This window comes from Patella vulgata, chromosome 4 (genome assembly GCF_932274485.2).
Source record: "Patella vulgata chromosome 4, xgPatVulg1.2, whole genome shotgun sequence".
In the NCBI taxonomy this organism is placed as follows: domain Eukaryota; kingdom Metazoa; phylum Mollusca; class Gastropoda; family Patellidae; genus Patella; species Patella vulgata.
This window is the reverse complement of record NC_065882.2, coordinates 58,000,548-58,144,726: the sequence shown is the minus strand read 5'-3', so window position 1 is coordinate 58,144,726 and position 144,179 is coordinate 58,000,548. Positions and strand designations below refer to the sequence as shown.

At 36.2% G+C, this 144,179-nt stretch overlaps 4 protein-coding genes across 12 annotated transcripts; 3 read left to right on the top strand and 1 right to left on the bottom strand.

Moving 5' to 3' along the window:
• Positions 1–3,943: 3,943 nt before the first annotated feature.
• Positions 3,944–27,811, top strand: LOC126817813 (phospholipid phosphatase-related protein type 5). 3 transcript variants are annotated; one of them, XM_050544976.2, is made up of 9 exons: positions 3,944–4,148; positions 9,735–9,958; positions 16,587–16,749; positions 17,239–17,356; positions 20,325–20,526; positions 23,406–23,463; positions 24,280–24,456; positions 25,512–25,610; positions 26,557–27,811. In XM_050544976.2, the coding sequence occupies exons 2-9, from the start codon at positions 9,762–9,764 to the stop codon at positions 26,758–26,760; spliced, it is 1,218 nt and encodes a 405-aa protein (XP_050400933.1). In that variant the 5' UTR covers positions 3,944–4,148; positions 9,735–9,761; the 3' UTR covers positions 26,761–27,811. The 3 variants fall into 3 exon arrangements, with proteins under 3 accessions (XP_050400933.1, XP_050400935.1, XP_050400936.1); XM_050544978.1 differs by lacking the exon at positions 3,944–4,148 and adding an exon at positions 6,834–7,132; XM_050544979.1 differs by lacking the exon at positions 3,944–4,148 and adding an exon at positions 6,834–7,150.
• A 1,180-nt stretch (positions 27,812–28,991) lies between these two features.
• On the bottom strand, positions 28,992–53,605 carry LOC126817811 (calpain-9). The gene is made up of 12 exons (XM_050544970.1): positions 53,373–53,605; positions 52,274–52,564; positions 42,759–42,878; positions 41,354–41,485; positions 38,730–38,923; positions 38,279–38,447; positions 37,835–37,998; positions 33,869–34,041; positions 33,346–33,459; positions 32,351–32,472; positions 31,261–31,478; positions 28,992–30,604 (listed from the first exon to the last, which is right to left on the bottom strand). The coding sequence occupies exons 2-12, from the start codon at positions 52,412–52,414 to the stop codon at positions 30,574–30,576; spliced, it is 1,578 nt and encodes a 525-aa protein (XP_050400927.1). The 5' UTR covers positions 52,415–52,564; positions 53,373–53,605; the 3' UTR covers positions 28,992–30,573.
• A 26,772-nt stretch (positions 53,606–80,377) lies between these two features.
• On the top strand, positions 80,378–117,418 carry LOC126817822 (uncharacterized). The gene is made up of 5 exons (XM_056100108.1): positions 80,378–80,571; positions 99,790–99,989; positions 106,263–106,466; positions 109,412–109,495; positions 114,593–117,418. Exons 1-5 carry the CDS (start codon positions 80,448–80,450, stop codon positions 115,304–115,306), a joined length of 1,326 nt encoding a protein of 441 aa, XP_055956083.1. The 5' UTR covers positions 80,378–80,447; the 3' UTR covers positions 115,307–117,418.
• Positions 117,419–122,008: 4,590 nt separating this feature from the next.
• LOC126817816 (uncharacterized protein C3orf38 homolog) lies at positions 122,009–137,426 on the top strand. Of its 7 annotated transcripts, XM_056100106.1 has the most exons (4): positions 122,009–122,832; positions 124,957–125,112; positions 132,899–133,098; positions 136,249–137,426. In XM_056100106.1, the coding sequence occupies exons 3-4, from the start codon at positions 133,096–133,098 to the stop codon at positions 137,029–137,031; spliced, it is 786 nt and encodes a 261-aa protein (XP_055956081.1). In that variant the 5' UTR covers positions 122,009–122,832; positions 124,957–125,112; positions 132,899–133,095; the 3' UTR covers positions 137,032–137,426. The 7 variants fall into 7 exon arrangements, with proteins under 7 accessions (XP_055956081.1, XP_055956078.1, XP_055956077.1 ...); XM_056100103.1 differs by lacking the exons at positions 122,009–122,832; positions 124,957–125,112 and adding an exon at positions 131,046–131,191; XM_056100102.1 differs by lacking the exons at positions 122,009–122,832; positions 124,957–125,112 and adding an exon at positions 131,054–131,254 and having other exon boundaries at positions 136,252–137,426.
• Positions 137,427–144,179: the final 6,753 nt, after the last annotated feature.

Here is a 144,179-nt window from a genome sequence, read left to right as displayed (position 1 = left end):
AAAAATGATGACGGTGTCCAATCGGTAAAGTAGTATTGTCGAAACTTCCGTAGGATTAATCGACCTCATAATTAATAAGTGATCCAGGCACATCTGTGATTGACCTAGGTCTATATATTACAGATGCGATTAACGCAGATACTACGGATGTGGTCAACGCGGATATTATATACAGATTACACTGATCCCATCAAAGGAATATCTACCATAAACCTCCAATTGGCCTCACGCTACGACACAATAATATACATATGCGATTAACACAGATGTTACAGCTGTGATTAACGCAGATATTACAGATGTGATTAACGCAGATGTTACAGATGTGATTAACGTAGATGTGATTAACGCCGATATTACTTACAGCTGTGCTTAACAATCCAAATTTCACGCAGATGCAGATGCATTTAGGTAAAAATACCCCCAAATATGGCATGTCGAAATATAGTATTTGTATAAGGTTTTCAACCATATTACGATCAAATCCACACCTCGAGCGATTTGGCGAGCTCTCTCCAGATTTGTAGTTAATTACCACAGTTTGTACGATTAGATACATCCATTAGATTTCCTGCTATTGTGGTTATACTAGCGCTATAAATTTCAAAACAAAGCCATTCTAAGAATTGTAACAAATTGATTTAATCAACAATCATCTCCCCAACTTTATTTAATTTCGTTTTAACAGGGAAACTCATGCATGGATTAACCCAGTTTCAGCGTATCTTTCGTCAATTCAAGTTATTCGGGTATTAATACCAAGGATCTAGACCCCCTCTAGAGTTGACCTGAACTGAGTCTTATAATTAAGGATAGATAATTAATCTGATTAAGATACATGCATCATAGAATAGTAAAAGGATTCGGGAGGGTGTGTTAAACAACGCTTACAAAATACTTGAACTTTGCACAAAGTGTTTTAAAACACACACACCTTATATCGTGATGCAATTAACTACAGGTAATTACCAGCTGCAGCCCAGGTAAATACACGTATTGATGATGCATTGACCTTTCAGTTATCTCTCAGCATCAATCGACATTTGACCCCTACATGTTTATTTACCCAACTTGTAACTGTTATTTGATAAACTTGGGTGTTATAAGGAAATAGGAAAAAATCTATCGACCAAGGGGTCATTTCGTCCTTTAAGTCCCACCTTTCATAAAAGCAGCTCTTATACCCAAAAAGTTCAACTAATAGACAAAGGAAAGATAACACCCACCCTCCCCAATCTTAAAGTTCATGAATGTCAGTTTCCGAAGATACCGTTGTAATTCCTGTAATAATGGGGAATATTTGTAATCGTCATGTTTTGTATATTTAGTTGGTGCAACTATTAACATGGAACTAACATCTGAGATCAATTTTGGTACATGTCTAATTTAAAGTCTTTTAGACTTTAACCGTATCTGGCGTTAAATAGAGGCGAACCAACCAAATATCATGTCACCATTAGTAAATATCCTGCATTCGGAATCTGGACATGTTGTTTCAGATAAGTTAAATGAGAGTAGTATATTTTATGTTATGTATTATGTTTTTTTGTGCACATACATTTAACTGAGCTATGGTGGCCCAGTCCCACTCTACCCCCATTCACCAGCAAAATGAAGACATGTCTATAAGCGTACAGCAAGAGAACCCCACTGGATTTTTCGAAGCAAGAGTTCTTTCCCAAAGGTACCGTGATAAATCGCAACGATATACGTAGACATCGTAAAAATATACCACCCCATAAATGGGATTGGTCTTTAGATATACTGTATGTGGTACAACCATGTCTTCGAGTTTTTTGAAGTTTTAATGTCCAGGGTCCATAGCTAACATCAAAGGAAAGGTCAATTCAGAGATTATCAAATCAGTAAATTGACATATTTTGTGATCCAACGAAAGATCCGCAAACAACAAAACTTATCTCTTTGATTATTTCAATTAAACAAAATCAACAGCTAAAACAAGTTCTTTAACTACTAGCAACACGATTATGAAAACATATTCTTTAGATGGTATCTAGCCTACTAACAACACGATTATGCCAAAAATCCAGGTTAGCTGCCATCTTGACCCCAATGTTTATGGATAGAAATGAATTATCTTTCAGAATCGACCATTTGTAGACAATACATGACATCGTCATGAACAATAATATCAAGTTCAGCAGTACAACCTTTTCACCACGTTCGCTTTTTAAAAGTTAAAATATTTAGCAAACAAAACCAGCATTAAGATAAATTCCATTGTTTCAAGTAAGTTGTTTCTTTGTACGGGTTGTAAGTATAATGATTAACACGGTATTGACGGATTAAGAGGATTACTACGATAATCCATCGAAGAGATAAGAGAAAGATGCTAAACTAGGTTAAACAATAGAACAATTGTTAACTAGTAGTCTGAATTCTTCTGGAGATGTAATACCCAGGTAAAAGTTTGTCATTAAGATTAAGTGTGTTGGAAGTTTCTGTCGCTATATTTCTCTGTAGCAATTACTTCATAAAGATGTACAAATATCACCACACCCTATACGCGAGTGGGGTGGAATGTGGTCGACATTAAATGGAAAGGAATAATTTGGTCTGTTTAGACTAACATAATATGGTTACTTTTCCCTATTGTCGATCGTCCAATGCTTAGTTAGGACAATTTATTAGAGTGACGAATGTGCTGTACTGGAGTCAAAAGTAAAAATGATGATTATACTGCATGCGAGCTAGTAATCCAGACATTGCCATCCACCCGCCAGGTTTCCGAGAATTCAAAATCCAGACTTCAAAATGATTTTCTTGTGAGAGATGTACCTATTGGGCAAAACAATTTTGGTTACTTAATATATATCAACAGATCTAATATTAAGATTTTTACCTTTTTTATTATTTGTTTCTGAGTTTTGGTTGCACAAATGGCTATTTTTTGTAAATAAAGCATGTTCTTATTATTTGCATGTAGATAAAATAAAACTTGACGAAAACAAATAAAACTGAAAGAGATAACGCCCCGTCTTTACACCGGGAAACATCAGTGGCCAAAAACAACATATTTTGAAATTCGGCGTGGAATTTATTCTACGAAAACTGGAATAAGTTGGATTCAAAACATTACGTAATATTTATTCATACTTTGGAGCTGAAACCCCCATTAAATTCCTATTCTTTAATCAAAGCATTCTCAGACAAAATCAACAATTTAACAGAACTTCAATGGAAAAATAAAATAGAAAACATCCCCTCTTTTTAGAAATGAGATTCTTAAAAGTTTCTCAAATAATTTTATGGCCCTTTTACAATATGAACGACATGGACTGATTAAAGAAATGAAATGAAATGAGTTTAACGTCCTACTTTTCTGCACCGACTGGGCTAATCAAGACGGGCGTACACCATACAGTGTGCTATGAGAGAAATTTTGATCGGACAACGGTGAGGTGACCTACTCTTATTACTATCAAGGATTATTTTACGTGCACATCAATGTGTACACGGAACCGTGGGTTTTAGACCATCTGAACGACTAGACGCTGTCCTTGTCAGGCCCTCCATCCTGCACGTCCTGACAAGGGGAAACCCCCCGAACGAAAATCCCAGGGAACTTTTTCGGCCAACACCGGGATCAAATCCGGGCCACCGTGGTTTGTGAGCCGGCGTGTAATGTTTGATTTAAAAGAGCATCTAACACCAATTTAGTGAATTAAAAATATATATAAGAGAAATCGCAAACTTATTATACACACAAAACGAATTTCTAAGTATTTCAAACGTTAGCTTTTCTAATAAGATATTGACATATTCCACTCCTTGAAATGACTTGAAATATCTTTACTTAAAACTTTTGTCAGATTCCATTTCTCAAGTATTTCATCAGATAAGATCGTCTTTGTATAGACGCGTAGCAGTAAGCCAGGGATTTTGACGACTCTTCATATTGTGTGAAGTTGTCGTTTTACTCCCTTCATCGCGCAATTTGCTTTGGCTATTTTGAGACAAGGCTGAGTAAACGACAAACGTCAGGTTTCGACTTGGTTTTGTGTGTTTTCTGTAGCTTTGCTAGTTTTTATGTCATTTTAAGTTGAAGTGATAGACACAGTTTAGTGGAGTGGATCCTATATACCAGGCATGTGGAGAGACAATTAATAATCATGGAGTTATTTAAGGTAAAACTTATGTGAATGATCTTGTATGCGTTCAACTTGACGTTTTCATAATTTATGTTATTGATTAAATTAATGCACGTTTATTTAAAATTTAAATTGTTGATTAAATGCACCTTTTATTTCTAGAATTGGTACACTTTGAAAATCAGACATAAAGTATCGTAGAATCTTGTTTAAAAAATAACAACACAAATAATTCAATCGTATTATTGTGTATAAAACAAACACAGTAAGTTAATCGTAAACTACGGTATACACAGAAAACAATTCAGTTTGGGAAAATAATTATACATACATGGTTCTCAAAACTTTCGAGACTGCAAATATCCTCATCAACACTGAATCATTTTTTTTTTATCTAACCAATTAAAAAAGTTTGACTAATAGTCATAATATTTTAAATTCCAGAAAAAAAAGACTTAGAGACACTTCAAATAGACTAATACCAAATTTCTACGTTATTGTTTTATATTATCAAAGTGTTGCTTCCAATACATATGAAGGCGAAAAGTGTATGTTCTTCTATTTAATTACTATAGTATCAAATAAAGAGAGAGAGAGAGAGAGAGAGAGAGAGATTAACGTCCACTCGACACAAACTAGGCCATTTCGTGACTAACATATGGTTCTGTTCTATTTCAATAAATCGCTTGCACGCAGGGGTCTCAAAAATTAAAGACTAAGATTAAAACATAAAACTTATATAATTAAAAGATTCAATGAAATAAAATAATATATTAGGGTCATAAGAAGGAATAAACAAACGAATACATCATGGCAGAATGAAAGGGATAAATACATAATTTTACCACATGCACCACTCAGCTTTTTCCAGACCACCTGCCACACCATGGAACAAAACAGGGTTATCCTTGGGATGGGATGGGCATTCAAAGCGCGAGATAATGATATAGACATATTATGTGATATCACATTTAATGCCCTGCATCAATGAACCCGCCTTCATTAGCCCAGTCGGAGCAGAACAGTTGGACGTTAAACCCCATTTCATTTCATTTGCATCAGTGAAATTGAATCACAACGTGATCCTATCAAAGATACATGTTCCCGAAAGTATTTATCGGGTGGTTATTTCCAGTACAAGCGTGGCAAATTTGGTATATATAGAAAGTATAGACGACACCCAATCTTACTAGAAAAATACCGGATAAGCCCCCCCAAAAAAAAACAAACACCCATGGGGCAAGCACTGGGCAAAAATGTCAGGGTATCACTAATTGGCAACCCGACTGTTGTCTGCCAGCTTAGTATGTGCTATCTTGACTGAGGGAGCGGTTGTAATTTCTTGATAAAATGGTTAGGTAGTTTTGGGAACATTGAGGTGTGTCAATGTGCAAAAGACTCTGCAATTAATTAAACGGCAGAAAAAGTAGTTGACAGAACATAATTAAGAATTTACTTAGGCCTCAATATGTATTATAAATGGACAGTAAGTAACGAAAAATACATTCTGATAAATCCCTCCCCCCCTTCAATGAATTGAGCTGACAGACATGGTTTCTAACAACAGTTTATTTATAGCTTGTGGTATCTCCCGACGCATACGGAGTTTTGAGAAGGATTTGAAACAAATTTTTGATAGATTAATTAGTTTAAATATGTTTTAGTCCAAATATATCATCAAATCACACAGTTTATACGCGGGAAAGTATCTTTAGTTCATGATAAAAATTGACGTCAAACGGGGTGTTGGATTTCTCTCTTTAAAAAGCTCAATGTGTATGTATGCCTACGTAATTTGGCGACGATGGTGGCATCATGCATTGTCAATTGTCAAATTTCTTTAACAGGAACCTGGCAAACCCCTCCTGCAAAAATTCCTGGTATCAATCCATTCCGTTCAAATACGCCAATTGCTCTGATTTCTTTGGAGGATAATATTGACATTGACGATGGAACGTTCTTCATTTGTATTCATCGACATCACCACCACCATGGCCAACGTTTATATACAAATCAAATACCAACAACGCTTTAATTTAAACCGAATAAAGTCCAACCTAACTTTATCATTAATCTTATATAATGTCGAATATCGTGTTTAATCAGGGGCGGGTCCAGCAATTTTTGCGAGGTTCCTGTTAAAGAAATTTGACAGACCATATGGAAATAATTGTGTAATCGTAAAATGAAATCGCTCGCTGTTTACGTTTTCAATGCTACATTACTATATACTATAAAATATAACATTTGTGGAAAATTCGTTTTAATTAATGATTGATTCATACTGAAAATTCGGGTAACAAAGAAGAACATTTTCGGGCAAATAGTCTCAACCCCCTCAACTGAGATTGGCGCCCTACGCCTATGCACCAATAGAAACATTGCCAATGTTGAATGAACTCAATGTTTATTCAAAAGCGTTGTATATGTTAAACCAGTATCAAAATGAGTATTCTCTCAACGTTTTCAAGCAAGTGAAGGAATACTCTTTAAAACGTCGCCTAAATAAATCAGTAATTGTTCTTCCATAAGTGTTTGTTATAGTTTATTGCTCTATCCAGTTACTAAATGCCTCTAAAAGATCCCTGTCTGTTATTATATGATAGAGAAGGTGTGTATATATCCCTATCGGCAGTGATCTTCTGGCCAAGTATTGGTCTAACGGTAAACATTAATTGAAATCTTTACTTTAAACCGTATTGGGTGTCTTGACTGTTGAGAAAGCACACAAGCTGCAGTAGGACAAACACTCGGATGTGATGGATTCTTACGATTAAGTGATGATTCAAATACTACACTGCGAACAGTTTAACTTCGAGGTTTCTATAAGACGTCAAAGACAGTATTGTTTTTGTGCTAAAATCATGCCAAAGATTTTGTCAAGAGCAAATCTCTGCAACTAATTCGAGATTTATTGGGAAGTGAGAAAATATTTTCATTTCTACAGAAAGTTTGTTTCTAAAATTAATTTTTGATGATTGCTGGTTTGTAAAGAAGTCCGACGCAAGTTGAAATGTTGGGTATGTAAATATATAAAAGTAGGTCTGATAGTTTTATTATAGATTTGTATTAAGCTGCGCACGCGCTACTGCGACGTCTGCGGACATCGGATTGTATGTTCAAGTAAGTTAGGAATGCTGGAATGACAAACTATTTAGAAACATTTACTTTAGTCGACAGTTGACATTAATGTTCGAGGGTAATGTATAGGCTACCAGTTGTTCAGTAAACTGGACAGACACTTCAGAATAAATGACATGAAATGATAAGTGGAGTTGAACGTCCTACTTTTCTGTGTCAACTGTGCTAATGCAGAGGGACAAACGCTATCCGTCTACTGGCCTGGGCCATGGGTATCTAGGCTTGAAAATCCCGAGTAACATTCACGGCTAACAACGGGATTGAACTCGGGACTCTTAGGTTATTAGTGAGTCAACGGGCTTTCCGTCTACTTTTCCTTGACAGGCTAACATCGAAAATGGAATCCTCTGTTCAGCGAGAAAGTGCCGTCGTTTTTCTAGTTTTGTTTTTGATTACCAAATTAGGGAAATCAGCCCCTTTTAGCCCTCCATTTTTATTATGTTGATTGTCACCATAACTTAACTATTTAAAAAAAAAGCAGAAATAACACATGAAACAGTATTATAAACCCGCCATTTTTAGGAGATTTAGAAGTCTTCTCCAACTGCTAATCCATTTCATATTTGGTTTTCCTGATATAATCTTGTGCATTTGTTTTTGTATATTGATTTTTCTGTTTGGTGTATTTAAGCATTAGACATTTTAAAAAGAGAATAACTAGAGCTGGTGACCACACAATAGTGTTTTATCGAACTAGATCAAATTATTTCTTGGGATAGGCACGGTAATCAAGGTGTTGGCTTATACCGTTATTGATCGGATTTGAACCCAAACAGGTGGAAAAAATAAAGTAACGATGCGCCATTTGTATTTTTCGCTAAAATGTCAAATTTCATACGTCTTAATCCCCGCTAATATGTACCCAGGTTGGTCATTTAATATTTGATTAAGAAAATAAAATCACAAACTAACGATAGATAATGCCCCGACTTGGACTCAATCGGACAACAAATTGGCGGCTGGCTTATTTCATGACGATGCAGTATAGATCGATGAAATATCTTTGTAAATACTGAAACGGAATTGAACCAATTTTGGACTGATATTCCTATTAGAGATTAATCTTACACAATATTGCAAATGAGTCCTATAGCGCTAAAATAAAAGTTAATAATACTACATGTACTTCGATTTTTGTTTTTTTCTAAACCTTATAAATAATCTAGTTGATGCATGTTTACGACCGTACTTCGTAAAACCTAACATTAACAACAGCAAATGCAAAGAAATAGTGTCTGTTATAGTCAATTATATTTCTTAGCTTTGATCTAGGACAAGTTTCTCTTCAAATGTAATATTCCAAATAATTATTACATACTGTGTCTAGAGCATCTGATACATGCACTTATTGTGGGACCAATAAACATTTATTTTTATTACCTTAGTGCACAATGAATTGAGACAAAGAACACATTGGCTCGAGGCCGTTAAGGTGCACTAGTCGCATTTTTATACACCCACATTTAAGCGTGGGCTTATTATGTCGTCACCTTGTCAGTCGGCCCGTCGATCCGTGAAGACTTGACTTGTGAACACAATACAGTCTACAGTTTTTGGCTGATTCTTTTCAAATGTGGTGTAAAGCATCGTGGTCATGAGTGGACGAACCGCTATAGATATTTTCGTTCTGGAGTTCTGCCCCCTTTTCCGAAAACCTTGTGAACGCGATAGAGGCTTTAGATGGGTTCTTTTTCCAGTTAGGTGTAGAGAATTGTGATCATGGTAGGACGAACCTTATCGATATTCAGCGTTTACGATATTTCGTTCCGATCTTATGAGCCCTTTTCCGAAAACCTTGTGCACGCGATAGAGGCCATAGTTTATGACTGCTTGTTCTGTGACTTACAGTTCCGGTGTTGTCTCTCCTTTGCTGAAATTTGGATTGACGCCATCTGCGACCTTCCGTTTCAGAGTTATCCCTCCTTTGTCAAAGGTCACAGTTTACGAAGGAATCTTTTCCCAAATTTGATATTAAGCATTGTGGTCATGAGAGAAGAAACCCTATTGATATTCAGTGTACCATGACTTTCCGTCCCGCCCCCCCCCCACCTTTGCCGAAAACCTTGTAAACACAACAGAGGCTATAGCTTTTAACGGATGTATTTCAAATTTGATTGGAAGTATTGGGGTCATGTGAGGATGAGCCCTATCGATCTTGAGCAACTAGTTTGTTGGATATTCAGCGCTTTATAAATAGATTATTATTATTAAGCGTTCTGCGACTTTCCGTTCCGGAATCATCCCCCGTGTAGTTTTTGACAGATTTTTGTAAAATTTGGTGTGAATCATTGGGGGTCATGAGTGGATGAAAATTGTGTAAACGTGATAGAGGCTATAGGTTTTAACATATTTTTTTCACAAGAGGATGAACCGTAGAGGTTGGATTTTGTTTTTTAAAAAAATCCTAGATCATTCTCAAATTTTATTCCACGCTTTGCATGGCTATCTTTATATTTATTGACTCTCTATTTCCTATTTCAGATATTTGATGTGGTGTAGAATGGGATTATGGCAAAATATCATCATTATTACAGTCATGACATTCCCGAATACAGTAGTAACGACCACCCAGACCTGATGGCAGAATTAAGTTTATCGGGTTATTCACGCCGTTCAAGTGGATTTAAAAGCGTATTGTTTTCTGTCACTGCATTTTTAGAGTTACTTTTACTGATTAGTGTTATCGTATTGGAGTATTTTCTGAGGTAGGTAGAATTTATTGCATATATATTAGAGAATTTAAAATGGGATAACCCACTAAAGATGGTTTGCCGAATCTATTTTCGAAGATCCGTGGAGTAAAGAAAGAGTAGACGTTGTCCCTAAATTGTTGCCAGCTTTCGACAGCCCGACCTTGTTTTATAATCCCCAAAGGCTAAAGGTCAGTTATTGATATTAGCACACAGTAGTATAAATTAATTCGCATTGTCTTCTTGTTGGGTACCAATGGACAATCTTTTGCAGCAGTTGCTAATAGTAAGCTACACTTAATATTCTAGTCTCCACAATTATCATTGGATTTTCATGACATCTTAATAGATTATTAAACTGGTAATGCATATGGAAACCGCCTTTTGATTTCTGGCGATTTCCAAAAGTAACTCTTATGGTGTATTGCCCTGGATTACGAAAGGTAGTTAGAACTCCTCCACACACTTATTACTGGATCTTTATGGATTATTAACATGTCGTTCAACTTGATGACATAATTAAAGACCCTACTGATTTTCGACGATGACTTCTTTACGCCTATTGACTACGAAACCTTGTTCAACGCTCAAAAAATCCATATGAGGTCTATATTAAACCACACGATGCATAGGCATTCAGTCCTTGATTTTCAAGATAAACTAACAATAGCAAAATACCGACAGATTTTTGTACCAACCTATACTGTTATTTTATGTTGACCAAGGAAGGTTTGCTCTAAAACCAAATATGGACAGTCTACTTGTATGCTGGTTTTCGATATTACATAATTCGTCAACTAGAATTTGCTTTTGAATTGATTTAATTGCCTATTTAATTCTATATTTTATTCTAAATCAGTTTGTACTTTTTATCTGTTAATTTCATACGGAAATCAGCTGATCATCTTTTAAAGTTGACATGATTGTTTGATTTAAAAATCTATTTATCTTGACAGAAAAAATGTCTTTACAAACGGTACACAGTTAAATAACATCTACAGTTAAATTTGAAAAGATATGCAAAATATTTAAAACCTGCAAAAACTTGACTATCAAGATGCGCGATTCAGAGTTTGATAAATCTGAAAAGGAAGTTTAATTGACTAAATGTTAAGACCAGGTCATAATATTGTTGGCACGACAGAGATCTCCAAACATTGACAGCAGGAGGAAAGATTAAGTTGTAAACAATCGCTATCAATACTGATGAAAATAAAACAAGAAGAACGATTACCTTTGGTAAATTTAATTTACAGCCGGGATATGAGCAAAGACACGTTTGGGAGAAATTTGGCATGATACTATTGATGTTAATCGGCAAACTGACAAACAGAGATTTAGGATCGGAGGGATTTGGTCATTGGACAGAGCTGATACAGCCCAAGAGAAACATTGTAAAGTGGATAATATATTTATAGTTCGCTAAATTAATCCGGTAATTTGATTATAGAAACTGTATGGTCAGTTGTGATATTTTAGATACATTGATCTGAATTATGATGCTAAATAACATTTCTTTTAGTCACGATAAAGTATAATATAGCATCTAAGACTTCCAATTTTTGAAGAACTGAGAGGAAAAACCACTACAGTTATTATCCATTCTGAAAAGTACAACTTTATGAATAAGATGAAAAAGAACTTTTGATATAAAAGTACACTACCACAGTCTAACGGAATATGTCCTGAAAGAGAATTCAATATATAGTGTCTTTTGATCGAGGGAATTAAAGAACTACTATATAAAAGAAAATTCTACCGGATGCCAACATAATAACAAGACAAAGCAATTTATTAGGTGAGATTTATATATTAAAATAATTCAACCTCTTTGATTTGAGCCAAAAATAAAATTGTCGATTTCATCGGATTTATTCATTTGTTTTTGGTGATGACACGTGGCTTCCTAAGAGAAAGTCAAAAATGAAACTAGAATTAATAAATAAACCGACATCAGCCTAATCTTAATGTCTCTGTAATATTAATCCCATGGACACAGCAACATTGCGATAGTTGAATCTCTATAGAGGAAATGTTAGTCCAAAAATGTCTCAATTCCATTCAGTATTAACAAAGATGAAATGATTGACCTAATGAAGTCGGGCATACGCCGTGCAGTGTGCAAATGGTGAAACTTTGCCCGAACAGTGTTCTTAGAAATTTGTTCACCATTGTATATACGTGACCTCTGTTTTTCGTACCATCCGAACGAATTGTTGGCGCTGCACCACTAACAAGGAGAAACCGCGCTGGAAAATCCCGGCTAACTTTCTCGGTCAACCCCAGAATCGAACCCTTGACCTTCTGGTTAGTGAGCCATTTGTTCATTCATGGTGCCTATCTTTCACTTGCAGAAAATACATTCGGCATCCACTGCTGGCGATATATATATATGATATAGTCAAGTTTTTTAAGACAGGATGGTGTTGCGTTTACGCTTACTGTCAGCCAAACCAGTTTAACTTTTTCTAGCCTCTTCGGTCGGAGGTAGAGTTAACTATGCCTGGGTGACTTCATATTCTTTATTCGGTTCTTGCACGCTTTCGATAACACTGGCACGGCATGACGCCGCCATTTTCCCGGAATGTAACTTTACTGTGTACTGCGCATGTCCAAAGCGAGCTGGAATCGTTTTTTTTTAAGCCAACCCGTAAAGACGGCCAAGATGAACCAGTTTAAAATAAAAAGCCTCCTTGAAGACAGGTCGCGAGCTAGGGTTTTTAAACTGGTTTATTTGCCCCACCTCCGCGTTCAGACGACAAAGTTAAACTGGTTTACGCCCGGATTTTAAAACCAATTTAACATAAGCGTCTTAGCGGGCTATTAGCTAAAGATTATATTTCAAAAAATAGATAATGTAAATTGAATATATTGAAAATTTTATTAAACTTGCTTTATTTGAGCGAAGTTATCAATGATTGTAGTTTTGACAAGATATGTACATTGATCGCAACCACCGTACTGACCATTCGAGTCTTACCCCGCGTCTTCACTTCTTATCTACTTGATTTAGCCCTTACATAATGCCTGTTTAATCAAAGGGGTTTAACACCCTTAAAACTCTTTGTTATAAAGAAATAAGATAATTATAAGAAATAGATCGGATGGATTTACACATGGACCCCGTTCTTGTTATACATGTGCTTTATACACTGTTCTAAACCTCGATCGTTGACCTTGCCAAAGGTGCATTTCTCACATCTTTAAACGACTTATTTATGCAAAGTTGTATACAATGTAATCTACTTACTATAATGTGCCAATCTTCGCGGATATGGATGATCAATATTATTCTTTTCAACACCTCTTCCCACACACAAGTATGGTATAAAAAAACACACCTTGGGACATTATTTCGACACTTTTTGTAGTTAAAGTTTCAGGGAGGAAATCCGAAGGTTATGATACCGAGAAAAGCAAAGCTTTATCGTTATGGTTCTCCGTTTAAAAGGACCACATATTTCGGAATAGAAAGATTTTTGTGTCGATTCCATTACAAATTTTCCAAATAAAGTCCAATATCACCATCAAAATTCAAATCGGCAGCAAAATATTAAAGAAATGAATGAAAATTTAAATTTAAAAATGACACGCAGTGTTTAAGTCCACCGTGCACGTTAAAGACGTAGTAGTAGTAGTAGTAGTAGTAGTGGTAGTAGTTGATGAATGACATACATGTTAATATTTAATCATTTCATTGGCCCCAGTTCCTGTCATTTAATATCTTGAGATTTTTCACTCAAAAACTAAACGATAACAAGACGTTGGGGCAACGATATTCTCTATTTTGATTTTATCTCAGCACTCAAGGCATGTTATTTTTTCCTTAAAGTTTTAACTAAAACAGTTTAAAGAAAGTGATGATTTCTACAAAGTTTTTTTAAAAGCAAATATTGACAATGGGGTAGAGTTTTGTGATTTTTCCCCTAAAATGTACGAAATGGTTTAGCAGTTAAAACAATCAGTAATTGTGTAGTTAAACTGTCGGTAAAATGCAAGCAATTTAAACACGTTTTCTTACATTGTCAATATTTATTTAAATTTTAAAGTTTATTTAGGAAGAAATTTGGTCAGTAGCCATTGCACTATTTGACCGGATTATCCAGGTGAAAACATTTTATCTCTATGTCTTTGGGTCTATAACGGGTTATATTGTACTAAATGTTAAATCTGCTTATTGCAGGACTTTTTTCTGGCTTGAAATGTTATGCAAATTTTATTTAGACATTTATTCACGTGGCAAGCCCATAGTTAACATGCTAAAATATCGGATGACTGAGGTATTAAATGGATTAGACAATATCCGTCATATCTTTCTTAAACGTTAAAATGGAAAATTAGGACATCGTTTATTATCGTAGCAGTGGTACTAGACTATTTACGCTGTTTACTGTCAAAATTCCAATCGTTCACAACTTCGCTCAGAATATAGTAATTATACTGAAATTTTTAATGTATTCATTGTTCATTATCTATTGTTTAACTAATCTGTGTTAATGGGCCTTACACATTTGATCAATTCACACAGATCAACCAATCGTATATTATATATTACATATTCTGCATTGAACGAGAAAGTTCACCGGGATTTTCCACGTGTTTCCCACTTGTCAGTGGTGTAGGAGATCCCATCTACACATTGGCGTGCACGAAAAGAACCCTAAGTTGTTGGAATTCGAAATAAGAGTAGGCCGTAGCGTCAATGCCCAGGCAACATTTCCTTCATAGCTCACCGTATGCCGTACGCCCGTCTTCATTAGCCAAGTCGATGCAGAAAAGTTGGACGCTAAACCCTATTTCATTTGATGTAATACACTTTAAAGATTGTGGGATTAGCTTGACATTTCAAATGCAAAGGTTTGTTATGGATACGGATTATAATTCTATATGCGATAAAATACACATTTATGTAAACGTATATGGTCAATTTATACAAAATCCGTGTTCTTTCCCACATAAAGTAGATTGCATGTAATATATAGTTTGAATATTGACGACGATCCTAAATTAAGTTTCATAAAAGATACATGTATCATAAGAACTAGCTTCAAAGCATTTACATGTATATACACAGAAATCCCATTTAACCATATCCAAACAATTCTAGATCGAAGAAGTCATCGGAAATAGATCGTATAGATTTAACTCGTCATGTTCCTTCCAAAATAATGATAGTATTTATTCCACTCAAAAGCTAAATTTTATTAAAAATCTACGGAAGGAAAGCATTGAGTACGCAAGTTACTTGTTATTGTCAATCACGACTACTTTTCAATTTGAAGATAATCGACGAACTCCAAAAAGAGCACTGGTAATTGTTAAATGGCAGTTCCAGTTGTTTTCCTTTTAGGTTAAATATGTTCTGGAATAAATATTAACTTAATTAATATTCAAATTGACAACAAAATATATTTTTCTTTTTGTTTCAGATATAAAAGTATAGACAGATCAGGGTATATACAAATGTGTATTCAGTTTGGGAATCACACACTTTATGGCACCACTGGTTATTTGACTTGAATAATATAATGTTGTAGTTATAATTACTATAGAAAACACAATACAATATAGTCTAATGTATACATCTAAGATCCGAGCAACAAAAGTACCAACTAAAGAACAACAGCAAACACATCAAAGAGCAAACTAACAACAGTTCCAGAAGAGGAACCAGATCGGAATAACAGGATGAGTTTGCCTTAAAATACGAGAAGAACGCTATAATAATTAACTCCGAATAATAACATAGAACAACAAGAGTACACATCTGACAGTGACTCGAGGAAAACAATAACAAACACTCGGAACATCTAGATGATAACAAGACTAAACATCTCAGAATAACTATAGGAAACCAAGACTAAACATCTCAGAATACCTATAGGAAACCAAGACTAAACATCTCAGAACTAAACATCTCAGAATAACTATAGGAAACCAAGACTAAACATCTCAGAATACCTATAGGAAACCAAGACTAAACATCTCAGAACTAAACATCTCAGAATAACTATAGGAAACCAAGACTAACACTCAGAATAACTATAGGACAACGAGATTAAACATCTCAGAATAACTGTAGGAAAACAAGAACAAACAACCCAGAACAACTATAGAACCACAAGAACTATCAACTCATAACAACGACAGGACAACAAGAACTGTCAACCCAGAACAACGACAGGACAAGAGAAAAATTCGACGGCAAACCCACTCACAGGAAATAACCCAAAGCTTTTGTGTAAAAAAGTACTTCCGTGCGACAGTTGGTGCGGCACAATACTTTTCCACAAAATGAACTGATGTGTGGCTCCCAGAAAACACAGCAATTGCAACGTTGAAGAAACATTACAGCAACAGAGTCTGACGAAAAAGAAATCCGTTAACATCACGGACAAGACCCAGGACGAACATAACGGTTAATCTTCTACTGTTGTGAAATAGATAAGACATTGAAATGAACAAAAAGCAAGACATGTTCATTGTCGGGTGTATCTGATTTAAGAATTAATTTCATATTGCACGTTGGACTTCCAATAAGCTGTATCTAACATTTGTTTTCAGTTTAAGTTGAGAGCTTGGTATATGAGAGTGTTCTGAAAATGTCAAGCCTAGATTTAATCAATTTTATATTAACGTTTAGGTGGACAGAGGTATTTCCTTTAAGAAGGGCCATGTTCTCCTGTACAGATCCCAGCATAGGGTGTACAACTAAAGATGCCGAACTCCTATCAGATTTTGCATTTTCTGCCCGAGTTCCAGCAGAAGTCATCTACGCCTTAAGTTTTTCAATCCCACCATTTATAGTAAGTATTTAAGGTTATAGATTATTAGCAGGTCATAAATATTTCATCAGTCTCCCACCCCCCCTCCCTCCCTCGCGATTTAACTTTGTAAATCTGCACTCTGTTAGTTATCTTTATGACACAACTGGTTTGAAAACGAATTTTGATATTCCGCTCTTACTATTGACGTCCATTACTATTGGTATTGAAAGAAACAAATTCGGCTATATTTCGGTGTCATCGAAGCAAAGCTTTGTTTACAGTTGTTACAGGGTATCTAATTAATTTGAATTTTGGGGGGTTAAGAATTCATAATTGAATCTACGGGATATGTCTGTAAAAATCTTGCTTAATATCAACAATCATTTACTGCCTGGTAAGTGGCAACCTATCTTTAGATCTTCATACGACACTAGAGGAAGTATAGTTCCATAAATATAATATGTTTTAAATGTCAAACAGAAATAGAAATAACACTACCTGTTTGTAATAAAAATGGTATTTTTTCAGATATTTATGGGTGAAATAGGTTTATATACTTTTACAACTGAACCCCAGAAAACTATTAGAATAATTAGCAAACAATGTGTTATACCACAAGTTGTTAGAAGATTAGTTCGATTTATAGGTAAATATAACAGTGATTATTATAACTTTTTCCATTTCTGAAATCCAGGTTTAAACTATCGCTCCATTTAGGTTTAAGTAGATATACAGATGGTGTGCACGCGGCAAGATATGCTTACTTTCTATAGAACTTCTAACACCTCTTATTATTTGTAATGTTCACATACCTGACAAAGATTTGTAGTCCTTTGTATTTGTATATTGCGATTCTTACTCCCTTGTTTCTAAATCTGTTCTAAAGGAAATCTGTACTGATGATGTGTTTATTATTATGCTTTTAAGGATACATCCAAATTAAAGCACAATCAATAAGAATAAGCAAGTTTCTGGCCAACTTGCCCGCGGCAAGGCTATTCCGATCCTTAAAGCATGTCGACACGCTTCAGTACAGGAGTTATAGAGGTGATTTTATTCAAATTTAACGGGGCTTAGGACACAGGTACGATAAGGGCTGATTTTGAATGAGGAACAAGAGCCCGAGAGGTTGCAAATACTCCAAATACATAAAGCGCATCATTGCGTTGCCTTCACTTATATCAATTCTGAATTTTTCGACCGCAAATAGCAGAGTTATCACCCTTTTTGTCTCTTGGGCAAGAGTTGTAAAAGATAATTTTACTACGTGTGGGTAGATGTATATAATGGTATCTGACAGGTGCCTTTTATGGACTTTAATTGTTGTTTGAAGTCACAGTGAAAGCATTTCTTTCGGTATGTATTTAGACGTTATTTCCTCTGGCCGCCAAATTGTTAGTTTTAGATAAGAAGTTGTTTACAGCTTTATTAGATCTTTCTTCCTCTTCTGTTTAATTGTGTATTACATCAACTGAAGCAACCCGTCTTATTTATACAAAGGCGAGAATCTATTTAAATGACAAGATAACACATATTTTGAAATAAATATGTAAAGCGTTGTTAGATTAAAGATTAAAAAGGTGTTTGAAAAGAAGATTTAATACCGAGTGAAAACCGACACCTTTCAATCCCGGATGAGTTTTTTGCGAATAAACAAAAAAGCAATAAAGTCTACAAAGAGAGAGAGATAGAGAAATGGGGTTTAACGTCCATTTGACCCAAACTAGGTCATTTAGCAGTGGGGGACACCCACGAGGTTGGACAGGCGATCCTACTCCTTATTACCACGACACTTGACTCAATGACATACCTCAGGATTTCTCGCGCACGCATTAAACCACTAGACCACCCAGCCTCCATAAATTCTGTAAGATCAAGTTTTGTCTCTTCCAGTTATAGAGTGTCGTGCTATGTTACATGGGTCATTTTTAGATTAATATCTTGTTTATTTTTTTATACGCCCACATTTTCATGCGGACGTATTATGATTGTATAAAAAATCGCTTGTGGTCCCTCTAGAGGTCACAATTTTTGTCCAATTTAAAAAACCGTTTGAAAATATCCCCATTACATGTATACCCTAATGATGGTTGAGTTCGAATTTCGTAAAAAATCGGACCAAAACAACAAGGATGTGGACCCACTACAAGTCACAATTTTGATCCGATTTTGATGAAACTTTAAATTAGTGTTTATAATCCAACGATCTTGGTTCCTTTCAATATTCGCTTATATCGGATCGTAACTTTCTGAATTATGGCCCATGATTTTACGGTCACAATTTTTATCCGAATTAAAAAAAAACGTCCGAATAATAATATTACAGAAACTACCGGACAAAATGGCCACTCCTAGTACACAAATAGTGACAGAGTGTTTATAATCCAAAGATCTTGGGTCGTGTCGATATTCGCACATATTAGATTATGTACGAAACACAGATCCTATTTTTTTTCGGTTTTTTTATGGTTCAAAATTTCGTTTTACTTGTCTTTACTACACTAGGATCTGGAAGATTTGTTATATAACCCGTGTTCTGATGGTGTTAAGGTTTAGCCAGTGCAATTATATGTTGCGATGAGTTCTTGACTTGCGGTGCACGGAACTGTGGGTAGACATTCGCCGCGAAAACCATAGACATACTAATAATAGTATGTCTGTGGCGAAGACAAAACAAAAGATGTACTTCCAAATACCCACTTGAAACATCAACGCTGATTGGTTAATCAAAATGTCCGACACTACAATTTCTGGTCAGATCTTCATGTAGTGGAGGCCACCGAAAGTATAAAAAACGAAACGAAATATAGATCTGTATTTTAATCAGGTTGGTTTTTGTCAAAATTTCAATTATCCATTATATTTTCAACTTTTTTTTATGAAATCATTTAAATTTTTGATATGATGTGTAGAATATATATACAGATCTATAACAAAACAGCGCTCTTGTCGGTGATTATTTGGACCGTTTTGTCAATATTTCAATTTTATTATGAAATCATTTAAATTTTGGATATATATTTCCTTGTCGGTCATTGTTTTTTTTTTCAATACTTTGGGCGCTATTGACAAAAGAAACACTCTTGTCGGTCATTAGCAGCAACGTTTCCACCTATTTTTCTTATTAAATCTGTTCCAGAGCAAGGAATAATAAATTTGCGCACGTATGGTCTGATTACCACAGGAAACCATGATTTTCCAATTTACAATGAGAGATTACATTTATCATTTGAAAAATATTTAAAAAAAACCACAAAATATTTCAATAAAAAGGTAAACACGTGGATTTAGACAGTGCAATTTTATTACTCCACAATGATCACTGTCCATTTCAGGTGGACAATTAGACATTTTGGGGAAAGTGTACATTTTAGACTGTAAAATTAAACATTTTGGGGACACTGAACGCTTATTTTATACACTATTCCAGTGTGTACCTGGGTGGACCTTATAATAGAAAGGACGGTTTCATACTATTCACTTTAAATGATGTTTACTTTTCTCTTTTCATTATATATGTTATAGAATTTATCTGAATGAAAACAAATTGATTAGAACACTTGTATAACATCTTTTAAAAACAAATATACATCAAAGAAGCTTTTAATTTGCAGGCGTGTTTGTGTTTGGAGGATTCACTTTGATGGTGTTCGTGGACATTGTTAAAATTATGGTGGGCCGGTTACGTCCTGACTTTCTGGAGGTGTGTCAGCTAACCAATAGGTCAATGTGTACTAGTTTGTACCCTGGGGGTGAACCCTACGGTACTCACGATCTTTGTCAAAATACAAATCGATTGCAACTTAGACAAGCTAGGTAAGCTGCGTTTTCTGTTCATATCTATATTTGCTGAAACTGAAATAACATGAAGGTCTCGAGGTGTGCCAACTTACAATAGCTTACAGGCTAGTCTAGACCGTACCCTGGGGGTAAACCCTATAGTACTCAAAACATACAAATCGATTGCAACTTAGACATGTTGTTGAAATAACATCAACACTAAATGGTTTGCACTTTAGCAGTATTTTGTTGACTATTTTGAAGTAGGGAACTGTGTAAAAAAAAAAGAAGAATGCCATAAACCATGCTAATCCGCAGAATTATTGTCTCCGAACGCTATTTGGTGGGAGATCCAGAAATTTTTATCCTGTGTCTGGGAAAACTTAGCACACTATTAATCTAATCGAATGATGACATTGGGTTACCTTTTCTTTAATTAACAAACTACTAAAACAACTACTTGGTATCTGAAAACAATTTTTATGACAAAAATTCATTGGTTTGATAAACACGAGGTTTCGGCAAGTATTCACTTTCGTTATCAAGCAGAATGACATTTAGTAAACTTAGTAAATTTGCCAATAAAAGGGACAATTTAAATACTTCCCGTGATTGTCTGATTATTAGGTTAGCCGTTCATAATTAATCAATGAGTTATAGCCACTGACCACGGAGACAAGCCCAGGAATGGGCGTCTATTACCTTATCGCCTGGCAACCTATTGTTACTAAATTCGTCATAAGACGTTATTGTTTTTCTCTTAAAAAGTTTTAAAAATTCGACAAAAATGTATGGCACTAAGGACGAACTAACATTGGCCAGTTTATTCTTCCTTTATTTTGTTATTTTTATTTCACAAGAGAAAATATTTTACTAAGTTAACCCACTTAAAAAGAAGATTGACAAATAAAGACGGTAGTTTTTCTCTTTTAAGTTAATTCTTTAACTTAGTTTGTACCAGCATTTCAATTAAGCAAATAGGTTTTTTTTTCTATTCGTTGTTTTGTTACTCAGAATAAAAAAGTAATTAATTTATCAATACAAATATACTGAGGTTCTAACTCATTTCTTCAACACGATACATTTACAATTAAAATTGTTTATGAGAACAAAAATAATTTGTGCATTAAAGGAGTTCGCTACTAGAGCCGTGTATGTTTACTGGTTTTAACACAGTTGTAAAATTAAGTACAGGAGAACCACACCACACATAAACATGTTTAGACCTTTCTTGAACACAAGCCCTGATACCACTTCGTATCCTTCATTTTTATCGCGACATGTTGCTAACAGTTTTGGACTGTCTCTTGTTTTGGTTTGAAAAGCTCTATTATTCATAATTTTCAGCAGGCGGTTATTATTATATACTCTTCAAAACAAGTAGGGGATATTGAAATGCAAATACCTATGCAGGTTGTGATATCAAAAATAATCATGGACACTTGACATGCTTTGTGAGTATTTCACAGATGAAGAACTTGTCGCCCCAACAGAACCACTGAGCTGCACATGCGACACGCAATAGCGCCATACACGTGGGAGGGGTTCATTTCAAATTTGACACTGCAAGGAAGGGTTGATGAAAACTGCCGCGTGCTGGTTTATCTATCCATGTTTGCTTTCCTATCGGTTCTTGCATAAGATTTACTGTTTAGCGTATCTTTGCTTTAGTGTGTTACGTTTAATTTGATCGGGAGACGTGTTCGTCGACGTCAGCGTCACCCGACAACACTGCAAGAATTGGCCGTGGCACTGCAAGAGGAGTGGGTCAGATTACCCCAAATCGTGATTGGACGGTTGATTAGAGGCATGCCATATGACGAATTGCTGAATGTCTTAGGATTGGTGGAGCAATTACTCATTATTAAGACCAAAATCAAAAACGTCCATTTTCACTTTTGACGGTGTATCTCTTTGCCAGTGAAATGGGGCCGTCAGATAAGCCGCCCATATGAACTGTTTATGTTCATGTGTAGGCAATTGGCCTGTTATTAACATACACTGGTTACCTCTAATAAAACCAGCAGTGCATTTCCGCAGTTTTGTATTGTTTCAGAATATCTCCTACCTTTTTTTGAAGAGTATATATGTACATTACAATAATTCAGGTTGCAACTAGTTTCCACTTCCTGTAGTGTAAGGTCTCACCTTTAGTGGTGTAAACTGAGTGATGCATACATTTGGATGAGTATTATACTCAAACAGTGTACATGTAATTTTACACTTAAATAGTTTACACCCGTAGGTGCAAATTAAATATTACAACCCAATGCATGATTTTTTTTATAATTTACACTTCCATGTTAATTATTACAAGTAAACTGGTGTATTTTTTTTCATTATTTAGAACACTGCTGACACCTTATTAGGAGACATGTTTCCTTAATAATAATTACACCTGTTGGTGTAAATGCTGTATACACTCGTAGCCGTCGTAGGGTGTTGTTCATCCAAAATATCAATTAGCGGCTACAGTTATACCCATTCTGGTGTTCAGTTGTCATGAATATCAATCACACTTTTGTAACCCCAAAAACGGTGTAAAATTAACACTATTTTGGTATTTATTTCCATATAATGATTAAACCCTTTGGTTTACATGTATAATAACACTCGTAGTGGTGTATCTCATCCACAATTACACCTATTCATGTTGGGTGTAGTTATTTTAGTTCGGTTACTCTTGCAAGATCGTTACATGTTAAAAAAAACTGGTTGTGGTGTAAAATTTACACTTCTTAACACGGCTTATAGTTTTTCTTAATTGCGCCCATTTTAACAGTTTACAGTGTCACATCCTTTGTCATAATTTGTTAACTAATTACAGCTGGGCATGGTTTAAATTAATAGCTTATTAATTACAGATTATAAATGAATTTCAGTACAATTTAAAGATAATTTTTTTTTATTTTCAGAACGTCTTTTCCATCTATGAATTCAGCATTAACATCATACGCTGCTTTCTTTATTGGAGTAAGTAACGTTTTAGTAACATCGGCTGGAAATGACGAAAATGTTGTATAAATATATCAGTCGGGGTGGAAATTTAAAAATCTATTTAGACAACACCAAGACGTATTTCATTAATACACTAATTTACAAAGGGTCTTTTCCACTGGTGCCGGTGCCATTTATAACCAAATTTTTAGGTCCAACTCACCTAAAACCAAGACGTTACAACGCATAATTTTTGAATGGATCATCAAAAGTTTGACCTGACGTGTCAGAGACGAGGGCTACGCCACGCCCGAACTGAAAAGAAGATGGGTCATTGGTACTCATAAACTCCTAATGGTCCTACAGTGACTCCGGTCTTTGATAGATCATCTTCCTCTATACTGACTTGATGACACGGTTGATTTGTTGACCCTCACAGTTCGTGAAATTTCACGCCGAGACATGTCCGAATGATGTTTCAAAGTCAGTATGGTACTGCGCTTCCTCGGTGTGACGCCCATGACGCACCACAACCAAAGTGAGCGAAATATAATAGGCTTGATGGCACATGCAATAGTCAATAGAACTTGATTGCATTATCCAGCTGTGAAACTAACTGCGTATGCGTCTTTCGCCATATTTCTTAATCCAGGCATTTTGAATCAGAATAATTGTATATACATTGCTGATTCTAACACCCGGACACTGCTAGTGCTAACATTCAGAGTTGCGAAAATCAGTGATAAACATGAGTAATGCAGTTAACTCGAACAAGGGTGTTATATAATATAAGTCGACAAATCAAGGTGGTTAATATATAAACATTATATAATTTATCTTACTGTATTTCAGATGTATATACATGGTGCAATGAGAAGTCATACTGTTAGAATAATACGACCGTTTATATCCCTAGTATTTGTTATGTTTTCATTGTTATGTGGGTTGGCAGAAGTGGGATTATGTTTAAGCCACTGGACTGATACCGTGATAGGTTTCTGTATGGGAGTTATCTTAGCTTTGTATTTAGTAAGTATCAAACATACCCGAGGGAAGCAGAACAAGACATTCAAGTGGGATATAGTTGTTGAAGCCAACAGTGCCAAATCGTTCAGGACTGACTGAAACACATACTATACACATCGTTTACCGGGTATTTGTTGGAGACAAAATAATACCAAAAACATGTTTGAAAATGTTGTTTTTGTTTTAATCATCTCCATAGATTGACTATCAGTTTAAAGTCGCAAAGATGTGTTTCGACCGTGTTTCTTTAATGCCATCCACATAAAGTATACAGTTTCCCAATATGGGTAATATGGGTCACAAAGACCTACATAAATTCTGAACAATTAACATGGAAATTATAATATCTTAGCAATACATGTAGTGTCTGAAAGTGTTTGCTGTTGTCGGTGTGATTCCAAAATAATGTCACATGACAAAGTCACAAAAGTATCGGTACATATTACCCACAGACGCTTATAACACCCCTTTCCCCTCCCCCGCTAGTCTACTATATAAATATTACCATCAGATGCTTAATGGAAATTGCCCAGTTTCATCCATCTTCAATAGAAGGCTTGATTTCGCTTTAACTGCGTACATCTTATCAAGGCCTTCGCGTAATACCCTGCATATGTCAGCACTAATTTCGATTGGGTACAAGCCCAACTTGTGAGCCTATCAGATTCCTCGATCGTCGCGAATACCAAGTCTCGCGCTTTTAAGCTAAAATGTCTACCTGTGATAATCGAATTGCAAAGTTTAAGGTTCATTCAATGTCAAGGTTTCCGTGGAGGTCGCGAAGTCACAACCCCTGATTGGACGCTACTGCTCCCGGTCTGTAGATAACATAGCTATAAGTTCGGGAATTGTGAAGTAAACCAGCAACTGCCAGATGTTGTAAAACTCGCAGTCGTTGCTTCAGGAACATTAGTTTCATCTGAACATGGTTGTGTTTTTTACCCCCTAAAACAAAAAAACATAGTTTGCATAACATTGATCTTTTCTGTTTAATTGTGTTTATAACAAATTGAGAGCGTTATTGTTGAGCTAAATAAAAAATGTTCCTACTTTTCCAGGGTTTTGCGGTTTTAAATAATTTCCGGGAACATTTATCTCAAGAAAAACTTATAGAATTATTAAATAATTATGTGGCTGATAGTTATTTTAATTATGATGTAAGTAAATGTATTTTTATTTTAAAAAATCAATGTTTTTTTAACCCATACTGTAAAAATGTATTATGTAAGAGCCAAATATGTCTATTGCGGGTCTTTATTTTGGATTCAAATGTTATATACAATTTTTTTTTTAGACATTTATTGGCACGATAAGCCTATAATCAACTCTATATATCATGGGATTCTCGCTGAGTCTCGATTAACAGAGGGAGCGAGATGTGGGGTTTACCGTCCACTCGACACAAACTAGGTCATTTCGGGACTAACATACGGTTCAATTTTATTTCAATAATTCGCTTGCGCGTAGGGATATTTAGCAATGCGTGGAGGAGGGGCGGAACCCGAGAATCAGGAGAAAACCCATGAAGTTGGACAGGCGACCCTACTCCTTGTCACGTACAACTACAAGGGGAGAGTCGAAACCACGCCACTTGACATAATGACAGACCTTGTGATCTAACGCGCACGCTTCAAACCATTCGCGCCCTCCTCTCTATCGATTAACAAGCACCGTTGCTACGCCACATCTTGGCAAAACTTCAAACAGTGATAATTTCGCTCAGAATAAAGTAATTTGAATGACATTTCAATACATTCATTTTGCATTATCTAATTTGGAACTATTATAGCAAGAACGGTCATCTCTTATCCCAATCTTACATAATGCATCTTTAAAGAGATAAACAAAGACAATATCCAAAATCGAGACCGATTAACTTCAAACGTTCTACAGTACGATAAATAATTCTAAAGCGAAATTTTCATGTAAAAAAAGAAAGAGACACTTTGTTTTTATTCTCAGTGTTATAACCATTTGTAATTCATATAATTAGCTAAAATCCATTAAGACACAAATATGCAGCCTGTGAGACTCCTGTATAAAAAATGATATAAACTATCTTCTCGATAAATACGACTAACAACAGAAGTACTCTGCTTTCAGGATGGCTACAACTGGTTGAAACCAGAGCCTGTGACGTCAATACGTATCCCAAGAGCTCAAGTTTATAGAACATCAAGCGATGAAACTGACGTGAAATACAGACGACCTAGATTAAAACACAGCACATTTCAACATGATCACCACAACTCCATGGACAGATACAGGAGGAATTCTGGTGGAGTTGGAGCCTCGTCTCATATGTGATTTAATACAGACAATAAACATTGGTATTGCTCCGTAGGCTATACATGAGAGTTGTGCCCCTTATTTCTCAGCCAAACTACCATTTGTTAGAGCTTCTGTTGTGATATTAATGGACTAATTCAGCACCTGAATTGTATTCTAGACATTAAAAATCCAAATATGAAATAAACCACCAATGAATTGTGACGTTTCAAGTAATAAGCATTTAAACGATAAAATATTTTGAAGTAAGAAATCTTTGCAACTTTGTGGTATTCAACCCATAGTTTTAATCATGATCTGATTATTATCCTGTTACATTAGTGTAGTGTAAACACCTTTGTTTTATCTAAACAGTGTTCTGTTTATGAACTGAACCATTACGAGCACTATTAGGCAATCTACTATAATATGCGCATTTCTTCGATGCGTATCACAAAAGTATGTATATTTTAAACAATTCCGAAAAGCTATACTATTGGCGGTTAATGTCTCGCGGTTTGCTATTGTAAGGATAAAAACATAAATAACTAATCACTACACGGCTTATTTTTTAGGGGGTGTAGATCTATATTTCGTTTCGTTTTTTTTATACTTCCGATGGCCTCTACTACATGAAGATCTGACCAGTTGTTGTGGGAGGTCTCGTCAGGGGTCATACGAGTGACATTTGGCCCTATGACGTCAGACATTTGATTAACCAACCAGCGTTGCTGTTTCTAGTGGGATACCCACAGTTCTGTGCATTGCACGCCAAGAACTCGCTGCAACAGACCGTGTCATTGGCTAATCCCTCACAACAACCAGAACGCGGGTTATATAACAACTCTTCCAGATCCTAGTGTAGTAAAGACAAGCAAAACGAAATTTTGAACTATAAAAAACCAAATGAAAAAGGATTTGTGTTTTTATGAGACTGTTAGAAAATTGCAATGTAAACCTATAAAAATAATATGTTATATCTCTGTACATACATGTAGTCTTATTATACATGTTATGAAGTACATGTAATATGTATATTTTGCTTATTTGTTTTAGATAACCCAAGAATAAACGTATTATAATATTTCCATTATATTAGACTGGTAGTGTACCCTGCGTTGCACCGGAAGTAGTATTGCTGCGAAATAGTAGAGCAGGTGCCTATGTCACTATCCGGATATAGCCGACTTAACATTTCAAATTTCAGCTTCGGCTACCACCACTGGCGTAGCCACCAATCCCTAACATACGAACAAACATATTATTTACATCACTGAGCAGAAACATGCACATGACTCATTTTCCTATACTAAGAAGCACATTTCGAAATTGTTTTTCATCTAATCAACATCTGATCATACCAATGTTATAGTAAGACTATATGGTGAAACTTTACACACGTATAAGCGCACGAACTATATACACATAATCGCACAGACTTCTTCTTCAGTCTTGTCACGTGTGTTTATTGTGGTTGTTTGGTTTAAATGTGAGATGCTGATATCAAATGTTTTCGTATAGTGCTTGTGTAATTAAATACAGCATTTCCAACAAACACCCACAAAACAAGCAGAGGCATTAGTCGAACGTCTTCTCATCCCAGCTGATCACAATCCGATTAAAACACAGATCTTATTTCGTTTCGTTTTTTTATAGTTCAAATTTTTTACTTGTCTTTACTACACTGGGGTCTGGAAGAGTTGTTAAATAATCCGCGTTCTGGGTGGCGTGAGGGATTAGCAACCTACTGTGGGCAACCTACTAGAAATATCAAATGTCTGACGTCATAGAGTCAAAAGCCGCTTGTATGACCCCTGACGCGACCCCCCCCTCCCCCCAAAAAAAAACAAACAAAAAAAACTACAGCTGGTCAGATCTTCATGTAGTAGAGGCCATCGAAAGTATAAAAAACGAAACGAATTATAGATCTGTATTTTTAAATCAGATTGAGTTGACCAATTATGGTTTTCTTTTCTTACAATTTGTAAACTGTCGTAAATGAGTAACCTGGGCGATTGGATTGCCTAGAGAGTGGTATGCTATATCTTGTTCGCCAATGCAATCGTAATGTAAATTCTGTTCTAAAAAGATGTCACGAAGACTAGACAATCCAATTAGAACTACAATTTCGTTTCGTGTTTTTTCATGACATGATATTCAATATCAATGCCAGGAATGAACTGGACTAAAAGAATCTTCTAGAACACATTCTGTTGAACTCTACCAGATCACGCGTCTGCCATGCACTTGCCAATCAAAAAAAAAGTAAGTTTATTAAACAATATTTTATTGATTAGTAAAAGATGAAAGGGTGGTTATGTGATAGGTGATGGATACATTATTAAAGTTAATATGAAGATAATAATAAAAACATAACAGTTATGAACTAACAAGATAATAATATGATAAAAAGGCACAGTATCGATTTCTTAAAATATACATATTTGTAGCCAAATTTAAAATTCAGATTGTCCTATGATTATGTTAAGCAAAGAGACATAAACCCTCTGGGGACCTTTGTAGGGTGGTACAATTAAAATCATTGATCCCATGTGCCTTATTGTGGATAACGTAAAACAATGCGTGTTTATTTATTATTATGATGACAGAAAAAAGTGTTATTGTAAATAGGGGCAATAACAATAAGGATAAGCTTTATACTAGCGTTTTCCTGATTTTTTGGTATATTTTACGAAAGGCAATCTAAAACGCCGGTGCAATTTCGGTAATGATATTAAAAGTTTTAATGTCATGTTTGGTTTTGCTGGATTGAACAAGATGTTTTAAATATGCTGGGTACTATACAGTGTATATAGACCGAAATAAAACAGGCCTCAATATTTCTATTCACAATATTCATGGCTAGATATCGAAATGAAATTGTGTTTATCACAAGACTTTTCTGCTCCGACCGAGCTAATGAAGACGGTGGCGAGATATTGTTTACACTATTATCATCAAAGTGCCCAGTCGCGGTTGACTGCTGCTAATCCGAATCTTGTTCTTTTCGCGAATTAAAATCTAAATCCGGATACGAAATTCTTTAGATCGAAAATGTTCGTCACTCACAAGTGAAAAACACAACGTCTATTTTTCGTTAAATGGAATCAATATCTCTAAGAAACTTGTTTATTTTGGTTACATGACAAATTAAACTTGCCATGAATGTATGTCTACCTTTGGCCATTTTGTGTTTGACAGCATATCTATAATAAGTCCTCAATTATTGGAAGAACGATTCTATTTCCAGGGATCCACTTAATCATTGATTGTTTGCCATTTTTTTTATAATTTCATAACAGCCATGTTGATTATAATTCAATGGATTAAGTCAACCTTTAAACGGTAATAAATAATTCAAGATAGTCAAGGTAACCATGGTAGCCATGGCGATGTTATGACGTTAGTGCACTATAATTTCTAACTCTCACGAGATTATCGTTATTGAATTTCCGGTTTTCATGTAAACGATATCCAGTGGAAATAGACCGGTTTCCGGTAAAAAAAAAAAAAAAATAAACAGCTTGATGGTAGTGATGATACAAGTTATTGATGGGGGCTATAAATCGAAAAACAATCAAATTGATGCAGTCGATATATAAAATCGAAAACAAAATCTAATACGTTCTAGCCATGAAGCTTCAGTCATAATAACTTTTCATAATCATCTGATGGGATTCTCTGATTAACAATCCTTTGGCATAAGGTCTATTGAACTGCTGTTTGTTGGCAACAGTTATTATGGCAACAAACGCCGCTTTCAGCTGGCTGCAGCATATGCAGAAAAACGACAGCACCAAGTCCATTAAAGGAAATGCCAGATGGCGGCAACCAATCAACATGATCGTCTTATCAACCCGTATCTAGACAATTACCAAGTGGTCTGCAAATATAAATTATTATTTTTTATAATCCTATTTGACATAACATGTCTGTTATAACAATTTATAGAGAGACATAAAATCACAGTTGATCTGAGTTAAAATGAAGATAAGATTCAGTAGAAGTACAAAACGAATATTGTCCTCTTGACTTAAACTTATGCTGTCCAATTAAACATGCATGATATAAAAGCACCGAAAATAAATAACACCACAATTATTTAATACATGACTTTCTGCTTTAAAGAATATGAGCCACGGTGGAAAAGTGGATAAAGCCTGGGTCGCTAGCTTGGAGGTCGGGGGTCCGCTCACAGTGTTCGTCAAGAAGGTTCATCGGGATTTTCCGAAGTGGTTTTCCCTTGTTATAGGTGCAAGACGGAGGGCCTAGCAAGGGACAACGCATAGTCGTTAGGATGGGACATTGGTGTGCACGTAAGAGGTGCCTTGGCAGTTGGAATTCGACATAAGAGTAGGCCGCGCGCTGCGGTCAAGGTAAAATTTCCCGCATAGCACACTGTATGGCGTATGCCCGTCTCCATTAGCCCAGTCGGAACCGAACAGTAGGGTGTTAAACCCCATTTTATTTCATTTCATTTCATAACAATGGACGAATTGATTAATTCACTAACTCTTCATACATGACGTGATTACTCACCGAAGTTCCATTCTGCTAACAGAAAAGAGTCTGAGTAAATAATCTCGACCTTGTTGGGGTTGGTGTGTGCTAGGGACCAACAGGTACACCCCAGGATCAAGGAAGAATCTGCCTGCTGTCTCCCGATATTCAGCATACGTCTCTTCATTTTCTGGCATAAGAGGGTCTGATCTTTGGAAGAACTCGTTACATAACTTACCACTAGGTATATGTTGAAGCTATTAGAACAAGAAAGCGACAACACGTTTATAAAGTTATCTTTGGAGAGATTAAAATTACATAAATTTATCATGACATTAGAAATAGGATCCGAACACTAAAACAAGATACATGTATGTATTATGTGCTTTAATATTCCTGCATTTTCCTGGAAAAGTAAACCTCAATGGTGTTTGTTAAACTGATCAGCAATAAATATTCGCTTGGCCACTATTATCACGGAAAGGAATGACCTCAGTGCGAGTTAAGCTCTGAATTTTAACTTTTTCAAATTAAATTCTAAAACATTTTTTTTTAAATTATTAAGAAAAAAAAGAAAGATGTTGAAAGTGTATCTGGATAAAAAAAATATTTCCTATTTGGTTAAATGGGTGCAAAAAATAGGAGGCGGGGGTGTAAAATGAGTAAGAGGGTTCAATTCTGTCCGGACCAATGTAAAATAACACGACATGTGCTATCGACGCTAAATGATGTGAGAGAGAGAGAGAGAGAGAGAGAGAGAGAGAGAAATGGGGTTTAACGTCCACTCGACACAAAGTAGGTCATTTCGGGACTAACATATGGTTTTTAATTTTATTTCAATAATTCGCTTGTGCATAGGGGTCTTTAGCAGTGGGAGGAAACCGGAGGACCCGGAGAAAACCCACGAGGATGGACAGGCGACCCTACTCCTTGTCACGTACAACCGGGGATTCGAAACCACGCCAGTCGACTCAATGACAGACTTTATGATACAGCGCGCGCACGCTAACCATTCAGCCACCCCCCCCCCCTAAATGATGTGACGTCACATCACATACATGGCTACCAATGAGTAAAAGAAATCATTTCGGTTGTGCTGCTCCAAAAACAACAAAACATGATGCCTCACCTGAAATATTTCGAAACCTATGGCGTATAATTCTTTACCATCTACTATTTCCTGCCTTCTGTAAACTTGTTGTAAAGCTACTGCTAAAGGTAACCTACCATTATATCGTCTCTGTACACTAACTAAAACATTATAAATATACACACTATGTACACAAATATTTCAAATATTCACATTATGTACACAAACATTTCAAATATACACACTATGCACACCAACTAAACATTTCAAATATACACACTATGTACACAGACATTTCGAGTATACACACAATGTACATTAACTTGAACATTTCAAATATACACACCATGTTCACAAATTAAAACATTTCAAATATTCACACTATGTACACTAACGAAAACATTTCAATTATACACACTATGCACACAAAAATATATAGATTTTATTTAGAATGAGGATGTGAATTGTCTTTTACAAAATACTATGCATCTATCCGCAATCAATCCTGGAATCTTTGTGGAACAAGTAATATTTGTAATTCAGATAATATTTTATGTGTTGGTAAATCAATATTTAATATCGGTATATAGCTTTGATCAAGTTTTTAAGCAAATATTTAGAAACAAGAGACTTTAGGATATACTTCTAATAATATCTTTATACAGATTATGATTTATAGGTGTGTGTCACATTACCTCTCTGTGTTTATTGGCCTACTTCCGATCGAATAGAGCAACATGATGAGTTTTAATATGGATTTTGACATAAACTTGAATTGACATCAAATATCATTGGCGTGTAATGGCACGAAAAACCGGTGTCCTGTTTACACCTTGGCATGCACGTAAAAGAACCCTTGTCAGTTGGAATTCCCTCGTGGCACACGGTACACCACTACATGGCATGTGCTCGTCTTTATTATCTCGGTTGGATATTAAACATCATTCATACATAAAATATTATGTTGAATTTGAATGCGGTAACGTTTCAATCGAGAGTTTTCAATGAATTAAAGAATGATTACTTGTACTTACTATCTGCATATAAGGTAAGTATGTATTGGGGATTTTTATAAAACGTATCACACTCCAGCCACCCCCCAGCATTTATGTTTACAACCCATCTTCCCTTTTGATTTATTTCATATTCTGGAAAATAAAGAGAATATATATTATTAATGTTAATAATATGGAGCGCACAGTGTATATTCATTTTTCCTACATTCATCGAAATAACGTGGAAAAAACAAAGGTGTGAATCATTGGTACTGTTTTGGTCTCACTACACATGTATGCATCTAAATGAGTACAACGATTATCTAAGAGCATTTGATTTTATCAAATTCTCGATTAATCGCTGGTGTGTCTCCATCCCGAACCCTGCCCTACTCGAATTCCTGAACACGCCCCTGCGTAAATGGGAACTAGGTTATCCATACCACCCGAACGACATCCTGCATCAACAACTCGTATCACACTTATATGTACTTAGTCTTTTAGGTATGATTGAACCGGGTAATTCCCCCGATATTCTTGTTTCAATGAAATAAAGCTGTACCTGTTTTATCACTGATACCATCATGGTCGAAATCTGGTGTCAGATTACATATTATCATATTACAATATTCTTTACGAAAATCATTATAGCTCATCCAAAATTCACCATCATCTTGTGACGTTACTTCAAGTTCTAATTTGATCAGTTCTGGAACACGGTTCCATTCCTCGCTCCTGTAATAAAAGACATTTCATAAATAGCTTGGTGGTTTTACAAGTTACTTATTATGCATCTTCCAATATGGAAAAGAAGGCGAGTTTCATTTGTTCGTTTAACCGTCTACTGAATTCAGAAGTTTTCTCGTTCTTTTCCAATACACCAGCAGATAAACCAGAAAAGAAGAAATAACTGCAGATAATAACGTGTTGGAGAGAAACGCATACTCGTTTGATTAGACCAAATCTCGGAAAGGATTTTCCGGCCATTGCCCAGGAGAAATGTTTTTTAACGTTCACTCGACACAAACTAAGTCATTTCGTTTGCCCCGTAAGGGTGTTTAGCAGTGGGAAGAAACCGATGAGACTAAGAAAACCCAAGAGGTTGGGCAGGCGATCCTACTCCTTGTCACGCAAAGGTATAGAATCGAACCACAGCACTTGACTATCAGAGATCATATGATCTAACCTCCTACCCCCATAACCTCCCCATCCTCTGTTGGATTGGGACTGTTTTATTTTGCATATCAGCATTCCTATACACATTCTGCGATTTCCGACCTGTTGGATTTTGGAGTGGCGCATTCTGCGGTCAAAAGGATTAGCCCAGAAAGGAGTTATTTAAGACTCGACAATCCACGCCTGATGATACCTATTGCCAACAAATCAATAAAACTATACGAGGATTGAATTGCGAATCTTTAACATTTGAAAATTTTGTTATAATTTAGGAAAAATGACTGTATATGTTATTTGATAGTTTAGATATAATAAATGATAACTAGATAATAAAATTCAAACTACCAGCCATAGTTTAATTTACTGATGGTGGCATTAGAGGTATCCATTACCTGATATTAAAATGTTTATAAAAATCGAAACCAATTTCAATATGAGTTGCGTGTATCTAAATGATTTCTACAAGAATTGATGTTAAATTTGTTTTTTGAATGATATAGCATATTATTGACAATAATCAATAGTTATATAACGTAATGATTTATTGGTTTTTAATTTGTTATCACTAGATCGGGTCAATATATAACCTTATCGATTATCATTTTTATTTGAATACACGTGCAGATAATAGATTGCGAAAGAACCGGTTAATCAACACGAAATAATTACAACGTGAAGGTCAAAGTTCGGGCGTTCCTATTGTGTAATAAACTAACTTTAATTAAAAACAAAAACACGGCAAAGGTGGTTGAAAACCCTTCACGGTATTCACATTAACAATACGGTTAATCCTAGTAATTACTTCTTTAAGACAGAAACACGAGAATTCCATAAGCGGCCATTGTTATACCTACTCGTGGACTGTGTTCGTTATCGAATAGAACAGTCAAGCAACCAATTCTCATTTCCTTCTGCTCTAGTATTAGTAATTAATAATCAATGGAGGTTTCGTATCCATTGTAACATTATTCATACTTTAAAAGAAACTCACTCGATAATAAATTTTACGAGTAGAAATAATGTGGGACAGAAAAAGTATATGATGACTACGCACGCCACAATATGACCTATGTATACATGGTTTTTCAGGCCGGATGTTGATTTGGTTTGTTATATTAAGGCCGAGATAAGCATAGATAAATCTCGGTTAAAACGACCCGTTACAAATATTTCACCGAGGTTACTTTCTACTGAGTTCACAGACTTAAAGTACCTAAGTCTCTAACTCAGTATAATCCAAAACCTTCGACATTGAAAACACGAACTATTTGTCAATTTTAATCAACATTGGTGTTGTGGTCTTACCGGAAAAAGATGGGCTTCTGATATCCAATATTTAAGACAAAATAAACTTTTTACGATTGGTACACGAATCGTGTACCATAATGCGTAACAAGCGACCCGAGGAACAAGGTTAGGCATACATGTATTTCACAAGTCATGTCAAACGGTGACCCCCATATTCTTATCTGGAGAGCATGCGCAATAAATACTATCGGTGTAGACTGGAATAACCAGTCGCTAGAGATTGCCATTCGATTGAGACTTCGAACATAACTGCTTTGAAATTAGAGTAAAAACGGAAAAAATTGAATGTAAATCAGTTTATTTACATTCATATTACATTATTATATACGTTGCGACCCATTTGTGTCAATTTGTAGGTCCAATATATTAGCGATTTAGCTCCTTTAAATGTAGTGCAAGCAACAGAGTCTTGTCGTCTTCAGTAGTCCTGCGTAAAAGTTGGTGTGCATGTAAAAGAAAACCTGAGAGATGGAATTGGAAAAAGAGTAAACGGAAACGTTACTGTCCTGACAGAATGTCCTCCATAGCAAACAACATGACGTACTGACTCGGTTGGTGCAGGTACTTAAACCTTCATTTCATATCACATCATTTCATTTCATATCACATCATTTCACATTAGTTCCATTCAGAACCAGTTTTGGTTTTGTAGGCTCTTGTGCCATAGGTATTGTAAGACCCTTAGTATTGATTATTGGCTCTATACAGTTAACTAATCGATATGTCTATGTTATCGAAAGACAGATATTTATGAATCTAGGAAATTTAGCCACCTCCTTGACACATGGTAAACAGTATTGTTTACTGTAAATATATACATTAGGCAGTATATTAATTGAACCCATTGTTAAATAAATAATTCAGACCAGTTATAGCCTATGATCTAGCATTGACAAATGAAATAACCTTCCACTTAATCTCCTGGGACCCACCAGCTTGTGGAGGCTACAATCCCTGAAGCCCATACCTTAATCAGGTTCTGGTGTCGTTCATGTCATTTATTCTAAAATCTCTGATGGAAGTTATTATTTATTTGGAACGCCCAAATAGTTTGTCATTTTTTGCGAATCGACCGATGTGTCCACTACTAGCATTTCCCATAAGTTACATTAGATTCTCTTGTTTTAATATTCATTTTCAAAACGTCAATTCGATCTGTTTATGAGCAGGGACGTAACTTGCACGGGGAAGTGCGTGCTTAATCTTACCAAAACACATAATATTACATATTCTGGCGATTCACAAACAAACCAATATTATTGTACGTTTCTATATGCATGCAGAATATTTGTCGTGATGGAGTTGTTACTTATTCAGTAAACACATAAAACGTCGTTATTTTCCGTAACATAACGTAAGTTTAAAATAACTTCTATTTCAGAGTTGGATGTACTTGTAAAACTCACTTTATTGACATATGTTTCCGAGACATTGGGAAACCGGAACAAAGCACCATACAACGTAAACACAAAACAATTGTTTCAGTTCGAAATGTATACTTTATTCCTTTCAAGGGTATTTATGGTATTATGAAGAACTATTTATTGTTTAAGGGTTTTCGGTGTACGGAAAGTTGAAAGAATTGTTGTTATTAGTAAAATCAATGATATTTTGCTTTGACAAGATATTGGAGTCAGAAATAGTATAGAGTCGCTAACCCAGAGTTCCCATGTTCGATCCCGCTGTTGGCCGAAAAAGTTCATCTAGATTTTCCGACATGGTCCTCCTTGTCAGTTGGTATTCGATATAGGGGTAGGCCATAGTGCCGCTGTCTTGGGCATCATTTCCTTTATAGCCCAATGTATGGTGTATGCCCGTCGTTATTTGACCCGTCGGTGCAGAACAGTAGGACTTTGAAGTACATGTCGTTTCTAAATACAAGATGGTTGCCGCGTCAATAACAGGATTTGAACCACAATAGATGTGATGCCGGTGACATTTTATCTTTTGGGTTACTTTTGTTTCTATGAATATGGATTGTGGTATAAACGTCTTCGTGAAAGATAATATCTCGAGGACGTTTAATTTTGAAAAAGTAACTTACCCATCACACCAAGCACCTTCCCATTCTGTCTGACCCCATGGGTTTCTTACTCTTATCAATTTAGCTGCTGTATCACTGTAGGGAATCTCTTCAATACCAGTTATAACATAAGAATGGTTGGAAATCATACCCTTTCTATTGTATTCTGACTGTTCTTCTTTATCCTAGATACAATAAAATAAACAAATAGAGAATTAGAGTCTGTAATTCATGGGGCTGTGTAATTGGAGTCTCCTAATCTAGACATAGAAATGACGAGCGTCGTGCACGAGAGAGCATGAAGCCCCCCCCCCCTCCCCTTCTATTACCGAATGTACGAATGCATGTTTATGGGCCTGAAATATCATAATACACGTCCACTTTCATCTCAATCATTTATTTTCATTGGTTCCGTTAGTAAACATATTTTATTATTATACGAACTGCTCCACCCATGTTACTTACAATGCTCAAACAGCCAATAACAGCTCCACAGAGAAAGGCTGCCCGTATTAAGTAGAATTCAGAGTCTTTTAATTCGGCAGGATTATACCATTCAGCTAGTCCACCTGTTAGATCCGTAAAGGCATCAGCCTCAAACCCGTACTCCAAAGACTCGTATGATTTATTTAGTCTGAAAAGAAAATATATTCTCCAATGATTCGTAAGATTGATTTAGTCTGAAAGAAAATAGTGCCGAATGCTACATGCACATAGTGAATATGCATGGAGTACAGATGCTATGTTTTCGGTGATTTGAATGATGATTGCCGTCGAGCTAGAGAACAAAGGGTTTGGCATTGCCACAGAACGTTGTAGCTTCCTCGCAGTATTCTAATATTTTTCTACAGTAATACTACATATTTTACGAACATATTTGTTAAGTAGTTATATAAACAATAAAATCAACGCTTACTTTGCATATGCCTTTTCTACCAGAGATACCCAGAATTCATTCGGATCCGAGGAATGTGCGAAAAGAATTTCACCATCAACTGTTGGTAATCTATCGTCTATATATACATCAACCCAATCGCCGAACTGCCAAAACCTACAGTGAAATTTACCATCATACCGACGAGTACCGAATGTATTATCATCAGGGATAATCTGTAAAACGAAAAAAAAAAAAAAAAAAAAAAAAACACTTGGTAATAAGTTATGATCACTGCGGATCGCGGTATTCATATTTATTAAAGATGTATTATGTAAAAGCTACATCTGCCTATTGTAGATCTTTCTTTTGGTCTCAGCCCTACCTATATTATTAATTATACTTTAGTTCAAATGACAAACTCACCAACTCTCTTGCAGGGGCGGATCCAGGAATTTTGCAGGAGGGGATTTGCCAGGTCCCTGAGACAACGTATCCCCCCCTCCCGCATTGCCTCTATCGTCATTTTGGCGTATATACATACACATTGAGCTTTTTAAACAGAGAAATTCAACACCTCGTTTGACGTCAATTTTTAATTATGAATTAATTGTGATTTAATTTCATGGATGCAAAGCATCAATTGTGATATCACATAATGTCTATATCATTATCTCGTGCTTTGAGTGCCCATCCTGTCCCACATCTGACGATAAAGTATAAAGCACACGGCCGAGAAACTTTTTCATACAAAGTGTTGATTTACAAAAAAAGCCCCTGTCTTGACTATCGGGTGGTTGTGATTTTGAATGGATAATGGCCGAGATATATAGGTTTTTTACAAGTTGAATTGGTTTTCATCGAGTTTAACGAACACGGTGAAACGTTCCTTACTCTAATTAGGACAGTGATTGGATTTTCTAAAGTTATTTTGGATAACAAAATCATTTCATTTATATTCTTGGCGAAGACAAGTTGAACCTTAAGATTTAACAATAAAATGATTCAATGACCGACAGATGACTAATTAATGAATGACATTTTCATGCAATTAATAAAATATTACAAAATATTTAAACAGACATTATGCAAGAGCTAAATCTGCCAATTGCAGGTCTTTCTGTAGGCCTGAAAGGTTATCTAAATTGTTAGACATTAATTAATAACTTATCTAGACCATAATCAACTCTCGATGGCATCGCTAGCCTGCGATATTTACTGGATTAGAGTCCGGTCTGCTGCTTCTGATTTAATCAAAAAGTGGATAATCAAGACTATGTTTTTATCCTACCGACTTTAGTAATGATGATCGAGGCTAGACCCAAAATTCAATCGCTAAATATTCGGTTCAGCGTTGATCATTTTGACTGAAATTTTCAGCAAATTTCCTTTACATTATCTAGTTTTTAACTATTATAGTGAGAGCTACCAGCTCTTTATCTAATCTCCCATAATGTATCTTTAATGTATGCGTGTTAAACTTCAGTCCCGTTCAGTAGTCTGATTCCAGATTATCATTGCACTAAAGAACATCCAAATTTACCTCTTGTCAGCAAAATCTGTTTTGATTCACAGTTAATCGATTTTTATATGCATATATCGAGTTTCTACATGTATGGTAGGTACCTTAGTATTGATGTATCTTTGTGGGATAAACAAAGTTTGTTTTCTTAACAAAAATAACAAAAACTGAAGTAGAATGTTGAAGTACGTTATACAGTATAAACTAATGTTTAAACTAATGCATTCTGCTATGGATGACTTACGCTTTATGTCATTTAATAATGCAGATAAAAAGCGCATCATGCAATGATTTTATTGATCGCAGTTTACATGAAAACTGAACATTTTCCCCATAACCTTATTTAATATTTATAAGATGTATAGCTGGGTATTCAATCGTCAGTATTTGTTTAGAGATTCATTGTATCCCTATTATATAAAGCAGTAAATGTCTCACCAGAGAATACTTTCATACAAACAAACATTTGGGGAGAAAAGGAAAAATGAAGTGAATTATATCAATAATTTATGATGTTTATATATTTGTGGTTAGATTTTCTTCTATTTTTGTCAACAATTAAAGAATGCAAATAAGTCGTTCAGAGAGAGAGAGAGAGGGGGGGGGGGAAGAGGGAGAGAGAGAGTGGGTAGTTAAAGTTCACTCGACACAAACTAAGTCACACTGGGACTAACAGCTGTGGGCGAAACCCGCCAAGGTTCACATGGTAGGAGGGGCGACATACAAGCGGGGAATCGAAACCACGCCACTTCATTCAATGACAGGCCATAATGTGACCAAACGCGCACGCGTTACACCATTCGACCACCCAACCCCTCTCGTCTGGAAGAGCCTCAAATAGTCCTTATTATACCACATGTAGATTAAATATCCTTATATTAGTCTTAAGGGCGAAGTGGATTCAAACTATATAAATTTGTTCTGTTTAGCCGCAGTAACTAAGGAACTATAGGTAAACACTTGTATACGTAACAAAGTGATCAGAGAAACACCTGCAGGTGTCAGTGGTTTTGTATGAATTAGCTTTGCGAGCTAGCTATGATTTGCTATCTCCTTTATACGTAACCACTTTCTGGCAGCATTTCATATTACCATTACTATACTAAACATGTAGAAATAGCCTGAATTAATAGTATTCCTATACCTTTGCCATTAGTTGTGGTTTTTCAGCAATGGCCGATAGCGTTGATAAGAACCAACAGTCATTTAAATCGCCTTGTGTCATGTCATGACGACTTGTACCATCTGATATTAAAGTTGGTCTGGAAACAATTTCCTATAAATAGATAATTTTATCCTACAGATAACTCCATTAATAATAGACCATGTTAATTATTTAAATAGTTTTGCCAGTCCTATAATATAGAGTAATGGATGAAAATACATTAATACATATCGATGCCTATGGATTATGCTGTTTTCATGTCAATTAAAAACCGCATCTGATCAATGGAGATTGGGTACTCACAAACATAGACCTGGACCGAACAATTATAGGTTGGAAAGTGGGGCTTTTGGACAACAGGGGGTAATATTGAATTAATTAGTTTTGTCACCATATTCAGTTTCACTTTTCAGACTTACTTGAACTGTCGGGCTATTCGCATGAGGAACGTATTCGAAATTCATAGTCCATTCGCAGAGTTACTTCCCCTGTCATCGAACCCTTGTTAATACATTTCAGTGCTTTGATAATATATTTTCCAAACTGACTGTGCTTGTTTGACGAATCCTATGGGGACATCTTATTAAAATTTATCTTATGGAATAGTTCACAGAAACCCTATTCGTCCCCGATCGAAACTAGAAACGCATCGTAATCAGAACGATGTGACAAAGCAATTATACCAGAAAGTCAAAACAGTCATGCGATATGGGACTGTTTCTATATCAAACCAATCGCCCTACTGTGCAGAATATGGATTCCATAACAACTTAATGTTTAGTTAATTGACCTCAACAAACAAACAACCACCAGCGTCAAAGAGAAATCGCACGTGGATGTTATATTAGATGTGTGTAAAGCAAACAACGTTATATAAATGATGCCTTTGGGTCTTTCAAGTTTCTTATTTATTTTAATTATCGGGGTATCGATTATTACCTTGATATTAGCCCAACAATTGATTCTCTTTTCATAAAATAAAGAAATCTATTTAAACGAAATGGGATATTATACAGGATGTCATCATGGTGGATACCAAATATTTGTCCAGTTTTTGTTGAATCATTAGTATCCCAAGTGCTTTATAAGAGCAATACCATTTGCTTTGGGGACGACTTTACAAAGTTTATTTGTAATTAACGCCCATTCCACACTAATGAAATTATAGATATTCTAGACGTAACAAACTTGCATCTATGACAATATAGTCCAATCATAAGGGGTTGTATTTTTGTTACAAAAATAGGCATTTTTAATGATTTTTTACTATGGATTTACTGCATTACAAGCAGATCGATTTATATAAAATATTAAGAAAATATTTAATTTAATTTAATACTAATGATAAATTATGAAAAGAATGTCAATAATTAAAAAAAATTACCACGGGTCTCTTCCAAACAATTTTTTTATCTGAAATTTTCTTTTTGTAAATGGAAGACAGTTCAGCAGGAAAATCTGGGTCGATGTACAATCCGTCGAGCGATTTGTGAGATTTTGGTGCCTGAAATGAATAAAAAATAGAAAAAATATAAGGATACAGGAAAGAAAAAAATGGTACCGCTATGTGTATGTGCAAAAAACGTTATATGAAAGCAATAAAGTACAGCAATTGCAGAAAAATGGTACCGCGACATAAAGTGCGTACAAAATAAAATAATGTATCGAAATCTAAGAAACATGATACACGTCTGTGCAAATGCACGTTACATGAAACTAAATAAAGTACAGAAGTTAAAATAAAACCCAATGTTATTTAAAAATGCGTTATGCAAGAGCAAAATCTGCTTATTACAAGTCTTTCTTTAGGCCTGAAATGTTATCTAAATTATCAATTAGACATTAATTAACTTATCCAGACCATAATAAACTCTCGATGTCAAGGCCAGCCTTCGATGTTGGCTGGATTAGATTCCTATATGCCGCTAACGGCTATTGATAATTAAATCAATAAAAGTGGATAATCGAGACTATGCTGTTTATATTAATGATTTTAGTAATGATGACCGAGACTATGCAAAAATTTCACCCGCTTCTTTCTCGGCTCATAGTGGATCAATTTGACTGAAATTTTCAGCAAATTACCTTTACACTATCTAGTTTTTAACTATTATAGCAAGAACTGCCATCTCTTTATCTTATCTCCCATAATGTATCTTTAATAATAACAATGCACAGGAATAAAAGAATACTGTTACACACAAAAAATAACGTTACATAATAATATCAAGGAAGGGCGGGAGATAAACAGATAGTAGATATAGTGTTTAACGTCCTGTTGTTCTGCCTCCGACTGGGCTAATGGAGACGGGCATACGCCATACAGTATGCAATGAGGGAAATTTTGCCCGGGCAGCGGCACTATGGCCTACTCTTATATCGAATACCAAATGCCAAGGGATCTTTTACGTGCACGCGAATGCATACACGGGACCTCGGTTTTCGTCCCACCCGAACGAATAGACAGTTGTCTTTGTCAGGCCCTCCGTCCTGCACCACTGACAAGGGGAAGCCATGTCGGAAAATCCCGATGAACTTTCTGGCCAATGCAGGGATCGAACATACGACCTCCAGGCTAGCAAGCCAGCGTCTTACTCACTTAGACACCGTGGATCACAAGTAGCGTTATCACAACACTGGGAAACAGCGAGGGATAAAAAGATAGCAAAAAATAACGTTACATAAGAACACCGGGTAACGACGGGAGAGAAAAGGGCAACATAAAATAAAGTTACATAAAGAGATCCGGTAAAGACGGGACACGCATAGCAAAAATTATAACGTTATATAAGTACATCAGATAAAGGCAGGAGATAAACAGAACTCAAAACTACCGTTACTTGATAAATTTGATGAAAAATTCTAAAGAGAAATCGACCAAAGAATGTTATTAATACGCATTTTAGAACAAAAACAAAATACTCATAACTACAAATGAATGGAAGGAAATTAATTTACACTTTGATACATTCATGGTTTAACTCCAAACACATCGTAAATATATAAATTATATATAAGTCTATCTCGTGTATATAACACTGACCTAATTACTCATAACTTCCTGCTTTAATGCTAGTAATATATAATAAGAAAGAATGGATTTTGTCCCAAGGGAAATTATCTAAAAATTGACGAGAATATACATGTAATACCATCGTTTACAGTGGTTCTAAAAGTGTATGTATATTTAAATTTAACATTTCAAGTGGATATTCTAATCATCCACATAAAGGTGTATTATGTAAGATTGAGATAAAGACATGGTCATTTGCATTATTTTAGTTTAAAAATATATTTAATGAAAAATGATTGTATTAAAAATTTCAATCGGATATCTTTATTTGTTTCAGGTTTTGACATGACAGTCTCTGTTGTCAAGTACCATCGCTTCCATAATAAACAAAGTCTCGATTATCCACTTTAACCTTCAAATATTAAATGGCGCGGTATTCTAATCCATTCAATAACATGGCCTACAATAGTCTAGAGAGTTGATTATGGACTTCTCATGTGAATAAATATCTAACTAATCAATTATATAATAGGCAGATTTAGCTCTTGCATGGAGCATCTTTTATTAACAATAACTGCAGTTGCCTCTATAAATTATCGGTAAATTATCGCAGATAAATTATCCACATCCGACAAATCTATTTAGTTTTGGAAATCATATATTATTACAGAAAGTACGATGAAACGTCATCAACAGAAAATCACAGAGTGCAAGATATACTAATCCGAAAAATTGATAAGGCCATAGAGCCACAGTAAATTTAAAGTTCTTATGTGATATTTTTAATCTCGAAAATGGTGAATGCCTTTGTTTATCGAGTATTTTTTTGTGTGCATAGCCCGTTTTCCATTACATTTGCATAAGACCGACTTTTCACCGGCGGAAACGGCACCGAAACGCAGCAAAGACGTTTACATGGAAAACGGACCTAGAGTATTTTTTGTTAAATGCCATGAAGTGAATGTGGTATACAATGAACAAATCGTCTCAAGGTAACGACAAGTGACATACGGTCAGAAGGCCTATAATAAACAACACATTTTAATTAGATTCAAATTCTAATTAGCCGTATGGATGTCTTGCATTGCATTGGGATCTTTGCTAATACACATGCCTGTCAATCTTGACTAACCTTGACTTGCGGTAGCTTATTTGTGTTTGAAAATATCATAAATGGAATGGTAATTGCCTTGATTGTAATTGATATGGTTTTAATGACCGAGAGGGAATCAATTTAATTCGTTGATATCCGCAGAATTTACAGTAAATATTCAAATACGACAACAATATTGATTAATCTTCGGTTTTCAATAAAACCCACCTGTCAATGGCGATTGAACGAATGGTTGATTAGAATTGATTCTTTCATTGTGTAAAACGTTGCGTTAGACCTATGTTCTCAACTAACAAGGCAGTGCAAACCATATTCTTGAAAAAATGACATGATAATTAGGAATGCCTCCATAGATCGGGAAGGGGTTTGCATGTGGTTATAATTTATCGTTGAATCAATTTTCGTGGTTAGCCGTGTGAGTCACGGTGACACGGTATTAAGGCACTGGCTCACTAACCAAAATGTCGGGGTCGTTATCAGGCTCATCCACATTACCGTCACGGGGCATATATGCCATATTACATATTATCTAGTTTCTAACTGCGAATCTTTGTACCTGTACGCCTGGGGCCGTGGTGGTTCAGTGAGTAAGAAGTTGGGTTGCTAACCCGGAGGTCCCGTGTTCGATCCCGGTGTTGGTCGAGAAAGTTCACCAGGATTTTCCTGCGTGCACGTATTTCATTGCTCGGGAAATGAGCTTGATTAGCAATGTCACTTTAATATGAATTTAACGACTCTTGAGTCCAAAAAGACTTGCTGTGAATATTGTCATGGCAATTAAATATACATAATGTGTTGGTCATAATAATGGTTATTACCATCTCGATCACTTTTATTGTCTCCAAATGATTAATATTATTTATCTTTTATTGATCTTTGTTACCATGACAATTGATGACGTCAATAGCCTTGTTACCGGTGATCAAAGTATAGACGCAGTCGTGATTGATTCCTGTTCATTAGCTGCGATGTACAATAGCGGGAATCGAAATTGTATAACTACACACAGTCACACAATCTAGAAATAATGAATTCGTTTGTTGTTGTTTTTCCTTTAAAATATTTTTAATTACTATCTAGTTAAAAGACTTCCGTCTTCTGACTGAATGTATAGCTTTTATAGGCATTATCAAACTGATCCCGCAGTGAATATTCGCTTGGCCGCTACAATCACTGATAAGCATGACATCGACGAGGCTTAATGAGTTCGGCATATTAACTTTTTTACTCCCACAAATTAAATTCTCAAACATTTTTTTGAAGTATAAGAAAAATAAATAAAGACGTTTGAAGTATTTGTAGTTTAAAAAATATTTCCTATTTAGTGTAAATGGGTATTAAAAGGAGTAAAATGCATCATTTTGCCCGAAGCAGTTAGGTGTTATGTAAACAATGCACGAGCCGTTGAGCCAATGACTGACGCCGCGTGAAGTCAATGCACGTGTTCTAGACAGTCATCTGTGACAGAGATAATTCGTAAGTAATTCTCTGTGAAACAGATTGGGCATTTATAGGCAGTAACCTAAATATAGAAGACATTGTCTCATTGTCTCCTCCATTTTTTTTTAGTATATATGTGTCTCAGTACAATTTACATCAAAAAGAAACAAACATAGTTTGAAACAATGCCCGAAAAAAGATGTTCTAGAATATTGGACAACTTATTTCAAAAATTATTTATTGATAATAGCAGTTATTATAGTTACCTTTAGTACTGATATTAGGGGTCTGGAACATTTATTAGGGAGCCGCGGTGGCTCAGTGAGTAACAATCTGACTCCCTTGCCAGAAGGTCTCTGGTACGTTCCCTTTGTTAGCTGAGAATGTTCCTGGGGATTTTCCGGCGTGGTTTGCCTTTGGTTCAGGGGGGATTGCCTGACAAGGACAGCTCTCTAGTCGTTTGGATGGGACGTAAACCAGAGGTCACATGTACACATTCGGACGACTATGGTTGTTCCTTTCCAGGCCCTCCGCCCTGCATCACTGACAAGGGGCAACCACGCCGTAAAAATCCGATGAACTTTCGCGGTCACCGCAGAGATCGGACGCAGGACTTCAAAGTTACCGAGCCAACGTCTAACTCAAGATGCCACCGAGACTCAATAAAAATGAAAGAATAACATCTCACTACCATCTAGTTTTCATCTATGAGTTACATTAGATTCACGTTTATCCCGTCTGTTAATGAAATAATAAGATACAAAACGTGTGGCCTAATTAAGTGTTAATATGTTGATGTGGACCGTACTTCCGGGGAATGAATACACAGTGATTAGCATCTTCTGAGTGCGCCTATGATCTCTGACAGGGAGCGGTATTATAACAGAAATAAATCACAGATTCATAAAATATTAATAAAATATTCGCTAATATGTCGAAGGTCAGTGTCATCCATTTCAAATATTTCAGTATACGACGTCGCAGCTATACACGAAAAGTGGGTTAATATTGATTGGTCATTTAAAAAGGAACTTTTTTTTTTTCCAAAAAACTATTCATTTTTTATTAAAAGTAACTTTCTTTTTATTACAAAGAAACTATTTTTATTTAATTGACTTTGATGGAAACACTGGGTCAATATAAAGGAAGTTGCAATGGTTGAATCTTTGTCAAAAAATGATGTATCACTACGCCTTAATGTTACCAGGTTCAGTAAAAGTGAAATCTATAGCAAAGAATTATATTAATTATTTATTGGTGCATGTAAGAAAGGATTAGGGGATAAATAAAATCTCCTACTCGTCTTGTTTGATATTAAGGACTCGTAGGAGATTCTCTAAATATTAATAAGATGATAGTATACAGGATATGATATACATTGAATCTGTTGTGGTATTGGCGACACGTGCAGCGGTATCTCGTGTTCTAGATAATAAAATGTATCTTATTTGTATTGTTTCAAGTTTGATATTTAACGTGGTGTTGATGACACGTGCAGCGATATCTTGTGTTCTAGATAATGAAATATATCTTATCTGTATTTTTTGATATTTAGTGAAATATAATATACTTAAGCTACCGCGGTACATTAGTATAGTCATTTACAATGTTTTTATTAGTTTTTAAAGTTACAGTAAAGAGCTCAAAATTCTTAACGAGACGACACTTACAAACAAGCAGTCAAAGTTGAAAGCACGCACATGAACGCCGACCAACTGCAGACTGTACGACAGTCCTTCTGTCCAGACATGGTCGAACGTCTTTAAGAGGTCTGCAAACACTACACAGAGATACCTGGTACTTATGACAGTTCCTACTGTTCTGCTCCAACCGGGCTAATGAATACGGGCATACACCATACAGTGTGTCATGAGGGACATTTTGCCCGAACAACTGCGCTACGGCCTACTCTTATATCGAATCCCTACTGTCAATGGATCTTTTACGCGCACACCAATGTGTACACGGAAACTCGTTTTTTAGTCCCACCCGAACGACTAGACTATTTGATATGTCGCGTTGTAGTCTGACATTGTGATTAAAAGAAGACCGGCCTGGGTTAAATCCGGACTGGCTCATGTCTATAAACTGGTTACTCCTAACCCGTCATTCACCCGGGTCTCTAGAGTCTTGCATGTTGAGGTGAAACCCCCAGTTCACAGCCTGTCATGCAATACAAGACAAGAAGATCATCCCATGATAGTTTCAACGAACATAACCATGAGAATCCTTGAATGTGAGGGCTCTTGAAGAAGAAATGTCGAATTCATCGTCGATTAATTGCGATTGATATTATAAAACTCGGGATTAATGTACTGTCTTATATTGGATCTCAATTAATAGTCGTTTTGAGGCCGAAAAGATGCATCGATTATTCCCTTAGCACATCATTTAATCATAGTAACAATAAATTAAGTTCATCGCCGCACGAACCAAAATGCCATACCAGATGTTATCGGAAAGATCATTTAAGAAATATATCATTGTATCATAATACTATTAAAACAATCCTAATATGAAATAAATTATACTAAGATAAGACTTTCTATCATAGCATTATATTAGGAATAACAATCTTAAAGGAAATATAGTTATCGGTTAATTAGGCAAATATATGAAATTTAATGTTGGTAATTTGTAAGCACACCTTAAAGTGAATTTCACCGGTATTGTGCTGACATGACTTTACTTTTAAATATACGTCTAACACGGTCTAACACGCAGGTCAGATCTCGATGTGCTTAACGATAAAATAAATCGCCGCAAGATATCAATAAGAACTAATGTGATTATGTGAACTTTAGATGACTTCAACTTCCGTTAGGATTGATCGTTTTGAATTTGTGATTTTTTGACAAACATGCCCATTTTTATTATGTGTTTTTAAATGTATATTTGCGTTTAGTTGGAAATATTGTGTCTTTATCCCATAACTTTTAACATTCTAAATTTGAAATTTAGTAGATTTACTTTTAAGACAATAGCCTACATGACAACATAATTTGAACTCCTCAATGTGAAGTGGTATCGGGTGTTCTAGAAAGAGTAAGTATATGATTTATATTTGACTGGATTCGTTTGATAATAGTGTAATAACACCAGATGTTAATTATTTAAAGATCATACTTAAAATAGAACTGCAATAATATACTGCTGATCCCGTGGGTATGGAGAGTTTGTTTCTCCAGAATTGTACGAGTATTGACATCTCTTACAACAATAGATATAGAAATGGATTTATGAATAATTGAAGCACTGGAGGATAAAATACAATAACGAATCGACATACTAAAACACTAGAACAAATTTAGAATATGTCGAACCAATAAAACGATAAAACAACCCTAAAATAATAGGCTTGTTGGTGGCACGATTGCAAGGCAATTATACGAGAAACTCGCGATTTTGAATGTTTTCGAATTGTTCAAGATGATAAATAATTGGACGTTAATGGTTATATAAATGCGTGTATAAGTTAATGTCATATACATAACCATAAGAGTAACTATTTTAATCTTGTCAAATCTCTTAACGAACTCGTTTATTGATGAACTAACGTGTATCAGAATATTAAGATAATTCAAAGATGACAGTATAGTGTCTACCAGGGAACAGCGGGGAGGGGGTCCTCTCCCACCTAGTCTTGAAATTTTTACTCCCCTAATTCCCCAAAACGGAAGATTAAACTGAAATGAAATGAAATGGGGTTTAACGTCGTCCTACTGTTAAAAACATTAAACTAACTTTAGCTATCAGCATCAGCGCTGAAGTTGTTAAATGTCGCATGTTATTTCTAATAGAGACAGTACGAACTCTACACAATTGAATTTTGGATTATGAAGATTAAGCTGAATTCTGTTGGTTTACTAAATTTAATGTCACTGTTGACTTTCTCTGTTGACAGTGGAATGCACAGCCGGTTATACCCGAACTATAGATTGCCACCCCACAAAACAAATCAATATATAAAATCATATGAAATTGACAATTTTGTTTTTTCCCTACATCGAAAGGGTCTAGTTATTTTAAATTAGGAGACCATGTCTAATCCAGTTTCTAAATTTAATTTGACCTATATATAAATATCCATTATATAGAACATAATTAACAACCTTTGTTGAGAATATACCCTTTATATTGTATTTATTTCAGTCTAAAATAAATGTATATCCCGATTTAAATCACTTTTATCGCGTTTAACAGTACATCATACAAAGCATTTATTTTCTTGTAGCGTGGGATAGCGTGAAATCTACATGTACACTAACATCGGACACCACCTTTGATGAACTATTATCAGAGACAAAACGTGACGCAGTTAGTGAAATAGTATAGTAAAATGTTCAGTCGCAATTTACGATGCGCAAAATGATCTAAATTTCAGCGTTCACAAATTAATAAAATTTGAAGATATATAAGGCGTTGGCACTGAAAATCAATCTATTTGCAGTATTTACAATGTGTTATAGCACTAGTCTAGTTCTAATTTTAATTAGACTTAATAATTTTCATTTTGTATGGAAACATGATCACAGCATGGACAGCAATGTTCCCGACTACTCGTCTTCAAATTCCAAATGGAGCGTTCACGTGTCCTACCAATTTGTACAAAGAACAAGACGCGTCCTTCTTGGGACATTCTACCCTTCTGTTAGAATTCAAAGGGAAGTTGGGGGAGATAGTTTACCTTCTTCCGCACAAAACCAAACTGATATTTAAATAATTAATCTATAATATATCGACACATATCTTAAAAGTTCAATATGCTAGAACAAACTGTCTGAGTCCCTACCTTCAAAAGTAGCTTTAACAAAATGTATTATTATTCCCCAATTATTAAAATCGACCAAGTTATGGCCATTTACATTACGTTTTAGTTTCTATCAATTCCACGCCTTTATTTTATGTGTTTGTAATCCTTTTTCGATGTCTTAACGATACCTCATTTCTATCAGTTTTAATCCTAGAATATGATAGACATAACACCCTCAGTCAATATCTTTCAGAATTAAATGGGATAAGGACGGTTTTCTACCATACTCCGTTTTAAGAAGAATATGTGTATTTTTTCGTATTCAAGATAAGATAGATTTTTTTCCAATGTCTATAACGAGCTATTGAAACTAACAATAACCTAATTAAAAACGAGGGGTAAGTGTATGATTGAATCTACAGTAGTTGTGCATCTTATCAGAAAAATATATTCATTGACACAACAAAATCAGAAGCGGTTGACGTCTGAACTTTTTGCCAGACGTGTAAAAATGAAGACGTGTAAAATGAAGAGTGATGAAAAAACAGTTATTAAGCCAAAGAATTTTGTTTTACTTACCCTACCCCCACCAGAACCCACAACACTTGTCCAAGATCTGGGTGTCAATCTGTCGCCTCTCTCAACAACTTTTGGGTATAGTATTTTAGCTTTTGGCCAGTTAAGTGATTGAGAAGATTCCAATGAGCTAGTACATCCCATAGTGTGCGATACATCCTGGCATTCTATATGAACACCTCGACATTCCAACTTGTTAGTTACTTCAAATTTAAATCAATTCACACATTCGATTCAAACTATATGGCACACAAATTTCTGTTTATCATTCGGGATTCTTCGTAAAAATCAAATCTAAAATTTGAAATATAAAAACAATAAAAACTGTCCCTAAAATATTGAAATATATTACCCCACGTAGATTTTTGTTAGTACTGTAGGTAATACTTGCACTTTGCTAAATAGTTTGCTATATTATGTCGTGAGGAGTCAAGAATATTGAGAAGACCGAAAAGCCTCTTAACATTTTGTGGATATTGTTCGACAATGAATATTGTAACAGTCATGGTTATGCACTTGGATCTCAACGGAAGAAAAGTTTAGAAAAAGTTTTAAAAGTTCAAAACGCGTCGAGAGAATCGAAGATTTTAGGAGATAACGACTGAGTATCCAAAATATATTGCCCTGCTGTTACTTCTTCTAATAGATTATAGACAGAGATGAAATCGTTTCAGCAGCGAAAGATTACGTTTCAAACGCGGGGTGTAAAGGAAAGCAAATTGATTAAAGTCAACACATGTATTATCTTATATTTATTGTGAATTTAAAAAGACCCCCCCCCCCCCCCTAAAAAAAAAAAAAAAAAAAAAAAACATGCATCGGAAATATTAGGCTAATTATTAGCTTATGGAAATTCATATCCAACCAAATATCAGTATTGATATTTACATTCAACCAATATTAAATTCACTTCGTAGATTTACTTTTTAAACAAAGTGAACCTGAGCTGTTAATTTAGTATTTGAATATCTTTAACTCTTTGATCTATATTTAAATATTTCTAATTCAATTATCTATATTTAAATATTTCTAATTTAGATATCTTTAATTCATTAATCTACAGTTAATATGTATTTATTTGTAATACAGTATTATAACCTACCTTACACGTAGCCTGCAATTGGATTAGTCTATGCGCAATATTTGTCGTCTACCTAATATCACATCATCCGACAAACTGGAAAAGACCGCCAATATCAACCAATATTGATATATACAGATATACATATCTCTCGAGAGACCGTTATATGACGTTGTATACCGGGATCGATCCCCGTGCAAAACGACTAGTGAAAATATTGCAATATGTCTTCTGATTACAAGTGGACAGGTAAATTACCGTTATTGCTATCATCAAATATTAACAGGTAACTGGTGAGTTGTCGCATGTATACACGCGTCTTCTGGGAATTTAATACCATTCATTTCCCTGCCAACGTAATTACTATAAAATATTATACAAGTAAAAAAAAAGGATTTCAAAATATAAATACGCAATAGGTTAATCTGTGGAATTATAGTTGTTGTCGCCAACAACATTAAATTAATCAAACAATGAATTAAGAAATAATGTGGCGTGAAAAATGACATGTTTTCGATGCCATCTTTTAAGATCATTTCCGCGTTTAGGGATATAATAAAGCAATTCAGTTTGATATACAAATGGATAAGACAGGAAATTTAACTAACTTCCTACTTTAGTGATAATGAAACTTCTCAGATTTAACATTTGTGAGTAAACTTTGATATAAGATACATTTTTTTCTTTAGAATTAAACTTCATGTATTTGGTTGTCAGCAACTATACATCCAGCTAAGTCGCCTGGGCAGTTCATATTATTTGTCGCATAGTTATTCTATGATCGGTATAACTTGGAGCATTTACAAGACACTAAATGGAGGGTTCATAAGATTTTAAAAAGTTGGCAAAGTCTATAACCCTGACAATTATAATCAGGTTCATCATGTCATAGAGAAAATCTCTGTGCATAAATTTAAAGTCAATCGGAAGAGAACTTTAGTCTCGGGCGTCCACAAGTTTCTGAAAATGATCAAGGGCCATAACGTTGAAAATAATTATCGGATATCCATGAAAATAAATGGACCCTCTTTGTCTCATAAACATTGTGTATAAATTTTAAGTCAGTTGGATCATAGCTTTATTTTCTGGAACAACCACAAGGGCCATAACTCTGATAGTAATTATCAGAAATCATTGAACATCAACAGGATTGGTCGTCGCATAAACTGAACCAGTGTAAATTACAAATCAGTCGATAACTTTAGAACCAACAGCGGTGGGTAAGGCGCTGACTCGCTAGCCGGGAGGTCGGGTGTTCGATCCCTGCATTGACCGAGAAAGTTATTCCAGATTTTCCGGCGTGGTTCCCTCTTGTCAGTGATGCACGAAGGAGGGCCTGACAATACAGCTGTCTAGTCGTTCGGATGGGACGAAAAACCGAGGTCCTGTGTACACATTGGCGTGCACGTAAAAGATCCCTTGACAGTTGGAATTCGATATAAGAGTAGACCGTAGTGCCGCTGTCCGGGCAAAATTTCCCTCATAGCACATTGTATGGCGTATGCCCGTCTTCATTAGCCCAGTTCGGAGCAGATCAGTAGGACGTTAAACCCCATTTCATTTCATAAGATTTTGAAAACTTATCAAGGGCTATAACCGGAATTTAGTAAAGCTTAAACACAATGGGGAAAAATTTAAACCAATTGATAACTTTAGCCTCAAGATATTAGGCTTAAAACAGAGTTAATAAAATGCCTGGAAATGCTGAATGAAACGCCAGGTGAAACGAGGCTACGAAGCCACCGATCTTTTATTGTTTAATAAATAATGGGTCTGAATTGATTTAAAATAATCATATCAAGACAGCAGGTGCTAATCTTCTGGAGACTTGGAGAAAAACAATTGAGGGACAAATGAATTAGCAGAATGGTCTGTTCACAAAAGAAAACTTATCACCACCTACATATCAAAATAGACCTTTTTAATTCTATCAAAAGAATCACTGAGTTCCCGATAGCTGTACAAGACCAGGGTAAAGACTTTACACAAAACAATTGGCGGTTTAATTTACTAAATGAAATATATTTGTGCGTCTCCCACATATGTTGACTGGGTTCGGGTGTCAAATCTGTTCGTTCTAAGAACGTTCTTATCACAACTTTAACTATATTTTCACGCCCTCTAATTTTGAGTCAATGTGATTAGTCATGGCAAGAAAGTCCATGTGTAAACGAAAATGATTTTAAAATACATTTCCTCGGAACGTGTTCTCACGATACCATGAATGGTTGTTCTATTTTCCAACCATTGGTTTATGAAAAGTACACTTCCCTTTGACCTTTGATTGATCGTTAATACAAACTGCCATGGTCTATCGCACGTTACATTTTCAGTGGAAACTTGCAGATAAACCAATTAGAAGAATATAAACGTAAAAGAAGGGGCAAAATTACTCGATTAGAAGGGATTGTTTTCATTTTGCAATTAGTTTTGGATAGAAAAGGCGGGGAAATTGGGGGGGGGGGCAGCGTTTCATAATGTTTCATTGACATCCCTCTTGAAGGGCACAAACATAACATGGTAAGTATACCAGCAGACCAAACAGGCTTGTTAATCACTTGTTTGGAATCCTATTGTAACATTAGATATGTATATATCGTACAAATAAGTTTATTATAGATTGTATATAATAAACAGTGGTGCATCAAATATTTGTGTAGGTAATGAAATGGAACAATTAACTATGTTAGTAACAATACTTGTTTAAACGTTATGCTCCACTGAGAATTTCAGAAGTACATTATTTATCAATTATGCTGAATCAGCATCTTTCATGTTTTATATAATTGTGTAAATACGTAGACCATAATATTGTCCTTGCATTTTGTATAAAAGGTAGGGTACAAGTGTACGAGATCATAGTGTTATCGTTTGATATATTATAACCGGGGGAGTTCATTAAATACGGGGATCCACGGTGGCTCAGTCGGTAGAACGTTGTGTCACTAACATGGAGATCCAGTTATCGTTCGATCCCTGCTTTCGCCAAGAACGTTTATCGAGGTTTTCCGGCGTGGTTCCCTTTGTCAGTGATGTAGGTCGGAGGGCCGGGCAAGAGACAACGCATAGTCATTCGGATGGTACAAAAACCCAGGACCCACGTACACATTGGTGTGCACGTAAAAGAACCCTTGATAGTTGGAATTCGAAATAAGAGTAGGTCACTTTATTGTCGGCAATCGAGGCTATAGTAAATAATACACTCGGGGACGGTGCGACCAGCCAAGAACTAAATTGTTAAAAACGTACAGAGTGGCCTTATCCGGTGTTTGGAAAGAATAGATACGACCTGTCTCGTGCATGATATGTCTGATAAAGGGGCAATTACAGGTCTAGGTTTGAATAATACTGTTTCTTCATTCTTGTTATTTGTATACATAATTCATATTGGAGAGGATTTCAGCGTGGTCAGGCTAAATGTGGTTCTGTGTGTAGCTTCATGGGCCTGTACATTATTACCGATGCATATTTCAGATTAACAGACGGGGGCAATGAATAGAAATCAAAATAGAAATAAAAGAGTTATCTCCCATAGTGTATTTTCGGGCATTCAAACCCAAGCCCATTCGCTTTCGCCTTCAAATATTATGCATCTATTAATATAACAGCGAAAAGCATGTTTTGTTAGTCTTTTCTTTCCAGTGTATACAATTACTTAAAGTTTATAGTAGACTAGTACTAATTCAAGTTTAAAGGTGGTATTTTAAAGGAGCGAGCGAGAGCGAGAGAGAGAGAGAGAGAGAGAGAGAGAGAGAGATGGGTTTAACGTCCACTCGACACAAACTAGGTAATTTCGGGACTAACACATGGTTCAATTTTATTTCGATAATTCGCTTGCGCGTAGGGGTCTTTAACAGTGGGAGAAAATCGGGGAACCCGGAGAAAACCCACGAGGTTGGACAGGCGATCCTACTCTTTGTCACGTACACTGAGGAATCGAAACCCCGCCAGTTTTAAAGGTGCAATGTCTTTAACCCAATATCATCACAGTCTTCGACATTGCAAACACGACTTATTGGTTAATTTAAAGGACAATATTGGTGTCAGTCATTATAAAATATGTGATAGAGCTCGTTAAATACATCCCAAATATAATTTTAACGCAGAGATCATTGCTACGGTAGCTGAGTAATAAGCACGTGAAGAAACGGGAAGTGGCGTCAAACATGACAAACACGAGTTGTCCTTCTATATAACAGACTGAAGTAACGAGCGGTAACAGACAAACGATCGAATTTCATTTCACTGATAATTCAGTTGAAGATGAAAAGTTGTTATATGAGACAAGGTAGCTTCATTATTTGTTTGACTGGACAAGACATTTTAGACTATAATTCAAATACCAATTAATAAAAAGGTATTTTAGTAATAGATATACAAAAATGAAATGAAATGAAATTTAATGTCCTACTGTTCAGTTCCCAATGGGCTAATGAAGACGGGTATACGCCGTATAGTGTGCTATGAGGGAAATTTTGATCTTGCAGCTGCACTATGGCCAACTCTTATATCGAATTCCAACTGACAAGGGATCTTTTACGTGCACGCCAATGTATACACAAGGTCTGGGCAGCTGTCCTTGTCAGGCTCTCCTCCCTGCACCAATGACAAGGGGGAACCACGCCGGAAAATCCCGTTGAACTTTCTCGGCCAATGCAGGGATCGAACACGGGACCTTCAGACTAGCAAGCCAGCGTCCTACCCACTTAGCCACCGTGGTTCCCTAAAAATATACAAATGAAATGAAATGAAATGGGGTTTAACGTCCTACTGTTCTGCTCCTATGCTGGGCTAATGAAGACGGGCATACGCCATACAGTGTGCTATGAGGGAAATTTTGCCCGGGCAGCGGCACTATCGCCTATCGAATTCTAAATGCCAAGGGTTCTTTTACGTGCATTCCAATGTACACACGGGACCTCGGTTTTTCGTCTCATCCGAAGGACTAGACAGATGTCCCTGTCAGGCCCTCCGTCCTGCATCACTGACGGGGGGGGGGGGGCGTTGAACTTTCTCGGCCAATGCAGGAATCGAACACGGGACCTCCAGACTAGCAAGCCAGCGTCCTACCCCCTTAGCCACCGCGGTTCCCTAAAAATATACAAATGAAATGAAATGGGGTTTAACGTCCTACTGTTCTGCTCCTATGCTGGGCTAATGAAGACGGGCATACACCATACAGTGTGTTATGAGGGAAATTTTGCCCGGGCAGCGGCACTATCGCCTATCGAATTCTAAATGCCAAGGGTTCTTTTACGTGCATTCCAATGTATACACGGGACCTCGGTTTTTCGTCTCATCCGAAGGACTAGACAGTTGTCCCTGTCAGGCCCTCCGTCCTGCATCACTGACAAGGTGGGACCACGCCGGAAAATCTGGATGAACTTTCTCGGCCAATGCAGGGATCGAACACCCGACCTCCAGGCTAGGAGCCAGCGTCTTACCCACTTAGCCACGTGATCGCCCCAAAAATATACAAATAATATAGCTAGTTATAATATTTTTATATATTTCATATTATGTACTAATAAATGACTAAATAGATATTATCCCCAGTGTGATGTATTGTTAATTCTAAGGGGGGGGGGGGGGGGCGAATGGTTAGCACGTGCATGCTGTATCATAAGGCCTGTCATTGAGTCAACTGCAACTGGTGTGGTTTTGAATCCCCGGTTGTACGTGACAAGGAGTTGGGTCGCCTGTCCAACCTCGTGGGTTTTCTCCGGGTCCTCCGTTTTCCTCCCACTGCTAAAGACCTCTACGCGCAAGCGAATTATTGAAATAAAAAATTAAACCATGTTAGTCCCGAAATGACCTAGTTTGTGTCAAGTGGACGTTAAACCCCATCTCTCTCCCCTCTCTCTCTCTCTCTCTCTCTCTCTCTTTCCAAATTTGTCTATTTTATAATGTTCTAAAGAATAGAGCTATACACCCTGGCACCCTGTAGGAATTAGCAGCGACAATTTCTGCCAAATTTAGATTTCTTCGTATAGATAGCTGCATCTTATGGGCAAATTAGGGACATCTGAATTGATCAAAAATTGACCTTGTAAGGGCCACAGTCTCAGGCATTGATTTGACAATGTTAGGGTGACCCACCATAAATAAATATCTCCATATATCTCGACAATTACGCCACAATACTTATATATATGCCAAGCCTCAAATCAGTTCCACACAATTATCGTCACTAAATAAACGATCATGTTGTACTTAATAAGCTATGGCCATTAATCACGTATAAATAATAGACTGAAAACTGGTTCCAAGAGTCGTCCATAACATCCAGACACTTTTGAGTAAAAGATAGGTTACGTGCCCTTGTTTTGAAATTAGTCTCGCTTAACCAGTTTATCGACCATTCTACGTCTGATTGACAGGTCGGGATAATCAAGACTACTTTTTTACGAAACATAACAGAAAGCTAGAACAAGAAATTGAATTTAGAAATAAGCACGTTAGGTAGCTCAACAATCGTTTTAAGAAGCTTGTAAAAGTAAAATGAAACTACTGCTAGTATCATGTTCTTGCCTAACCTGAGTGTTTCAGAGATATTATTTGTACTAAACCAAAAGATGCCGCTCTTAACGGTACAGTTAATGCTAAAGCGATTTAAAAAATGAAACGAACGTAATTTCTAAATCTGCTGTAATAACCAAGAAGCTTAATTTTACTGCTATTCAAAATCGTCAACAATAAATTTTTTACGGCTGTAATAGTTGATAGATTTGTAGAGAATTGCACGTGCCATGGCTATTTATAGTGTCTTACTGTCAGAAAGTTGGTCTCGGCACGGCGAATGTGCACGCTTCAGTGGTAGTCTCGAACTATCAGCGGTGGACTGTATTTCTGTGAGTACATGGGCCACCCTACATTTGAGATAAACAGAGTGTAAGTCTGTTGGGGTAGCAATAATTAGACATTGATTCACTGTCAATCAGCATTCAGGAATATGACCTTAAATCTCTCTCTCTCTCTCTGTTAATTCTACTCTCGGTCACCCAGAACCTCTGAGTCTTAAACTTACGGATATATTCGTAGAATATTTGTCTTGAGTGATAGAGACTATGTTAATTCTTGTGTATAAATGGGCCTATGGAGTGTGCTATGCCTATAAAGTTTTCTTCTACACGGTTTGTCATATATCTACTAAAACTGTTTAGTAATGCGAGAGGTTGGATGGCCGAATGTTTAGCACATGCGCGGTGTATCATAAGGCCTGTCACTGAGTCAACTGGCGTGCTTTAGATTCCCCGGTTGTACGTGACAATGAGTATGGTCGCCTGTCCAACCTCGTGGGTTTTCTCCGGGTTTTCCGGTTTCCTCCCACTGCTAAAGAGTCAACTGGCGTGCTTTAGATTCCTCGTTTGTACGTGACAATGAGTAAGGTCGTCTGTCCAACCTCGTGGGTTTTCTCCGGGTTTTCCGGTTTCCTACCACCGCTAAAGACCCCTACGCGCAAGCGAATTATTGAAATAAAATTCTAGAAACGGTTAGATGTTGTAAAACTCGCAGTCGTTGTTTCAGGAACAGTATAGATATTAAACTGTCGTCGAAAGAAATGACCTAGTTTGTGTCGAGTGGCCGTTAAACCCCATCTCTCTCTCTCTCTCTCTCTCTCTCTCCCTGTCTTTGGTAATGCGAAAGCCTTCTTATAACTTTGTGTAACGTGACTGACTGACCTTTATAATTTCACAATACATTCTACCACACTGATCAGCAGTGAATATGCGCTAGGCCGCGATAATCACTGATAAGGATGACATCGATGTGACTTAATAAGCCACAAATATTAACTTTTTTCCTCCGACAAATTAAATTCTAAAACTTTTTTTGTGTATTAAAAAAATTAGGTAAAAATTAATTCCTATGTAGTGTAAATGGGTATTAAAATTTGTAAAAGGCTCCATTCCGCCCGAACCAGTATGGTCTTATATAAACAATGCACGCGCCATTGAGCCAATGATTGACGCCGCGTGATGAGACGTCGCGTGTTGAATCTAGTCATCTTTTACAGAGATATTAGAAGACTTTCGTAATCCTCTGTGAAACAGATTGACATTCTACGTGTGACGTCACATCACACGGCGTCGCTCATTGGCGTCGATAGCGCGTGCATTGTTCAGACAATGAAATGAAATGGGGTTTAACGTCCTACTGTTCTGCTCCTAACCTGGGCTAATGAAGACGGGCATACGCCATACAGTGTGCAATGAGGGAAATTTTGCCCGGGCAGCGGCGCTACGGCCTACTCTTATATCAAATTCCAACTGCCAAGGGATCTTTTACGTGCACGCCAATGTGTACACGGGACCTCGGTTTTTCGTCCCATCCGAACGACTAGACAGCTGTCCTTGTCAGGCCCTCCATCCTGCATCACTGGCAAGGGGAAACCACGCCGGAAAATCTGGCTAGCGAGTCAGCGCCTTACCCACTTAGCCACGTGATCCCCCTTGTTCAGACAGGACGTATAGGAACATAAGCTGGTTTTGGCAGAATGGTGCCTATTACTCATTTTACGCCTTCGCGTACTACTTTTGGCACCCATTTACACTAAATAAGAAATATGTTTCAACCAGATATACTTCAAACACCTTGATTTAATTTTCTTATACTTCAAAAAAATGTTCTAGAATTCAATTTGGAGAAGGAAAAAAGTTAATATTGTGAGCTAATTAACTCGCACGATGTCATCCCTTTCAGGGATTGTAGCGCCCTAACGAATATTCATTTCTGATCAGTTAGATAATAAAGCACCTGTCATAGGTTTTTATTTTTTTTATATCTCCACCCATTCATTTATATCTTTATGTCGTAAATTGGTAAATGTAAATAGATAAAAAATTGTTACTGCTTGATTATACTTGTTTGATCTTTGCTCTAGTACTAATTAGCAGAATGTCTTATGACTCTTTCACTTTTGTAAATAACCTTTTTGTATCTTTTCAGTGTTTTTGTTTAGCGTATGAATTTCTGTCTCTTGTGAATAAATTTTTGTCGTCAATTCGTCTCTTTTGTGTTTCAACCCCGACCTGGAGTCATCGAATTTCTTTTGAATCATGGGAATCCAAGCCCAAAGTTTAGATGGCCCAAATCGGAAACAAAAAACAAAAATAGAATAATTTCCCCAATCTGTTTCACAGAGGATTACGAAAGTCTTTTAATATCTCTGTAAAAGATGACTACCTTCAACACGTGACTTTTCATCACGTGGCTTCAATCATTGACTCAATGGCGCGTTCATTGTTTACATAAGACCTTAACTGGTTCGGGAGGAATGGAGCCTTTTACTCATTTCAATACCCATTTACAATAAATAAAATAATTTTTACCTACAAATACGTCAAACGTCTTTATTTATCTTTCTAATACATAAAAAAAATGTTTTAGAATTTAATTTGTCGGAAGAAAAAAGTTAATATTTGTTTCTCATTAAGTCGTATCGATGTCATTTTTATCAATGATCAGTGTGTAGAATATTCAGTGCAAAGTTGTCCTTGTTGGAAGAAAATCGGATAAACTTGAAAGAAAAACAGCTTCAGACTTTGAAATATTTGTATGATAAAACATTCTTCAAAGGCGTCGTCATGGGCCGTTGGTAATTCGGGAACTTGAAAGTAATTCCAATGGCGGACTTCGTCATACAGCCGAGGCTAGGAAGACACCATGTTCCTGGAGCAACGACTGCGAGTTTCACAACATCTTGCCATTGCTTGTTTACTTCCCAATTCCCAATCTGATTAAAACACAGATTCCATTTCGTTTCGTTTTTATAGTTCAAAATTTCGTTTTACTTGTCTTTACTACACTAGGATCTGGAAGAGTTGTTATCATTGACGTGTTCTGAATAGTGTGAGGTATTAGCCAATGAAACGGTCTGTTACGGCGAGCTTTAGGCGTGCTTTGCACGGAACTCTGGGTAATCCACTAGTAACACTAATGATGATTGGTTAATCAAATGTCTGACGTCAAAGGCTCACTTGCCGCTCGTATGACCTCTGACGTGACCTATCGCAACAACCGGTCAGATCTTCATGTAGTGTAGGCCATCGAAAATATAAAAATCGAAACGAAATATAGATCGTTAATCAGATTGCACAATTCCCGAACTTATAGCTATGTTATCTACAGACACGTGCGCAGTAGCGTCCAATCAGAGGTTGTGGCATCGCGACCTCCACGGAAACCTTGACATTGAATGAACCTTGAACTTTGCAACTCGATTATTACAGGTAAAGCGAGATCAAGCCTTCTATTGCAGATGGTAGGGTTCTGGAAACTTTCCAGTAAATGGTTAACTAAAATTTTGGAATAGTTTGTGTAATTTAAATAAAAAAAACGCACTAATCCAAATATATTTATCATCGTTTTTGTCTATTTTTTTTTTATTTTCCCTCAAATTCAAATTTGATTGTCAAAATTAAAACTTCATTGCATTTTCCTTTAATAACAATCACCTAAAACAAATTCTTCTGCAGACCTGGGCCCTGTTTCACAAAAACTTAAATCTCCTTAAAATCGTCTTAAACTAAAATTTTATCTTAACTTAAAATGGGATTTTTAAATGGTGGCTTTTCACAAAACTATTTTAGGGACAATTTTAACTAAAATAAATTTTAACTTAGGACAGCCGTCACCCTCTCCTAACGTAAAATCACGACATTAACAAACACTGATTAGGGCATACTCCTCGCAGTGCTTCGTTTGATTAGACCTAATCCCACTCAAGCACTGCCGTAACGAAAGCAATTTTCTGTTCCAAATTATGACTGGTCAATAGTCCGATTAACAACCAACACCAAACTGCGTAACAATGTCATTCGGGTTTAAGCTCCACATTGTTTACATAACGTTACGCCATGACTCACGAATTTTTTACGCCCAATTAACCAAGGCATAGCAGAATATTGCAGAAAAACTAATTGCGTGACAAACGAGTCTATCAACGCCTACAATGTAAACAATACTGTTTGGAGACGAACAATACTTTCACCGTTTTTATACGCCCACATTTTGATGTGGACGTATAGAAAATGTGGGACGTATATTGTCGTCGCCCCTGTCCGTCCGTCCGTCCTCAATTGTTTGTGAACACTCTACAGGTCACAATAATTTTGTATCCGATTTCAATGAAACATCAAATATAGGTTTATCACCCTAAGATCTCGGTTCCTTTCGATATTGGCATGTATCGGACCGTAACTTCATGGATTATGGCCCCTGATTTACGAAAAATCACGCTTGAAATGCATGTTTATCTTTCGATATTCGAGCATATCGGACCATAACTTCCTGAATTATGGCCCCTGATTGTACAAAAAATCGCGTTTTTAGCTTGTGGACCCCATAGAGGTCACAATTTTTATCCTACTGAAAAAAACGTGTGAATATATCAGCGTTACACCCTAAGAATGGTTTAGTTCGAATTTCGTAAAAAAAACGGACCGAAACTGACGGACAAAATGGCCGCCCCTCGTTCGCAAATAGTGTCAAAATATTGCGTATCAGGGTTGTGGACCCTCTGGAGGTCACAATTTCCATCTGATTTTGATGAAATTTGAAATGCATGTTTATAACCCACAGATCTCGGTTCCTTTCGATATTCGCGCACATCAGACCCTAACTTCCATAATTATGGCCCCTGATTGTACGAAAAATCGCGTTTTTAGCTTGTGGACCCCATAGAGGTCACAATTTTTATCCGATTTACAAAACCGTTTGAATATATCACCGTTATAGTGTCAAAATATTGTGTATCAGGGTTGTGGATCCTCTGGAGGTCACAATCTTCATCTGATTTTGATGAAATTTGAAATGCATGTTTATAACCCAAATATCTTGGTTCCTTTCAATTTTCGTGCATATCGAATCGTAACGTCCTGAATTATGGCCCCTGATTGTACGAAAATCGTGTTTTTAGCTTGCGGTCCATGTAGAGGTCACAATTTTTATCTGATTTAAAAAAAACCTTGTTAATATATCACCATTACTTACTATGATCTTGGTTCCTTTTGATAATCGCGTATATCCGAATGTAACTTCCTGGATTATGGCTCCTGATTCATCGAAAAATCGCATTTTTAGCATGCGGATTCTTTAGAGGTCACAATTTTTTTTCCGGTTTTAAAAACAATTTAAATATATCACCATTCCACCATAATGAAGGTTGAATTCGAACTTCGGGAAAATCGAAATGAAACTGCCCGACAAAATGGCCGCACTTTGTACGCAAATTGTGTAAAAGTATGCTACGCACTAATCCAAATATATTTATCATCGTTTTTGTCTATTTTTTTTTTATTTTCCCTCAAATTCAAATTTGATCGTCAAAATTAAAACTTCATTGCATTTTCCTTTAATAACAATCACCTAAAACAAATTCTTCTGCAGACCTGGGCCCTGTTTCACAAAAACTTAAATCTCCTTAAAATCGTCTTAAACTAAAATTTTATCTTAACTTAAAATGGGATTTTTAAATGGTGGCTTTTCACAAAACTATTTTAGGGACAATTTTAACTAAAATAAATTTTAACTTAGGACAGCCGTCACCCTCTCCTAACGTAAAATCACGACATTAACAAACACTGATTAGGGCATATTCCTCGCAGTGCTTCGTTTGATTAGACCTAATCCCACTCAAGCACTGCCGTAACGAAAGCAATTTTCTGTTCCAAATTATGACTGGTCAATAGTCCGATTAACAACCAACACCAAACTGCGTAACAATGTCATTCGGGTTTAAACAAAGCTCCACATTGTTTACATAACGTTACGCCATGACTCACGAATTTTTTACGCCCAATTAACCAAGGCATAGCAGAATATTGCAGAAAAACTAATTGCGTGACAAACGAGTCTATCAACGCCTACAATGTAAACAATACTGTTTGGAGACGAACAATACTTTCACCGTTTTTATACGCCCACATTTTGATGTGGACGTATAGAAAATGTGGGACGTATATTGTCGTCGCCCCTGTCCGTCCGTCCGTCCTCAATTGTTTGTGAACACTCTACAGGTCACAATAATTTTGTATCCGATTTCAATGAAACATCAAATATAGGTTTATCACCCTAAGATCTCGGTTCCTTTCGATATTGGCATGTATCGGACCGTAACTTCATGGATTATGGCCCCTGATTTACGAAAAATCACGCTTGAAATGCATGTTTATCTTTCGATATTCGAGCATATCGGACCATAACTTCCTGAATTATGGCCCCTGATTGTACAAAAAATCGCGTTTTTAGCTTGTGGACCCCATAGAGGTCACAATTTTTATCCTACTGAAAAAAACGTGTGAATATATCAGCGTTACACCCTAAGAATGGTTTAGTTCGAATTTCGTAAAAAAAACGGACCGAAACTGACGGACAAAATGGCCGCCCCTCGTTCGCAAATAGTGTCAAAATATTGCGTATCAGGGTTGTGGACCCTCTGGAGGTCACAATTTCCATCTGATTTTGATGAAATTTGAAATGCATGTTTATAACCCACAGATCTCGGTTCCTTTCGATATTCGCGCACATCAGACCCTAACTTCCATAATTATGGCCCCTGATTGTACGAAAAATCGCGTTTTTAGCTTGTGGACCCCATAGAGGTCACAATTTTTATCCGATTTACAAAACCGTTTGAATATATCACCGTTATAGTGTCAAAATATTGTGTATCAGGGTTGTGGATCCTCTGGAGGTCACAATCTTCATCTGATTTTGATGAAATTTGAAATGCATGTTTATAACCCAAATATCTTGGTTCCTTTCAATTTTCGTGCATATCGAATCGTAACGTCCTGAATTATGGCCCCTGATTGTACGAAAAATCGTGTTTTTAGCTTGCGGTCCATGTAGAGGTCACAATTTTTATCTGATTTAAAAAAAACCTTGTTAATATATCACCATTACTTACTATGATCTTGGTTCCTTTTGATAATCGCGTATATCCGAATGTAACTTCCTGGATTATGGCTCCTGATTCATCGAAAAATCGCATTTTTAGCATGCGGATTCTTTAGAGGTCACAATTTTTTTTCCGGTTTTAAAAACAATTTAAATATATCACCATTCCACCATAATGAAGGTTGAATTCGAACTTCGGGAAAATCGAAATGAAACTGCCCGACAAAATGGCCGCACTTTGTACGCAAATTGTGTAAAAGTATGCTACGCACTAATCCAAATATATTTATCATCGTTTTTGTCTATTTTTTTTTTATTTTCCCTCAAATTCAAATTTGATTGTCAAAATTAAAACTTCATTGCATTTTCCTTTAATAACAATCACCTAAAACAAATTCTTCTGCAGACCTGGGCCCTGTTTCACAAAAACTTAAATCTCCTTAAAATCGTCTTAAACTAAAATTTTATCTTAACTTAAAATGGGATTTTTAAATGGTGGCTTTTCACAAAACTATTTTAGGGACAATTTTAACTAAAATAAATTTTAACTTAGGACAGCCGTCACCCTCTCCTAACGTAAAATCACGACATTAACAAACACTGATTAGGGCATATTCCTCGCAGTGCTTCGTTTGATTAGACCTAATCCCACTCAAGCACTGCCGTAACGAAAGCAATTTTCTGTTCCAAATTATGACTGGTCAATAGTCCGATTAACAACCAACACCAAACTGCGTAACAATGTCATTCGGGTTTAAACAAAGCTCCACATTGTTTACATAACGTTACGCCATGACTCACGAATTTTTTACGCCCAATTAACCAAGGCATAGCAGAATATTGCAGAAAAACTAATTGCGTGACAAACGAGTCTATCAACGCCTACAATGTAAACAATACTGTTTGGAGACGAACAATACTTTCACCGTTTTTATACGCCCACATTTTGATGTGGACGTATAGAAAATGTGGGACGTATATTGTCGTCGCCCCTGTCCGTCCGTCCGTCCTCAATTGTTTGTGAACACTCTACAGGTCACAATAATTTTGTATCCGATTTCAATGAAACATCAAATATAGGTTTATCACCCTAAGATCTCGGTTCCTTTCGATATTGGCATGTATCGGACCGTAACTTCATGGATTATGGCCCCTGATTTACGAAAAATCACGCTTGAAATGCATGTTTATCTTTCGATATTCGAGCATATCGGACCATAACTTCCTGAATTATGGCCCCTGATTGTACAAAAAATCGCGTTTTTAGCTTGTGGACCCCATAGAGGTCACAATTTTTATCCGACTGAAAAAAACGTGTGAATATATCAGCGTTACACCCTAAGAATGGTTTAGTTCGAATTTCGTAAAAAAAACGGACCGAAACTGACGGACAAAATGGCCGCCCCTCGTTCGCAAATAGTGTCAAAATATTGCGTATCAGGGTTGTGGACCCTCTGGAGGTCACAATTTCCATCTGATTTTGATGAAATTTGAAATGCATGTTTATAACCCACAGATCTCGGTTCCTTTCGATATTCGCGCACATCAGACCCTAACTTCCAGAATTATGGCCCCTGATTGTACGAAAAATCGCGTTTTTAGCTTGTGGACCCCATAGAGGTCACAATTTTTATCCGATTTACAAAACCGTTTGAATATATCACCGTTATAGTGTCAAAATATTGTGTATCAGGGTTGTGGATCCTCTGGAGGTCACAATCGTCATCTGATTTTGATGAAATTTGAAATGCATGTTTATAACCCAAATATCTTGGTTCCTTTCAATTTTCGTGCATATCGAATCGTAACGTCCTGAATTATGGCCCCTGATTGTACGAAAAATCGTGTTTTTAGCTTGCGGTCCATGTAGAGGTCACAATTTTTATCTGATTTAAAAAGAACCTTGTTAATATATCACCATTACTTACTATGATCTTGGTTCCTTTTGATAATCGCGTATATCCGAATGTAACTTCCTGGATTATGGCTCCTGATTCATCGAAAAATCGCATTTTTAGCATGCGGATTCTTTAGAGGTCACAATTTTTTTTCCGGTTTTAAAAACAATTTAAATATATCACCATTCCACCATAATGAAGGTTGAAAATCGAAATGAAACTGCCCGACAAAATGGCCGCACTTTGTACGCAAATTGTGTAAAAGTATGCTACGAAGGTTGTGGACCATCTAAAGGTCACAATTGTTATCCGATTTTGATGAAACTTAAAACATATTTTTATATCCCAAAGATCTCAGTCTCTTGTGATATTTGCGCATTTCAGACCATAACTTTCTGGATTATTGCCCCTGATTGTACAAAAAATCCCGTTTGTTTTTAGCTTGTTCTCTATCCGTCTCTTGCAAAATGTGGGCGTATCCTGCCTGGCAGCCGCTGGTTAATACATTAAACTAGCTAAGTCTCTAACTCAATATCATCCAAAACCTTTGACAATGATAAACGCGATTATTATTTGTTAATTTTAATCAACATTGGTGTTGTGGTCTTACCGGGAAAAGATGGACTTCTGATATCCAATGTTTAAGACAAAATAAACATTTTACGATTAATGCGTTTCAGAGCAAGTTGTAACAAGCAACTCGAAGAACGAGATTAGACACATTCCACAAGTCATGTCAAACGGTGACCCGATATTCTTATCTGGAGAGCATGCGCAATAAATACTATCGGTGTAGACTGGAATAACCAGACGCTAGATATTGCCATTCGATTGAGACTTCTTGCGTATTTCGCAAACATAACTGCTTTGAAATTAGAGTAAAAACAGAAACGATTGAATGTAATTCAGTTTATTTACATTAATATTACATTATTATATACGTCGCGACCCATTTGTGTCAATTTGTAGGTCCCAAATATTTGCGATTTAGCTCCTTTTAGTCACCGTCCAAAGTTTTAGGCAAGACTACCAGATTAAAGGACAATATTGGTGTCAGTCATTATTACATATGTGATAGAACTGGTTAAATACATTCCAAATATAATTTTAACACAGAGATCATTACTACATCACGACAACACGACATTTTTAGTGTCGTAATGTCGAGTAAAAATGTCGTGATGTCGGGTTGTCGAGTAGAAATGTCGTGATGTCGGATTGTCGGGTTCTCGCGTTATGAAAGGCGACATCACGACATTACGACATGATACCAATCAGCCACCATACTGACCAGTGCATATTCCTTTGAAGTCATGTGGATCTTGTACACAGAGCATATGTAGTTTGTAAACGATATATGGGATTAATTACATGTTTAATTAGATCGTAGGGAGTCCGTGCCTTAACCAAGTTTATACAGAGGTGAAACGTCAATATCAAATATTATCAAACCTAGCGGAGTTCATGAAGTTCTATGCACCTAAATGATCGTTCAATTTGATGAAAAGTATAAAGAACACTTTGTCACAAAAAAGACACACTCCCTCAAAAGCCCAAGTATCATAAGTAAATCCAGCAATGGCCAGAGAGGGATTTCTCGGGCCATTGCTTCAGGAATATGTGATTAGGGCTACGTTGTTCGACCTATTGCGACATATAGATATATTTGGAATAATGTTAACATTATGACCGACATAAGTCAAATGAGTTCTATATATTAAAAACCTATGTTACATTTCCCATTTTGATAAACATATCTTTGACAAAGTAATGTATGTAACAGAGTGATTTATACCTGAAGTTGACGTTTATATTATGTTCGTTATTATAACCTGGTGTGACAATCTGATCTTTAACTGAAGTTGACGTTTAAACTCTCGACAACTTCTGTGAAGACACGTTCTTAATAAACATCTAGTTTATTCAAGATGTTCTTTAACAAGCTACACATGATCTGCGTGTAACACTAGACTGAACTTCAAAGAGAATGTATCATATATACCTTGACCTGACAATGACTTTTAAAGAAATATGCAGTTTAATTACAAACACCATAATTGATAATAAACAATACCATATTTGATTATCACTCCTGTCCACCTCAGCTAATTGTCAGAGGCTTTATAAGCAACGTTTACTGACAGCAAGTCAGACTTGGAATAGAGCCCCCCCCCCCCCCCCGAGTTCAGCCGCTGCCTTGGCAGAGGGGCGGAATGGTTGATTCAAGATTGTTAGATGTGTTCCTGTCGTAGACTAGTTCTTGTATAGTTTAAGTACCGTATTGTTGTTGTATGTATGTAACTGTAGCTGTTATATGTTCCCGTTGTAAATAAATGCTGTATTTACTAAACTGGTCTACTGTTATCACTAACGATAGTGTTACATGTATTCTAAATATATTTTATTTACCTAATTATTTCTCCAGTAAGATACGTGTTGAATTGAACAGACACTGGCATGAGTGACATATTGTCCTAAAAAAACAGATAGAATAAAACTCTCTAATGTCAAGCGGCCCCTGGGCTATAGAACCTTATTAAACCATCCATTGGCCATTACGTCAGATATAATTTAGACGAAGCATTACAGTCTAAACAATGGAGGGATTAAAGTAGCTAAGTCTCTAACTGAATATGATCAAAAATCGTCGACATTGAAAACACGAATTATTTGCCAATACACATAAACATTGGTCTTGTGATCTTACATGGGAAAAGATTAGTTTCTGATATCCAATATTCAAGACAAAATAAACATATTACCATTGGTACACGAATCGTGTACCACAATCCGTTTCAGCGCCATTTGGAACAAGGGAGTCAAAGAACAAGGCTAGACAATATTCCACACGTCATGTAAAATGGTGACGCTATATTCTTATCTTGAGGGCATACGCAATAAATACCATCGGGGTAGACTGGAATAACCAGACGCTAAAGATTGTCATTCAATTGAGACTTCTGGCGTATTTCGCCGAACATAACTGATTAGAAATTACAGTAAAAACAGAAACGATTGAATGTAAATCAGTTTATATACATTCATATTACATTATTATATGCATTGCGACCCATTTGTGTCAATTTCTAGGTCCCAATTATTAGCGATTTAGCTCCTTTAAGTATTTGTCATTAACTAAACTCTCTATAAAACGAACTATTGTTTTAGATTTCAACTAAAGCAGTGGACACATTAGCCGAATCATTCGGCCGAATGGGTGGACACACACAGCCGAATGCTTCGCCCGATTCACCAGTCGATTGCACCACCTTTCACGTCACATGATTAAACATGGCGGCGTCTATGTCTTCAAACTATCACGTGACTTCTCGATATGAGTGGTGATTGGCTAATGAATTCTACATTCGGCCGAATGCTTCGGTGAAGCGGACACACCAGGCGAATATAATTCGGCCGAATATATCAAACCTGTTTGATTCGGGCGAATCATTCGGCCGAATGACAGTGGACACACTAGGCGAATTTCGACGCCGATTGATTCGGCCGAATCATTCGGCTAGTGTGTCCACCGCTTTAGAAGCAATACTTTATAAGATTAATTGTGAATGTGTCATAATTGTCTGTTATATATTTTGTAGAATTGTATTTCAAACGGAGAGTGAGCTATGATTTAGAACAGATCGGATCTCTCTCTTTCTTGTAAATATTTGTTGATTTATCTATGTTTAATAAATCACATAGAAGTTACTTGGACTTAATTTAATAAGACCAGAAATAACGTGGTCACATATGGTGAGATTTATGCCGTCTTTTGATTACCTCAACAACAATGCCAAAGCGAGTAACCCCAATACTTGGATGTAGCCGAAGGTTAAAAGCAACGTCGAGTCCGACCTTAATGAAGGCTTACGGTAATAAAACAATCTAAATCTGAGGAGTTTAAGGAGACAAATTATATTTTATCTTGGGAAAAATCGTTTTAATTGAGTAAACAATGGATAGGCATTATCCAATAAGGAGTGGGGCACTTTGGTAATTTCAAAGTATTTTTGAAACAGTATATGGGGAAGACATTTCAATTCGAGGCATCGGAACATTGGCTATTTGGTTCATTAGTTTCAAAGTTGTTAAATACTTTTAAAATTCGGAACAATTTACAGCCTAGATAAGTCGTTTGAGTCACAAATATATCATATGTTTGTGACAATTCTCAGTTTCTGTGATCCAACATACGATAAAACTGCGAAATTCAAGCGATTTAGTTTATTGAAAGACATTATTTCCATTGAAGCCTTCGATTCCCCGGTTGAACGTGACAGGGAATAGGGTTGCCTGTCCAACCTCGTGGGTTTTCTCCAGATCCTCCGGTTTCCTCCCATAGCGAAAGACACCTACGCGTAAGTCGAAAATATTGTGGAATATGGTAATACACGGGCATATAGGGGGCCATATTCCTGAAGCAATGGCCCGACAAATCCCGCTCTGGCCATTGCTCGATTAGCTTCTGATACTTGCGCTTTTGAGCGCGTGTGTCTATTCTTCCCGTTCAATCAAATCTATCCCCAAGCATAGCAACATGGCAGCCCTTCGTTTAATCAGGGGTCTATCCTAAAACTTTGGACAGTGATTTAAGGTATTAAAAACGGTGAAAGTGTATTGTTTACATTGTATCCGTATTGATAGCCTCGTTTGTCACACAATTAGTTTTTCTGCAATATTCTGCTATGTACTGGTTAATTGGCCATAATAAAATCGTGGGTCATGACGTAACGTTATGTAAACATATTTGGTCCAATAGTTAGAGCTATTGGTTGCTAATCGGACTATTGGCCAGTCATAATTTGGAACAAGAATTTGCTTTCTTTACAGCAGTGAGTAGTGGGATTAGCTCTAATCAAACGAAACACTGCGAAGGCGGTTTTGAAAAAAAAATTATTTTTTTTTCTATATCCAATATCTTATGGAATTTTTGTGTTAAAAAACACTACAGAATAAATTCTGGTGGATTACAATTACAAGATGATAGGATAAACTATCAATGTTTAAGCAAAATAAATAAAAAATTCCAAACGCCTTCAAACCTTGCCATGTCTAATTGGCATTGAGCGTCGTGAAATGTATTGATTCTGATGATCCTCTAACTCTACGGGGGTCGGGTGTTCGATCCCTGCATTGGCCGAGAAAGTTCATCCCGATTTTCCGGCGTGGTTCTCCCTTGTCAGTGATGCAGGACGGAGGGGCTGACAAGGACAGCTGTCTAGTCGTTCGGATGTGACGAAAAACCGAGGTCCCGTGTACTCATTGGCGTGCACGTAAAAGATCCCTTGACAGTTGGAATTCGATATAAGAGTAGGCCGTAGTGCCGCTGTCCGGGCAAAATTTCCCTCATAGCACACTGTATGGCGTATGCCCGTCTTCATTAGCCCAGTTCGGAGCAAAACAGTAGGACGTTAAACCCCATTTCATTTCATTTCATTTCTCTAACTCTACTACATCGGTATTCTCGGGTCATTGAGTCCGCACTTGATGTATTTGCTCCTTTAAAGTCCCACAAAAGTAAAGGCAACGATCCAAAGCCCTAGTATACTGATGTCATTCCCTCAGAAAGAATTCTCAGACGAAAAACAGAAAGAACAGTGTGTAAAAACAGATCTTGAAGTTGATAGCTAGACAACTATTGAAAAAACAGTCCAAAAAGGCCATTGAATTGATTTCAGATACTAAAACATCTTTTATACAAAAATCCCTCTCTGTAACAGTTTATAAAGATCTCGTTAATGTTATCGATAAAATCAAACGAAATTACCAGTCCAGTTCAGATGTTGTGCTAGCTGAACGTTTCAGTGACTGCTTTCATGGCTCAGTCAGTCATATCAGACGAACTCCAGCTGTGGATTAAGGGCCTTTGAAGAACACCATGTATTAAGCCGTTTGTTTGAGTTTGTCCCAGTAACATATCAGACGAACTCTTGACAACACCAGCTGTGGATTACGGGCCTTTGAAGAACACCATGTACTAAGCCGTTTGTTTGAGTTTGTCCCAGTTACAGACAGAAAAACATGTAAGGACCATTATTGGTAAGAGCAAGTCAACTTTCTGTAGCCTAGATCCCCTTCCAACATGGCTTCTGAAGTCAAACTCTATTTCCTTTCATCACTGCTATCATAAATTCTTGAAGTGCCAACAGCTGTGTGTCGATTTCATTAAAGACTGTCCTTGTGATTCCACTTATGTGCATGTTTTAATAAAATTGGGTTGTTAAGCAATTGAAATTTACCGCCATGTATCTCGTTACCTCGTTAGGCTTCAGGTGTCAAAGAAATTATAAATTATGTAGTGAACTGGATCTCTGGATATAGCGGATTACAGTGGTAGAGTGGGCCCGGCTCTATCCGTTAGTTCCGTGGAGGGCTCACTACTGTAGAGGTGTGGGAGTAGCCAACCAAGCAGCTGGATCAGAAAGACTAACACCAGATTAATCAGCAACTCTCTTTATTATTCTTCCAATACAAAAATAAATCATTCCCGTCCAACACTCGTCAGCTCTCGCTCCTAACAGAGTTCTCTATAACGCTCTCCTTGTCGGACTCTCTAAAACGCTCTTTGTCGGGCTCTCTATAACGCTCCTTATCGGGCTCTCGGTTTCGCTCCTAGAAGGGCTCTCTAAATCGCTCCCTATAAGTCGGGGTCAAACTCGTCAGTGAAATCGATTGGAGAACTGGTTTCTATCTTACCTCTACTAATCACGACTCGACTACTGATTCCGGGCAAACAAGGTACTATATACCTAAAATCACGTGACGTAACCACGTGGTCTAAGACACACCTACTGGTCTTGCCAATCGCCAGCACGTGCAACCAATGGACAGCGAGCCAACGACAATGCATGTAATGTGGTGGACACACTAGCCGAATGATTCGGCCGAATCAAACAGGTTTGATATATTCGGCCGAATTATATTCGCCTGGTGTGTCCGCTTCTCCGAAGCATTCGGCCGAATGTAGAATTCATTAGCCAATCACCACTCATATCGAGAACTCACGTGATAGATTGAAGACATAGACGCCGCCATGTTTAAAGTGCACATAAGATTGGTTTGGGAACTTTACGATACGTGTAGCCAATGGTTACTATATCAACTTTACGGCAAGTTCACACCAATCTGATTGAAATTAATTCAGTTATCTCCACTCAAAGTCGTAAAAATAGATCTCCCGTAAAAACGACTTTACCAATTATCGAAAACACTCTTAATCCCCTCAGACGCCAGTGACGTCACAGTGACCGAATGCATATTCAGAATGTTTATTCCTTAATTACCTATATACAGCCGGCCTGTGTATTCATTAACGCCTGACCGATTCCTTAATCCCCTTAATTAAATAAAACAATTGACTACGGAATAATTTGTTTTGTAATTCATTTTAATTTAAGATCCAATTTAGAATTTGTTTCTCACGACAGCAATTTTAATACCCTCTAACATCGTGTGCAGTCCAATCGATTCGAGATACATTTTCGTCAAAAGAGTATTGTGGTTCTAATTTCCCCGAGTAAAAGGGTGCAGGAGTAAAAAGATGTGGTCAAGCAAAATGTATCATAATAGTCAAACATGATTGAAAAGCGATTTGTAAAAGCGATCCGTTATCATCGTACGGTGGATTTGACTTCATTACTCTGAAATAGACCGTAAAAATGAAATACGAAAATATATCTCAATATACGTTAGAATTAACAGTACAAATAAATTTTGTTGGTAACCATCTAAATGGAATAACAGATAGATTGAGAGGGCTCATCTAACTATCTTTGTGTATTATGGCAAGTAGTGTCGTTAATATTTTCTATCATTAATTAATCAATCCGACTAAAGTTATACAGACTTGGGGTCATAAATTAATTTACATCTCGGTGTTAGCAGTGATTGTTAGTGGGATTAAGAATGCTGATTAGGTAATTATCTTTTTTACACCGGCCAGATCAAAGACATCACTCTAGGTGGAACGTATGCGTAGTACCCACGAATGGACTAATGGTAGAATCGTGCACACACATATTAATTGTATAAGATAATTAAGTTTTACTCAACAGTTGTTTATAATTATTATTTACCCAATAATTATTGCTCACCGGTGTTTTTGTAATCAAGTAGCCTCGTATTATTTGTTGACTGGCGTTTAAACATTTAATTGACTTGATATGAAATCTGAATATAAATTATTCGAGGGATAAACTTTTGTAATACGATTAGGTTATCTTCTTTATAATAAAAGTATTTTACAATTGCATTGACAGTTTAATCACTCACCAAACGGCATCAGGAACCCTGCGTATGATCAAGTGTATTTGATATTCATGTCCATGAATCCCATGCAAATTTCGCGCTAAAGTTTAACCCCAGTTACTACGCCCGTGGTGCATGGAACCGTACATGACAATAAGATTCCCAGCGTTGATTGGCTGAGAAATGAGGGCGATCTATGCATGGTCATCGGAAAATTCCATATTCGCTGTGAATTTCAAATGGAGTTACGATAAAAGTTGTTCTTTGTGTATAGAAATGGTTATTATTATTATATATAGCTAATAATGAATATATCGACAATTGACTGGCACCATTTGTATTTCTGTACTTATAGAGAACAGTTTGGGATATCAAGTATTACGGGGTTATCCAAATTACCGGTAAATGCGCTAATTGCTTAGGTCGTCTTTAGTTGTCACGGGGCTTATTTAAACAAAGGCACCTTAAATGGATCTACGGCATGATACAGCATTTTAAATTCACTCTAAAATATTCCCAATCACAAATGTCTAATCTATAACAACGCAAGATGATAATTCGGTGATTATGATTATGCCAGTCACATGTTAATTGGACACATACACACTTGTCAACTGGTGGTGTGTATTGTATAGATAATGTATATAGTATGTGTAGTGCCTGTGATGTCACCAGCCAATCAACCGGATTAAGGTTGTAATTGAAAATTTGAAAACCGTTTTTGGCTTTCGGATACTTAAACCTCAATAGCTGAATTAATTTTAATCAGATTTGTTTGAACTTGCCGTAAAACGGATATAGTAACCATTGGCTATAAGTACATTCAATTAAGATTTTTAATCTTGTGTGGTCTTTAATCATGTGACGTGAAAGGTGATGCAATCGACAGGTTGAATCGGGCGAAGCATTCGGCTAGTGTGTCCACCCATTCGGCCGAATAAAATTCGGCCCCGATTGATTCGGCCGAACGATTCGGCTAATGTGTCCACTGCTTAAGGATGGAGTTACGAAATTGCATGACAATATAAATATGAATAACAATATGGGCTACATATTACAAAGTTAAAGTTCTTAAAAAGATGTACAATTAAAGTAAATAATTACTAATTACTAAATAAGAAAACTAGGTCGTCTAAACTGAGGACGCGGATCGGGCTATGAACATGCACTTCAGATCACCACAATTAGATCTTTATTTACACAACAAGCACAAAATCAACTCTGTAGACCCACGGATGGCTTTGATTCAACTTGGATTTAAACAGGATTTCATTGATTGATTAAATTTTTAAATGGCGTCATAAGCGGAGATTAACCGTTACGTTGACGTCATACTTCGGAAATATTTAGATCGAGGCTAAATGATAGAGTGTACGAAGCGAGGCCGCTGTTGAGCGAGGGCGCATGTCAGTCAATTTGATTGAAAGTTCCATACGGCCTTGATATTATGTTTAGTTGTGGTTAAAATGTGAGTTTGGATGTGGGTATTATATGCTTTTTTGTCACTTGCGTTTACAGAAAAAAATATGGAAATTGATAAACATGGCAGCTAACATCCCCCAAATTGAATTGCAGCCCCATTGGATCACTGTTTCCTATTTGTCTGCTTCGGGAGCTACGCAGGCCTACCAGTTACAGTACAAGAGTACACGCACGTTAACAAGAAGTCGGTTATAATTATGCCTCATTGATTTGATCCATTTCTTTCAAACTTTCGCTTCTTATCTATATATTAAAAGTCTTATTTTTAATTTGTAGTAAAAATAAATGTGATACGCATTGAATTGCAACCCCGTCTCAAACCGAATAGGCTAACGGTACCGTAGCCATTGAAAACGTTACTTGATAATCGAGATTATATAGGTGGAGTTAACGCCTGTCAATCAAACGATCGGGCATTCTCGGAGACGGTGAAGAGAGAGTTGACTCCTATAGTCAAAAATTACAATGGTGATAACATTGTTCAGAATAAAGTAATTTGACTGACATTTTCAATATATTCTTCTTTCATCATCTATTTTTGAACTGTTATAGCAAGAATGGCCAACTCTCTATTACAATCTCCCATAATGTAGGCTTTCTTTAAGGAATCTAAATTAACTTATCGAGGCCATAATCAACTCTCAATAGCATCGGATATCTCCGATATTAAATAGATTAGAACAGTTCAGCCATATTTTGATTTAAGCTAAAAATGGAGGAGCGGGACTTTGCTTTGAACATCCAGTACGATGGTTGAAATTATTGCACACGTCTTGTCAAGCCTTCAAAGGCTAATATCTTCGCTCGCAATAGAGTAATTTGAATGAAATTTCCAAATTATTTATTTTACATGATCTATTTTCGAACTATTATAGCAAGAATGACTAGTTCTTTATCTAAATCTTACATAATGTATCTTTAATTTGAATTCCTTTGATATTGTTTGTATGTGTATGTATGAATAAAATATATTTTACTTGCAAAAAACATTATATGAAGAAAAATTGTCTTTCCTTATGTCAACTTTATTCATTGCAAATTATATTACAGATATGTTGCAGTAAATATACTGATAATATGCCCCTATTTGATGATACTTTATTTTTCGTTGCGGTAATTGTAGTGATATGCAGATGTTTGGTATGGGGTTATTCTTTGCAGTAATTATACTGGTATGCAGCTATTTGATATTGGGTTATCACTGGATAGTGTATCGTAATATTGCGTATTGAGGCATGGCCAATTACATTTCTTGAAGCATCTTTTCCGTGATTTAGCTCATTGTTATTGAGGTAATCAATCACTGATTACACTATTTATGGTTATTTTTGGCATATTATTAAATATATGCAAACATATTTTAGATATTCTTGTCATTCAAATAATGGCTCGAATGAGCCTTGTCATGGCCCGAATCAGCCAAACATCTGGTACGAATCAACCAAGGATATCGGATTTAACCGAGGTGTGCCGAATGGGTAAAGCGGATTGTATGACGTCAATGAGATAGGACGTCTTCGATCTGGAATTTTCCACCAGGTTTTGGCTCCAGCTATCTCGATATTTTATGTCATTTGAAATGTTGACAGAAATTGAAAAACGCGGAATTGAGTCGATTTTGAAGAAACCGCCGATAGATGACCTGATAACGTTGACTAAAGGAAAAAAAACGGCGAAAAATTCCTTTGAAGGTAACTTTAACTTACTTTTCACTTTCACTTTCACTTTACTAACCGACGCTTTATTGTCCCCCGCCTTTCGAAGAAAGCAGGGGACTATTAAAATGGGTTCGTCTGTCTGTCCGTCCGTCCGTCTGTCTGTCTGTCTGTCCGTCTGTCCGTCTGTCTGTCTGTCCGTCACACTTTTTGGGACACAATAACTCTCTTCCTAATTGAGCTAGAATGTTCAAACTTGGTGTATGTGTTTATTAGGTCAATGCCTTGATGGAGTTCGAAGATGAGCATTTTCCGCTTAGGGTAAGCAGAGATAAGCAATTTGATTGGTTGATGCTTTGGGACACGATAACTCTCTTCCTAATTGGGCTAGAATGTTCAAACTTGGTGTATGTGTTGATTAGGTCAATGCCTTGATGGAGTTCGAAGATGAGCATTTTCCGCTTAGGGTAAGCAGAGATAAGCAATTTGATTGGTTGATGCTTTGGGACACGATAACTTTTAATTGAGCTAGAATGTTCAAACTTGGTGTATGTGTTTATTAGGTCAATGCCTTGATGGAGTTCGAAGATGAGCATTTTCCGCTTAGGGTAAGCAGAGATAAGCAATTTGATTGGTTGATACTTTGGGCACGATAACTCTCTTCCTAATTGAGCTAGAATGTTCAAACTTGGTGTATGTGTTGATTAGGTCAATGCCTTGATGGAGTTCGAAGATGAGCATTTTCCGCTTAGGGTAAGCAGAGATAAGCAATTTGATTAGATGAGCATTTTCCGCTTAGGGTAAGCAGAGATAAGCAATTTGATTGGTTGATACTTTGGGGCACGATAACTCTCTTCCTAATTGAGCTAGAATGTTCAAACTTGGTGTATGTGTTGATTAGGTCAATGCCTTTGATAGAGAGTGATGAAACTTAAGTGTATAGTTGATAATCAGTTTGATTGCTTGATACTTTAAAAAAAATAAATGTGCGATAAATTAATGTGTCATCTATTTATTTTGGTATTTTGGCGGGGGACATCAGCCTCACTGTTGGCTTGTTTTTAAAACGGCAGAAAAGCAGTTGAAAGTAGATTGTCAAGACGTCCCTATTTGACTATTTCCAACCTCTCGGTGCATTTTTATACGCCGAAAATTTCATGTGGACGTATTGTGTCGTCGCCCGTCCGTGTGTTCACATTTTCTTTGTGGACCCTCTAAAAGTCACAATTTTTATCCTATGGACCTCATACTGCACGCAGCGACCCATCTACGTCATACTTCCCAGCCGGAGCTAGCTGTAGATAGGCAGCCTAAGTTTGGGATGCTATGGACCTATGTTGACGAAACTTAAAATATAGCATAGGTTCCTTTTGATAATCGTAACTTCATGGATTATGACCCCAGATTATACGCAAAAATCACGTTTTTAGTCTGTGGGTCCTAGTTCACCGAATAGAGAATATTTTGGTACCAAAACGAAGTCCGATTTATCCTTGGAAGTTGGATAATTATTAGCCGTTATTAATGACATGTTTTATATTGGATGGAACTTAAAATGCATCATATTCATAACCCACAGATATCGGTTCCTGTCGATATTGGCGGATATCGGACCGTAACTTCGTGGATTATGGCCCCCGATTGTACAAAAAATCGCATTTAGCTTGTAGAGGTCACAATAATTATCTGATTTTAAAAACCGTTCAAATAATATAATGATCACTATTCTCCCTAGTCGGCGTGATGTTTGGGGGTAAAATTCTAATGACCCGAAAGTGTGACGTATTTATGTAATATTTATTCATTGTTATGGAAATATCGTATTGTTGGTCGGAAGATGTCGTATAATTATGAAGAGGGGTTGTCCCCAGGGCAGAGGCTAAAAGTCGTGACAGCACGAAATTAAACCTTGCTGAGCTGGCAATATGTCCTTACAAGATCGCGGCTGACAAGTGGTTGAACGACCCCAAACAATGGCCCGAAATAGAATATAAAGACGTGTACGCATATCTCATCAAAAGACAAAAGTCCACGTAAGTTTACCTGTTGAATATTTATATAGGCCTATTTATTTAGAAACAGTTTTTTACTTCACATAGGACGTGTTTGTGGCAAAGCTAGTTCATTTTGTTAGTATTGTTTTATTTAAAGCCTGTAGGTAGACGCCTAAATAGTCGAGACTAGGCCTACTCACAAAAATAATTTAAATAAAAGCTATATTATTATTTAGATATTGGTCACTGTTAATGTAGTGAGGGACTAGATATTTGATAACTGTATGAATAGTATGTTGACATACATTTTTTTAAAAAGCAGTTCAAAGTATTTCGTCATTTTAAATTTACATTTGAATTAGGATTATCTATTTCTTTTTCATGTCACGTTTCATGCAGCTTTATTGATTTTAATTTATACGCTGTTTATAAAACTATTTACATTTCTTTTTTAAAACTATATTTTTAATATTTTCAGGTTTGTATTCTCAAGAGGCTATGGAGAACTACAGATCACTTGAGGCTCACACATTTTTTATTTTCGGCTGGGTTCAGACGATAGATTACATGTCATTTCGGTCCCGCGTCATTTCGGACTCCTCGACATTTCGGACTCGGGTAGGTGACGTTTCGGACTCGGTCAGGCGACTTTTCGGACTCGGACTGGCGACGTTTCGGACTCAATAAAATCTGAAAAATTCTATGTATAGTATAGTATATATTTGTAATAACTGTTTTTTCTTTCGTTTTAGGTGAGGCTGAAAACAGACCATTCATAATAATAAAGAAATTAGTTGTGTTTTATTTATCCCATACAGACTTGTGAAATCTTGTTGAAACGTGCAGTGAAATAAACCACAGTAATTGTTATCCATAAATAGTGTGTTATTTGATTATGTTCCAATTACTAAATGCCATTTAAAGAATAATTAAATTATTAGTGACAAATAAATAGATTTGGTTAAATACACAGAGTTTGATAAAAATATAGATTTTATTATATATAAATATGGTCGACAACCCTAATCCTCGCACTAATAGAAGATAGGCCTAAAATGTTATTTATTTATAACCAGTAGCTGAAACAATCTTGATATTTGTTTATTTGCCCTTCAATATCTAAATTGTAGTTTGTCCTTCCATATTCTTTAAAATATATATGAATGTTTTTCGACAGTTGTACGTGATTACAGCTCAAATAAAAAATAACATTCTTGTATTCTTTTTTATAAAAAAAAAACAACCGTAAAATAGTCGGCGGTAACAAGGAATCATTAAGCATTTGGTCGGCGGTAATTATAATACGGTCGAAAGTCATTACAATGCGGTCGGCGGTAAAAAGTTTTTGGTCGGCGGTAATTACACGACGGTCGGCGGTAAAAAGCATTTGGTCGGCGGTAAAAAGTACCACCGTCCAAACCATGGGATCTAAATCTGAAACTAAATCTGTAAACACTTATTTGTTGAATATGAATATATATTTATCACCCCACCCCATTCCATACAAAGAAAAGAAAGTGGAAATAAATACTCATTGTAAATTTTGGTTTGACATTTGACCATGACCCCATAACCGTTTTAAAAGGCCATAATCTTGGCTTGGGCCATGTTAGGTTTTCCCCTAGCTAAAAAGTATTTGTGCTATGTTCGGCTCCCTCTCTCTTTAAACAAACGGAACAAAACTATCAAGTTTTATTATGCATTAAAACATATTTACAGGTAAATGTCCCATTTCAAGCCGTTCTGTGATCTGTTCTGTGTATTAGCTTAAAGCTATACTGTTCTTTAACTGCTTTATTTGCTGCTGTATCTGTTCATAAGACAAGTCTAGTTGTCTAGTCTGTGACTTTTCATTATACGAAAGCATCTAAAGACTGTACGATTAAAGTGCATTTCTCAAGATTTTGGTGTAATAACTAAAGCTTCGTTTCAACCCTGCAGACGTACATCCCAGTGGGAACATCTGTTCGCATGATCGTCTCGAAAGGATGGCATTGGTTCTGAGAATCCATTCCCAGGTAATGCAAAATTATAAACTATAGCGCCTTAAAGAGGCATTATGGGAGATTAGTTAAAGAGCTGACTATTCTCGCTATAATTTAAAAATAAAAACAAAATAGATAATGTAAATAGAATATGTTGAAAATTTCAGTCAAGTTGCTCCACTCTGAACCAAAATATTTAGTGTTTGAATTTTAAGCCTAGCCTCGATCATCATTACTAAAGACGGTACGATAAAAAACAAAGTCTCGATTATCCATTTTTGAATTTAATCATCAATGAGCGTTGAGCAGCAGATCGGATTCAAATCCAGTTAAAATCCGACACATAGGATGGCATCGAGGGCTGATTTTGGTTTTGGTAACTTAATTAATGTCTAATAAATAATTTAGATAGCATTTCAGACCTAAAGAAAGATCTGCAATACGCAGATTTGGGTCTTGCATAATGTATGTTTATGTAAACAAAGAACACACTGTCAACATTATAAATTCAACATTATTTAATAGATGGATACAATGTGATTTATGATAAAGTTGACATATACATGTACAAGTATATTCTAGTTGTATGTTTAATAATTCATAGGATATGCATATAAATTATAATTGCATGCTATATATTCAAATTCAGCTATTTAAAGTTACAATTTCATATTTTTCTTAGAAAGTCAAAACATAATTATTTCTATGTCTTTTGCTCAATAGGTTGTCAACTCACTATACGATCATAGGTGTCATTCTCACACTTAAAACTCATTTACACCAGAAATAACAACACAATTACCTCCCCTGTTTTCAATTCTCCACCATGGAGTAGTTGTCTTCAAACATTTGATTTTGAAGATGAAAATGATATTTTTGCCAATTTCTTAACTGGCAATAGTGAATTATAGGATTAATAGGATTATTCTTTAACAAGGTAGGACTGTTAAAAGATACCATCTATTTTAAGGCTTTATTTTAATAAATTTTAAAAATATAACTTAAAAATATGAAATTGCAACTAAGTAAAGGGAGATAATAATATTCAATAATATTAGACAATGAATTTGGTACATTTCCAACAAAATAGATTGTATAAAAGAGATATAAAATCGCCAATAATATGCTAAATAGCAAGACATGGGTTTATATTAAATTATAAGATAGATTGCCAATCAACGAAACATACACCCACAGCAGCATAATCGTCCAGGCAGTCAACAAGAGTTGGTAATGAAACATTTATAATACACTAAAATCTGATTACGGCCAACACCTCATTAAGTAATTATCACTCAGAAAATCATTAGAATTTATTTGGCCCATGCTAACTTTTAGTATACAATCACAAATGTCTAGTATACAATCACAAATGTAAGATAATAATTTGGTGATTATGATTAGACCATTCACGTGGGAATTGGACCGTCAATCCTTGTCAACTGGTGGTGTGTATTGTAGTGCTATATTGTGTTGTGACTACTCGCGTTGTTGCTATTCAAGGGCTCAATGATCTTCCGTTAATGACGACATATATTTAGACTTTAGACATGTAGACGTTTATTCATATGACGACTTATATTTTGACTTCAGAGACATTTCAGACATTTATTCATATAGTCAATCATATCATTCATATATATTGGATCGTTCATTCTGAAAAGACAAAAGTTAAGGACAATAAGGACTAGAACTGATTGTGACAATTTATGACATAAATGTCCCTTTAAAGGATTAGACTAAGACGAAATATGACAATTATTGTTCCTTTAAAGTCCTAGAATAGAATGCCAATCCACTGACAAGTGGCTGCATGACATCTAACAAAAGCATGGATCTTATAATACATGACAAATGTAAACAAATAACAAATGACAACTTTGGTAAATACACAGAAAAGTCATTATTTCAGAGGCATTGAACATTAATCCCTAAAAGTCATTTCTGTATTTTGTAAGGCTGAAATAACATCGAAATGTAAACAACCATTTCCAACAATGTCCTGGCAGGTTGAAACATGTGGGACGAACACACTGTATGGTCACTAGTTGAAACTGACACATAATTCTAAGAACACTGAATAACACGCTATACAATTGATCTAAAATATTACCTGGAGAGTGGATCTATCTCGCCCTTGCAATGACTAAAGCTAGTCAATTAATATAAGGTACAACATTTTGACAGTTAAAGACGGACTGAAAAGATTGTTGACAACAATGGCAACATGACAGCTAGAAGCACGGAGAAAACCTGCTAGACGCTGATTGGTTGATAAAAAAGGCTCGAAATACAAATCAGGACTCGTCGGCACTTAATTAAAAATAAGACACAAAATGAATGTTAACGAAATAAGATTTCCGATCTATTCAGAACAACCCTCGGGGGGCACACATGACTTGTCGACTGATTCCAGTATTAAAACACATTTCTGAATAGAGCGCTTGTACTGTGAGTTTTTAGTTTTCACAAGAACATTACGAACAATTCCATCTTTTCCTGGATAGACTTCCAATACTTGCGCCAAGTTCCATTTTCCACGAGCACATGAATTATCAATTAATAACACAATGTCATCCTTCTGTAATTGGCGACCTTTAGACAACCACTTTGACCGTCACATAAGCGTGGGAATATATTCACTTATGAATCGTTTCCCAAAATGACTGGACAAAAAGAAATTGCTTTTTGAAGTTTTTTGTTTCTTCAAAAGGACCGGACGGAATATCTGTAGTTGCACGACCTAATAAGAAATGATTTGGAGTTAGTGGCTGTGGATCATTTGGATCATCTGACAAATATCCTACAGGACGACTATTGATGCGACTCTTGATTTCGGCAAACACTGTTGACATCTCATTCCATGACAAGATTTGCTGACCGATAATGACTTGTAGATTCTTTTTAACTTGCTTAAAGATACATTATGGGAGATAAGATAAAGAGATGGCAGTTCTCGCTATAATAGTTAAAAACTAGATAGTGTAAAGGTAATTTGCTGGAAATTTCAGTCAAATTGATCCACTATGAGCCGAGAAAGAAGCGGGTGAAATTTTTGCATAGTCTCGGTCATCATTACTAAAATCATTAATATAAACAGCATAGTCTCGATTATCCACTTTTTCTGATTTAATTATCAATAGCCGTTAGCGGCATATAGGAATCTAATCCAGCCAACATCGAAGGCTAGCCTTGACATCGAGAGTTTATTATGGTCTGGATAAGTTAATTAATGTCTAATTGATAATTGTGACCCCCCCATGGCATACTGAGTCACAATGAGGAAATTTTGAAAATTGAGTTATTGTTATTTTCACATTCTCCGACTCATTACCTTCAATTTGATGTATAGTATGTTTGAATCGGGCAAAAATTGACTGAGTTGTGACTGCTTAAAGCCATCTAACTCACCAAAGTAAGTTTTGAGAAAAATCAAGTTAAAGATTTGATATGTTTCAAAACAAAATCCCATAGCAACCAAGCCATTTATTTGCTGTTTTGTCGTTGAATATTGTTTTCTAGAGGTTTTAAGGGGTGCTGAAGACGAAAATTGTAGTAAAAATTTGATCCGACAATTTCCGCCATCTTTTTTTTCAAAATGGAGGCCAAAATGACAGATTTTCGAGTTTTCATAAGTTATGTGTTTATTAATGTCATTGAATGGGTTTTGGGGGGTGCTACATCAAAAAATTGCAGTATAAGAGTAAATCCGATAATACCCGCCATTTTGTTTTTCATAATGGCGACCGAAATGATAATCGTAGTAGTAAAATTAATCCGACAATATCAACCATTTTGTTTTAACAAAATTGCGACCAAAATGACAATTCTGTTGTTTTTTATCACCGTATATTTGTAATCGGCTGGTGCAATGTCATTTTATATGTTTTATTAGGCACAAAGGTTGTAGCATCAGGGATCCACTGGACTGTATCCTCCATCTTGTTTTTTCAAAATGGCCACCAAAATGGCAATTATTGGAGTTCTTATACTTGGTACTCGTGTAATATATCATTTTAGAGGTTTTCGGGGGCGCTGAATACGAAAAACATGGTTTTGGGTCGATGCAACGAATATTTATCATTTTACATATTCGATGATTTTATGGTCACCCATCAGTTATGGTCACACCTTGCAGGGTAGGGTATACCAATGAAACGACGGTATTCAACACCTTATGCTGTCAAGTATAAGAAAAGAGAACCTTTTTCAAAAGACAACAGTATGCTAAAAACTCTCATAAATTTGATAAAAGATTATAATAATAATTAAAAGAGAAAGTACTAATGATCAAAAACCCGTATTAATATGGTTTGACTATAATTGTTTACAGCTTAATTAATTGGGTGCTGATTGATCTGTTTTGACAGCCGAGTTCTAATTAAAAGAGATGGTACTAGGCACGGTTACGATGCCAGTGTATAGATAGCTGTAAACAAACGCTATTTACAGTGGATATAATTGCATTACGAGAATTTAATTTATTAATTCATCGGGCATGGGCGACTGTTTAATGTTCGAGAATGGAAAAGGGCGAGCTCTCAGTTGCAAAATTAATTTTCCCACATTCCGACTCATATTGATGCGGCGAGTCACAATTTAAGATAACATTTCAGGCCTAAAGAAAGACTTTGTAATAAGCAGATTTTGCTCTTGCATAATGCATGTTTAATAAGACGTTCAAAAAAGCCTCCCTGATGTGGACTAAGAGGGGTTATGAATTTCCAAATGATTTTATGAACTACGACGAATTCTTCAATATTTTGTCTTCCTTCGAGAATTCTTTCTCAGCTCCTGTAAAGTTTGACCCATTATCTGAGATAATGGTCTGGGGCCATCCATAAATCTCTAAGGTTGTATTCCCAGTTGACGAGAGAAGTTTGAACTATTCGTATCCAATAATCTTCAGATTTGTTTGTTTCCTTAGGCGTTAAAGGACCGTTGAGGTAGTTGAAAAACTGACTTGATTCTGCAACTGAGTCTGACTGCTTAGACATTGACTGACAAGACTCTGGCGTAGTAGACTTTGATCAACGAGAATTGACCAATGCTTTTAAATTATTAATGAATCTGTAGACATATGACGTTATTCTAAGTAATTTAGAATAGCTGGAATATTTGACTGGATTGATTATAGGTTGTTTTGATGAAGACCACGACTAAGATCATCGGCAGGATTAAGATCTGTGGGCAAATACTTGAACTGTCACAATTCCCACAATGACTGGATTTCTGTGACCCTGACACCAACAAAAGGTTTCATGTTGATAGACTCTGACTGTATCCAGTTTAAGACGATGTGTGAATCTGACCAAATGTTGACCAGAACTAGCTTAGTACGTAATTCATCTATGACTGTTTTGGTAAGACGAGAACCGACTAGAACTGCCATCAATTCCAGTCTTGGAATTGTAGACTGACGTAAAGGTGATACATGTACTTTGGCCTTAGACGTTACGAGCTGGACTTCTCGACCATTAGACGTTGTCCATACTATATAAATCATGGCTCCAATTGCTTTCAAACTAGCATCGCAGAACGTGTGCAATTCAGGCTGACCATAAGCGTTGACTGGTTTTAGGCATCTAGGATAAGACAAGTTGTTCAAACGAAACATTTCATCAAACAAAATTGACCATACATGTAGTTCATGGAAGTCGCTAGAAAGATGATCATCCCACTGTAACTCCTTATGTCTCCAATTCTCCTGCATAGCCATGCACATTTTAATGGTTATTGGAGAGGCTAATCCCAAAGGATCAAATAGACTTGACATTTTTGACAGGACGATTCTCTTGGTAAATACTGAGACGTTGACTGACTTGACTGTGAACTTTAGTATATCCATGACAGGATTCCAGGCGTGTTTTAAGATCATCTTCACCATCCAGACTGACTTCGTTGACTGACTGACTAGATTTGACTGAACTGGCTGAACAATACCATTCCTTAATCTTAAACTTTCCGGTTTCTAAGAGTTTATCGAGATCATTCATATATAGGTCTCTTTGAAGAATTGCGGCAGCTTCAGGATACTCGTTTTGATGGACCCTGGCAATCTTGTTCATGATGTAAGAGGCCATATCAGGCGACGACTTATCTCCAAATGTGACCCTCAAGAGACGATAGATATCAGGATCTCTGGTTGTATCCATATTTCTCCATAAGAACCGATGAACATGGCTGTCTTCTTCCCTTAGACGAACTTGAAGAAACATTTTTGAGATATCTCCACCTATCGCTACTGGTTCTTCTCTGAACCGAAAAAGGACTCCAAAGAGATTACCAATGAGACATGGACCTTTCAGTAAGAACTGGTTCAAAGACGTACCCTGGAAGTGACAAGCTGGGTCGAACACAATTCGAAGAGGTGTACTGGCTTTATCCGGACGGTAGACTCCAAAGTGGGGCAAATAGTAAACAGGCTTAATCGGTTGACTAATTTCTTCTAGACTTAGTTTGACAGCCCATTCATTTGTAATATAATCTTTCATGACTTGACAATAAAGTTCTGACTTGGCAGGGTCTTTCGAAAGGCTGCTTTCTAATGACAATAGTCGTTTTTCGGCAAGACTGTAATTGTCAGGCAGTAAATTAGCATCTGATTTCCATGGAAGTCCTATCTGATATCTGTCACCACTTTTCTGACATGTTGATTCGAAGATGTCCATTGCTTTCTGATCTTGTCTGGAAATCTGTATCTTCGGACATTCACAATTGGCTGCACGAATTCCCATCGTTTCAAATTCATAGAACTTTTCCAAGTTTATTGACTCTTGGAACTGGCATATACAATGTAGTGTTGACTGAACATTGTTTTTTATCGGAACCAATGACATACCATCCTATTAGAGAATATTTGGCTAAAGGTTCATATGGTAGTCCCTGGCGATATTCTGAATCCGCATGAAGGTGTGTATACTGTACTCCAAGGATGAGATCTACAGGGCCTTCTTCCTGACTGAAGGTTATGTCTGTTAAATAATTAAAAGACTTGAGCCATTGCTTATCAAGTGCTGGGACATCCATTATGGTGTAATCATCTCGTGTGCTTGAATGTTGAATTCCTCAACACCATTTAGTGCAGATACTTTAAAGTTTACCCGACGACTATACTTCTGAGAGAGTTGTCTCCCCCCAACGACAGAAATGTCAATAGATTCGATCTCCCCTTGGAGACCCAAGGCTTTGGCGAAGGCTTTTCTTATGACGACTATACTTCTGAGAGAGTTGTCTCCCCCTAACGACAGAAATGTCAACAGATTCGATCTCCCCTTGGAGACCCAAGGCTTTGGCTAAGGCTTTTCTTATGACGGTTGTACCGGCACCTCTGTCTATAAATGCATTGCCATACAAAGTTCTTCCATTAGGCGCTTTAAACCTGATTCGAACAACTGGTAACATTGCACGTTTGTCTAACACACTGCTGACTGGAGTATCTGAGTGTAAGAGTTTGTGATGGTATCGTTGACAACCATTTTCATTACATCTTTGTTTGTTTCGGCACTTAAAGATATTGTGTCCTCTAGAAAGACAAGAGAAATATAAGTGTTCTGACGTGACATGCGTGAATTTAGCTTTATTATCTAAATTTCTGAACCTCTCACACTGTGACAGATAATGTTCCTTTTGACAAAAACTTGAAAAAGAACAATTCTTGGATGATGATCTTTGACCATTTTGAGTATGACTGGGTGCTGCATTGACAGATCGCTTATATGGTAAGTATGCAGGCTTGCTGACGGCATTAGTTTTCTTGACATCACCAAAATCAGGATCGAATTCGGCTCTAACTTTGGATCTAAGAAATGTGTCTATGTGCATGACTGACAGAGTTTCACCTGATGTTCTGATTAAAGCAACTTTAGTCTTCCACTGATCAATCATGTAGTTTGGCATTCGTTCAACAATTTTCCTGAGATTGTCATTGATATTGATATCAGACAAATAATTCAGCTGAGTTAGACTGGCAATAGCATTGATTACATCAATTGAAAGTTCTTTCAGGGCATTTTTCTCAGTTATCTTTTGACCATTGGTGAGCTTGGTTACGTATGCTCTGGCTATTCGACTAGGTGAACCATATTCAGCTTTCAAAGTCTTTAAAGCAGTCGCGTACATACTTCTGGACGATCCCAAACCTGACAAACTTTTTGTTGACTCCCGCTGACAGATGACTCTTAAGTTGTCCCATCCTGACTTCATCTGTAAGATGTGGCTTATCATGTATGTTGATTTTGAGAGCTGGAATATCGCAATTCGATTCCAATCTAAGAAGAACATCGGCTATTGAGATTTCTTCTTTTCTTTAGCATAAAAGTCATTCGTGAGGTCTTCCTCCCACTGTTTTAATCTTCCTTTCTCGAATTCATCACAATATTCTATAATTTCGCCATTAGCAAAGGAACATTTTTCATAGTCTTTCCTAATTTCTTTGAGCTCTCTCTTTAATTTTCTGGCGTCTCCTTCACCTTTTCTGATGTAGGTTTGAATCCGTGTGATTGAACGTGTAAACTTTCCACGTAACTGTTTTCTATGTTGATGAGCAGCATTGAGCTTTGACGAGCTTTCTTCTTGTGAATCAGAGTCTGAGTTTGGAAATGGAGTGTCATTTGGCAATGGAGTATCCATTCCTGTAGTATTGATGTTATTAATGACTGGCTCTGTCATATTAACCACCACGCCAGGTAACACAAAGAGTTTGAACTTTGCCGAGACGTCGACTGTAGGCCTATATTTAGACTTCAGAGACATTTCAGACATTTATTCATATAGTCAATCATATCATTCATATATAACGGATCGTTCATTCTGAAAAGACAAAAGTTAAGGACAATAAGGACTAGAACTAATTGTGACAATTTATGACATAAATGTCCCTTTAAAGGCTCAATACCACTCTTGTTGTAATTGAATAATATGTCCCAATCTTTATTCTGGTCAACAAATTGTACTATTTTAGAATATTTCAATCAATTGATGATACAAATTTCATCTTAACACACCTTATTTAAAAATTTTGAAAAATTCAACATAATGGTTTGAAACGTCTAACGTAAACCTTTTCAAATGAAACTTCGATTTAAAAATATTTTCGAACCCTCTTGACAAGTAAAATAGGATGTAATGGATAATTTACACAACAGGTAGGACACTTAAACATCTAGTACTTAGATAGAGAGATTATTTATTTTCTGGAGCTTTCAAGCCAGCAAGAGTGTTATTGTCCCTTTAAAGGATTAGACTAAGACGAAATATGACAATTAATGTTCCTTTGAAGGCCTAGACTAGAACGCCAATCCACTGACAAGTGGCTGCATGACATCTAACAAAAGCATGGATCTTATAATACATGACAAATGTAAACAAATAACAAATGACAACTTTGGTAAATACACAGAAAAGTCATTATTTCAGAGGCATTGATTGATTATCCGATTGAACATTAATCCCTAAAAGTCATTTCTGTATTTTGTAAGTCTGAAATAACATCAAAATGTAAACAACCATTTCCAACAATGTCCTGGCAGGTTTAAACATATGGGACGAACACACTGTATGGTCACTCGTTTAAACTGACACATAATTCTAAGAACACTGAATAACACGCAATACAATTGATTATATATTGTCTGGTTGGACATGGTGTATGCATATATATACGGATAGAAGGTCAGACTCCAGTGTTGAAACTGACACATAATTCTAAGAACACTGAATAACACGCAATACAATTGATCTAAAATAGTACCTGGAGAGTGGATCTATCTCGCCCTTGCAATGACTAAAGCTAGTCAATTAATATAAGACAACATTTTGACAGTTAAAGACGGACTGAAAAGATTGTTGACAACAATGGCGACATGACAGCTAGAAGCACGGAGAAAACCTGCTAGACGCTGATTGGTTGATAATAAGAGGCTCGAAATACAAATCGGGACTCGTCTGCACTTAACTAAAAATGAGACACAAAATGAATGTAAACGAAATAAGGTTTCCGATCTATTCAGAATTTTACAGACAGTGATATACTATTCAAAAAAAGTAGGGGATATTTGATTTTTAAGTGTTATTAAAGTCACCTAATGAAACTGACGAAGAAACAAATGACAAAAATGAAATGAAGTTCACATTCATCGATTTATTCCAAATGATCGTTAGACTAAGTAAGGCACAGACTGACCATTATAAGGGTAAAATGATACCCGGGGTCAAACAGCAAAGTTACCACAGCATCACAACCAAGTCAGTAACGGGTAAATCCTCCTCTGTTTGCCAAACAAGCATTGATCCGACGTGGCATACTCCTAATGAGACGTCTAAGGTCATTTTGGTCCAGATTGTCCCATTCCTGTTGCAACGCAGCAGCAAGTTCTTGGACATTGGCAGGACGTTGTTGACGTTGACGTAACCTCTGTCCAAGCATGTCCCAGACATGCTCGATGGGGGAGAGGTCGGGACTCAGTGCTGGCCAAGGTAATGTGGTGATGTTCTGTTGTTGGAGGTAACCTGTAACGATCCTGGCCCTGTGACATCTTGCGTTGTCATCCTGGAAGATGAAACGGCGGCCATGACGTCGTGCGAACGGCACAACATGGACTGCCAAGATGTTGTCCCGGTAGTACTGGCCTGTAACACGCCCTGCAACAACATGTAAAGCCGTTCTTCCAGCAACAGTGATGCCTCCCCACACCATAACAGAACCACCCCCAAATCGATCATGTCTGATGACGTTAACGTCTTGGAAGCGCTCGTTTCGACGACGCCACACCCTCCTACGTCTGTCCAAAAAATCAACAGTGAACCTTGACTCATCTGAAAACATCACATTGCTCCAGCGTCGATTATCCCAGTGTTGACGATCCCTACACCAACGACGTCTTGCCTGAATGTGATGATCTCTCAAACAAGGGATCACGCGAGGACGTCGGGCACGAAGGTGACCCCTATGCAGTCGATTCCGAATCGTCTGGCCACTCACTCTCACACCAGTGTCTGTTTGAAGACGAGCGCTGATCTGATTTGCTGTGATGACACGATTTCTCAAGGCCAAGGTACGGATAAATCGATCCTGGGCTTGAGTTGTCGCCCTTGGTCGACCTGAGCGTGATCTGTCCTGTACAGATTGTGTATCACGGTATCTGGACCATAGTCTGCTTATGACAGACTGAGAAACATTCATCGTCCGCGCCACAACCGCCTGTGTTGTGCCGATCTGTAGCATGCCAAGGGCACGTAACCTTTCATTTTGGGTAAGCCGACGCATATCAAAATTTGTTTTCTGGTCACTAAAACAATTAAACTGATGTTTCCACCCTGGAATTCAATGCCACAATGACTGTAACATTTAAAGTCAGAGTGGTGCAAATCTTGGGTTGGACCCCCATGATGATCCCAAGCATCACCTGCATTCCATGCGGTAGCTATTGGTGCGTTTGGGCGTCACATGTAACTGGAAATGTTTCTTCTGTTAGGTTCTATAGTGACTTTTTTCGTAGTCATTTGCATATTTTAGTATTATGCCCCCAAAATCAAATATCCCCTACTTTTTTTGAATAGTATATATTATAGATAATGTATATACTATGTGTAGTGCCTGTGGCGTCAACAGCCAATCAACTGGATTAAGGTTGTAATTGAATAATTGAAAAGCGATTTGGCGTGTGGGATACTTAAACATTAACAGCCCACACCCAGATGACAGATACTGGACCTCCCAGCTTATCTGGGACTCCATAGAATGTATAGGTATGAAAACATTCATATAATGTTAGACGAAAGCAAAAGCTAGGTAACGAACCAACAGCAAGGTGGCGCGTAAAAAGGTCCCCTAGAGGGTAACGCCAACCACCCTGCACTACTTAACCAAATTAAATAAATGAACTAATAAATTTAAAAACACATAGCAAAGCGAGGCGCAAAAATGTCTCCTAGAGAGAAACGCCAACAGCCTTGCACTACTAAAACAACTCGACAGGGTTAAAACGTAAAAATGTCCCCACAGAGGGAAACGTAACACACCCTGTCCAAATAATATCAATTACTTTTCAGTTATATTTTATTTCATCTCTTTTCCTTTTTTTTCTTATTTAAAATAAATAAACATTGATTGTAGATCGAATCATATATTCATGTATGTAAATTGTAATGTCACTAACACCTACTAACATATTCATATCTTTCAAAGAAAGTACTGCCATAAGTAACACACCTTTTTTTTCTTCTTTTTCTCTCTTTCTTTCTCCTCTTTCTTTTCAGGTGCTGGATTCTTCCTTCAGAGAACCAATAATAAAAGGAAAGAACAAACAGAATCAAAGATGACACCCACCACCATACTGGACTAGAAGATGAAATGGGAAGGAAGAATGGTCCAGGCCCCATATTCAACAACAAACCCCAAGGAAGATGTGCACCTCCCTGCCAGACAAATCGACCTGACCGACAGAAACGACTTATATATAATATATATATATGTACATACTATGTCTAAATGTCTGTCCACGTTCATCTCTGTTTTGTTCCATATTTGTTTTGTATGTCTGTCCCATTCGCACCCATCTCATTCTGCACTTGTCATAAAACGTTTCGTCTTTACTGTCTTCTGTACATATATATGTATATCTAATAATTCTTTAATCCTTTATTTCACATTGTAAATTATAGCACCATGTATACATAACATGTTATTGTCGGCGATATCACCTCGTGGAAGCGGACGTAAAGTTCAACTAACTCACACACAACTAATTTTAATCAGATTGTTGTGAACTTGCCGTAAAGTGGATATAGTAACCATTGGCTATACGTACACGAAATTGAGTTTTCTCGTCTCATGTGGTCTTCAACTAAATTGTTATTTTATGGTTCCAAAGTCTGAATTTTGGAAGGGGGGGGGTAGATGACCGAATGGTTTGCCCGTGCGCACTGTATCATAATCACCGGTTGTACGTGACAAGGAGTAGGGCCGCCTGTCCAACCTCGTGGTGTTATTTTGTGTGTTATATTGTCGTCGCCCCCGTCCATCCGTCGGTCCGGCATCAACAATTCTTTATGGATGCTCTAGAGGCTAAAGTTAATATCCAATTGAATTTAAATTTAAACACAGTGTGTAAGGTCATGAGACGAAGAAGCCTATTGATAAAAATCTTGTGGACGCCCTAGAGGCCAAAGTTAATATCCGATTGACTTTAAATTTATACACAGTGTTTAAGGTCATACGACAACGAAGTCTATTCATTTTCAGCGATTGTGTGGACGCCCTAGAGGCCAAAGTTAATATCCAATTGACTTTAAATTTATACACAGTGTTTAAGGTCATGAGATGAAGAAGTCTATTGATTTTCAATGAATTTTTATACGCCCACATGGAAATATGGTTGTATATTGCCGTCGCCCCTGTCCGTCCGTCCGTTGTCCACAATTTCTTGTGAACACGCTACAGATTGTTTTGAAATTGATATATGTTTGCATTAGTGAGATGAAGAAGCCTATTTAATTTCAATAACTTCCGTTAATTTCGTCTGGAGTTATGGCCCTTTTTTCACTTTGTTGCACCTTGTGAACGCTCTAACAACAAAAGTTATCAACCGATCTGTATGAAATTTATATGCATCATTTAAATTAGTAAAACAAAGAAGCCTATTGAATTTCAGCAATTTCCGTTAATTACATCTAGAGTTATGGCCCTTGTTTCACTTTGTTGAATCTTGTGAACGCTCTAATGACAACCGTTATCATCCGATCTGTTTGAAATTGATATGCATCATTTAAATTAGTGAAACGAAGAAGCCTATTGAATTACGTCGTGAGTTATGGCCCTTGTTTCACTTTGTTGTACCTTGTGAATGCTCTAACGACAAAAGTTATTATCCGATCTGTATGAAATTTATATACATCATTTAGATTAGTAAAGCAAAGAAGCTTATTGAATTTCAGCAATTTCCGTTAATTACATCTAGAGTTATAGCCCTTGTTTTACTTTGTCGAACCTCGTGAACGTTCGAACGACAAAAGTTATCATCTGATCTGTATGAAATTGATATGTATTATTTGAATTAGTAAAACGAAAAAGTCTGTCGAGTTTCAACAATTTCTGTAGATAACTTCCAGAGTTACAGCCCTTGTTTTAGTTTTTAGAACCTTATGAACCCTCAAACGACGAAAATTATGTCATCTGTATGAAATTGTCTATTAAATGCCCCCTAATTACCTACAAAAGAACAAATATACGACAACTCTTGTCGACTGTTGGACGATTTAGCTGCTATGGGCGTATGTTTAGTTGCCTGGCAACCTATCTTTATGACTTGAACAGCTAAACCCATGATGTTAAAAGTTTCGTATACTAACCGTTAGTATGGGGCAGAACTTCATAAAAACCAAAAAAATTCTAATGGTTTTCTGATAATTACTTAAAGCGACAATTTTATATTTTTACGTTTTATGTTTAAAATGTATTAAAATAAAGCCCTAAAATAGATGGTATCTATAAACAGTCCTACCTTGTTAAAGATTAATCCTATAATTCACTATTGCCAGTTGAGAAATTGGCAAAAATATCATTTTCAACTTCAAATTCAAACGTTTGAAGATAGCTATTCCATGGTGGAGAATAGGCAAACAAGGGAGGTAATTGGGAGGTAATGGTGTTATTATTTCCGGTGTGAAGATTTGTAAGTGTGAGAAAAATAACCTATGATCGTAAAATAGTGAGTTGACAACCTATTGAGCAAAAGACATAGAAATAATTATGTTTTGACTTTCTTAGAAAATATGAAATTGTAACTTTAATGAGTTGTTACTCTTAATCAGATTTTAATATATTATAAATGTTTCATTACCGAAAAAAGTAAAAATATGCGTCAACTCTTGTTGACTGCCCGGACAATTTAGCTGCTGTGGGCTTATGTTTTGTTGCCTGGCAACCTATCTTTTGCAGGTTATAAACGATCTTTAACCACTATCAGATCTTTAACCACTATCAGACGGTAACTTGAAAGAAAACACACAACTAAACGGTATCCTGGTTTGTTGGGTACTATTTTTAAGATTGGACCCTTGTCAGCATGAGTATTTCAAAGCAAGTTAGCAAGCATTGGGACATTGAAAGGATGAGCCCTATTAATTTTCCCCATTCCCCTGTCCATCTCTTGCGCAATATGGGTGTATCTTGCATGGCAACCGCTTGTTTTGATAATTGTTGATATGATTTGGAGTCTAAATATTTAAGATTTGACAACTGGTTAGCCTATAATCTTCATATATGTTTCTTTCAGAAGTCGTCGCATGTATCATAAGTAACAGCGATACACCTAAAAGTTTCCTTAATAGACCGAAAATAGTACGAAACTACTTGTGTCTATACCTACAGGAGAATGCAATTGTGGTACCTCCTGCGTTCAAAAAAGATCAAATGGTGAATGAAATACTGAAATTATGGAAATCAGATTTAACAGACAGTCCGGATTGTTTAATGGTAATTAACATTAATTAAAGTCATTGTTGTGTCTCTTGTGGGCGTATGTTCTTGTCGCGCCAGTTCATTCTTCGTTCGTCTTTAATTTGTTTGTGTACACCCTACAGGTCACAATTTTTATACGTTGTTAACGAAATTTGAGATATGGGTTTATATTCCACAGATCTCGGTTCCTTTCGATATTGGCATGTATCAGATCAGTACTTTATGTATTATGGCCCATGATTGTATGAAAATTCATGTTTTAAGCTTGCTTGTGGACACTCTAGAGGTCGTATATTACTGTCCCCCCGTTCGTCCATCCGGCGTGCTGGCGTCCACAATTGCTTGTGGAGGCTCTACATGGTAAAGGTAATAACTGATTAAAACTTAAATTAATACACAGTGTTTAAGGTCATTAAACCAAGAATCCTATTTTCAACAATTTTTATACTCCCACATTTTCATGTGGACATATATTGTCGTCGCCCCTGTCCGTCCGTCCACAATTGTTTGTGAACAGTCTTCAAGTCGCAATTTTTATCCGATTTCAATGAAACTTGAAATATAGGTTTATCACCTTAACCCTTTCACTGCGTATACCCGGTAGTACCGGGTATTATAAAATGTCGGTAAAATGCATGTACCCGGTATTACCGTGTACTCAGTAAAGCCCTCGCTAAAATTAGTACCGTAACTGCAAGTGCCATCTATTGTATTTTCTATACACTAGAACATATTTCCACGTGTTTCAAAGCGGCAAACCGTAAAATGGCGGAGTGCATAGTGACAACGTAGACGATGCACTCTCCACGAAGTCGTGAATGACGTCTTGCTGACCAACACGTGGACAATTTCGAGGCGGGTGATACACATAATTCGTTTCCAGTTACTTGATAATGATAGTAGTCAGGACAGTGATTGGTATTATGAAGTGTGTGATTTGTTGCGCGACATTCCGCCCATGGCTATAGCTATGTCTCCCGTGCATGATGAACAAGCCCAATGTGAACACGATAGCCCTGTGTCTGCAGTAGATTCTGACAATAATTCTGATGTTGATAATAATGCTGGCCTGCTGGATTGTAAAAGACGTAGGCAATTCCTGAGTCCCGAACGTGTAGATCTATTGACTGACTATATTGATAATGATATGGGACTTGGGGATGAAAGTGAAAGTAAAAACAAGGTATTGCAATATGCCCGTGGTCATGGCAGCGGGAGACGTGATGCGCGTGTTTGTGGCGGCATTGCTCATGGCTGCTATTGATATTTTGGTTCATTTTATATATCTTTATCAAAATCCAGTGAAAAAAACAATATCTTTTAAGTATTTCATGGAGAAAAATTCGTTTTCGTGTTAGCTTTAGTGAGAAATGAGAAATCCAAAATGGCCGCCATGACGTCACGTGACTACATTATTATGCAAATTTCCAAAATTCTATTTTTTTCTCTTAGCCCAACCTCATGCCCATCCCAACAGACAAAAAATTTTTTCATAAAAGCTTCCATAAGTACTGCTTGGCATTCAGTTCCAACCTCCCTTTTTTCCTCAAAAAAGGGTCTAGCACAGGCAGTGGATTTACGTCTGGCATTGAAAGGGTTAAGATCTTGGTTCCTTTCGATATTGGCATGTATCGGACTGTAACTTCATGGATTATGGCCTCTGATTGTACGAAAAATCACGTTTTGAGCTTGTGAACACTGTAGAGGTCACAATTTTTATCCGATTTGGTTTGAACTTGAAATGTATGCTTATAAGTTATAAGCATACATAAGTTATAACCCAAAGATATCGGTTCCTTTCGATATTTGCGCATATCGGAATGTAACTTCCTGAATTAGGGCCCCTTATTGTATGAAAAATCGCGTTTTTAGCTTGTAGACCCTATACAGGTCATAATTTTTATCTGATTTAAAAAAACGTATTATTTTATCACCGTTAAACCCTAAGGACTGCTGAGTTCGAATTTCGTGAAAATCGGCCCAAAACTGACAGACAAAATGGCCATCGTTCGTTCTCAAATAGCGTAAAAATATGGTATATCAAGGTTGTGGACCCTATAGAGGTTACAATTCTTATCCTATTTTGACGAAACTTGAAATATAGGTTTATCTCCAAAAGATCTCGGCTGCTTTCGATATTAGCATGTATCGGATCGAAACTTCATGGATTATGGCCCCTGTTTGTAGGAAAAATCATGTTTTTAGCTTGTGGACCCTATAGAGGTCACAATTTTTACCCAATTTTGTTGAAACTTGAAATGTAAGTTTATAACCCAAAGATCTCGGTTCCTTTCGATATTCGTGCATATCGGACCGTAACTTCCTGAATTATGGCCCCTGATTGAACGAAAAGTCGCCTTTTTAGCTTGTGGACCCTATAGAGGTCATAATTTTTATCTAATTTAGAAAAATGTATTATTATATCACCGTTACACCCTTAAGGACGACTGAGTTCGAATTTCGTGAAAATCGGCCCAAAATTGACAGACAAAATGGCCGCCGTTCGTTCTCAAATAGCGTAAAAATATTTTATATCAAGGTTGTGGATCCTACAGAGGTCACAATTTTTATCCGATTTTGTTGAAACTTGAAATGTAAGTTTATAACACAAAAGATCTCGGTTCCTTTCGATATTTGTGCATATCGAATTGTAATTTCCTGCATTATGGCCCTTGATTGTAGGAAAAATCACTTTCTTTTTAGCTTGCTCACCATCTCTCGATTAAATGTGGGCGTATCCTGCCTGGCAGCCGCTGGTTATCCGATTTAAAAAACCGTATTATTATATCACCGTTACACACTAAGGACGGCCGAGCTCAAATTTCGTGAAAATTGGCCCAAAACTGACAGACAAAATGGCCTCCCCTCGATCTCAAATAGCGTAAAAATATGGTATATCAAGGTTGTGGACCCTATAGAGGTCACAATTTTTATCCGTTTTTGTTCAAACTTGAAATGTAAGTTTATAACCCAAAGATCGTGGTTCCTTTCGATATTCGCGCATATCGGACCGTAACTTCCTGAATTATAGCCCCTGATTGTACAAACAAGCGGTTGCCATGCAAGATACACCCACATTTTGCAAGAGATGGACAGAGAACAAGCTCAAAAAAAGAAGTGATTTTTATTTTGTACAATCAAGGGCCATAATTCAGGAAGTTACAATCCGATATGCATGAATATTGAAAGGAACAAAGATCTTTGGGTTATAAACATGTATTTCAAGTTTCAACAAAATCGGATCAAAATTGTGTCCTCTCTCTAGAGGGTCCAAAACCTTGATATACCACATATTTACAATATTTGCATACGATGGGCAGCCATTTTGTCAGGCAGTTTTGGACCGATTTGTACAAAATTTGGACTCAACCATCACAAGGGTGTAACAGTGATATATTCAAACGTTTTTTTAAATCGGATAAAAATTGTGACATCTAGAGGGATCACATCCTAAAAACGCAACTTTTCGTACAATCAAGGGCCATAATTCAGGAAGTTATGATCCAATATGTGAGTATATCGAAAGGAACCAAGATCTTTGGGTTATAAATATGTATTTCTGTAACCAGGGGGTGTAAATTCTCAATAAAAACTAAGGTGTTTAGTTTTTAAACCTTTATTAAAAACCCTGAAATATATATACATTAAAATTAATATACATATCACAGTAACAGTTGAGTACAATAAAATAATGGTAAGGCATGCATACTTAATGATGAAATATATCAATATTTTATACACTAAAATACATCACTAATTAAATTAAATATATTAAATATGCCTTAAGTTTATACTAAATATAATATAAGTAATTGATGACATACCCAAAGAAGGGGTTTTTAAATAAGACTATCAAGATGGTGAACAAAATCTTCAGATAACTATATTCTGGAAAATAACATTATTCTGATTATACATACAATATACTTTCAAAACGGTACCTTATAATCTACTATATATATATGTATATATGAAAAACTAATGATCTTTACATGTTATATTCTATCTATTTAAATAAAATGGCTGCTTCATAATACAATTTCTATCATTCCTACATCCGCTCCATCTAAATCCCAATTACCCAAAATAAGAGAATTAGCACACAAACCTGTAATACAGAAGTAGTATAACTGGAACAATTCTCTGAAAATAACCTAACTAGATTTGGAAAATAAAGTTAAACAATTTGATTGAAGATATCAAATTGTCCTTACACTTCGAAATCTATCTAATGTCTGATGTACAAAGTGAGGTTTAGATAAAAAGAAAACTTGCTTGTAACCAAGGGAGTAGAATTGTACTCACCCCAAGATTTGGGCTCTAAGAAAACAGTACAGGTTAACAAGCCAAGTTAAAGGAGAGATGTTATTATAGACCAGTTGCAAGTAAAATTAGTGTCAGTTTTTTAGTTTAAAGGTGCACTTACTCAATACACTATATTACTTGACATAATAAAACCTATAAACATATTAAAATTCTGCTTTGCTACATTTCAAGTTTCATCAAAATCGTATCAAAATTGTGACCTCTATAGGGTCCACAACCTTGATATACCATATTTTTACACTATTTGAGAACGAACGGCGGCCATTTTATCTGTCAATTTTGGGCCGATTTTCATGAAATTGGAACTCAGCTGTCCTTAGGGTTTAACGGTGATATGATAATACGTTTTTTTAAATCGGGTAAAAATTATGACCTCTATAGGGTCCACAAGCTAAAAACCTGAAAAACAGGTTGCCGGAAATGCAGCCTGTCAGTTTTTCAGGCACTGATCGATGAGGTAGAATGTCAAACGAACGGACTTGCGAATCACGACGAAGCCCACTCACGAGCGTCAAAGTAGGGAGTCCTCCCCCAGAAAATTTTGAAAATTAGACTGCTGGAAATGCTGTCTTACAGTATTCTGTCAGGCACCGATCGTCGAGATAAATAGATCTGCCCAGATACTGTTCATCGCCTGATCACTAGTTTATCCGACTAGAGAACAAAATGTCAAACAAACAGACTTGCGAACCTCAACGAATTCCCCTTGTGAGCGCCAAAGTAGTGAGTCCATTGGGGTCCTTGGAAATGCTCTACAACATGCAAGTTTATGACTGAGTGGGGATGTGGGATTTATTCACCGTAGAAGGTATTGATTACCCAAACATATCACAAATACTTTTTTTATTTTCTAAAATTATTGGGGGGGGCGGAAAACAGAGGACCGACCAGATTGATGGGGGGGGGGGGAATGCCCTCCTTTCCCCCCCCCCCCCTGGCGCTGCCACTGACTAGAGGCTTAAGTTATTATCCGATTCCGATTGACTATAAGAAGCCTATTGCTTTTAAATGATTTCTGATAATTACTTTCAGAGTTACGGCCCTTGATCAATTTAGTAATCTTGTCGATGCGCTAGAGGCTAAAGTTAATAGATTTATACACAGTGTATAAGGTCTTGAGACAAACAACCGAAACAACTTATAATGATTTCTGATAATTATTTAATGGGTTGTTACTCGTAATCAGATTTCAGTGTTTTGTAAATGGTGGGGATATTTTTGTACCATATTAACTTTAAAAATAGTGTTTATTGAAAATCAATAAAAAATTTGAACTTTTATTGACACAATGTTTTTACCTTGTCGGTATTTTGGCTATAACAATTATGAATTGAATACTTATACTTTAAAGCGAAGCTAGAACATTTTAACATATTATTTTTCTTCTTCTTCTTCTTATTATTATATACAAGTATTCATATAGCGCTGCTTTTACTAGAAGTGTTAAGTAGCGCTTTACAATAATTGCAACAAGTGGAATAAGATATAAATTGACAAGGAAATAAAATATAAAATCACAAACAAATAAAATATAAAATCATAAACAAATAAAATATAAAATCACAAACAAAAGAAACATAAAGTGACAGACAAATAAAATATAAAGTTTCAAACAAATAAAATGACAAATATAATAATAAAAATCGACATGTAAATATATATTATAGACAGAGATATTGATTGAAAATATCTTTAAAATAATGATTCTATTAGTAAGTTTGGAATACAAAGGTTTTAAAGTTTGTTGATTCTTTTGATATTTATGACAATATCTTCCTCCTTCACTTTTAGACACCAAAGAAGAAGACATTGTAGACTGCCGAAGAAAGTGATCAACAGAATCAAACAATTGTAAAAGAAAAAATAAAGAAGGTGCGACTGACAACACAATCAGTTATCGTTAATCCCGCTTTTTCTGTTGGTTTTGCTTAGTTTTATTAAGCTTTTGTGAAATACTTTCAGACTGCCAAAGAAAGTGATCAACAGAATCAAACAATTGTAAAAGAAAAAATAAAGAAGTCGCCGAAGAAAACACAATCAGTTCCTGTTAATCCTGCTTCGAAGACTGGCGAAGAAAGTAATCAACAGATTCAACCAACTGTAAAAGAAAAAATAAAGAAGGTGCCGAAGAAAACAGAATCTGTTCCTGTTAATCCTGATATTTCTGTAGGCTTTGCTTAGTTTTATTTTAGTTTTACTAATTATCTCCCCAAGTGAGACTCCATGATTCTATAAAATATGTTATACCCCTCATGTGAAACACTTTTCATAAAACACAGTAAATAAAATATTTTTATAAATTCTGTGAATATTTTAAGCATTCTGCCCTTTCGTTGGCCTAGAGCTAAAATTTGTTCTAGGATTTCAAATCTCAACCAATTAAATATTTTAGTTTAAGTTTTCATCTAAAAAAATTAAGAACCCTGATCCGTAAATATTTGCCAAAATCATCATCAGTAAATATTTTCATAAAACCCATTTAATAAAATATATTTGATGAGTAAAATATTTTCATAAAATCTGTCAGTAAAATATTTTCATAAACACCATTCAGTTAATGAACCTACTGGTATATAAACCCCACAAGTGAAATACTTTCATAAACCCCAATCTTCACTATATTTTCATAAATCCCAAATAAGTCCGTCCAAAAGTCACAATTTTAAACAAGTTTGACCAATCTTAAAATATAGGTTTATCTCTCAAAGATCTCGGTTCCTTTCGAAATGGCATGTATTGGACCATAACTTCATGAATTATAGCCCCTGATTATACGAAAAATCACGTTTTTAGCTTGTGGACACTATAGAGGTCACAAATTTTATCCGATTTTTATGAAACTTGACATGTATGTTTATAAGCCAAGATCTCGGTTCCTTTCGATGTTTATACATATCGGACTGTAACTTCCTGGATTATGGGCCCTGATTGTTTAAAAAAAAAATGTGTTCAAATTTTAAAACCGATTTAAAAAAAACATTCAAATATATCACTGGTACACCATAATGACAGTTGAGTTCGAATTTCGTTAAATCGGACGAAAAGGTCCGTTCTTCGTAGTGTAAATAGTTTAAAAGTATGGTAAATCAAGGTTGTGGACCTTCAAGAGCTCACAATTTTGATCCGATTTTTTGTTTAAACTTCAAGCTTATGTTTATATCACAAAGATCTCAGTTCCTTTCTGGGATGTAATACATTTTTCACCGTTACACAATAATAATAGTTGAGTTCAAATTTCATGAAAATTGGACCAAACTGCCTGACAAAATGGCCACTCCCTGTACGCAAATAGGTTTTGAACCCTGTAAAGGTCACATTTTTATCTGATTTCAATGAAACTTAAAGTAGCTAAGTCTCGAACTCAATATCGTCCAAAGTCTTCGACATTGAAAACACGAATTATTTGCCAATATAAATTAACATTGATGTGATCTTACCGGGAAAAGATGACTTCTGATATCTAATATTTAAGACAAAAAAAACATTTTACCGTTGGTACATGAATCGTGTTCCATAATGCGTTTCAACACCATTTGTAACCAAGGGACTCAAAGAACATAGGCTATAGACAACCACGATTCATGTTAAACGGTGACATCGTATTCTTATCTGGAGAGTATGTGCAATAAATACTATCGTTAGAAATTGCCATTCGATTGAGACTTCTGGCTTATTTCGCCGAACATACCTGATTAGAAATTACAGTAACGATTAAATGTAAATGAGTTATATACAACCATATTGCATTATTATATGCGTTGCCACCCATTGTATCAATTTCTAGATTCCAAATATTAGCATGGCCACCGCTTTTTTAATTATAACATTTTTGTGTGAATAAGAAACCTTTAAATCATGTCATGGTGGAGTTATTTTTGGAGTTGACACAATGTTTTTACCTTGTTGATAGTATGATTATAACGCTTATGAACTGAATATATATACTTTACAGGGAAGCTTTAACATTTTGAAAATATCTTTAAATTATGATTATTGAAAATCAATGGAAAGTTTGAATTGTTAATGACACAATGTTTTTTTTTGATATTGCGACTAAAATAATATACAGTGGACTCTGTCACATCCGACATCGTACAGGATCGTTACAATATTTCAGATCACACAGCGTGTCGGAATACCAAGCTTTCTCCAAAACCGGAAATACTGTAACTTCGAAAACAGGAAGTATTTTTATATTGTAGCTTCGAATCACCAGAATGCTATTCCCTTTAAAAATGATAAACCTTTCTGTACTTTCAAAATTTCATTACATTAAATAATTAACAATACCAATGCATGCGTACAATATATTTAATATGTCTGACACTGTAGCTCGGCCAATTGAATACTTAATGGCTAATTCCTTCTGCGCAGGTCGTGGAACTTTCTCGAAATCTGCTATAAGTTGCCGCTTTACATCTAATGTCAAATCTGTTTGGGCACGCTTTGCAGGACGTTCAGACATTTTGAATACAATAATGTATAATGATTCTTCAATCGCGGCAATTTTTATATTATGTCGCGGTATTTTACATGAGTAATTAAAATCAAATACCAAGCGCACTCTTACAAGAGATTATAAATTGTAAAATAATCAACAAAGAATTTATAACATTATCAAAGTAATCAACACAGACCGGCCCTTGCGAGTTTTAATCTCACCGATAATTGATTGGTGATTGTTTGTTAATCTTTTCTGGCTTCACACCCATTGAGTTTTAATCTCACCGATAATTGGATACTTCACACCCACCGTTTGAAGTACGGATTATACGGTGTCGATTCAATGGAAATTATGTGACGGGACGGCTGATTGATGTCGTAATCCGGAACATACAGAATCCGGATTTACCAGCGATTTTTTTGGCTGATGTAATAAGAAAATAAATCGGGACATGAAAATCATGTCAGATGTCACAGCAATCCGGAGTGATCAGACATTGGATGTGACAGAGTCCACTGTACTTATACTTTAAAGGGAAGCTAGAACATTTAACTTTTTGAAAATATCTTTAAAATAATGATTGTAATAGTAAATTTGGAATATAAAGGTTTTAAAGTTTGTTGATTGTTCTTATATTTATGGCAATATCTTCTCCCTTCACTTTTAGACACCAAAGAAGATTAAGAAATTGAAGTCTGGCGAAGAAAGTGGTCAACCGAATCAAACAATTATAAAAGAAAAAAAAAAGAAGGTGCGACTGACAATACAATCAGTTATCGTTAATCCCGCTTTTTCTGTTGGTTTTGCTTAGTTTTATTAAGCTTTTGTGAAATACTTTCATAAACCCCAATCTTCACTATATTTTCATAAATCCCAAACAATAAGATTTATTTATTCAAGGTAACCAACCATTTGATCATTACATTTCTACAATAAGTAAAATTTATTTATTTGTAAAATATTTTCATTAAATCTGTTAGTAATTTTTTTTTTTTCAAAAACCCCTTCAGTAAGCCCAAATAATAATAATCATTTTCTAGAGTGTACAATCAATTATAGACATACATAAACTTGAGGGGCTTCATACACAAAATATAAGATAAATTTAATTTTTATACGCCCACATTGAAATGTGGTCGTATATTGTCGTCGCCCCCGTCCGTCCGTCCGGCATCCACAATTGCTTGTGGACGCTCTAGAGGCTAAAGTTAATATCCGATTGACTTTAAATTTATATACAGTGTTTAAGGCCATGAGACGAAGAAGCCTATTGATTTTCATCGATTTCCAATAATTACTGCCAGAGTTATGGCCCTTGATCACTTCAAAAAATCTTGTGGACGCTCTAGAAGCCAAAGTTAATATCCGATTGACTTTAAATTTATACACAGTGTTTAAGGTCATGAGACGAAGAAGCCTATTGATTGTCAGCGATTTCTGATAATTACTGCCAAAGTTATGGCCCTTGATCACTTTGAAAAATCTTGTGGACGCTCTAGAGGCCAAAGTTAATATCCGATTGACTTCATATTGATACACAGAGTTTAAGATCTTGAGACGAACAAGTATATTGATTTTCAATGAATTTTTATGACTTGGAACAGCTAAATCCATGATACAGTATTAAAAGTTTTGTATACAAAACGTTAGCATGGGGCAGAACTTTATAAAAACCAAACAAGTCTTGTTGACTGCCCGGACGATTTAGCTGCTGTGGGCGTATGTTTCGTTGCCTGGCAACCTATCTTTATAATTAAAATTGAAAATATTCTGTTTTTAAACGTTTCTTGAAAGTTTATATATTGGGGCTATTCTGTACAGTTTTGGGTATTTTGTTCCAATCTTTTTGACCAGAGAATGCTCTTTCTTTAATTTTGGATTTAGGAACAGTACAAACTAACTGATTACTCTTTGATGAAATAGTAAGATATTCTTGATCTGAGTAGCCATTTGTTCATTAAGTAAATAATTAGTAAATTATTTCCATAAACCCAATCAATTAAAAAATGCTTTCCTAATTAATAAAATATTTTCATGAACCCCTTAAGCATTGGCAGCTAAAAACTGTTAATATTTACCCTCGTACAATAAAATTAACGTTCGATTTTGAGGTTTTGGCCATAAATGTAAAAATAAATCATGGTTTTAATGAAATCTTCCTAATTTTAAAAAATTAATAAATTTTCACTAATGTTTTATTGTAAACTTTAGATGTAGACAATTTCTTCACTTTAGAAATAAATGCTTTAATTGAGACTAGATTAAGATCAGAACTGAAAGTCCTCTACCATAACTATGCTGCCCTGCATGGATGTTTCAGTACAATAAAATCTTTTCTTATGTGAACTTGAATGATTTAGAATTTTAAAGTGACGTTTTGATTTTGAGTTGTTTCTATTTTTGTCCCCCGCCTTTCGAAGAAAGCAGGGGACTATTAAAATGGGGTCGTCGGTCTGTCCGTGCATCCGTTTGTCTGTCTGTCTGTCTGTCCGTCACACTTTTTGGGACAAAATAACTCTTTCTAATTGAGCTAGAATGTTCATACTTGGTGTAGGTGTTTATTAGGTCAATACCTTGATGGAGTTCGAAGATGAGCATTTTCTGCTTAGGGTAAGCGGAGATAAGCAATTTGATTGGTTGATGCTTTGGGACACGATAACTTTAGTTCTAATAAAGTGAGAGTGATGAAACTTGGTGTATAGTTTCATTACAGCAATACCTTGACTAAGTTCGATAATGAGTATTTTCAGCTCAGGTTAAGCAGAGCTATAAGCAATTTGATTAGCCAAGATTTTGGAACACAATAACTCTCATTCTAATTGAGCTAGAATGTTCAAACTTGGTGTAGGTGTTTATTGGGTCAATGCCTTGATGGAGTTCGAAGATGAGCATTTTCTGCTTAGGGTAAGCAGAGATAAGCAATTTGATTGGTTGATGCTTTGGGACACGATAACTTTAGTTCTAATTAAGTGAGAGTGAGGACACTTGGTGTATAGCTTTATTACATCAATACCTTGACTAAGTTCGATAATGAACATTTTCTGCTGAGGGTAAGCAGAGCGATAAGCAATTTGATTGATCGAGACTTTGGAACACATGATGAAACTTGGTGTATAGTTTCATTACAGCAATACCTTGACTAAGTTCGATAATGAGTATTTTCAGCTCAGGGTAAGCAGAGCTATAAGCAATTTGATTAGCCAAGATTTTGGAACACAATAACTCTCATTCTAATTGAGCTAGAATGTTCAAACTTGGTGTAGGTGTTTATTGGGTCAATGCCTTGATGGAGTTCGGAGATGAGCATTTTCTGCTTAGGGGAAGCAGAGATAAGCAATTTGATTGGTTGATGCTTTGGGACACGATAACTTTAGTTCTAATTAAATGAGAGTGAGGACACTTGGTGTATAGCTTTATTACATCAATACCTTGACTAAGTTCTATAATGAACATTTTCTGCTGAGGGTAAGCAGAGCGATAAGCAATTTGATTGGTCGAGACTTTGGAACACAATAACTCTCCTTCTAATTGAGGTAGAATGTTCAAACTTGGTGTAGGCATTCATTAGGTGAATCCCTTGATGGAGTTCGAAGATGAACATTGTCTGCTTACGGTAGGCAGAGATAAGCAATCTGATTGGTTGATGCTTTAGGGGCACGATACCTTTGGTTATAATGAAGTGAGAGCGATGACACTCTGAATATAGATTCATTATATCATTACCTTGACTAAGTTCGATTGTGCAAATTTTCTGACTGGGCTAAGGAACGATAAGCAATTTGATTGGTCAAGACTTTGGAACATAAAAACTCTGGTTTTAATTGAGGTAGAATGTTTAAACTTGATGTAGATGATCATTAGGTGAATGTCTTGACTGATTTCAATGATTAACATTTCAAACTAAAGCTAAGCAGAGCTAATCAATTTCATTGGTCAATGCTTTGGGAGAAGATAATCTTGATTCTATGTGTTAGAGAGTGATGAAACTTAGTGTGTAGTTTGATTGCTCGATACTTTTGAAAAAAATAAATGTGCGATTAATTAATATGTGTCATCTATTTATTTTAGGATTTCGGCGGGGGACATTAGCCTCACTGTTGCCTTGTTTCATTTTTATTTTGTTTTGCCTTTCATTAGTTTGCATTTCAGATGCTTGCATTTTATTTGGCCTTCAATTTCACGTGGACGTATATTGTCCGTCCGTCCTTTCGTGTGTCCTTTCACATTTTGTTTGTGGACACTCGACAGGTCACAATTTTTATCCGCTTTTGACACTTAAACTAAAGGTTTATAATATCCCAAAGATCGTGCCCCTTTTGATATTGGCGTGTATTGGAACGTAACTTCATTGATTATGGCCCCTGGTTGTACAAAAAATCATGTCTTTAGCTTGTTTTAGCATGTTTTTAGCCCCTGATTGTATGAAAATGAAAAGTCACGATTTTGATGAAACTTAAAATGTATGTTTATAACCCAAAGATCTCAGTTCCGTCTGATAAGGTCATATATCGGAACGTAACTACCTGGATTATAGTCCCTAATTATATGAAAAATCATATTTTTAGCTTGTGGGCCCTCTAGAGGTCACAATTTTTATTTGCTTTAAAAAAATGTTGGCCCAGTTCTAATTTTGTGAAAATCGGACCAAAACTTGCCTGATAAAATGACTTCTCTCTGTGCACAAATAGTGTAGATATCGGATCGTAATTTCATGGATTATGGTCCCTGATGTTTTTGAAAATTCAAATTTTTACCTTTTGTGTCAATTCCCACTCCATAGTGAATTGTGAATGTCAACAAAATACTGACTTTTAATTAAGCTTTTCATTTTTTTTATTTTTTTTTGGGACTGGGCCTAAATTTCCTGCCATTTGATTTCACTGATGGAGCAAATTCTTGTGAACGAGAGGATAAGATATGGAACAGAATCTCGAGGCCTGCATGTTAATTGCGCATGTTTTCTGAGAACATAATCTATAGTCTGTCCATCCATGACCCACTTACTAGTGCTACTACTAACAGGGCGATTCACTATAACCGTGAATATGATAGTGGTGTGAGGGTACAAGACCACAGATCAAGAGCGTAAGAATGATTTAATGGAATCGAGCCCTTAAGGCGCGAAACAATTTCAGACAGCTTTGTATGATATTTATGTAATTGATAATATGTAATTTGGAACTGGGTCTGAGGGGACTTTGTCTCACGGGGGCGCTGCCTGACAAAATGGCTGCTCGCCGTACTTATATTGTGTAAAAGTATGCAATACCAAAGTTGTGGACCCGCTAGAGGTCACAATTTTTATCTGATTTTTATGAAACTTAAAATATTATGTTAATATCCCAAAGATTTGGGTTCCTTACGATACTTGCTCGCATCAGACCCTCGCTTCCTGCATTATGGCCCCTGGTTGTACGAAAAGTCGCTTTCCTGAGCTTGGTCTCTGTCCGTCTCTTGCAAAATGGGGAGTATCTTGCTTGGCAACCGCTTGTTAGGGTAATTTACATACTTTGTATGCCAATCTACAAAATCTTTGATATTGCATGTTGGGCTTATGTATTGCTATGAGGAATTTATAAAAAAAAAGTGTTAACTTGACCAAACAGTCTGTGTCAAACTCTCATATTGACAGTTTAAAGATCCTTTCACGGTGTGTTGCATATGACTGTATTCATCAAGCCCCATTTCATTTCAAAGTGCATATAAATGTCCCTTGGCAATGGGAATTTGCAGCTGGAAAGCTGGAAAAAGTTTCCTCCTCCCATGAGGCATTCATTCATACATGTATGTAAATAAAAGCAATGTAATTTAAATTTGATCTCTCACACGTTATAATTGTTAATTTCAGCTGTATAACAAACCCAGACATACTGCCACCACCACTTCATCACAATCAACAGCTCTTAACGTAAATGTAAATGTAGTACAAGGTAATCAAAGTATAATTGAGGGTTTGACTAAAACTTTGCCAGGTCCAGACAATCCAGTACCAGTATGTCAAAACAAAGAAAGTAGTTTTCAGATAAACCAACCAACCAGTGATAAATTCATCACCAATAGTTCATCTGCTACTGGTCAGGAATTTGCAGAATCATTTGTCAAATGGTTTTATAAAATGATCAATTCACAAAATCCTTCCTTGAAAGAAACTCCTGAGGATTTCAGTCTTTTACACTTTTGGAATGATATAAGCTTACAGCTGTCCACGAGAAACAGTAATTTTACAGAAACGACGGAACAATTTGAAGGAATTGAAATGGTTTCTCGTAAACTTTTAGGCTTTACAAAAGAAGAATTATATTTGTTTATTCCAAATGTAAGTGCTGAAGGGGTTAGATCAAAGATGGGTCCACACGGTCAGTTAGGTATTTCTGTTTGTGGAATGGTTAATCGAATGAAGGTCTTTTTAGGGATATTTGAGCAAGACTTTGGACTAATAAGTTATCCAGGTTTTCAAAATAACTTTAAAATAAAAAGGACTGCATTGAGGCTTCGTGATTCAAATATTCCAACTATGCCTAAGTTAGAAGAAGGCAAAGATTTGTTGGCAATAACTCGCTAGTCTAATAATTGATTAGTGCTACAGTAATATTATGACCAACATTTCTCCAATTATCTTGTATACATAGTAGAATATTTTCTTTTAGCCACTATTTTACTAATACTTCAAAAATATGTTATAGGTCAAGGCCGCAGATCCCCCTAAATTTTCACTGCCTCGTCCCCCCCAGAAAAATGCATCGATAAAATTTCAAAAGTCTTATTTTCAGCCCGGGAAATGGTCTCAGATAACATTTTGAGGCATCCTAATTTTAAAAAATCTTCCGTGGAAGGCACCAAGACCCCCACTAAATTCGCGCCTGTAGCGCATGTGGCGTATGCCTTCGCCCGCCGTACTCTGTCAGCGTCTCCCAAAACTTGAGTCCTATTTTCAGGCTGAGGATATTTCCCCTTGGTTCAAAAATGATCTCTTCATGACGTCAGCAGCTTATGCTCAGAGCTGGCCACTTGAGAAATTATTCATCACATTTTCATCCGTTACCGGCAATATAGTAGCCTACCTATATCCCTATATTGCGAGGACTTCTTTGATTAATCAGTCCATATCATCTGTGGTTTACTGTTTATATTTTTAAAGTTTAATAATAAATATTTTTAACTTTTGTAATATTCTCCCTCAATAACGACAATTTATTCTCGGTATGTTCATCTCTGCAGAATGCTCAGAAATGATAGCGTTTTCAGGCATCCTGCTTTTAAAATTTTCTGGAGGAGGACCCCCAGACCCCCAACAGAACAGTTCGCGCCTGTGGCGCGAGCCATTTGTCAGGCTCCGTCCCCCCCTAAAATTTATTAAGATCTGCAGCCATGTATAGGGTATATATGTTTATATCTTTATGCGGTAATTGGTAAATGTAAATAGATAAATTTATTTTAATGCTTCATTATACTTATTTGATCTTTTTTCTAGTATTAATTAGAATGTCTTACTTATATATAATCTAATGACTCTTTCACATTTCTAAACTTATTATTGGTATCTTTTCATTTTTTTTATACGCCCATATCGAAATGTGTTTTTTTTATTTCTGCCGCCCTCGTCCATGCGTACGTCCGTCGTCCACAATTTCTTGTGAACACTCTAGAGACTACATTTGTCATCCGATTGTTTTGAAATTGATATATGTTGTTACACCAGTGACATGAAGAATCCCATTTAATTTTTAGTAATTTCTGATAGTTTCTTCCGGAGTTATGGCCATTGTGAACACTTCAACGACGCAGCTCATACTCTGGTTCGATCGCTCGTTTTTTTAAGATTACACTATTGCAATAGCTTGTTATCTGGAATATCCCACAAACTGATATCAAAACTCCAAACAGTTCAAAATACTGCAGCCTGAATCATCAGTCCCACTCAAAAAAAATGCCAGCACTCAAAAAAAAAAATGCATTGCCTGCCAATTAAATTAAGAATAGAATTAAAGCCTTCCTATCTAGGCTAGATAGGAAGGCTTTACTGGCAGATCTTTTATTACCATTACAACTGAACATAAACGCCATTCAAAACTAACTTAAAAACTCGTCCATTTACGGCCTATTATGACACCCAGACTGGGTAGCGCCTTGAGCATGCATACTAGCATGGAACTGTGCGCGGTAGAAATGTACAAATTATTATTATCATTATAAAAATTATCATCCGATCTGTATTAAATTTATATACACAATGTAAATTAGTGAAACGAAGAAGTCTATTGAATTTCAAATAATTACTTCTAGAGTTATCATGCTTGTTTAACTTCGTTGAACCTTGTGAACGCTCGAATGATAAAGTTATCCGATTTGAATGAAATTTATCTGCACTATTGAAATTAGTGACACAAAGAAGCCTGTTGAATTTCAACAATTTCTGTAAATTACTTTCTGAGTTAAGGCCCTTGTTTGTGTTTGTAGAACCTTGTGAAACCTCAAATGACAAACATTATGATCTGATCTGTATGAAATTGTCTTGTAAATGCTCCAAATTACCTACAAGTGAACAAATATGCAACAACCCTTGTCGACCGCGCAGGAGACTTAGCTGCTTCGGGCACATGTTTCGTTGCCTGGCAACCTATTTTTGTGTCTGTGTATGAATTGATGTCAGCTGTAAATAAACTTTTGTCGTCAATTCGTCTCTTTTGTGTTTCAACCTCGAGCTGGAGTCGATCGAATGTGGTCTTCAGATTTATCGCCAAACCTTTAACCGATATGTTTTATTATACGCCCACATTGGAAATGTGGTCGTATATTGCCGTCGCCCCTGTCCGTACGACATCCACAATTTCTTGTGAACACTCTACAGACTACATTTATTATCTGATTGTTTTGAAATTGATATATGTTGTTGGTATTAGTGAGATGAAGAAGCCTATTGATTTTCAGCGATTTCCGATAATTACTACCAGAGTTATGACCCTTGTTTCACTTTGTTGAACCTTGTGAACGCTCTAATGCCAAAAGTTAACATCCGATCTTTGTGAAATTTATATGCAATATTAAAATTAGGTAATCGAAGAAGCCTATTGAATTTCAGCAATTTCCGTTTATTACTTCTAGAGTTATGGCCCTTGTTTCACTTTGTTTAATCTTGTGAACGCTCTAACCCCAAAAGTTATCATCCTATCTTTCTGAAATTTATATGCATTATTTAAATTAGTAAAAGTAAGAAGCCTATTGAATTTCAGCAATTTCTGTGTATTACGTCTAGAGTTATGGCCCTTGTTTCACTTTATTGAACCTTGTGAACGCTCTAATGCCAAAAGTTAACATCCGATCTTTGTGAAATTTATATGCAATATTTAAATTAGGGAAACAAAGAAGCCTGTTGAATTTCAGCAATTTCTCTGTTTATTACATCCAGAGTTATGGCTCTTGTTTCACTTTATTGAACTTTGTGAATGGTCTAACATCAAAAGTTATCCGCCGATCTGTATGAAATTTACATGCGTCATTTAAATTAGTAAAGAGAGGAATCCTATTGAATTTCAGCAATTGAGTTATTGCCCTTGTTTCACATTGTTCAACCTTGTTAATGCTCGATGGATGAAATTTATATGCATCATTTAAATTTGTGAAACGAAAAGCCTGTCAAATTTCAACAATTTCTGTAGATTACTTCCAGACTTGAGACCCTTGTTTCAATTTGTAGAACCTTGTGAACCCTCAAACGGCAAAAATTATAATCTGATCTGTATGGAACTGTCTTGTAAAGGCCCCCAATTACCTACAAAGGAATAAGTATGTGACAACCCTTGTCGATCGCTCGGACGATTTAGCTGCTGTGGGCGTATGTTTTGTTGTCTTGCAACCGATCTTTGTTGATATTCGTGCATATCGGACCGCAAATTCCTGAATTATGACCCCTGATTGTACGAAAAATCACGTTTTTAGCTTGTGGACCCTATAGAGGTCAAATTTTTTATCCGATTTAAAAAAAAAAACTATTATTATATCACTGTTACACCCTAAGGACGACTGATTTCGAATTTCGTGAAAATCGGCCCCAAACTGACAAAACCAAATGGCAGCCCTTCGTTCTCAAATAGCGCAAAAATATGGTATATCAAGGTTGTGGACCCTATAGAGGTCACAATTTTTATCCGATTTGGTTTAAACTTGAAATGTAAGTTTATAATCCAAAGATCTTTGTTCCTTTTGATATTTGCACATATCGGACTGTAACTTCCTGAATTATGGCCCCTGATTGTACGAAAAATCACGTTTTTAGCTTGTGGACCATATAGAGGTCATAATTTTTATCCGATTTAAAATACTGTATTATTATATCACTGTTACACCCTAAGGACAGCTGAGTTCGAATTTCGTGAAAATCGGCCCAAAACTGACAGACAAAATGGCCGCCCTTCGTTCTCAAATAGCGTACAAATATGGTAAATCAAGGTCACAATTTTTATCCGATTTTGTTGAAACTTGAAATGTAAGTTTATAACCCAAAGATCTCGGTTTCTTTCGATATTTGCGCATATCGAATTGTAATTTCCTGAATTATGGCCCTTGATTGTAGGAAAAATCACTTTCATTTTAGCTTGTTCTCTATCCATCTCTCGAAAATGTGGGCTTATCCTGCCTGGCAGCCGCTGGTTAGTTTAATGGATGGTCCCATTGCCATTTTAATAGATGAATGATGGGGGTGTTCCCACTTAGCCGGCAGGCTTTGATGTCAAATTTTGGCACTAATCCAGAGTTAATCCTAGAACAATATGGTGTTATAAACTATAGTCCATATCTTTTTTAAGACTAAAACTGTATTGATTTTAACAAATTTAACTTTTATTAAATAACATTAAATAGCTTACACATATAAAAAATATACTGATTTTAACAAATTTAATATTTATTAAATAACATTAAATGATTTACACATATAAAAATGCATTACAATTTACACATTTAACTTTTATTAAATAGCATTATATAATTTATAAATAAATGCCTTACAACATAACAATCATTTTACAGCCCCACTAAATAGGAAATATTTGTTCCATACCGATTTACACTTGTCCGTTCCCAACCCGTTGTAGGGATCCCAAATGACTCAAACCATCGACTCAAACACACCAGTCTGGGAAATAGATCTTGGAATGGCTACAGATGCAAGGTAATGACGGATAATTTTCTTGGAGACCCCCCCCCCCCCCCCCAGCGGCGTGCCCGGTCTCCGCGGTCAATGCCTTCATTTTGCAGTGCCCCCCCCCCTTTTTATACGCCCACATGGAAATGTGGTCGTATATTGCCGTCGCCCCCGTCCGTCCGTCCGTCCATTGTCCACAATTTCTTGTGAACACTCTACAGATTGTTTTGAAATTGATATATGTTGTTTGCATTAGTGAGATGAAGAAGCCTATTTAATTTCAATAACTTCTGTTAATTTCTGCTGGAGTTATGGCCCTTGTTTCACTTTGTTGCACCTTGTGAACGCGCTAACCACAAAAGTTATCGACCGATCTGTATGAAATTTATATGCATCATTTAAATTAGTAAAACAAAAAGCCTATTGAATTTCATCAATTTCCGTTAATTACATCTAGAGTTATGGCCCTTGTTTCACTTTGTTGAATCTTGTGTACGCTCTAATGACAAAAGTTATCAACCGATCTGTATGATATTGATATGCATCATTTAAATTAGTGAAATGAAGAATCCTATTGAATTTCAGCAATTTCCGTTAATTTCTTCTGGAGTTATGGCCCTTGTTTCACTTTGTTGCACCTTGTGAACGCTTTAACGACAAAAGTTATCAACCGATCTGTATGAAATGTATATGCATCATTTAAATTAGTAAAACAAAGAAGCCTATTGTATTTCATCAATTTCTGTAATTGCATCTAGAGTTATGGCCCTTGTTTCACTTTGTTGAATCTTGTGAACGCTCTAATGACAAAAGTTATCAACGGATCTGTATGATATTGATATGCATCATTTAAATTAGTGAAATGAAGAATCCTATTGAATTTCACCAATTTCCGTTTATTTCTTCTGGAGTTATGGCCCTTGTTTCACTTTGTTGCACCTTGTGAACGCTCTAACGACAAAAGTTATCAACCGATCTGTATGAAATTTATATGCATCATTTAAATTAGTAAAACAAAGAAGCCTATTGAATTTCAGCAATTTCCGTTAATTGCATCTAGAGTTATGGCCCTTGTTTCACTTTGTTGAATCTTGTGAACGCTCTAATGACAACAGTTATCATCCGATCTGTTTGAAATTGATATGCATCAATTAAATTAGTGAAATGAAGAATCCTATTGAATTTCAGCAATTTCCGTTAATTTCTTCTGGAGTTATGGCCCTTGTTTCACTTTGTTGCACCTTGTGAACGCTTTAACGACAAAAGTTATCAACCAATCTGTATGAAATTTATATGCATCATTTAAATTAGTAAAACAAAGAAGCCTATTGAATTTCAGCAATTTCCGTTAATTACATCTAGAGTTATGGCCCTTGTTTCACTTTGTTGAATCTTGTGAACGCTCTAATGTCAACAGTTATCATCCGATCTGTTTGAAATTGATATGCATCATTTAAATTAATGAAACGAAGAAGCCTATTGAATTTCACCAATTTCCGCTAATTACGTCGTGAGTTGTGGCCCTTGTTTCACTTTGTTGTACCCTGTAAATGCTGTAACGACAAAAGTTATCATCCAATCTGTATGAAATTTATATGCATTATTTGAATTAGTAAAATGGACAATTTCTGTAGATTACTTCCAGAGTTACAGCCCTTGTTTTAGTTTTTAGAACCTTGTGAACCCTCAAACGACAAAAATTATAATGTCATCTGTATGAAATTGTCTATTAAATTCCCCTAATTACCTACAAAAGAATAAATATGTGACAACCCTTGTCGACTGCTCGGACGAGTTAGCTGCTGTGGGCGTATGTTTAGTTGCCTGGCAACCTATCTTTTATAATTCCTAGTTCCGCCCCTGATTAAGTTAATGAACTTGTAAATATTAGGATGGCGTGCTGTCATTTTATTCAACTTAGAATGCCAACCTTCTACGTGATTGGTAGTACGGGGCCCTGTTGTATCAAAATGGTTCCACACATTACGGCCATTGTTATCAACCCACTGCTCCGTCATATAATCAGCGAACCGCCCTACTTGTGGAATGTTTAAATCTACAGCTTCCAAAGCAAAGAACCAAAAGTCCTCGATATCACACATTCTTATCAGTGGCAAAGCTGATGCGGTTGTCCCGGAATAATGTCTGGGGTCCACAACGTTGAACAGCTTTCCAAATGGCCTGGCGAAAATGAAACATGCACCCTTTAACATCAGAATTAAAAACAATCCTTGCGGCATTTTGTGCTGCGGTCTCAAAATCGGTAAATATTGTTGATGGGTTCAAATTTAAACCAATGTTACGGGTTCTATCTAATATTATCTGAAACATTTGTTCGTAGGTATCCTGTCGCTTATTTGCTAGCAAAGCATACACGAATGGATACATTTTTCCATCTATCATTGAATGAATTGTATATATCTGGTAATAAAGCTGTGGGCACATACTAAATGTTCCGTCACAAAAATACGAATCACTGCCAGCGAGAAATTGTAGATTTTCATCTGTTGCAAATATGCACATATTTCTGTCTGAAAAAAGCAGGAACCGGTCACCATTAGCTGTAGTTTGGTATGATTCTGTAAGTTCTATGTCCTGACGTTCTTTAGGTAATGTTGGTAAAATTTTTGATCGTGAGCGGTATAAGGCGGAATGGATGGACAGACTGTATAACTTAAGTAACTTCCTCAGTTCGTAGACCTGAAACAATATAAACAAATAGACATATAGAACTTACTCAATAGAAATAATATCAAAACATTTTATTTTCAGTTTGGAAATAAGGTTCAAGATTAAATGGCACAATTTACTTTCTAGTTATTTGTTCTTGATAAATACTTGGCATTGGTCTGTGGTCAGTTTTTACCAAATCCATCATGGATGACAAAAACGTATCAACTTTAATCTTTACATTATCTGGTTGATGATTGTGTTGGAATCCAACAGTGGTAAGAACATCATTCTTGGTGTTTACAGTAGCTGGACAAGTTTTTGTTGAACATTTCCAATGGACGGCATTTGGTCTGCTTGACTTTATACTGAACTTGTAACCATTGTGTATTAAATATCGGCCACCTCGATTATTGGAGATAAAGCGAATATTAACCTGAACGTTTGCCATTTAAAAATAAATATAATTTCGACACAGATCGACCATCTATTTATATTAATAAAGTGAATTGAATTCATGTTTGAAATCATAACGCCGGCATGAACTGTGTTCAAAATGTCATTAATTAGTTGGTTAATAAATTTTATTAAGAGGGATTAAGAGCTCATTAACGCTGAACACTAGTGAACAGTTCTTGAGTGACTACTTTTAAACAGACTATAGTTTTAAGATCAATCAAAGGATTAACAGTCTGCCGGCTAAGTGGGAACACACCGAATGATGTGATTTCAATCTGAAGGAATCACTATAGCATCCGGAGTAAATACTACTCACTGATTTAATTACCCGGCCTCTAGGGGACCATTAATGGTTGGTAAAGTCTTTGTTCTAATGGTGTTTGTATTTAAGTGAAATTATGTTAATTCTTTATGCATGTATCAACAATTATTTTCACTGACGATATTAATTATAAGAGTGCAGGTGTAGAGTGGCAAAGTGATCGTCCTCGAAAAGGACTAGATCCATAAAGTGTTCGGCTAAATTTTGAAACACGGCTCCTCGTAGTTCACATAAAAAAACCATTTTGGATGTGTATGATTAATTTGTTGGACGAATTAAAAGGTCTGCTGGATAAGTCATCCTGATGATAAAAATAAAGAAATAAAATATATTTAAAAAAGAGACAAAATCTGCTTCTACCATCGACCAGGAGAATATATAATTTTATTGGAAAGATTTAAAAAATTAAAGAAAAATATAAACAGGCCTACCCAATATGGTTTTCAATTTCCATGATATATTAATTATGGCGTCTAAATTTATATTGTACTCGGATTTAAAAATACGGCAGTATAGTAAATTTTACAAAAAATTAAATGATCGTAATAACATTTGTGCAATAGCCAAAAAGGCATCGATTAAAAAAATATATCATGCCTCTTTTTCACTACATGTATTTCTTTAAAAACAAAAGTGCCTAAAATTACATTAATTTAAATAATATACAATAAGATTCTGAAATTTATACAACATGCAGATTGAAATAAAGATCAGGCGATAGTAGGCGGGTCAATTTTATTTGGCTACAACCTGTTTTATTCAGTTAATTCCTAACCTTTCCAAAAGTTCAATCTGTGAAAGTTTGAGATGGTTGAATTAATTATGAGTCATTTGGAAATTCTCGTCATTTCTTAAAACAATAATAACAATAAAAATCTTTTGAAAAATCATCATTAATTATTAAAGAATGTAGGCTTATTAAATAATATGGGGATGGTAGATTTCTATGTAGACCTTACAAATTTTTACTGCATGCTTGGCTTAAGCTTACGTAAAAACTATGTCAGTTGTTTTGATGACTTTAAAAACATCACTACATGGTTAGGGAAAATACTTCATCTAACAAGAAATCAACTGAAGACGTGGTGCTGGAATTATCCTGTAAGGCATTTCTGCAATGGACACAGGTACAGTCTCTCAAAATATGCCGGGTTACATAACCGGCCATATAATGTAAAACATAGTCAGGATATTCACTAGGCTCAGAAAGTAACTTGGCAAATTTGGTCATGTTCTTGTTTGTACGGTGTACAGCTGCTGGTGTTGCGTCTTGAAAAACGGTTTCCCGTGGTTCTGCTCTCTACGAACATCAACATTGAATAAATTCATTGGTTTTTTTATAACCTTTGCCATATGGAATTTTCGAATTCACGAAATCCAACAACTTGTCCATTTTCCTGATAAATTCTGTGGTCTTTTTACTCCCAGCAAAATCTGGTATTCCAAGATCTTCCCGTAAAAAGTCGATAGCATCGGCAACCGAAGAACCCATAACCTGGACAGCTAAATTAACATTTATTTTAAATGCTGTTTCCACTGAATGTGCTTAGCTTTCAATTTATTTACAAGGTTTGAGTTGTCGTTTTGTTGAATTTCATTTAGTTTTTCAATAAATTTCCAGGATATTTGGTGACCTTCATCATACAATGTTCGAAGGGTAGCAAAACAGTTCCTCACCAACCTTATAACGTGGCACGCATAAAAAATAAATGAAATGGTGTGCTCTGCATGGATTTGCAGGATCAGTTGAGCATCCTAATTTACTAGCAGTGGCTTGGTAAGCATACGACCCATCACACACTACACATGAATATGTAAATATGTAATCCAGCTTCTGTCAATGTAGTAATCAGCATTTTCAGTATTTCATGTTGAGCTTGCCCTGACAAATGGCCACAAAGAAAATATGTACGGGAAACTTCCAATTACCAGTTAAACCAACGAGCATAAAGATGTCGGGCCTTCTGATGGGTGAATCCCTTAAAATATAAAAAAAAGTAAAATTGATAAATTGTGGACAACAATAAGCGTAGAGCAGATCATGTTATTTAATCTACAGATCTTTCTGTACTTACGTTTAATGGATCATTTTTCAAAAATATCTAGAGCAATGCATAATACCCCCCTAAAACACCCACCCACAAAACAGCCTCATGTCGGAGGCTGGTATCAGCCTTGACAGTATTGCGAATACCCCTTTCTTTAGGTCTCTGCCGTGGGCTATATCTCTCCCAAAGATCGATTTCGATCTGACTCAACATAAGAAGAGAGATACTAGCTCGACGGTGTTCCAATTTCTTTTTAGAGAGCTAAGGTCTAAATATGGTGATTATGCTCCTATTTACACAGATGGTTCTAAAGATGGTGATCGGGTGGCTTCGGCTACAGTGACGCCAACTGAGACCATTTCTGTGTGTCTTCCACCTGCTGCTTCAATATTTACAGCTGAGCTCCAGGCCATTCTTCAGGCTTTGCTTTGGAGTTCATTCAATCATCACATTTACTACAGCACATCATCTTTACTGATTCTCTGTCCTCGCTTCAAGCAATTAACAATAAACAGCTTGAACACCCACTGGTAGCAGATGTTTATCGTCTGCTACTATCTTACGAGTTGAGCAGCAAGGGCATTGTCTTTTGCTGGCTCCCCAGTCACGTTGATATAAGGGGGGATGATCAAGCAGATTTTGCTGCCAAAGCTGCTTTAGATCTTCCCCAATCACCCTTTTTAATACCATATAAAGATTTTAAATCATGTATAAATCATTTTATTTATGACCGCTGGCAACGGTCTTGGGATCTTGCAGGCACAAATAAACTTCATCATATCAAGCCTCTCTTAGGAGATTGGCCAAGCTCCTATAGAACCAACAGGAGGGATGAAGTTGTTTTGTGTCGCTCTCGCATTGGTCATACTTTTTTAACTCACTTTTTCATCTTGAAACGAGAGCCTCAACCAGAATGTGAACACTGTCATGTTCCTTTGACGGTGAAGCACATTTTGATCGAGTGCAAGTATCTTGGAAATATTAGATTTAAATATTACCGTTACCAGACATTACATAATTTATTTGCTCAACCGGAGCTATATTGTGAGATACTAAACTTTTTAAAAGAGACAAAATTTTATTATAAGTTTTAACTGTATATATATATATATATATATATATATATATATATGTATCCTATCTTCTTTCTTTTTAATTGTTTATATTCATAAAGTATTTGATATTTATTTTTAATTTTATATATTATCTGTGATATTTGTTTTTATTTATGGATATAAATATATTTCTGTGATTTCTTTTATTTTGTCTTGAATTTTTCACCATATGTTTGGCGCAATCTAGCCCGGTTGGAGCTGACGTGCCATAAAACCACATTTCATTCATTCATTCCCACAAAACAGGAGTTTAGTATATTTCTAAAAACAATAACTAATTTACCAACACCTTACCTCTAATATAATCGTCCCTAACAAAATGACCACTACACACAACGTGAGTTTGACTTGGACTGAAGTATTTCCGACTTATTCTAATTAACCATTTTTTAACAAGTTCAGGATTTTCAAGTGGGAATCTGTAAAAAAAAAAAAAAAAAAAAAAAGAAAATTAAACATTTAAACATAAGCTTAAGAAACTTTCACTTTAAAGGGCTAATCCCGATATTTATCGGAGAATAAAATTACTTAATTTTGTGTTAAAATCCCTTAAAATCCTCTAGCTAAGGGCCGAGCAACTAACTCAATATTTGTGATAAGTTTTCAAACAACTTAAACCCGTCAGTCTTCATATGGAAATGGAGACCGGTGTCCCAAGCTGTATTATGCGGTGTCTGGATAAAACCAGACTTTTATTTATAAAAATAATGTGTAGGTGAAATTTACCTTTCGTTATCAAGTAGAGCAGATGGGTCATTCACTATATATCTCTCAAAGAACGGGAATCGATTATCAGGTCACCCAACGAAAAAACTGCCCCGAAATCTTAAAAGGGTTACGTGTCCGGATAAGCAGTTTTGACGTTCACGTCCAAACAGTTAAATATTTTGAGCCGGAATTTTGAGAGAAGGTAAATACACCATTCCCCTATATTTTGGCGCTTAAATTTCATACGTACTCCGACTTTTATTTTAGAGACTCTCTTGAAATCGGGAGAGTCCCTTTAATACACCCATTTGTTACACTTGGTTTTCAATAATTAATTTTTGGTAATTTTAGTGTTACTAAGTAATTCCGGGGGAGTAAAACTAACCGATAACAAAACTACACTAGCCATTTAGTGCATGTCTATAGCTTAAAAAAAACACTCTAATAAGAAGACTTACTCCCCGCGATATTTTCGTACAAGGCCAGATATGTATGCAGATTATATACGCAAATTCAAAGTAGCTAAGTCTGTAACTCAATATCATCCAAAGTCTTCAACATTGAAAACACAAATTATTTGTCAATTTAAATCAACATTGATGTTGTGATCTTCTACAGGGAAGAGATGGGCTTCTGATATCCAAAATTACCCATATCCAAAATAAACATTTACCATTGGTACACGAATCGTGTATCATAATGCGTTTCAGTGCCATTACTAACAAGGGACTCGAAGAACGAGGCTAGACATATTCCACAAGTCATGTCAGACGGTGATGACATATTCTTATCTGGAGAGCATGCGCAATAAATACTATCTGTGTAGACTGGAATAACCGGTACCAGACGCTAGAGATTGCCATTCGATTGAGACTTCTGGCGTATCTCGCCGAGCATAACTGATTTAAAATTAGAGTAAAAACTGAAACGATTGAATGTAAATCATTTTATACATATTCATATTACATTATTAGATGCGTTGCGACCCATTTGAGTCAATTTCTAGGTCCAAAATATTGGCGATTTAGCTTCTTTAAGGTGTGTGCTTTTGATGATAAGGTCTGTAATTGAGTCAAGACTGCACATGACAAGGAGTAGGATTGCCTGTCGTGGATTTTATATGGTCCCCCGGTTTCTTCCCAATGCTAGAAGATCCCTACGCACAAGTGAATTATTGAAATTATATGTCCTAAAAAAGTGATTAAGATCTTATAGCCTAGATCTGGTTCTAAGCCATCGGATCGGCTTCCTTAAGGGTGATCTAGGCCTTAAGGCGTGTACTTTAGATCATAGGGTCTGTAATTGAGTCACGAGGTAGCATGGTTTTGATTCCAAGCTTGCAGGTTACAAGGAGCAGGGTTGCCTTTCAAACCTTGGGGTTTTATAAGATCCCCTTTTCCTCCCACTGCTAAAAGACCCCTACGCACAAGCGATTTAATGAAATTATTTAGTTCTGAAACGACCGAGTGGGTATTAAACCCTATTTGTCTCTTTGTTTACTATGGGAAGTGTGGATTCCCTTTGTACTTTGTATTGGAATGCTAGTCATATCATTGGCCATGGCTTTTATCTTTAGTTTTGTGCAAAACCCTGAACTCTGGTGTCCTTGGGGTCAAAGTAAAGATTTGCGGGGCCACCATATGTCGGATACCCCCACCCCCTCCAAAATAAAAAAAATAATAAAAAAAATAATAAAAAAACACTAAAATTAACACTGTATTTTCTCATTTTTGCTAACCACCGCCCCATCCCTGACCATCCCTGTGCTGTACCAGGAGCTCGCGTTACGATAATTAGCCTAGAAACTGTTTACAAAAAAAATCAAATACAATAATTTATTTCTATGGATGACAAAGAGATATACCGGTACTGCAATCTCGTCCATCTGGAGTACAGAACACAGAGTCGCAATAATAGACCGAACCCTTAGTGCGGGGGGTGGGGGTCCATTAAAGGGGCATAAAACCAGACCCAACGTTTCTATAGTAAAATTTTGCGTAGAATACGTTGCCGAGTCAAAGGCCAAATGAGGTCATTTACACTGTAAGTGAATGCGCAGTCATTCTTGTATCATGAAAACATGCTGAAAATGATCGAAAGTAATCACTCTCAATAAAAATGTAAAATGGCTAACTTCACCTTTCCTCTTTGAGACCCCGGGGGTCAAAAGGTCAAATTAACTGTTTTTGCACTAGGAAGATTTAAAGCAATACACGGCAGCGTAAAATATAAAAACCAAAGAGAAAACTGTTCTAATTAATAATAGGAACGTTTAAAATTTATGTTTAGGTCTTAGCACCGTACGTTTACTTTGGAATGTCGAAAACGGTCTTGAATAACAGGGCCAAAACACTTCGAAACCTGTTTAAAAAACAGTCAAATGGAAATATCCCCGATTTAGTTTCACAATGATTGTGATATATACTCTTCAAAAATGTAGGGGATATTGAAATGCAAATATCTATGTAGGCCGTGATATGATACATAGTCATGGACACTTGACATGCTTTGAGAGTATGTTCACAGATGAAGAAATTATCGCCCCAACAGAACCACTGAGCTGCGCACATGCGACACGCAATAGCGCCATACACGTGGGAGGGGTTCATTGTCAAATTTGATACTTCAAGGAAGGGTTGATGAAAACTGTCACTTGTTGGTTTATCCTATCAATGTTTGCTTTCCTATCGGTTCTTGCCTAAGATTTACTGTTTAGCGTATCTTTGCTGTTACGTTTAATTTGATCGGGAGACGTGTTCGACATCAACGTCAACCGATAACACTGCAAGAATTGGCCGCGGCACTGCAAGAAGAATGGGTCAGATTGCCCCAAATCGTGATTGGACGGTTGATTAGGAGCATGCCACGACGAATTGCTGAATGTCTGAGGATTGGTGGAGCAATTACTCATTATTAAGACATAAATCAAAACGTCCATTTTCACTTTTGACAGTGTATCTTTTTGCGAGTGAAATGGGGCCGTCAGATAAGCCGCCCCTATGAACTGTTTATGTTCATGTGTAGGCAATTGGTCTGTACCTCTAACAAAAACAGCAGTGCATTTCCGCAGTTTTGTATTGTTTCTGAATATCCCCTACTTTTTTTGAAAAGTATATAATGAAAGAAGTTGTCAGCAAAATAGTTCATGGTTGGACTCCAGCCTGCAGGCAATGTGAATTTCCGAGAATCCCAACCTGGGAAAACCGACGTTAATCTGTGACAGGGAAACACGTATCTGACGACGTAATTAAAGGTTTACAAATGTTCTATGAGTTTTCATGGATTTCATCAGAACATGGACACAGATAAAACTAGCGGATGCATTGTACATTATATCACGGAATATAAAAGCCGTATTGCCAAATGTTACCGGGGAAAATTTTGGCAGGCTTCGTGACGCGGTCTGCAGGCTGGGGTCAAACCATTAAACTTCAACTGTTTTTCGGACAACTAGTTTAATTATGTATAGCAATTGTCGTACAAACTAAATCGTTGAGATTTCGATTTCACGGTTTTTACGAAACGGGTTTCGACTGTTTTGGTACTGTTGTGCTTGCTAACTTCGGAGGGGCAGTGAATTATTAGGTTGGGGCACACCCGGCACAGTCTACAGTACTTATTTTAGAACAATGGTCTGCAAAAAAAATTTCGGGGGGGGGGGGAACATTTTTCCGCGTGGAGGGTGGCCTATCCCCTCCCCACTTGCCCCCCTCTGTCTACGGGCCTGACCCACGCACTGAGCCTCCAGATTATAAGCGTGTTTCAAATAAACGTGTTTCAAATGCTGACGCACGTCCATATTTTGAATTATTCGTCATGATTCGAATCCAAGTCCAAAGTTTTGAGACGACAAACCGGAAACAAAACACAAAACTAAATGTCCATGAATGCTTTGGCTCCACAATATCTTGATTTATGTCAATTAAAATGTTGACAGAAATTGAAAAACAAGGATTTGTGTCAATTTTGAAAAAATTACCGAAAGGTGACCTGATTTCTTTGAAGGACACGGTAACTAAAGGACAAATAACGGTAGAGGATTCTAACGGTTAGGACATTTTCAACTTCAGTTTGAGTTTCACTAAGTAGATAATCAAGTAGATAAGAAACCTCATCTCTCAACATCCGTGTTTCGGGATTCAAATAAGCAAAATTGACACGTTTTTCTTCAAAACAACGATTGATTATTGTTATTTATAACATTTCTGCTTCAATAGTACCGAAAATCCTACCTGACCCGGGTACAAATCCCCACTTTTTAAATCGAAGCGATAATAGATTGCTTTCTCCGACATATTACATTTACGGCTTTAAGACATAAAGGCGGGGCCCCGTGTACAATAACCAAATCAAAGTACTAACCTGATCCGAGTTGCGCAGGAGTAATACACCGTAATTATGAATGTCTGTATCAATTTTGATCAAAACAACGCTTGATTTACTTTATTGTCAATATTAGTTGATAAATGAAAATTGTTTCAGTAGATTGGGCTGTGTATGTCTTAATAAGTTCAAATACCGTAGTATAAAATTAACTTATTTTTAAGATGTTACCGGGTACATGCATTAATAAAGAAATTAAGTTTGCCAGGTGAAAATAAAGGAACCCAATCGTAGCTAAAAACAAGCACATCAGTATATATCAACGAATTAAGCTATGTTCTCCTAGCTAGAGTTTCACCAACCTGCGTAAGCACCTTATTTAAAGATACATTATGGGAGATTAGATAAAGAGCTGGCAGCTCTCACTATAATAGATTAATAGTTAAAAACAAGATAATGTAAAACGAATTTGCTGAAAATTTCAGTCATATTGGTCCACTCTGAACCAAGATTTTAGCTATTGAATTTTCGGCCTAGCCTCAATCATCATTACTAAAGTCGGTACGATAAAAAACATAGTCTCCATTATCCATTTCATGATTAAATCATGAATGGAAGTCAAACAGCAAATCGAAACCTAATCCAATAAACATCACAGGCTAGCGATGACATTGAGAGTTGATTATGGTCTGGATAAGTTAATTAATGTCTAATTAATAATTTAGATAACATTTCAGGCCTAAAGAAAGACCTGCAATAGACAGATATAGTTCTTACATAATGTATGTTTAATTAATGGCTGGAGGAGCACTTAAAGTAGAATATTGAGGCGTCCATATTGGACAATTGCTTTTTTTTGGTTGTCATCATAGAGTCTAAATATATAAGTTTTGCCAACTGTGCTGAACTGAATCAATCTGATTAAAATACAGATCTATATTTCGTTTCGTTTTTTTATACTTTCGATGGCCTACACTACATGAAGATCTGACAATTTATAGCCGTAGGTCACGTCAGGGGTCAAAAGACCGACTTATGACCCTATGACGTCAGACATTTGATTAACCAATCAGCATTGATGTTACTAGTGGATTACCCACAGTTCCGTGAAAAACACACCTAAAGCTCGCCGTAACAGACCATTTCATTGGCTTATCCCTGACACCATTCAGAACACGAGTTAAATAACAACTCTTCCAGATCCAAGTGTAGTAAAGACAAGTAAAATGAAATTTTGAACTATAAAAACGAAAGGAAATAGGAGCTGTGTTTTAATCAGATTGGAACTGAATGTAGGCTAATTCTAGCCAATAACCTAATACTATAGGCCTAATCTTTCGTAAGCTTATGTTTTGAATGTTTCTTTCAGAAGCCATCAAAGTTATCATAAGTTACAGCACTACACCTAACAGTTTATTTAAGAGAAAGAAAATAGTACGAGACTACTTGTTTCAATACCTACATGAGAATGGAATTGTGGTATCTGTTCAGTCTGATAAACAACATTTGGTGAATAAAATACTGGAATTATGGAAATCAGATTTAACAAACAGTCAAGATTGTTTAATGGTAATTAACATTAATTAAAGAAAATAAATGGGGGATTTTGTCATTGATCCGCACGGTTGCAAGGTTTTTAATTCCAATGAAGTTCAATGGTGCATCTATTGATACTACATGGTAGTAGATTTAGAAAGGTCAGGGTTAGTACCGAGTTGTTTAATAATTTGATAGTTGAGATTTTGTCTAGAGCGACTCGTAGGCGGAAGTGAGAAGCGACCTGATTGTCTCTCTTATGGGTAATATAAACATAATGTTCCTTCAGCTTATTGTGAAATAATCTTTTGCAAGTAAGTAGGTAGATTGCATTTTTATACCCCCACATTTTCATGTGGACGTATATTGTCGTCGCCCCTGTCCGTCCACAATTTGTTTGTGGACACTCTATAGGTCACAATTTTTATCCGATTTTGACAAAACTTGAAATATAGATCTATCTCCCAAAGATATTTAGATATTGGCATGTGATGTATCTGACGATAACTTCATGGATTATGGCCCAGCCCTGATTGTACAAAAAATCACGTTTTTACCTTGTGGACACTCTAGAGGTCACAATTTTCATCTGATTTTGATGAACCTTGAAATACATGTTTATAACCCAAAAGATCTTGGTTACTTTCGATATTTGTGCATATCGAATCGTAACTTCGTGAATTATGGCCCTTGATTGTACGAAACATCGCGTTTTTAGCTTGTGGTCCCTCTAGAGGTCACAATTATTATCTGATTTAAAAAAACACTGTTACACCCTAATGACTGCTGAGTGAGAATTTCGCAAAAAATCAGACCAAAATTGCCGTTATAAATGGCTGCCTCTCGTGCTCAAATAGTGTAAATATACTGTATATCAAGGTTGTGGACCCTCTAGAAGTCACAATGTTGATCTGATTTTGATGAAACTCGAAATATATCTTTATAACCCAAAGATCTTGGTTCCTGTCGATATTCTTGCATATCGGATCGTAACTTCTTGAATTATGGCCCTTGATTGTACGAAAAATCGCTTTTTGTTTAGCTTGTTCTCTATCCATCTCTTGCAAAATGTGGGCGGATCCTGCCTGGTAGCCGCTGGTTACTATGGCAGGTTCAGTTGGTAGAACATTTATAAGATTTGCCAGTTTTACTAGAACAGAATGTGTTCTTGAGTTTTAGCGTATTGCAATATTGGCACTGAATTAGGGGCATTTCAGGTTGTTTAAATAATAGTAACTTTTCCCACTAACTTCAGGTTTCAGTGTGGGGTTCTTGATGGACTTCGTAAGCTGTAAGACAGGGTTTGGGGAAAGCAATAAGGCAGTCGTTGGAGCTGTGGAGGATATGCCAATTATCTTTAATGATCTTGCAGTTGTGGACCAAAGTGGGATTGTAATCTGTTATGAAAACTTGACAATTGTTATCCTTCTGTGTGGATTATTAGATTAAAACGTTTGAACCTCACAGTATTATCATCCGGGGTTTATGGACCTACATGTACCTATAAGTCCAACCTTCGGACATTGTGGTGTATGTTCAATCTAGTTGGGGGTGTAAGATTGAACATACAATAATTGGTATAGTTCTCTAATCTTGTAACAATACTTAAAGGGATAATCCCGATAATACATGGAGAATAAAACTGTTTAATTTTGTTTAAAAATCCTTTAAATCCTCTACCTAAGGGCCGAGCAATTAACTCAATATTTGTGATAAGTTTTCAAATAACTGAAACCCGTCAGTCTTCATCTGGAAATGGAGACCGGTGTCCCAAGCTGTATTATGCGGTGTCTAGATAAAACCAGGCATTTTTTGTATAAAAATAATGTGTAGGTGAAATTTACCTTTCATTATCAAGTACAGCATTTGGGCCATTCATTGTATAGACCTCTCAATGAACGGGAATCGATTATCTGGTCTCCCAACGAAAAAAATGACCCAAAATCTTAAAAGGGTTACGTGTCCGGATAAGCAGTTTTGACGGTCACGTCCAAACGACTCAATATTTTGAGCTGAAATTTTGAGATGCAGTCAATACACCATTCCTCTATATTTTTGCGTTTAAATTTCATACATATTCAGACTTTTATTTTTGAGAATGTTCAAATAAGGGATAGTCCCTTTAATAATAATATATACATAAATGACCTACAGGCTAGGTAACTTAATAAGGAACAGTGTCTAACTTATCAGAAATAACTTATCAGAGACCTGACCTTCAGTATGTCCTGCTGTCTGCCTGTGGTCAACTGCCTACAATCTTTCCTCTAATATACTAGAGGTTACTTGCTAACAATAAATAATGATGATATATATTTAAACTTAATGATATTTTATAGTTGATAAGAGGTAGTATTTAATTGACATCCATTCATTCATTTACTGAGGTGACTAATTTGGCCTTGATTATGTAGTGTTTATAGACGGATTATCTCTTTACTACTGTTGTCTATAATCTCTGTCATAGCTGACCATTGTTAACTTATTTTATTTTGAATTATTTTTTAATATGTAATTTTATTATTCTAGAACTTTTACATTCATCAACTTATTATTTTATTTTACCCAGAGTAAACCCACAAGGCTGAGAAGGCGTCCCTACACTCACACCAGGGATCGATACCACAGCCGCAAGCCAGAGGTGACTGGCCAGCTAGAGGTCGAAGCGCGGCACTCTAGACCACTAGGCCTTCCTACCCTCCCTTTATTTTACTTTATATTATGGTGAAAACATTGGTGAAAACATATCAAATCAAAACATATTTTATTTTACTTGATATATTTTCACCATAATACCTATGCGACCCTGACTTGCTCAGCTACTGTGCTCAGAATATATATCTTCTGGCTAGTTCCATGGTTATTCCATGTGTTGAAATGTGAATTTATGACAATGTTCACATACTTACAAATCTTAGATTTGACAAATAAGTGGCAATCAACCAAAGGTAATTGACCTTGCTTGGTTCACAGATATATAGAGAGCAATATCTATTAAACAGGGCCACAATATGAGGACTAGTGACACTGTTTGTGAAATCTGATATATTTTTATATTGATTGCCAACATAAAGAAATTGTTTCCTTATGCCTTCTAAACAGGTGAGGTGCAAGGGGGTGGGATGTTGATGACTAGTAATCTTGTTATTATTTGATATCACACATTATAATTGTTAATTTCAGCAGGATGATGATTCTAATTCAGGAGGAGGAGATAACTCACAGAGACATACCACCACCACTCCATTACAACCAGTAACTCTTATACAAAATACACACATAAACGTACATATAGTACAAGGTGATCAAAATATAACAGATGGTTCGCTTTTAACTTTGCCAGATCCAGTACCGGTATATCAAAATAATCAAAGTGGTTATCAAATAAACCAACCAACCAGTGATAAATTTATGACCAATAGTTCATCTGCTACTGATCAGCTACTAGCAGAAACATTTGTCAAATGGTTTTACAAAATGATGAATTCGCAAAATCCGTCCTTGAATGAAACTCCTGAGAATTTTGGACCACATCACTTTTGGAATGATGTAAGGTTACGACTGTTAACGGTAGCCAGTGATTCTGAGAACTCTACTGAACAATTTGAAGGATGTGAAATGGTTTCTTGTAGACTTTTAGCCATTACAAAAGATGAGTTATTATTATTTAATCCAAATTTAAGTGCTGAAGGGGTTAGATCAAAGAAAGATCCACACGGTCTGTTAGCTATTTCTGTTTGTGGAACGATTCATCGAGGAAATGACTGTTTAGGAATATTTGAGCAAGACTTTGGACTAATACGTGATCCAAGGTTTGAAAATAACTGGAAAATAAAAGTAACTGCATTGAACCTTCGTTGTTCAAATGTTGCAACTATGCCAAAGTTAGAAGAAGGCAAAGATATGTTGGCAATAGCAACAATTAGTTCAACGGATAACTCTAATAATTGTTTAGTGCTACAATAATATGAACAGCTTCAAATAAATCAAAATGTTTTCTTTAACCACTATGTGACTTGTATGTGTAAAAAGTAATAATGTGGTTAACCCACAACATAGATGGTGATTGGTGATATTTGCATAAATTGAATTCTAATTGAGAACCTACCTAGAATTGTAGTCATATTAATTAGCAATAATATGAGTTTTTGTTTTCACAAAGGGACTTAGAATGAAATTTTGCTACCTCAGCAATATTTCACAGTTCAACAAGATGTTGATATCAGTTCATGACAGCAATCAAAATGAATAAAATATATGCTTCCGGGCAGTGGGATTGATGAAACTGTAATCTATGAACTATTATTTTCGGTTCAAAAACCATTATTGAAATTTATTGTGATTAAACTGTTTAAAAAGAATAGCTGGCTTGTTTCAATCAAGTATAATTCCACGATTTATGATCGAATATTAAAAATACATTATGCAAGAGCTAAATATGTCTATTGCAGGTCTTTCTTTAGGCCTGTAATGTTATCTAAATTATTAATTAAACATTATTTAACTTATGCAGACCATAATCAACTCTAGATGGCATTGCTAGCCTGCGATCTTTAGTGGATTATGAGCCGATTTACTGCATAACTTTCCTTCACCATTTAACGATTAAATGGATAATCGAGAATATGCTGTTTATCGTACTGACTTTAGTAATGATGATCGAGGCTAGGCGGAAATTTCAATCCCTTAGTTAGTGGATCAATTTGAATGAAATTTTCAGCAAATTGCTTTTACATTATCTAGTTTTTAACTATTATAGTGAGAACTGCCAACACGTTATCGAATCTCCCATCATAATGTATCTTTAATCATTCTGAATGGGTCCTTGTGGGATCTTTCACCATTCATTGCAATACTGGCAATGGCTCTGTTTATCCTTCTCACTCAATAACGCACTGGTGGTTCCCAGTGTTCAGGTGTCAACAAGCTTGACATATTGTTGCTTCTTCCACTGAACTGTATGCGTTGTACTCATTCAGCAAGATTTTAAATATTCCCATTCTGTGGAATTTAATTTTTCGCGTTTGGGAGAATTGACCAGTGGTGCGTTTACAGCGATCCTGAAATCATTTTTTGTTTTTCTGTCCACTATCTCAGTATTCAAGTATATCTCACAAACGTGATTTACAATTATCTATATCTAAAAATTGTAACTGTTTTTTATTTCTCAATGTAAATATCAATTAATCGGAATTAGTTACACACAAAAATGTTTCTGGCCACCATAGGATCCAACGTAAAACCGAATTCCACCACTGTACTCATTGATACGATAGTTGGGGTAAGATGAAGAGTAGGCGGGAACGCTGCTGTCCAGGCACAATTCCCACTTAACCATACTACATGGCGTAAACCCATCTTCATTAGTGCGGTTGTTGCAGCAAAGTAGAATGTAAAACCTCATTTGAATTCAATTAGTGATAGTGATAAAGCAGTGCTACATAAATTTTGCTATATTGTTGCAGAAAAGTAGGACGTTAACTGCCATTTCAATTCATTTATACTAGTATCATCAACCCTAAATATGAAGTGGCAAAGCAATGTAACATAGATTTTTGCTAGAAATGAATTCCAGGGGTAGGGAGACTGACATACGCGGTGTGTTATCAGGGAAATTTGTCTGGTTAGCCTTGCCAGGCCTTCCTTCCTTCCTGTACCATAATTCATTGTCAAGGAGAAACCATGCCGGAGAATTCCAAGTAACTTTCTCGACCAACATCGTGATCAAACCCGGTGACCTTCAGCGTAGCGAGCCAGCGCCCCACTCAGATATTGCTGGATTCCCAACACATTTCCATTATTATACCATTTCCTGCAGTTATCTTAAGGTGCAGAAAGTTTTCATGAAAGACGGTCCAAAGGGGATCAAAGGTTCGGTTGCAAAAATAAAAAGAAATATGCTTTGATTTAATATAAAACAACGTACAGTTGAAATTATGTATACAGTTTTAATTCATTGATTAACTTTGTAAGCGGGTCATGGTTCATTTTCAGGTTTCTCTTTGCCTCTTCCATTAGTGGTTCGCTTGGTATTTCGATTACTGGACGAATCATGTTAAGTAGTTCTTCCAATCCATTATTATTTGTATTGAAAAATGTGATCAATTGTGTGCTTAGCTCAAACAGATGTTGGCTAGCTTCTCTGAATTCCTGTTCCTTTTCTTGTATTTTGGCTATTTTTTCTGCATCGGCCATCCGTCCAGCTCTACGCCCAAGTCTTGTCGATATTCTTGCAAGGCTCTTTGCCATCCTAGCAAGTTCCCGCTTTATATTCCTTCCGGTTCTGCGGATCTTCCTCTCTACCGCGCTAGGTTTGGGTTGAATTACAGTTTGATCACCGTCTGCAATACCTGGAGATAGAGAATATTAAACAGTGTATATTTAGGTCCCAGGATTCAGAATGGTAATGAAACTGATTTAAACGACACATAAATTTAACAATATCAATGTATAAAAAAGGGAGAACTAGAACTGGGTAAAAGCTGTATTGACGTGTTTCGGTACATCAGGTCACGCCTTGTCACGTCAACAATTAGTTACACCATGAACTATTGAGTATAGTAACACTTAATATCCATTTAAGTGGAAAACGTGTCATTTTGAACTCTTAATAAAACCGGGAGTTAGACTTCAAGGCAGGAATTTTCGATATTAATTGTTAGTAGACGTCAAAGTGAAACCGGAAATAATCAAAATTCAAATATCAGCTCCGTACGAATTGTCGCCATTTTGGAGTAAGTTCAATACAAAAAAAAGTTTTCGAAAATCAGAATCCAAATGGCGGCTGAATATCGATTTGAAACGGTTGAAAATGTTATGGAACAAGGTCTTTGAAAATGAAAGATATCATCTGTCATTTTAATATGCCATTTTGAAGGCATCAATGTCTTATTTCTACCAGGTTTCAATTTGATACCTCAAACTAACGGAGATACGCCATCTTGAAAGTCGAACAAATGCTGAAGGAAACTTTCACAAATCTTCGATGCTAAAACTAATTGAACGAACTTACGAATTTCGAAAAGCCGTCAGTCAAAGCCCCTATGTGATTCGTCCAAAGAATCTAAAAATGAAAACCCGACGAAGAAATAACCGAGATATGGGCAATCTGAGATTATTTCTATTTGTCAAATTATTTGTTATAATTATGATGTAACGGTGATATATTTGAACGGTTTTGAAAATAAGGTAAAATAAAATGGTGACATCTAGAGGGTTCACAGGCTAAAAACGTGATATTCCGTACGATCAGTAGTCATAATCCAGACATTTATGATCCAATACGCGCGAATTTCGAAACCCAGACCTTTGGGATATATCAAAATTGGATGAAAATGGTCCACAGCCTGCATATTACAAGGTTTTAACGATAGCGGCCATTTTGTCGGTTAGTTTCGGTCCGATGTTCGCGAAATTTTAACTCAGTCGTAATTATGGTGTAACGGTGACATATTTCAACGGTTTTGACAATCAAATAAAAAACTGTGAGGTCTAGAGGGCACCACAAGCTAAAAATGTCGAGATCTTTCGGTTATATACATACATTGTCAGTTTCATTAAAATCGTATAAAAATTAATTGTGACATCTAGACTAGAGTCCACAACCTTGGTATTATTATGCATCGCAGGACACCACCATCGACTGCGTTTGTATGGTAAGGGATTTAGAATAGAAATAAAATTTCACTTTATTGCCTAGGCGGCCCCTGGTCCCTCGCCTAAAGTCCTAGGATGGTAGCCCCCCAATCAAGAATTGCTTCCGTCGGCCCTGATAGTTCCACGGGGGCCAACAGTATCTACGTTGGTAGAATGTTTGCTCCATGCACACTTTCGACTGCAAATTCGGAATTAAATTCACAAAAATAAATAAATAACTCTTACGAAGACCATATGTGTTTCGCACATAATAAATCAACAGCGTAACTATGAATATACATTTTCTGAAATAATTAAGCCCGGGTAGGGGAATAGTGTTATATCAATATAAAAGTATTTTTAGAAATTTATCAATATGTCGTTAAATTAAATCAAGGAATTCGACTAACCTGAAATAACTTCTATTTGATTTCCAACTGATACTGTATCGCCATCATTTGCTACCGCCGCTACTTCGACCAACAAACACATTAAACCCAGGATAAAGATATTCATCTTGTAGATCTGTTACTTTAAAATAACTACCTTCAATAACCTGATTTATATATACCTGTATGTTGAAGGTGTGTCTCCAGACTGTTGTTTACGTATTAAAATGTAATCAAGCGTCCCTTTGGTTTAAGGCATTGTAAATTCTATAAGGATTTGCCGTTGGCTGGGAATATTCTTTAGGTTAAAACCTAAATGTACTTTTAATGTCTTTGGTAGGCTATACTCATGGGGGTTGGGGTGGTTTAACGTATGCACGTTACATCATAAGGCCTGTCAAGAAGTGTGGTTTCGATTCCCCAATGTACAGATTTTTATACGCCCACATTTTCATGTGGACGTATACTTGAAATAGGTTTATCACCCTAAGATCTCGGTTCCTTTCGATATTGGCATGTATCGGACTGTAACTTCATGGATTATGGCCACGTTTTTAGCTTGTGAACAGTGTAGAGGTCACAATTTTTATCCGATTTGGTTTAAACTTGGAATGTATGTTTGTAAACCACAGATCTCGGTTCCTTTTGATATTCTCGCATATTGGACGATAACTTCCTGAATTATGGCTCCATATTGTACGAAAAATCGTGTTTTTAGCTTGTGGACCCTAGAGAGGTCACAATTGTTATCCAATTTTAAAAAAAAACGTTTGAATATATCACCGTTATACTGTTCGAATTTCGTAAAAGTAAAAATAGGACCGAAACTGACGGACAAAATGGCCGCCCCTCGTTCGCAAGTGTCAAAATATTGTGTATCAGGGTTGTGGACCCTCTAGAAGTCACAATTTTCATCTGATTTTGATGACACTTGAAATGCAGGTTTATAACCCAAAAATCTTGGTTCCTTTCGATTTTCGTACATATCGAATCGTAACTTCCTGAATTATGGCCCCTGATTGTACGACAAATCGCATTTTTAGCTTGTGTTCCCTCTAGAGGTCACAATTATTATCCGATTTAAAAAAAAAACCGTTCGAATATGAGTATGAATTTCATAAAAATCGGACCAAAACTGCCGGACAAAATGGCCGCCCCCCGTACGCAAATAGTGTAAACATCTGATATATCAAAGTTGTGGACCCTCCAGAGACCACAATTTTGATCCGATTTTGATGAAACTTGAAATGCAAGTTTATAACCCAAAGATATTGGTTCCTTTCGATATTCGCGCATATCGGATCGTAACTCCCTGAATTATGGCCCTTGGTTTAACAAAAATTCACGTTTTTAGCTTGTGGTCCCTGTAGAGGTCACAATTTTTATGCGATTTAAAAAAAACGTGTGAATATATCACCGTTACACACTAAGATCTTGGTTCCTTTTGATAATCGCGGCCGAACTTAAATTCCTGGATTATGGAACCTGATTGTTCGAAAAATCGCATTTTTAGCTTGCGGATTCTCTAGAGGTTACAATTTTTTTCGATTTTAAAAACCGTTTAAATACATCACCATTCCACCATAATGAAGGTTGAATTTGAATTTCGGGAAAATCGAAATGAAACTGCCCGACAAAAAGGCCGCTCTTTGTACGCAAATTGTGTAGAAGTGTGTAATTCGAAGGTTGTGGACCCTCTAGAGGTCACAATTTTTATCCGATTTTGATGAAACTTAAAGATCTCGGTCCTTTTTGATATTTGCACATTTCAGGCCATAACTTTCTTCTGGATTATTGCCCCTGATTGCACAAAATATCGCGTTTGTTTTTAGCTTGTTCTCTATCCATCTCTTGCAAAATGTGGGCGTATCCTGCCTGGCAGCCGCTGGTAATATTATAATACAGATAATCCAATAAAACGTGATTATATCTATATCTTTACATCTTTTACGTATATATACAATCTTTGATCTCCAATATCCGCGTCATATGAACACGTTTCGCCTCCAGTGAGATCGGTGTCATTTGTTAACAAACAAAAACAACAAAAATGTTTACGCGTAAAATATTCATTTATCACAACCTTGATCATTATATAACAAACTAGAGGCACGAGTAAGATATTTATATAATAAAAAATAACTACGGACGTCTTTGCTTCTTTGCCTTGGAATGCAATAATTGGTGTGGGGTGTGTGTGTGTTGGGCGGGGTGGGGTGGGTTTGGGGATATTGTGTTCGTAAAGAAGTACACTCAAATTTCTACTATAGGCTAGTCATCGACGAAAAACAGGAAACCCACTCAAAAACAACAATACATTAGGTAAAGTAAATGTTTTTCCACAAACGACCCCTTTCCAAATGGATGTGGTTTGGTATTCTGAAAAGTGGCAGGTGCACAGGGCTCGTAGCTATTGAATGTAAGAATTAGGTCGTTAAAATAATGGTGATGTCTTGACACGATAAATATACTTGCCACAAATAAATGGGTGACAACAAGTAAAACGATATTTTATTCGGCATAAATAACTTATTGCCAATTATGAAATACACATATTCGTACTTATAGGCTGACAGAAGACAATTTAATACGCCATCATTTTAAGCAGACGTTAGGCTAGCTACGAGCAAGGTTCTGGGTGAAACCAATCTGAAAAATAGTTAAACATATTGCAGGTCTTTCTTTAGGCCTGAAATGTTATCTAAATTATTAATTAGACATTAATTAACTTATCCAGACCATAATCAACTCTCCATTGCCTCGCTAGCCTACGATATGTACTGGATTAGAACCCGGTCTGCTGCTTCTGATGAAATCAAAAACTGGATAATCGAGACTTTTTTTTTTTATCGTGCAGACTTTATTAATGATGATCGAGACTAGGACCAAAATTCAATCGCTAAATAATCGGTTCAGGCAGGTTCAGGGTGGATCAATTTGACTGAAATATGCGAATAGATTTCTGTCAATATCAAAATAAGTACATGCAATAAATTCTGTAAAACCGAATTTTAATTGAATAAATCTGTAACATTCTACTATAGCCTACTGAATTTCATTCAAATACCTCAAACTGATCTTAAAATGTTT

Coding starts and splice junctions, on each gene's coding strand:
- LOC126817822 (XM_056100108.1), top strand. CDS start 80,448: ATGTCATTTGAAATGTTGACAGAAATTGAAAAACGCGGAATTGAGTCG. Junction 106,467..109,411: donor CTGTTAATCCTGATATTTCT/GTAGGCTTTGCT, acceptor CTTCACTTTTAG/ACACCAAAGAAGATTAAGAA. Junction 109,496..114,592: donor TAAAAGAAAAAAAAAAGAAG/GTGCGACTGACA, acceptor TGTTAATTTCAG/CTGTATAACAAACCCAGACA.
- LOC126817816 (XM_056100101.1), top strand. CDS start 131,122: ATGTCAATTAAAATGTTGACAGAAATTGAAAAACAAGGATTTGTGTCA. Junction 131,255..132,898: donor AACGGTAGAGGATTCTAACG/GTTAGGACATTT, acceptor TGTTTCTTTCAG/AAGCCATCAAAGTTATCATA. Junction 133,099..136,248: donor ACAGTCAAGATTGTTTAATG/GTAATTAACATT, acceptor TGTTAATTTCAG/CAGGATGATGATTCTAATTC.
- LOC126817813 (XM_050544976.2), top strand. CDS start 9,762: ATGGCAAAATATCATCATTATTACAGTCATGACATTCCCGAATACAGT. Junction 20,527..23,405: donor TTGCAACTTAGACAAGCTAG/GTAAGCTGCGTT, acceptor TTTTATTTTCAG/AACGTCTTTTCCATCTATGA. Junction 23,464..24,279: donor ACGCTGCTTTCTTTATTGGA/GTAAGTAACGTT, acceptor ACTGTATTTCAG/ATGTATATACATGGTGCAAT.
- LOC126817811 (XM_050544970.1), bottom strand. CDS start 52,414: ATGGGATGTACTAGCTCATTGGAATCTTCTCAATCACTTAACTGGCCA. Junction 38,924..41,353: donor AACCACAACTAATGGCAAAG/GTATAGGAATAC, acceptor TTCGTTTTACAG/ATTATCCCTGATGATAATAC. Junction 32,473..33,345: donor ACTTACCTTATATGCAGATA/GTAAGTACAAGT, acceptor ATAATGTTTTAG/TTAGTGTACAGAGACGATAT.